General features: G+C 46.6%; 1 protein-coding gene across 1 annotated transcript; it reads left to right on the top strand.

Annotated features, from left to right (window-relative positions):
* Positions 1 to 25,057: 25,057 nt before the first annotated feature.
* Positions 25,058 to 119,890, top strand: NUDC (nuclear distribution C, dynein complex regulator). The gene is made up of 9 exons (XM_085647711.1): positions 25,058 to 25,431; positions 57,409 to 57,486; positions 71,299 to 71,538; positions 79,002 to 79,085; positions 79,295 to 79,408; positions 89,785 to 89,979; positions 91,074 to 91,157; positions 102,409 to 102,527; positions 119,468 to 119,890. The coding sequence occupies exons 1-9, from the start codon at positions 25,171 to 25,173 to the stop codon at positions 119,517 to 119,519; spliced, it is 1,227 nt and encodes a 408-aa protein (XP_085503837.1). The 5' UTR covers positions 25,058 to 25,170; the 3' UTR covers positions 119,520 to 119,890.
* Positions 119,891 to 144,179: the final 24,289 nt, after the last annotated feature.

Below are 144,179 nucleotides of genomic sequence, written 5' to 3'. Positions count from 1 at the left end.
CCACTACGCCCACCCTTAGTTGTAACGCTTTTCGCCCTAAGTGGGATGGGTATTCCCAGACGTGGGACCCGTGCTCACTACGCCACTGGAGTCAAGCTATCCTGGCTGATGACGGCTGATAGCCAGAAACCGGTCCTAGGATGCTTGATTCCGGTCCAAGGAAGACATGGCTTGGCAGTTCGGGCTGGACTGTTCCCATGAGGCACAGGGTCAAGACTGATTTGCATATGGCCATGTCTGAACTGGGGTGGCGTAGTGGGCAAAAGAATGATGGATTTAACCCAGATCTCTTGACTGGGGGAGAATGTCTGCATTGTCAGCATTCCGTCCATCATCTGTTTGTTGTAACGCTTTTCGCCCTAAGTGGGATGGGTATTCCCAGACGTGGGACCCGTGCTCACTACGCCACTGGAGTCAAGCTATCCCGGCTGATGACGGCTGATAGCCAGAAACCGGTCCTAGGATGCTTGATTCCGGTCCAAGGAAGACATGGCTTGGCAGTTCGGGCTGGACTGTTCCCATGAGGCACAGGGTCAAGACTGATTTGCATATGGCCATGTCTGAACTGGGGTGGCGTAGTGGGCAAAAGAACAATGGATTTAACCCAGATCTCTTGACTGGGGGAGAATGTCTGCATTGTCAGCATTCCGTCCATCATCTGTTTGTTGTAACGCTTTTCGCCCTAAGTGGAATGGGTATTCCCAGACGTGGGACCCGTGCTCACTACGCCACTGGAGTCAAGCTATCCTGGCTGATGACGGCTGATAGCCAGAAACCGGTCCTAGGATGCTTGATTCTGGTCCAAGGAAGACATGGCTTGGCAGTTCGGGCTGGACTGTTCCCATGAGGCACAGGGTCAAGACTGATTTGCATATGGCCATGTCTGAACTGGGGTGGCGTAGTGGGCAAAAGAACGATGGATTTAACCCAGATCTCTTGACTGGGGGAGAATGTCTGCATTGTCAGCATTCCGTCCATCATCTGTTTGTTGTAACGCTTTTCGCCCTAAGTGGGATGGGTATTCCCAGACGTGGGACCCGTGCTCACTACGCCACTAGAGTTAAGCTATCCTGGCTGATGACGGCTGATAGCCAGAAACCGGTCCTAGGATGCTTGATTCCGGTCCAAGGAAGACATGGCTTGGCAGTTCGGGCTGGACTGTTCCCATGAGGCACAGGGTCAAGACTGATTTGCATATGGCCATGTCTGAACTGGGGTGGCGTAGTGGGCAAAAGAACGATGGATTTAACCCAGATCTCTTGACTGGGGGAGAATGTCTGTATTGTCAGCATTCCGTCCATCATCTGTTTGTTGTAACGCTTTTCGCCCTAAGTGGGATGGGTATTCCCAGACGTGGGACCCGTGCTCACTACGCCACTGGAGTCAAGCTATCCTGGCTGATGACGGCTGATAGCCAGAAACCGGTCCTAGGATGCTTGATTCCGGTCCAAGGAAGACATGGCTTGGCAGTTCGGGCTGGACTGTTCCCATGAGGCACAGGGTCAAGACTGATTTGCATATGGCCATGTCTGAACTGGGGTGGCGTAGTGGGCAAAAGAACAATGGATTTAACCCAGATCTCTTGACTGGGGGAGAATGTCTGCATTGTCAGCATTCCGTCCATCATCTGTTTGTTGTAACGCTTTTCGCCCTAAGTGGGATGGGTATTCCCAGACGTGGGACCCGTGCTCACTACCCCACTGGAGTCAAGCTATCCTGGCTGATGACGGCTGATAGCCAGAAACCGGTCCTAGGATGCTTGATTCCGGTCCAAGGAAGACATGGCTTGGCAGTTCGGGCTGGACTGTTCCCATGAGGCACAGGGTCAAGACTGATTTGCATATGGCCAGGTCTGAAATGGGGTGGCGTAGTGGGCAAAAGAACGATGGATTTAACCCAGATCTCTTGACTGGGGGAGAATGTCTGCATTGTCAGCATTCCGTCCATCATCTGTTTGTTGTAACGCTTTTCGCCCTAAGTGGGATGGGTATTCCCAGACGTGGGACCCGTGCTCACTACGCCACTGGAGTCAAGCTATCCTGGCTGATGACGGCTGATAGCCAGAAACCGGTCCTAGGATGCTTGATTCCGGTCCAAGGAAGACATGTCTTGGCAGTTCGGGCTGGACTGTTCCCATGAGGCACAGGGTCAAGACTGATTTGCATATGGCCATGTCTGAACTGGGGTGGCGTAGTGGGCAAAAGAACGATGGAGTTAACCCAGATCTCTTGACTGGGGGAGAATGTCTGCATTGTCAGCATTCCGTCCATCATCTGTTTGTTGTAACGCTTTTCGTCCTTAGTGGGATGGGTATTCCCAGACGTGGGACCCGTGCTCACTACGCCACTGGAGTCAAGCTATCCTGGCTGATGACGGCTGATAGCCAGAAACCGGTCCTAGGATGCTTGGTTCCGGTCCAAGGAAGACATGGCTTGGCAGTTCGGGCTGGACTGTTCCCATGAGGCACAGGGTCAAGACTGATTTGCATATGGCCATGTCTGAACTGGGGTGGCGTAGTGGGCAAAAGAACAATGGATTTAACCCAGATCTCTTGACTGGGGGAGAATGTCTGCATTGTCAGCATTCCGTCCATCATCTGTTTGTTGTAACGCTTTTCGCCCTAAGTGGGATGGGTATTCCCAGACGTGGGACCCGTGCTCACTACGCCACTGGAGTCAAGCTATCCTGGCTGATGACGGCTGATAGCCAGAAACCGGTCCTAGGATGCTTGATTCCGGTCCAAGGAAGACATGGCTTGGCAGTTCGGGCTGGACTGTTCCCATGAGGCACAGGGTCAAGACTGATTTGCATATGGCCATGTCTGAACTGGGGTGGCGTAGTGGGCAAAAGAACGATGGATTTAACCCAGATCTCTTGACTGGGGGAGAATGTCTGCATCGTCAGCATTCCGTCCATAATCTGTTTGTTTTAACGCTTTTCGCCCTAAGTGGGATGGGTATTCCCAGACGTGGGACCCGTGCACACTACGCCACTGGAGTCAAGCTATCCTGGCTGATGACGGCTGATAGCCAGAAACCGGTCCTAGGATGCTTGATTCCGGTCCAAGGAAGACATGGCTTGGCAGTTCGGGCTGGACTGTTCCCATGAGGCACAGGGTCAAGACTGATTTGCATATGGCCATGTCTGAACTGGGGTGGCGTAGTGGGCAAAAGAACGATGGATTTAACCCAGATCTCTTGACTGGGGGAGAATGTCTGCATTGTCAGCATTCCGTCCATCATCTGCTTGTTGTAACGCTTTTCGCCCTAAGTGGGATGGGTATTCCCAGACGTGGGACCCGTGCTCACTTCGCCACTGGAGTCAAGCTATCCTGGCTGATGACGGCTGATAGCCAGAAACCGGTCCTAGGATGCTTGATTCCGGTCCAAGGAAGACATGGCTTGGCAGTTCGGGCTGGACTGTTCCCATGAGGCACAGGGTCAAGACTGATTTGCATATGGCCATGTCTGAACTGGGGTGGCGTAGTGGGCAAAAGAACGATGGATTTAACCCAGATCTCTTGACTGGGGGAGAATGTCTGCATTGTCAGCATTCCGTCCATCATCTGTTTGTTGTAACGCTTTTCGCCCTTAGTGGGATGGGTATTCCCAGACGTGGGACCCGTGCTCACTACGCCACTGGAGTCAAGCTATCCTGGCTGATGACGGCTGATAGCCAGAAACCGGTCCTAGGATGCTTGATTCCGGTCCAAGGAAGACATGGCTTGGCAGTTCGGGCTGGACTGTTCCCATGAGGCACAGGGTCAAGACTGAATTGCTAATGGCCATGTCTGAACTGGGGTGGCGTAGTGGGCAAAAGAACGATGGATTTAACCCAGATCTCTTGACTGGGGGAGAATGTCTGCATTGTCAGCATTCCGTCCATCATCTGTTTGTTGTAACGTTTTTCGCCCTAAGTGGGATGGGTATTCCCAGACGTGGGACCCGTGCTCACTACGCCACTGGAGTCAAGCTATCCTGGCTGATGACGGCTGATAGCCAGAATCCGGTCCTAGGATGCTTGATTCCGGTCCAAGGAAGACATGGCTTGGCAGTTCGGGCTGGACTGTTCCCATGAGGCACAGGGTCAAGACTGATTTGCATATGGCCATGTCTGAACTGGGGTGGCGTAGTGGGCAAAAGAACGATGGATTTAACCCAGATCTCTTGACTGGGGGAGAATGTCTGCATCGTCAGCATTCCGTCCATCATCTGTCTGTTGTAACGCTTTTCGCCCTAAGTGGGATGGGTATTCCCAGACGTGGGACCCGTGCACACTACGCCACTGGAGTCAAGCTATCCTGGCTGATGACGGCTGATAGCCAGAAACCGGTCCTAGGATGCTTGATTCCGGTCCAAGGAAGACATGGCTTGGCAGTTCGGGCTGGACTGTTCCCATGAGGCACAGGGTCAAGACTGATTTGCATATGGCCATGTCTGAACTGGGGTGGCGTAGTGGGCAAAAGAACGATGGATTTAACCCAGATCTCTTGACTGGGGGAGAATGTCTGCATTGTCAGCATTCCGTCCATCATCTGTTTGTTGTAACGCTTTTCGCCCTAAGTGGGATGGGTATTCCCAGACGTGGGACCCGTGCTCACTACGCCACTGGAGTCAAGCTATCCTGGCTGATGACGGCTGATAGCCAGAAACCGGTCCTAGGATGCTTGATTCTGGTCCAAGGAAGACATGGCTTGGCAGTTCGGGCTGGACTGTTCCCATGAGGCACAGGGTCAAGACTGATTTGCATATGGCCATGTCTGAACTGGGGTGGCGTGGTGGGCAAAAGAACGATGGATTTAACCCAGATCTCTTGACTGGGGGAGAATGTCTGCATTGTCAGCATTCCGTCCATCATCTGTTTGTTGTAACGCTTTTCGCCCTTAGTGGGATGGGTATTCCCAGACGTGGGACCCGTGCTCACTACGCCACTGGAGTCAAGCTATCCTGGCTGATGACGGCTGATAGCCAGAAACCGGTCCTAGGATGCTTGATTCCGGTCCAAGGAAGACATGGCTTGGCAGTAAGGGCTGGACTGTTCCCATGAGGCACAGGGTCAAGACTGAATTGCTAATGGCCATGTCTGAACTGGGGTGGCGTAGTGGGCAAAAGAACGATGGATTTAACCCAGATCTCTTGACTGGGGGAGAATGTCTGCATTGTCAGCATTCCGTCCATCATCTGTTTGTTGTAACGCTTTTCGCCCTAAGTGGGATGGGTATTCCCAGACGTGGGACCCGTGCTCACTACGCCACTGGAGTCAAGCTATCCTGGCTGATGACGGCTGATAGCCAGAAACCGGTCCTAGGATGCTTGATTCCGGTCCAAGGAAGACATGGCTTGGCAGTTCGGGCTGGACTGTTCCCATGAGGCACAGGGTCAAGACTGATTTGCATATGGCCATGTCTGAACTGGGGTGGCGTAGTGGGCAAAAGAACGATGGATTTAACCCAGATCTCTTGACTGGGGGAGAATGTCTGCATTGTCAGCATTCCGTCCATCATCTGTTTGTTGTAACGCTTTTCGCCCTTAGTGGGATGGGTATTCCCAGACGTGGGACCCGTGCTCACTACGCCACTGGAGTCAAGCTATCCTGGCTGATGACAGCTGATAGCCAGAAACCGGTCCTAGGATGCTTGATTCCGGTCCAAGGAAGATATGGCTTGGCAGTTCGGGCTGGACTGTTCCCATGAGGCACAGGGTCAAGACTGATTTGCATATGGCCATGTCTGAACTGGGGTGGCGTAGTGGGCAAAAGAACGATGGATTTAACCCTGATCTCTGGTCTGGGGGAGAATGTCTGCATTGTCAGCATTCCGTCCATCATCTGTTTGTTGTAACGTTCATTATTCTCAAGGCATGATTACAGAGCAAGAATGGAATAAGGAAATGCAAAAGGACTCAGTTTTACAATGTGTTTGTGAGTTTGTGATGGGTGGATGGCCTTGTACCCGTAATTTGCATCAAACTATGAAAAGTTATATACAGGTGGCAGATGAGTTGAGTATGGAAGGTAAAGCTTTAGTTAGGCGTGATTTGTTTATACCACCTTTCACTATAAGAAAAAAGTTGCCGAAGTTAGCCCATGCATCCAGGAGCCACAGCAACCAAGAGATTGCTGAGAAAACATTATTGGTGGCCGGGAATGGACACTGATGTTGATGAATGGATTGACAGGTGTGTGGAATGTGTGAGATCGGATAAACACTGGAAAGTCAGTAAGGAACATATGCGTATATATTCTTTATTCGATAAAAAGTTCATCATAAAAGAAAACAATAAACGATACAATAAAATATAAAGCAAGGAAACATGGATCATACAATTCATCCAACAACTCCTGTTGCACCGTTATGATTAAAGTAAAAAAAAAAAACAGAAAATCAAGGAGATCAATGACAAACAGGGTAGGGACATCCAATCCAGAGTCTTTCCGCTATTAAATAACAAGGGGGAGGGCCTTGATGCGCCTCGTGCGAGACCGCCAAGCACTACCCAATAATTTGGTTACTCCGCAGACCATAGCAATAGAAGATGTGTCAGGGCAAAGTATCCGCAGAGCCATTTTGTGACATCTAAGGCCCAGCCCCTTACATAGCGGCTTTAACCAAGTCCTCCTGGCTACCCTATATGCTGGGCAGGCAAAAAAAAGTGCGCCACGGACTCTGGGTGCTGCGCAACCAGGGCATGAGTTCAGTGAGCCATCCTGCTTATTCCACCCCGAAGTGAAATCCTTAACCGGGAGGATCCCAAACCTAACCTTTAGATAAAGTGCTCTATCCAAGGGTATCTCAATGTAATCCAAAAATGGTTCAAAGCACCTAACCCATTTGAACGACAAGAATCGCTCAGTTAAAGATCCCCCTGAACTTCTGGTGATGGTCTCCTTCTGAACTAGATCCCAGTACAGCTGTTTAATCACTAACTTAGGCGGTGGGGTTTGACTTTCCCAAGTGTCGCTCAAACCCAGAAGGACAACCAACTGTCTCAAATTGCTTAACCACTTAATTCTGTTATTAGAGTTAAGCAAAATTAGTTTGTCTAGGGCAGCGGCATACTTTTGGAGCTCCCTAGTCCTTCGCAAGCGGACCCAAAAGAGTAACGGGCGCAGGTGCACTAGATCCCTGAGCGGACGCCTGCCCAAATCTGCCCTCAAAGGAATTAACGGGGTAGAGACAGGAAGGGCAACCATGTCTCTCAAGAACTTATTTTCACACCTAACTAGCTCAGAGGTGTTTTCGAACCCCCATAGTTCGGAGCCGTAGAGGGCGGATGGTAGAACTTGGCCCTCATAGATTGCAAGGAACGGTGCTACTGGCCTGCTCTTGGACTCCCGGTGCTCTCTCAGGACCGCCCCTGAAACTCTTTTGTAGTTTAGCAACATTTTGGCCAAGTGGTCTTTCCAGCTCATCCGATTATTGACCCTAATACCCAAATAGTCAAAAGAGTCCACCAGTTCCAGGGGCTCACCGTTGAGCAAGAGGTTGTTTCTGAATCTGGTAGATGATGCTAAGGCCATGAGCTTTGTTTTTGTGGTGTTGATAATAAGACCTCTATCAGTACAAAATGTGCTAAAACGATTCAGAAGCTTTTGGAGGCCTGACGGGGTCTTGGAGATCAAGATGGTGTCATCCGCGAAGAGGAGTGTGGGGATTTTTTCACCTGCCAGGGATGGAGCATCAGCCGGGTCCTCTCTCAGATGGTCCACCACTCCGTTCACAAAGAGGGAAAACAGCGTTGGAGCCATAACACATCCCTGGCGTACACCCCTCCTCACGGGAATCCTCTCGGTCAATTGACCTTGGGTACCCCATCTGATCCTCGCATAGTTCCCCTCATGGAGTTGCACAATAAAGCCCAAGAGGGAACCGGGGAAGCCCATCTTCTCTAGAACTTCCCACAGCCTATCACGAGGGACCAGGTCGAACGCCATCCTGAGATCTATGAAAGCTAGGTATAAACTACCTTTGTTGATGGTAACTGTCTTCCAATAGATCGCAAAGAAGCGGAAGACCTGGTCCATCGTGCCCACCTTTTGGCGGAACCCAGCTTGTAAATGGGACAGAACCTGCCTCTCCTCCATCCAGATGCCTACCCTCATAATGATAACCCTGCCAACCACCTTCTGTAACACATCGATCAAGCTGATCGATCTGTAGTTGGCAGGATCATCTCTGGCACCCTTCTTGAAGAGAGTGATTACCTCCGCGCCCTTCCATGACTCTGGGACGGGAAATCCCTTGGAGATCAGGTTCATTATTTGGGCAATAAGTTTAGCCCATAATACCGGATCTTCCAATAGGAGGTCTCCAGGTATCCCGTCTGGGCCAGCAGCTTTCTTCGGGGTCAAGTGTCTGATGGCCAGCACCACCTCTGAGAACAGAAAGGGGTCCTCAACCGGCTGTAAGAGGGGGACCCTGGGGGCGGGAACAGGTGAAGAGGAAGCCACTTCTGTCCCACCATACAACGCTGAGAAATGAGAATGCCATTGCTGGCTGGTTATGTGATTAACTAGAGGAGGAGAACTACTCGACCTTGCTTTATTAATTATGTCCCAAAACAGCAGTTGGTTCTTCCTTTTAGAAGCTGCTTTGAGGTCCTGCCAGTGTTGTTCCTCCCACTCGCGCTTGGCCTGCTTCAAAGCCTTTGCGTATTCTTTCCTGGCTGCACTGACTAATGGTTGACTCTTTTTACGCAAGGCAACTCTAATCTCATTTCTTTTTGCCTTGCAATGGGCCGAGTACCAGGGATTACTTGATTTTGTCATATTTTTTTTGCTTACCCCGCAACCCTTTTTATTTTGAATTAAAAAAAAATTATTATTATTCTTATAGACCTGTACAAAGGACATACCCTGGGCGGTGCCAAAACCCTGATCATGGGCCGCCAATTCTATAGACAAATCTACTACTAACTCCCTTATCCTTGCCAAGTTCTCAACCTGTGTTCGAACTTTGTCCCATTTCAACCTACGGTTACCCTGAAATGGAACCACCTCATTGGTAGACCGCAGGTGAGTTAACCTCCTTTCGTCACTACACTTCCCCCATCTTAACTTCATACACAAAGAGTTGTGATCACTGTCTTGTGAGGGGGTCACCTCCATATCTATTAAATCACACCACAGTGTTACATCTATTAAAATATAATCAATTCCCGACGGGCTACTGAGCCTATTAAAGGTCATCGCACCGTCGGGTTCAGAGGGAGTCCTCCCATTAAGAGCTCTAAGGTTATGTTCCACGGTAAGGGCGTTGAACTGTATTACCTTTGAAGACCATTTTTTTATTGGGGCCAAAGACAGAGCCGGGATAGACCATCTGGAGTCTGCCTCCTCAGTACCCAAGGGGTCATCACCACCGAGGGGCTCAAAGGTGCAGTTAAAATCCCCCCCCACAATGATTTTAGAGGAGGGGGAACAATTGGCTAATGCCTGATCTAAAATAGATACTGTCCTTGAGGTGGTATCCCCCGTGGTCCCTCTTGAATAGATATTAAATAGATCTATCCTACTGCCCTTGGTTGGTCCCTCAAATGAGATATGTTGAATGTCCCAACTCCCAGAGTCGTGATTAGTAACAACCCAATTCAGAGAAATTTGTATCCAGACATGTAAACCCCCGGCTGGTCTACCCCTACCACAGCCTTGAGCTGGTAGAAAAAAGGTGGTATATCCAGATTTATATAATGGGACTATACTCCAGGTTTCTTGGAACATGCAAACATCGAACTTCTCAATATGAGAGTTCCACTCAGGGAGGGCCAGCTTTCTTTGCAACCCAGCCACGTTCCACGAAATCAAGTGGATAACCTTATAGTCTACTACATGGAGATCAGAAGGGACCCCCGTATTCTCGACTAGGGCGTGTGGAGTAAGAGTTTTTATAGGGTTTGTTTGCTGTGATGGGCTTAGCGGTGAAAAACCTACAGTACCGTTGCCCGGGGACACGGGTATGGTGGGAGACACATTTCTTCCAGTGGCAAATCCAATTGGCAAGGTTAAGCCCGTAATCCCGAGGTCAAAGCCAATTGCCTCTGTATACAACTCTTGAGTACTGGCCTCAGGGCTGGCTATGCCTGCTCGTCCCGCCAAGCCCTGGGGAACCTGTGATCTTCAATCGCAGTCTTCCATACTAGTGAGCACCTCAAACCGGTTCGCTACCTCCAAAGGAGTGTGGGGCCTCGGGTGTACCCAGTTCCTCATATAGTTTCTATTAGATCTAGGGGGAACAGAGTTCCACCTTGGGGAGTCGGCTACAAGGGTTGTATAAGGGACGTGTGCCGGTTGACTAGACGTGGATGTTCCCAAAGAGTTTGGGTAAGATAAAACCTGCTTGTTTTTAAAAGAAGAGGGGAACACCAAGGATCTAGGATAAAAATGAGTTAATGCGCGTGGAGTAATGCAGTTGTTACCATTTCCTGGGTGCCAATCCAAGATGTGATCAACCGCTCGTGGGTCTCTAAAATTTACTAAGACAATGTCACCCTCGATGTTTTTGATTCTGCCACCTAACCAAGAAAGGCGCCTGACATGCAATATCTCCCCGTTAATGTTCTCCTCAATTGGTCTATGAATACTAAGCCAATGCATGGTTTTATTTTTCAGCTGTATATACCCTTCTCTTTTGTTATTAGCCAAAGGCGGCACCCCCGTCAAAACAACCACCAAAGGCGCTGCTTCAGGGGGCAAGTCAACTTGCGGCATATTATTTGGTAGGGGCCTGCTATGATAGGATCTTTCCCTCTCTTCCCCCGTGGAACCTTTATGTGCGACCACATGTCCCCCCCCCTATATCACTGGAAATAGTCTCGCCCGGAATACTCGCAATCGTGTGGGGCAGTGACCTATGTTGATTAGAAACTGTCTGTTTAGTGGGCTGCGTTATGACCTTGGTAGAATGAGGGTTGGGATTAGGTACCACCAACTTAATAGGTAATGAGGCGATAGAAGGGGCCGTGTTCGTATGGCCTGTGAACGAGTCCATTATCCTACTTATAGTGGAATCAATATCCGCAAGTCTTTTCTCAACTCTCAATAAACTTTCAATAATAGGTGAGATGAGAGACTTAATCAAGTGGTCCAGAACATCAACTTGGATGACAGAGGGGACAGCTGATATTGCTGGTTCAGCAAGGGTAGGAGATAACACAATAGGGTATACCTCGGGTTCTTGGATAACAGTTGAAGAGGGGAGGGTCGGATTAAGCATGGAGATCGCTACAGCTCCTTCCCCTTGTACAGAACTAACAGCCTTCAGTGAATGCTTCCCAAAATCAGAGTGGCTGAACTTATGTTTAGATGGATCACCCCCTTTCTTACGTCTTCTTTTACTCGGTGGTGGACCTTGCGTCTTAACTACTTTAATGGACTTGGTATGCTTCTTTATCTGTTTACCAAATGAGGGGGTAGGTTTATTTAAAACGTGAAAAGTGCTGGGAAAACTGGGGGGGAAATTTCACAAATATCCTGAGCCATAGGGGCACTGAATATGGGAGCGCACTCCCCTAACGATTGGGAGTAGCTCGCCTGAAGGGGAGGGTCAGTCAAGCCATTAGGACTAGCGCCGTCGCAGTAAGAATCCTGGGAAATATGACCATCAGGAGCCCTCAGCTTTAGATTTTCAACTGAGCGACGACGCTCTGATCTTCTTTTGGCTAGAATATTATCCTTTTCCTCATCAGGAAGTACCCTTTTAAAATAGGTATCCAACGGCCCGGATGGCATGCCCCCCGACGAATCATTGACGGATTTAATAGAACTTTGAGACATGGTAACAATGTAACCCAGAGCGTACAGTACTAATATCGCTGATAGGGTTTAAGGAGTTAATAACCAGGCCCTGCCCGGCCTCACTCGGCCTCTGAGGGCCTAAGAGGGCCCACCCTTTGCCCGGGCTTCGCCCCGGATTGCGCCCCGCTCGCGTCCCGCTCGCGCAGTGGGGTGGCGTGGCTTAAATAAACAGGGGAGGGGTTAGGAAGAGGTCTCCAGGTGCGGGCGATAAAGATGGAGCGGTGTGCCCTGGGCCTCGCAGTCCTAACCAAGATCCCCAGAGTCCGTAGTCCGCTGCAGAAATACACCTCAGCAGGGCACACCACACGCGTGGACACAGGAACCAGCAACGGTGACAAGAGCCTACGAGCGGCTCCCGCGAAGCGGGGGCCGCGAGGCAAGAAATAGTCTAGGGGGGACAGGTTAGGAAGAGGTCTCCAGGTGCGGGCGATAAAGATGGAGCAGTGTGCCCTGGGCCTCGCAGTCCTAACCAAGATCCCCAGAGTCCGTAGTCCGCTGCAGAAATACACCTCAGCAGGGCACACCACACGCGTGGACACAGGAACCAGCAACGGTGACAAGAGCCTACGAGCGGCTCCCGCGAAGCGGGGGCCGCGAGGCAAGAAATAGTCTAGGGGGGAGGGGTTAGGAAGAGGTCTCCAGGTGCGGGCGATAAAGATGGAGCAGTGTGCCCTGGGCCTCGCAGTCCTAACCAAGATCCCCAGAGTCCGTAGTCCGCTGCAGAAATACACCTCAGCAGGGCACACCACAAGCCTGGACACAGGAACCAGCAACGGTGACAAGAGCCTACGAGCGGCACATATGCATTTGGTGAAGATACCAGAAGGTCCATGGAAGAAACTTGGTCTAGATTTTGCAGGACCTTTTAGTGTGCTAAAGGAAGAGCTGCATTATTTGATGGCGCTGACTGACTATTACTCAAAATGGACACATTATGAGTAGGGCTCCCGGTTTTCTGTTTAAACTGTTTTTTACATATAAATACAGACTGAAAACTATTTTTCCTTTGTCTGTATCTATATTTAGAAACAGCAAAATGCTGGTAAATTCTGCCGCGCTGCCGTGCTTTAGCCCAGAGTTGCCAAACCCCTGTTCCTTTTGATGCTGCCCCAGCCCTTCTATTGAATTCAAAAGGCACACAATTGATGGACGGAATGTAGAACAAATCAAAACATTCATCCCCCAGTCAAGAGATCTGGGTTAAATCCATCATTCTTTTGCTCACCATGCCACCCCAGTTTAGACCTGGCCATATGCAAATAAGTCTTAACCCTGTGCCTCATGGGAACAGTTCAACCCGAACTGCCAAGCCAGGTCCTCCCTGGACCGGAAACAAGCATCCTAGGACTGGTTTCGGGGTTTCACCCCTCTTCAGCCAGGATAGCTTGATTCCAGTGGCACAGTGAGCCCGGGACCCACGTCTGGGCATACCCGGCGCACTTAGGACGAGAAAGCAAAAGACACACAATTGAAGGACGGAATGCAGAACAAATCAAAACATTCACCCCCAGTCAAGAGATCTGGGTTAAATCCATAATTCTTTTGCTTACCGTGCCACCCCAGTTGATGAGGGTTATGAACCTGAAAACGGTCCCAGGATGCTTGTTTCCGGTCCAGGGAAGACATGGCTTGGCAGTTCGGGCTGGACTGTTCCCATGAGGCACAGGGTCAGACTGATTTGCATATGGCCAAGTCTGAACTGGGGTGGTGGGTTTGCTCACTTTGCCACTGGATTCAAGATAGCCTGGCTGATGATGGTTATGAACCTGAAACCGGTCCCAGGATGCTTGTTTCCGGTCCAGGGAAGACATGGCTTGGCAGTTCGGGCTGGACTGTTCCAATGAGGCACATAGTCAGACTGATTTGCATATGACCATGTCTGAACTGGGGTGGTGGAGTGAGCTAAAGAATGATGATGGATTAAACCCAGATCAGTTGACTGGGGGTAAGTGTTTGATTTGCTCAAACGCTCTGTCCATAATCCCCTTTGGTATCGCTTTGTTCACCCTAAGTTGGCAGGGTATGCCCAGACGTGGGTCCCTTGCTCACTTTGCCACTGGATTCAAGATAGCCTGACTGATGAGGGTTATGAACCCGAAACCGGTCCCAAGATGCTTGTTTCCGGTCCAGGGAAGACATGGCTTGGCAGTTCGGGCTGGACTGTTCCCATGAGGCACAGGATCAGACTAATTTGCATATGGCCATGTCTGAACTGGGATGCTGGAGTGAGCTAAAGAATGATGATGGATTAAACCCAGATCAGTTGACTGGGGGTGAGTGTTTGATTTGCTCAAACGCTCTGTCCATCATCCCCTTTGGTATCGCTTTGTTTGCCCTAAGTTGGCATGGTATGCCCAGACATGGGTCCCTTGCTCACTTTGCCACTGGATTCAAGATAGCCTGACTGATGAGGGTTATGAACCCGAAACCAGCCCCAGGATGCTTGTTTCCGGTCCAGGGAAGACATGGCTTGGCAGTTCGGGCTGGACGATTCCCATGAGGCACAGGGTCAGACTGATTTGCATATGGCCATGTCTGAACTGGGGTGGTGGAGTGAGCTAAAGAATGATGATGGATTAAACCCAGATCAGTTGACTGGGGTGAGTGTTTGATTTGCTCAAATGCTCTGTCCATCATCCCCTTTGGTATCGCTTTGTTCACCCTAAGTTGGGAGGGTATGCCCAGACGTGGGTCCCTTGCTCACTTTGCCACTGGTTTCAAGATAGCCTGGCTGATGAGGGTTATGAACCCGAAACCGGTCCCAGGATGCTTGTTTCCGGTCCAGGGAAGACATGACTTGGCAGTTCGGGCTGGACTGTTCCCATGAGGCACAGGGTCAGACTGATTTGCATATGGCCATGTCTGAACTGGGTTGGTGGAGTGAGCTAAAGAATGATGATGGATTAAACCCAGATCAGTTGACTGGGGTGAGTGTTTGATTTGCTTCTAAAACGCTCTGTCCATCATCCCCTTTGGTATCGCTTTGTTCACCCTAAGTTGGCAGGGTATGCCCAGACGTGGGTCCCTTGCTCACTTTGCCACTGGTTTCAAGATAGCCTGGCTGATGAGGGTTATGAACCCGAAACCGGTCCCAGGGTGCTTGTTTCCGGTCCAGGGAAGACATGGCTTGGCAGTTCGGGCTGGACTGTTCCCATGAGGCACAGGGTCAGACTGATTTGCATATGGCCAAGTCTGAACTGGGGTGGTGGAGTGAGCTAAAGAATGATGATGGATTAAACCCAGAACAGTTGACTGGGGGTGAGAGTTTGATTTGCTCAAACTCTCTGTCCATCATCCCCTTTGGTATCGCTTTGTTCACCCTAAGTTGGCAGGGTATGCCCAGACGTGGGTCCCTTGCTCACTTTCCCACTGGTTTCAAGATAGCCTGGCTGATGAGGGTTGTGAACCCGAAACCGGTCCCAGGATGCTTGTTTCCGGTCCAGGGAAGACATGGCTTGGCAGTTCGGGTGGACTGTTCCCATGAGGCACATGGTCAGACTGATTTGCATATGGCCATGTCTGAACTGGGGTGGTGGAGTGAGCTAAAGAATGATGATGGATTAAACCCAGATCAGTTGACTGGGGGTGAGTGTTTGATTTGCTCAAACGCTCTGTCCATCATCCCCTTTGGTATCGCTTTGTTCGCCCTAAGTTGGCAGGGTATGCCCAGACATGGGTCCCTTGCTCACTTTGCCACTGGATTCAAGATAGCCTGGCTGATGAGGGTTATGAACCCGAAACCGGCCCCAGGATGCCTTTTTCCGGTCCAGGGAAGACATGGCTTGGCAGTTCGGGCTGGACTATTCCCATGAGGCACAGTGTCAGACTGATTTGCATATGGCCATGTCAGAACTGGGGTGGTGGAGTGAGCTAAAGAATGATGATGGATTAAACCCAGATCAGTTGACTGGGGTGAGTGTTTGATTTTCTCAAACGCTCTGTCCTTCATCCCCTTTGGTATCGCTTTGTTCACCCTAAGTTGGCAGGTTATGCCCAGATGTGGGTCCCTTGCTCACTTTGCCACTGGTTTCAAGATAGCCTGGCTGATGAGGGTTATGAACCCGAAACCGGTCCCAGGATGCTTGTTTCCGGTCCAGGGAAGACATGACTTGGCAGTTCGGGCTGGACTGTTCCCATGAGGCACAGGGTCAGACTGATTTGCATATGGCCATGTCTGAACTGGGGTGGTGGAGTGAGCTAAAGAATGATGATGGATTAAACCCAGATCAGTTGACTGGGGTGAGTGTTTGATTTGCTTCTAAAACGCTCTGTCCATCATCCCCTTTGGTATCGCTTTGTTCACCCTAAGTTGGCAGGGTATGCCCAGACGTGGGTCCCTTGCTCACTTTGCCACTGGTTTCAAGATAGCCTGGCTGATGAGGGTTATGAACCCGAAACCGGTCCCAGGGTGCTTGTTTCCGGTCCAGGGAAGACATGGCTTGGCAGTTCGGGCTGGACTGTTCCCATGAGGCACAGGGTCAGACTGATTTGCATATGGCCAAGTCTGAACTGGGGTGGTGGAGTGAGCTAAAGAATGATGATGGATTAAACCCAGAACAGTTGACTGGGGGTGAGAGTTTGATTTGCTCAAACTCTCTGTCCATCATCCCCTTTGGTTTCGCTTTGTTCACCCTAAGTTGGCAGGGTATGCCCAGACGTGGGTCCCTTGCTCACTTTCCCACTGGTTTCAAGATAGCCTGGCTGATGAGGGTTGTGAACCCGAAACCGGTCCCAGGATGCTTGTTTCCGGTCCAGGGAAGACATGGCTTGGCAGTTCGGGTGGACTGTTCCCATGAGGCACATGGTCAGACTGATTTGCATATGGCCATGTCTGAACTGGGGTGGTGGAGTGAGCTAAAGAATGATGATGGATTAAACCCAGATCAGTTGACTGGGGGTGAGTGTTTGATTTGCTCAAACGCTCTGTCCATCATCCCCTTTGGTATCGCTTTGTTCGCCCTAAGTTGGCAGGGTATGCCCAGACATGGGTCCCTTGCTCACTCTGCCACTGGATTCAAGATAGCCTGGCTGATGCGGGTTATGAACCCGAAACCGGCCCCAGGATGCCTTTTTCCGGTCCAGGGAAGACATGGCTTGGCAGTTCGGGCTGGACTATTCCCATGAGGCACAGTGTCAGACTGATTTGCATATGGCCATGTCAGAACTGGGGTGGTGGAGTGAGCTAAAGAATGATGATGGATTAAACCCAGATCAGTTGACTGGGGTGAGTGTTTGATTTTCTCAAACGCTCTGTCCTTCATCCCCTTTGGTATCGCTTTGTTCACCCTAAGTTGGCAGGTTATGCCCAGACGTGGGTCCCTTGCTCACTTTGCCACTGGTTTCAAGATAGCCTGGCTGATGAGGGTTATGAACCCGAAACCGGTCCCAGGATGCTTGTTTCCGGTCCAGGGAAGACATGACTTGGCAGTTCGGGCTGGACTGTTCCCATGAGGCACAGGGTCAGACTGATTTGCATATGACCATGTCTGAACTGGGGTGGGGGAGTGAGCTAAAGAATGATGATGGATTAAACCCAGAGCAGTTGACTGGGGGTAAGTGTTTGATTTGCTCAAACGCTCTGTCCATAATCCCCTTTGGTATCGCTTTGTTCACCCTAAGTTGGCAGGGTATGCCCAGACGTGGGTCCCTTGCTCACTTTGCCACTGGATTCAAGATAGCCTGACTGATGAGGGTTATGAACCCGAAACCGGTCCCAAGATGCTTGTTTCCGGTCCAGGGAAGACATGGCTTGGCAATTCGGGCTGGACTGTTCCCATGAGGCACAGGATCAGACTAATTTGCATATGGCCATGTCTGAACTGGGGTGCTGGAGTGAGCTAAAGAATGATGATGGATTAAACCCAGATCAGTTGACTGGGGGTGAGTGTTTGATTTGCTCAAACGCTCTGTCCATCATCCCCTTTGGTATCGCTTTGTTTGCCCTAAGTTGGCATGGTATGCCCAGACATGGGTCCCTTGCTCACTTTGCCACTGGATTCAAGATAGCCTGACTGATGAGGGTTATGAACCCGAAACCAGCCCCAGGATGCTTGTTTCCGGTCCAGGGAAGACATGGCTTGGCAGTTCGGGCTGGACGATTCCCATGAGGCACAGGGTCAGACTGATTTGCATATGGCCATGTCTGAACTGGGGTGGTGGAGTGAGCTAAAGAATGATGATGGATTAAACCCAGATCAGTTGACTGGGGTGAGTGTTTGATTTGCTCAAATGCTCTGTCCATCATCCCCTTTGGTATCGCTTTGTTCACCCTAAGTTGGGAGGGTATGCCCAGACGTGGGTCCCTTGCTCACTTTGCCACTGGTTTCAAGATAGCCTGGCTGATGAGGGTTATGAACCCGAAACCGGTCCCAGGATGCTTGTTTCCGGTCCAGGGAAGACATGACTTGGCAGTTCGGGCTGGACTGTTCCCATGAGGCACAGGGTCAGACTGATTTGCATATGGCCATGTCTGAACTGGGGTGGTGGAGTGAGCTAAAGAATGATGATGGATTAAACCCAGATCAGTTGACTGGGGGTGAGTGTTTGATTTGCTCAAACGCTCTGTCCATCATCCCCTTTGGTATCGCTTTGTTCGCCCTAAGTTGGCAGGGTATGCCCAGACATGGGTCCCTTGCTCACTTTGCCACTGGATTCAAGATAGCCTGGCTGATGAGGGTTATGAACCCGAAACCGGCCCCAGGATCCTTGTTTCCGGTCCAGGAAAGACATGGCTTGGCAGTTCGGGCTGGACTATTCCCATGAGGCACAGGGTCAGACTGATTTGCATATGTCCATGTCTTAACTGGGGTGGTGGAGTGAGCTAAAGAATGATGATGGATTAAACCCAGATCAGTTGACTGGGGTGAGTGTTTGATTTGCTTCTAAAACGCTCTGTCCATCATCCCCTTTGGTATCGCTTTGTTCACCCTAAGTTGGCAGGGTATGCCCAGACGTGGGTCCCTTGCTCACTTTGCCACTGGTTTCAAGATAGCCTGGCTGATGAGGGTTATGAACCCGAAACCGGTCCCAGGATGCTTGTTTCCGGTCCAGGGAAGACATGGCTTGGCAGTTTGGGCTGGACTGTTCCCATGAGGCACAGGGTCAGACTGATTTGCATATGGCCAAGTCTGAACTGGGGTGGTGGAGTGAGCTAAAGAATGATGATGGATTAAACCCAGAACAGTTGACTGGGGGTGAGAGTTTGATTTGCTCAAACTCTCTGTCCATCATCCCCTTTGGTATCGCTTTGTTCACCCTAAGTTGGCAGGGTATGCCCAGACGTGGGTCCCTTGCTCACTTTCCCACTGGTTTCAAGATAGCCTGGCTGATGAGGGTTGTGAACCCGAAACCGGTCCCAGGATGCTTGTTTCCGGTCCAGGGAAGACATGGCTTGGCAGTTCGGGTGGACTGTTCCCATGAGGCACATGGTCAGACTGATTTGCATATGGCCATGTCTGAACTGGGGTGGTGGAGTGAGCTAAAGAATGATGATGGATTAAACCCAGATCAGTTGACTGGGGGGTGAGTGTTTGATTTGCTCAAACGCTCTGTCCATCATCCCCTTTGGTATCGCTTTGTTCGCCCTAAGTTGGCAGGGTATGCCCAGACATGGGTCCCTTGCTCACTTTGCCACTGGATTCAAGATAGCCTGGCTGATGAGGGTTATGAACCCGAAACCGGCCCCAGGATGCCTTTTTCCGGTCCAGGGAAGACATGGCTTGGCAGTTCGGGCTGGACTATTCCCATGAGGCACAGGGTCAGACTGATTTGCATATGGCCATGTCAGAACTGGGGTGGTGGAGTGAGCTAAAGAATGATGATGGATTAAACCCAGATCAGTTGACTGGGGTGAGTGTTTGATTTGCTCAAACGCTCTGTCCATCATCCCCTTTGGTATCGCTTTGTTCACCCTAAGTTGGTAGGTTATGCCCAGACGTGGGTCCCTTGCTCACTTTGCCACTGGTTTCAAGATAGCCTGGCTGATGAGGGTTATGAACCCGAAACCGGTCCCAGGATGCTTGTTTCCGGTCCAGGGAAGACATGACTTGGCAGTTCGGGCTGGACTGTTCCCATGAGGCACAGGGTCAGACTGATTTGCATATGTCCATGTCTTAACTGGGGTGGTGGAGTGAGCTAAAGAAAGATGATGGATTAAACCCAGATCAGTTGACTGGGGTGAGTGTTTGATTTGCTTCTAAAACGCTCTGTCCATCATCCCCTTTGGTATCGCTTTGTTCACCCTAAGTTGGCAGGGTATGCCCAGACGTGGGTCCCTTGCTCACTTTGCCACTGGTTTCAAGATAGCCTGGCTGATGAGGGTTATGAACCCGAAAGCGGTCCCAGGATGCTTGTTTCCGGTCCAGGGAAGACATGGCTTGGCAGTTCGGGCTGGACTGTTCCCATGAGGCACAGGGTCAGACTGATTTGCATATGGCCAAGTCTGAACTGGGGTGGTGGAGTGAGCTAAAGAATGATGATGGATTAAACCCAGAACAGTTGACTGGGGGTGAGAGTTTGATTTGCTCAAACGCTCTGTCCATCATCCCCTTTGGTATCGCTTTGTTCACCCTAAGTTGGCAGGGTATGCCCAGACGTGGGTCCCTTGCTCACTTTCCCACTGGTTTCAAGATAGCCTGGCTGATGAGGGTTGTGAACCCGAAACCGGTCCCAGGATGCTTGTTTCCGGTCCAGGGAAGACATGGCTTGGCAGTTCGGGCTGGACTGTTCCCATGAGGCACATGGTCAGACTGATTTGCATATGGCCAAGTCTGAACTGGGGTGGTGGAGTGAGGTAAAGAATGATGATGGATTAAACCCAGATCAGTTGACTGGGGGTGAGTGTTTGATTTGCTCAAACGCTCTGTCCATCATCCCCTTTGGTATCGCTTTGTTCGCCCAAAGATGGCAGGGTATGCCCAGACGTGGGTCCCTTGCTCACTTTGACACTGGATTCAAGATAGCCTGGCTGAGGGTTATGAACCTGAAACCGGTCCCAGGATGCTTGTTTCCGGTCCAGGGAAGACATGGCTTGGCAGTTCGGGTTGGACTGTTCCCATGAGGCACATGTTCAGACTGATTTGCATATGGTCATGTCTGAACTGGGGTGGTGGAGTGAGCTACAGAATGATGATGGATTAAAATTAGATCAGTTGACTGCGGGTGAGTGTTTGATTTTCTCAAACGCTCTGTCCATCATCTCATTTGGTATCGCTTTGTTCGCCCTAAGTTGGCAGGGTATCCCCAGACATGGGTCCCTTGCTCACTTTGCCACTGGATTCAAGATAGCCTGGCTGATGAGGGTTATGAACCCGAAACCAGTCCCAAGATGCTTGTTTCCGGTCCAGGGAAGACATGGCTTGGCAGTTTGGGCTGGACTGCTCCCATGAGGCACAGGATCAGACTGATTTGCATATGGCCATTTCTGAACTGGGGTGGTGGAGTGAGCTAAAGAATGATGATGGATTAAACCCAGATCAGTTGACTTGGGGTGAGTGTTTGATTTGCTCAAACGCTCTGTCCATCATCCCCTTTGGTATCGCTTTGTTCGCCCTAAATTGGCTGGGTATGCCCAGACGTTGGTCCCTTGCTCACTTTGCCACTGGTTTTAAGATAGTCTGGCTGAGGGTTATGAACTCGAAACCGGTCCCAGGATGCTTGTTTCCAGTCCAGGGAAGATATGGCTTGCCAGTTCGGGCTGGACTGTTCCCATGAGGCACAGGGTCAGACTGATTTGCATATGGCCATGTCTGAACTGGGGTGGTGGAGTGAGCTAAAGAATGATGATGGATTAAACCCAGATCAGTTGACTGGGGTGAGTGTTTGATTTGCTCAAACTCTCTGTCCATCATCCCCTTTAATATCGCTTTGTTCGCCCTAAGTTGGCAGGATATGCCCAGACGTGGGTCCCTTGCTCACTTTGCCACTGGATTCAAGATAGCCTGGCTGATGAGGGCTATGAACCCGAAACCGGTCCCAGAATGCTTGTTTCCGGTCCAGGGAAGACATGGCTTGGCAGTTCGGGCTGGACTATTCCAATGAGGCACAGGGTCAGACTGATTTGCATATGGCCATGTCTGAACTGGGGTGGTGGAGTGAGCTAAAGAATGATGATGGATTAAACCCAGGTCAGTTTACTGGGGGTGAGTGTTTGATTTGCTCAAACGCTCTGTCTATCATCCCCTTTGGTATCGCCTTCTTTTGAATTCGGCATCTTCAGGACTCCACCGCTCGAGTGAGCTCTGCGCCAGTCCGACGCCATTTCGCAAGGTAAGTGTATTTCTGTGGCCTCAGGGGATAGATTAATGGCAGCCTCACCGCGACCCAGGACACTACCCCTTGAATGCCGCTCCTGACACTGTCTGCCCCGCTGCAGCCTCGGCCTCTGGCTCCGGCCCCCCCCATGTGTGAACAGGCAGCTGCCGTATTTGAATATGGGTGCAACTATCCCAAGCTGTGTACCCAGGGGTTCGTATCCTCCGTCCTCAAGTGGGTGGGGGGAGGGGGAGCTTGTGGTGTCCTTACTTTGTGAAAATAATCTTTGTGTGTTGAGTTTGTTGCCATTTTAGTTTGCTGTTCCCTTGGCTCTTGTGCCCCTGCACTTCAAATATTGCATACTAGCCGTCAGTATAAAGTGGAATACATGTGCAAACACATGTATTCGTTGTGTTTTCTTTGGAGAATGACATTTTTATTTTTAAATGCTTTAAAACTGAGATGGCAGGATTCAAACCTGTGACCACCACATATGAAACGGCAGCACCAGGGGGTTTGTATCGTTTTGTTTTCTTCAGAACAGCAATTAACGTTCATTGAGCCGAAGGATTAGGATAACTGCAGTTCAGAGAGTGTGCATTGTATACTGGGAGCTGTGCTTTCGAATAGTCATGTTTGCCTGTTGAAAACTCTTGTACGACTATGATCTTAAGAAGATACACGTTCCTGAAGCAAGGTGATGGACAGCAGGTCTGCTTTTGAGACCTTGCTGGAAGCCTGCACGCAGTCAGGTTTATAAAATATTAAAATATCTTTACTAAACCTCCGATAAAGAGGCAACATGTTGGACACTGTACTCGTTGTAAAAATGAGCACCCCATCCGAAAAAACAAATGCAAACCAAGCCAGCGTTATGCATTTAATGTTACCATCCTTTGAAAGATGAAAGACTGAGGTGACTCTGCCGACATTTGAGCTTACGATATGTCAGAAACCACCACTTAACTTGCTGAACCAACTGATAGAATGGCATTACAGCAACAGTGCTGGGCTTGGAACAGAGCACTGGCATATCAGCAGGTTAGGTTTCAGTGTGCTGATTCAGGCAAACTGCATTTGTGCTTTCCTTTGCCTCCATGCGCTATCAAATTAAAGACAGCCCTGTTGGTTTCTATTTTGTTTTAAACAGCTGGATTTTGTGCCCTTACTCGTGTGTGGTTGTTTGTAATGTATTGTGTTGACCAATAACAACCTAGCGCATATGTGCTTTGTCAATTGAAATAAATGTGGAAAAATACTCGCTGTAGCGTCGTCTATTGCTTGTGGCAAAAATAAATGTGGATACAGAAAAAGTGCCCAAAAAATAAATATAGATACATACAGACGGAAATGGCAAAAAAATAAATACCATAAAACTGGGAGCCCTAATTATGAGTTTAGCTCTTGTATTGCAACTGAAACTGTGATTGATTTCTTGAGTAGAATTTTTGCAATTGAGGGTATCCCTAACATCATAGTTTCGGATAAAGGAACCGGGCTCTCATCTAAAGAAATGTTGGATTATCTGAACAAAGTGGGTGTAAAACAAGAAAAAACACTACCGTATAATGCCTCTTCCAATGGTCTGGTTGAGAGAGTCAACAGGTTTCTGTAGGAAGAGCATTCAATTGGCTTTAGCTTCAAATTTCTGTGTTACAGGTTTTTTGAGAGATAAGGTTTCTAGATACAATAATACTCCTCACTCTGTAACGAAACAAACTCCTTTCTTTTTGATGAGAGGGAGATATGGTTGCAATTAACTTCTGAGATGAGGAGGCAATCTGATGATTTCACAGAAATAAAAGATGTGGATTTAGAGGTTAAGAAGAGGTTGACAGAGAAACAGTTAAAGGTAAAGAGCTACCATGATAACTTACACAGAACAACTGCTAAAACATTTGCAGATGGTGATTGGGTTCTTGTCAGGAAGCCTGTGAAAGTGCTTATAGGCAGCTCTGTTTTCTGTCCACCAAAAGAAATCATTAGAGTTACAGAAAGTGCCCTTTTACTTAAAGATAAAGGCTGGTGGAACAAGAGCGCCGTTGTATTACTTAAACCTGGTCAGGAACTTTCGTTTAATAACATGGAAAACTTAGATGATGACCTTGATGTGCACAATTTTGTAAATATACCTGAAGAAGAACTGTGTCATACTGGGGGAAATGTTCTCAATCAACAAAGAAATGTTACCCCAGAAAATACAAATGTTGATATGGTTGAAGGGTGTATTGCACATGGGACTGGTGAAGAGGTTCATATACCGAATGAAAATTCAAAGGGCACAAGGCAGTGTAATGTTAAATAACAGAAGGAAAATAGTTTTACCTGCTAAATTGAATGATCACGTTTTGTATTGAATTATATATTTTTTTAATGTATTTATTTTATTTTTTTGTTAAGGTAAGGAGGTGTTGCATTCGGGAAGTAAATGCAGCCATGTTCATGACCTTCACCTATTGGTGTCATGAACAATGTCATAAAGCAGAGTGTTCTAAATGGCGTCATGAACAATGTCATAATGCAGAGTGTTCTAACGTTCTTATTTGAGGGGTTATGTTTTACTGGTTGATCATTATTTGTTTGATTCTCATGGAGCTACACCGTTTCTGTGGCGTTGGCTTGTTGGCCCATTTTGTTACTTTTACAATAAAAGTATTTCTCCTCTCAACACGTCTACGCCGTGGATTCTTCCAAACACAACAGCGTTCCATATAAAAACGCTGAATAAGGAGCCTCGCCGGCATCACCCTAAAACGGATCAGGACCATCTGGCCAGAGTTTCCGCCTTACTTTGCTCAGTGTGCGGTTTCTCTTGTCTAGGCAAATCACTTTACAACTCCACGTGTCCAAAAATTAAAAACAAGTCTGATGTTAAATAATAAGCGCTACAATGCCCCTGGGTCGAATACGCTCTGTTTAAAACTACAAAAGCGTACTACTGAGAAAGCCTGGTGCCGCACCCCCTCAACCAGGGCCGAGAAAGAGTAGAAGTATTCTCTGGAACGTTCCTGTTGCCGGAGAAACAGCCGCCTCAATCGCGCGCTACCACCCGGGTAACCACAGCTCGTCTCCAGGCTGGCTGACACATTAGCCTATAGTCACGCACGTAACAGGCACGCTGGTTCCTGAATGGTTGGTGATGTCTCGTGGCTGACAGAGCCGGAAGTCGTCCCGCTGCTGTGTGAACATCAGGCCGCATCAAGTACCTGTCACAGAGGCTGGAAAGTGAAGATAATCGGACACCGAACAAGAACACCGGGGACTCGGCGTGGTGAGAGTGTGGTAGGGAGTGGACCTAGCTCGACTAGAGCAAAAATGACCGACACCGAGGAGAGGTTTGACGGGATGCTGATGGCTATGGCGCAGCAACACGAAGGGGGAGTCCAAGAGGTGAGAGTTTATGTACAGGGGTTGGTGGTGCCAGGGCTAGAGATTTAGATTCCATTGGTTGGGTTGTTTGGAAGAGTAAATGTTGGAGTGCTGGATTAATTGCAGGTAAAAGCCACGTTATGTTGATGTGGCACAGGCACTGATGGATGGATGGTTGTATGTAATACTGTATTTTACTACTCGCCTAACAGACGGCGAGCGTTTTTTGTTTACAAAAAACAACCTATTGTCAAGTTATAGTGGACGTACAACCCGCAAACTGCTTCCTAGTGGTTCGTTTTATTGCCACTCTCATTTGCTTGCATCGTATTCGACGGCTTGCCTTCTTCTTTGTTTGCCCCCTGAAACATAGTTTCTTTTGCATCATTTTGATTTGCTTACTTGTATCCTTCCTCTGCATACACCTAAGGAACTTAAATTCTCTTTTTTTGGTAAGCACTCCATGAGAGTGCATTGGTTTTTTCACAGGGCATAAGTCCCAAAAAAAAAAAGTGGGGGTACTATCTAGGTTAGGCAGTATGCAATTGCTATCATGAAGCGTGCAATTACAGCGCATGATGCCACGACGCGTGACATTGTATGGGACATCACAGGAAGTGACATCAGATATTAAGACTTCACACATGAATATCAGGTATATCATGAGTACAGTTAAGCGCATTGTAAGATTTAATAAATTAGATTTGTCGTCGGGGTTGCTCGGAAAAAGTGGTGCAATCCCGACGCAAAATCTGGGCCTCAACTAATACATTTGTTTTTTTAAGCCCTGCCACAAAGAAATTGGCAACATGAGAACCATGGCAGTAGCTCTGTTAGGCTTTCTTAATTGGTTGCAAAGTCTACATTTAAAAATATTTGATTGGGTTAAGGCTTCTGCTGTAAAGGTGCCCAATAAATCTCAGGGAATAGTAATAATGGTGAGATAACTCTGGAGTTTAACACATTTGTTGGAGAGATCTGTGATTAGCAAAGTCCCATGTTTGAATCAAAGTAGTAAAAGGTTAATGTGTCTTCTGCAGAGCACATCACATAATATGCTGATGACATTTTAATTTTATGTAGATAGCAAGGTGGGTTACTGCTGTTAACAAAGAGATTCTTTTGTTTCATGCAGTTCATAAATTGTAATACTTGTAATATAACACAGTGAGCCATGAAGTACATGTGACTCCTACACCTTGTAATCCTGTCTCATGTAACTCATCTTGTTCATTGATTTACACATGTACATGATTTATTGTCAACGTATAATGTGTATGTTACGTACAGAGCTCTGACACCCTGCATTGTGTAGCGCTATTAAAATAAATAAAATAGTGCTACTGAAATTATTTGTGTAAATACGGGGTCAGACCAACACCTCTGACATTCTTACAGTGCATGCGTCTCTTATATACAGGGACTGAACAAAGGCAAAAAAAAGCATGCCTCCAGGGGTGTGGAATTTAATAAAATATCTACTTGTCCATGGGGCAGGTTGCTTCATAAATCTACTTGTCCTGTAACAAAATCCACTTGTCCCTCTGGTGCCATGTAGTGCGGCAACAAATGATGGCAGCAATCTCATTATATAAGAGCTCTGATAAGCCTTTCTGATTAGGCCAGGGCTCATACCATAGTAGTGTTTGAATACTTGCAATCCCCTTATGTTTCCGCAGATCTACATACTGGGACTGAAGGTAGTGGTAAGCAATAGTGCCAGGGTTAGAATGCTCTTTTGAGTCTGTGCAAACCTACTAACTTGCATGTTTTAAGGGTTTTCATCAACTTCTCTAATCTTTTCCCATACTGAAAAATGTTAGAAATTTACTCCTGACTATGGCAGACGCAAACCTCCTTCCTGAGTTGAGAAAAAAGTGGTTGGAGAGAAAGTGAACTTGCAAACTCTGAGAAGTTGGCCTGGCATATGCTGTCTCCTAGTTATAGGGGACACCTTGCACCAGTCCAATTCGACTCTTATTGATGATCGGTTTAACCCCTTGGGTGCCAGGCCTTTTCCCCCTCCTGTGCCGGGCGTTTCCTTAGTGGGTGGGTGTCATGACGAGATAGTCTCGTCATGGAGCACAATCTCGTCATGGGCACAGAAGAGGTTAAGACAACCTTTAAAGAAAGCTATCCTAGTGGAAGCTGTGGAGAGCAGCCTTCAGGCTAAGTCTTGAAGGAGTGTTAAGCTTATTGTTTTACCATAGATAACCTCTTGAATGACCAAATGACAGAGTAGCCCACACAAGTATATAAATAAAATATATGTATTTATTCTAAACAGAATCCCACAAGTCTCTTTATGAGGCTGAGGCAAAGTTACAATTCAAACAAGCATTGATAGATACAATAAATAGCACTGGAATCATGGGGCCCCAGGGGGGGACCAAACCATATATTAAAAAAGTGGTATAAGAACCACGACAATTCTACAGACAATGCCTAGGGCATTTAGGATCGCTGGCCCCTTAAGAATCCACCCCAGGTTATGAGGAAGGGGACCCACGGGAGGCGCGTGCAGTGGAAATAGCTGCTATTGGGATCTCTATTAAAGCCTATCGAGAATGTCGCGGTTTGATTTAAACAGATTAAAGTCACTTCTAGCAGGAGTTCAAAGTTAAAACTTTAGAGTTAAGCTTTTGAGGAGCCCACTACCATGAGAGTACCGAGGTACCACTGTTAACTGCCACAGGGAAGCCAGGTGCATAGGTCGTTTTCGATGTCGGGTCGCGGGCTGATTTTCAATGGGAAAATGTTCAAAACTGCTGCTAGCCAAAAGCGTCGATGATGCCGGGAAGATTGAAGTTGTAGATCTTGTAGAGAAGAACCTGAAAGCAGAGGGGACAGAGTCTGGGTCACGGCACAGTGACCAGGGAGCTCAAAGCAAAGAGCCCTTCAATGTCGGGTGCTTCAAGTGGAAAGAGGTGTAGCTTGGATCTGCAGCCACGGGCTCCGGGAGGCTTCAAGGAAGGCCAGCTTCGGAAGGGCGACTGTCCCACGTCGGATGAGGGTCGCTGCGGTGTTAGTGTCCGGATTGGATCCACTTAGCCTTGGCAACCGCAACCCACGCAAGATGAACAAATCAGCTACTGGTGCAGACCCACAAGGTCTGTGAGAGGTCTCCTTTGGAGAAACTGTAGAGCAGGCCTGGAGCAACCAGGGGAACTCTTAAATGTCGAGATTGTCCTCCGCTAGGGCCCACAAGTCGAGAGACAAGGGACCGCGGAAGGCAGCAAAATGGAGTGCGTAAAAGGGAGCCCACGGGCCGCCGGAGGGGGCTAGGGTGCTGATCTTTGGCACAAATGCTGCTTGGTGGTTGGCTCAATAACGAGCCAATTGTTACCAAGACTGGAGGTAGGCTAACGGCAGTAAAGCTGAGCCTCTATTAGATTGAACGGAAGAAATGCTAGTACTGCACTGTTTCTTAAAGCTCCATTTTATTTAGGAGGAAATTTTTTTGAAAAAGAAACAAAAAAATGTCATAAGCTTATTCTTTTGCTTGTATTAGTCAATATTTCATTAGATCATGTGAAAAATTACACCTTCCTATTGCTAAGGCGATTTGTTAAAAATACAAAACGAAGTAATTTCAACTCGAGAAATCACACCAATTGTTCACTGCTCAACTTGCATACTACTCTTACATACCAAACATTCAAGTCCACTCATACATTCACACAGGCTGTGGAATCGAAAAACACAAAAAGCACTACAAAATTTGAACTTTTTCAGTTAAGACCACAGAGGAGTAAGTATATAAATCTCTGTAATTGATTGTTATTTGTGATTTTTCATATTCTTGTGGTCTTTAAAGAAGGTCTACGCGTTTCAAGACCCGTTGGTTACTGGGTCTCTCATCAGGACCTTTTTAAGAGTGAAGACGAGCGATTGGAGTGGAAAATCGTACACTTGTTTTATGTAGCAGACGGAAGGGTGCAGCTGTGTCTGCAAGGTAGAAACTGGCCTCGTTTGGGTGCTGCTTGGGCGGCCGAGTTGGGCGTGTCTCGTTTTATCACTGGGTTGTGGCCATCACATTGATTCCAATATAAGTGTCCGTTGAGTTGTTTAGATGCCGCGTTTGTTTATTCGTTGTTTCCGCGTTAGTCGGTTTAGTCCAACAGCGTTGGCGCTGTTGGACTAAACCGACTAACGCGGAAACAACGAATAAACAAACGCGGCATCTAAACAACTCAACGGACACTTATATTGGAATCAATGTGATGGCCACAACCCAGTGATAAAACGAGACACGCCCAACTCGGCCGCCCAAGCAGCACCCAAACGAGGCCAGTTTCTACCTTGCAGACACAGCTGCACCCTTCCGTCTGCTACATAAAACAAGTGTACGATTTTCCACTCCAATCGCTCGTCTTCACTCTTAAAAAGGTCCTGATGAGAGACCCAGTAACCAACGGGTCTTGAAACGCGTAGACCTTCTTTAAAGACCACAAGAATATGAAAAATCACAAATAACAATCAATTACAGAGATTTATATACTTACTCCTCTGTGGTCTTAACTGAAAAAGTTCAAATTTTGTAGTGCTTTTTGTGTTTTTCGATTCCACAGCCTGTGTGAATGTATGAGTGGACTTGAATGTTTGGTATGTAAGAGTAGTATGCAAGTTGAGCAGTGAACAATTGGTGTGATTTCTCGAGTTGAAATTACTTCGTTTTGTATTTTTAACAAATCGCCTTAGCAATAGGAAGGTGTAATTTTTCACATGATCTAATGAAATATTGACTAATACAAGCAAAAGAATAAGCTTATGACATTTTTTTGTTTCTTTTTCAAAAAAATTTCCTCCTAAATAAAATGGAGCTTTAAGAAACAGTGCAGTACTAGCATTTCTTCCGTTCAATCCAATAACGAGCCAAAGCACAACTTCCCCACTGGTCAGGGTTGTGTGCTATGCAAGAGGTGGCCGGTGTCCTGGGGTATTGGGAATCTCGGCACCCACGCGGTCCACGGTGCTCAGCCTTGCTGTGCACACTCACTGGCCTCTGGGATGCTTGGGAAACCCACCTCAAGGTTGCTGGGAGTCGACGAAGTCCGTAGGAGCAGCGAAGTTCCAACCGGGTCACTTGCAGTGTTTCAGGTGCCTGCCAAGCAGGGGGGTAACTCCTTTACCCCAAGGGAGATTTCTTCAGTCAGCTCGTCGAAGGTCAAGTCTGTGAAGTCCATGATTAATCTGAGGCTCTGGGGCCACGTTATTCACCTTTATCCCCAAGATTAGGGGAGTGTCCAGAGTAGTGTCCACCAATGGGAGGTGAGGCGGGAAAGGGTGGCTACACCCTCTCCCCTTTGTGTGTTTCCCGCCAGGACGATGGGCAGGATGCCCCTGAACCGGTTCCAGGCGGTGTATGCAGAATGTAGGCGCTGTAGCTGCCTACGTGCAACTCTGAAAGGCAACATATGGTGCACCCACCCTGTTCCAATCCACATATCCTGTCTGGGGAGATGCTAGCACCTCCCTGCCACAGGAGCCCTATTGTCCAGCTGGCGAGGCTGGGATTTTCCCCAGCAACAGCCAGCCAGAGTTGTGTGGGTGGCGGGTAGTAGCCATTTTGTGCTACGTGTGCACTTTTAAATTGGTGTCTGAATTCTGCCGCTTTTCCCATATCGCCCCTCGAGCAGGGGGGAATCGTGCCCTCATGCCCATGGCTGGACTGGGGGTAGGATTCCTACATGTTTGACACCAAACGCGATATGGTTCTGTGTAGCCATTCTCAAGTTATCACGCTATCGCAATAGACTTATAATGCGGTTAGGAGTATATGGTATGGCTGCACTACAAACAACCCAGCAATGATTTTACGAAGGTTGCAGAGAGGCCCTACTCAGGTAGGGGTCCCCTCTCACACATACCTCAGCACTCTGCCTTGTAGGATTAGCAAGGCCTGCTATAGGGGTGACCTATGAGAGTACATGCGTTGTAATGGCGTGGGATATAGGGTACCTATACCCCTGTAAGGGGTGCTAGCACCACCTTACCCAGACTACAGTAGTGGTCTGGTGGTGTCAGTTTGTATGGCTGTCCCATGGTGGCACAATAAGTGCTGCAGCCCTGGTAGGCCTAATGAGGGACCCATGCCCTGGGTACCTAGGGTACCATCTACAAGGGACTGTCAGGGCATCCTCAGCATCCAATTGGTTTGTACCTAGGGTACTCACATCAGTTTTAAGGAGAAAGCAGATAGGCTGGGGTCCTGGATAGCAGGATCCCAGCCAGACTAGTCAAAAACCACTCAAATACCAGGCAAAAAGTTGGGGGCAACCATTAGTCAGATTCCACCTTCCTACACAAACACTCAGATTTTGCATGAGCAAATCTACACATGCAAATTTGCTCATGCTAAAATGCAGTTCACAAATATTTTCTAGGAGTACTATTTCTTGTCCTACCTCTGTAAATTCTTGGGAATTCACTTGGCTGCACTTAATGCAAGGACATATACCATGGGTGCACTTTTGAGACTTTCTTTATGGCCCTTTATTTGGTCTGACGTTGGACATCACCTTTTGTGTTTATTAAAATTCTGTCTCTCTCCCGCTCTCTCTCTCTGTGTGTCGGCTGTCTTCAATGTGAGTGACAGCATGCTGCTCTTTCACAAGGAGCATATCTGCGCGCAAAGTAGTTTTGTTCAGTGCCAGTAACTACTGTGGCAGTGTGTGCTTTTTGAGACCAAAAACAATTGTTGCTTTTGCCAATGTTTGTCATAATGGTGAGGGCCCGGCAGCTCCCACACCAATAAGGTTTTACAAAAACCATGCCAAAACAAGTCACGCTGACGAAACTAAAAAGCTGACCACCAATTTCAGACCTAATGGCTTTGCCAATGCTTGTTTGTTTTTGTTTCCCTAATCTTATTGAAACTGGTCACACTGATTTTCCATTATGAATATTTTTGAGAACTACTAGCATGCATCAACACAGGTTACTAAAAGATGCTGCAAATAAATGGTACCTGAAATTTTACAGTAATTTAGCAAAATGTTTTTTTTTCCTGCTTTCATTTTTTATCAACATTTTATTTTGAAAGCAATTAATTATCAATCTTGCTTTCAGGCTCCTACAAATATTTGCATCAAATCAGAGAGCATTCTGGGAGCATTATACATAGCCTCATATTGCTAAACTTTGAAAATGTGTGTACACATTTTATACTGGAACCACTGACAGTAGTGCATTCAGAGCTTACAACATTTACTTGGAGCGCTCACCCTAATAAAGGCTTTTAATTAATGAACCATAAATACAATTTTGAACAGCATTAACATATGGACAAAAATATTACCGTAACTGCAGACAGTGCCCAACCCTGATCCATACTGTGGTACTGCAAACTGGCAGCCAAAGGGTTTGTGCTGCAGGAGGTTGGGCTTACTTGTCCCAAGGACAAAATACATATGAAAACTTGTTGCCCCTGACCCTAAACAATATGCCTTGGGCTTCGGGCTATAGGAATTCCACATCCCTGCTGCCTCTTTTAAGTACCTGTGAAGGGATAACAAGCTGTGTGCCTTTGTTTCCGCTCCGTGGCATTTACATTTAAGTGTGAAGTTCCAGGCCGCCTCCATTGAGTATATTCAAACAAAAGGAGGCCTGATGGCCCCTTACCTTCAGCCAAGCTGGAGGTGAAAAAAAAGCTCAATCGCTGCCTGCACAGTGCTGCTGGGAATTGAAAGCAGAGAACGTACAGGTGCTGCTGAACGTGTCCTGGTGTCTTACACCGGGACAAGTTCCTCAAATTTCTGTGGGGCCCAACTTCTTGGCGGGGGGACGGCATCCACCCTGTGAAAAGTGGGTGGATGCCATGTACCTGCGTGTACCCCTGACTTGTGCCCTGGTATTTCAGCTCTCTCCTTCCTGTGCTTTTCCTAGTGCCAAATAATTCTGCTCATGCTTAATGTTGCCCTCTCTCTGATGTGCTTCCACCAAACATCCCCAGCCCTACTTTATTTTTCTCTCTCCCTTGTGCACTTCTCCCCCAACTCCATGTTGCTATGTTCCTCATTTGCTGTTTGCTCTTTTTCTTGTGTGCTTCTTTCCTTGCTAACTAAGCTCCCTGGCCTGCTGTTCTCTTCATTGTATGCTTCTTCCTTGCCCCTTGCCCCCGGTGTTGCTCTCTCTGGTGCTGGTTTCCCATTTCCACCACATTCTTTTCCGTTCCGCTGCCCACGCTTCTTCTGTGAAAAGTGTTTTACATTTACTTTTTTTTAGTGCAAAGTGCAAAACAAAAAGAAACATTTTTCTCTAAATTTACCCATCCAAGTTCTGCCATGTTGAGTAAGGCAAGACCTGTTAGCTTTGTCAATGTTTTAAAATAAAACTACTGTTGCTTTTTCACTGTGATGCACTGACGGGCACAGTGGGATTCCCTTCTTCAGATTTTCCCCAATGTGGTGCCTTTAATAGGACAAACTCCAAACACTAAATTCAGTATGACAGCTTTTGTAACACCCACACTAGGACAAGTGCCACAGGCCAAGCTCAAAATGGCTACCATAGTAACGCCAAGTGAACAGTGTTTTACCTGAGTCAAACTACTGAGATAGTCTCTTTTCAACTTCTAATGTGTGAGATGGATACTGGTACCCTGTGGATACTGGCGCACATGAGCAGTGGCACTTGCGCCCATTCATGTGCTGTGTCCTCCTTGCCAGAATACCTCCTCTTCCCCTGGATGGTCTTCATCATCGATCCATGGTGTGGGATCACGTATCTCGGACCCCTGCCAGACTGCAGATTGCTTGCTGCTTCTGATCAGCAGTGATATTTTGGGCAGACCACAGTAGGATTCAAGCATATATTGCTCTCGCAGATTCTGGTGTCCCGTTCTGCATTCCAATTTGACCGGTCTGGTTTCTTCTCACTCATATTTTGATGCGACTGCATCTCCTTTACAGAGATTACTATAGATACTTCGATAAGATTTCACTCTATAATGTCTTGTGCAGATTTTTTCATTCAAGTCCTGATGATGATGATCTCTATTTATGTATTTTGATCGAAACGCCTTCGTCTAACTGAGCATACCTGTTTTAATAATTATAATGAATAAACAGGCTGCTTACAGAATGTAAATTGGGATACGCTAATTGTGTATTTGTATCACTTTCGCCTGAGCACCAAGCACGATTTTGCACCTCGCTGTCACATATGCACTTGAAAATTCTCTCTAATTTTTTTCAAAACATTGTTTTTAGAATGGATTTTTTTTATCCATAAGCTGTTGTTTAACTGTTATATATTAGGGAACGCTGTTTCTTGAAAACAATGTGTGAAGAGGCAGTCATTGCCAGCAAGAAATAGTACACTACCCGCTTCCTACCGGTGAGTCCCCAAAACCTGACTTAAAGAACCACATTTAACCTACCCCAAGAACTTCAAAACTAAGAGGCTTGCCTCTTAAAAACTCTTCTATACAAAAGCTCCCCCACACCACCCCTCTAATGTTCCTGGAAATTGGCCTAATTACTGAGGTCTGTCTGCTCCCTTTGGTATGAGTAGTAATAACAATGCCACTGTGGTACCTTGAGACCAGTTACCGATCTCTGCATAGTCTCTGCCCAGTACTGATAACAAGGGTACTTCTTGATATTTATCTTAAGAAACTCTTTAGTACCCGTCTCTTCTTCCCACCTACCCCAGAGAGCTTCTCCCCTCTATACAACTTTTGTTGTTTTTACAAAGGTTGCCTCACTCCTCTATTCATCCTCCTTTTGAGAAGCCCCGCACCATTTTCATTTGAGATCCTCTCTCAGACAGTTATTGGAGACCTTGCCTTGCCACTCTAAGGCCTTTCTGAACACTTCTCCAGATCACTTCAACTCGACAACTCTTTGATGTACTCTGGCTCTCATCCCTTTTAAGACACCAGTTGTTCTGTACAATCTATCAGTCAGGCCTCAAGGGCTGATTACTCTAGAAACCTCTCACTGACAAAACTGAACTCTGTGGATAACACATGGGCATCTGCTGCTAGGCATATGACGGGACCATGCTATCTGATTTGTAAATACGAGTGTATGAGGGCTTTATGGATGTCGGTATATGCGTCTTCAGTGTATTTATCTTGTTAATACAATGTGAACGCACCATAAAACAAGCGGAATATAGGCCCTGATAGTGAGGTAGGTGTACCATAAGCTGAACATATGTTTTTTACGAAATTGTTATTACCTGCTTTTTTATAGTGGTCTTGCCCAGGAGGTAGTGGATGCCCAACTGAAAGTTAACCTGAGAGGTGGTGTTACCCCAATAGATGTATGCACATAGTACTTTTGGCTTTTTTAGGTAGGATGCTAAGTAACTTAAACTTATTGGCCTGCAGAGCATATTTCTCCCTCAAAACCTTTTTGGCTGTAGCCTACCTTAACCCCTTGCATGCCCGCCCCTTTCCCCGCCCAGTGCCGCGCCTTCCATTAGCGGGCGGAGTTCATGACGAGCTGGACTCGTCATGGGCACAGCGCCACCGCAGCCCATGACGAGTCCAGCTCGTCATGGGCACTGAAGGGGTTAAGGGGGCTTGATATTTATAGATGCCTACCAGCCCAGGTTTGCTAGTTTTCGTGGTACACGATCCTGATGGTAAGGGACATTGTCAGTGTAAGAAATGGCTTCACAGATAGTGGACTGGCAAATCCTAAAGCATATTGCTACTGCTCCCGGGTTTTGTATTCGGAAATAAGAAAGTGTTTTTTCGAGTGCAGAAAGGAACCACCTGACAACTCTTAATTGAACTTTCATTGTAGAATGAGTGGCCCAGCTTAAGGAACAGTTAAATCTGACTCTAAGGTCTCGCCGACAGATCGCTTTTAGCTGCCTGCTGACGAAGGCATGATGTGTCCACTACCAATATAGTTTGATTGGGCTTTGCGACAGTCCATTGGTTGGCTTTCTTATTAATAGCTTTCCTTCCTCTTCTTCCTCCCGTTTTTCATAACTTCTTTACCATCCTTTTGAGTGAGTGACTTGTATGCTTCCATGGCTCACATCAGGAACTACATTTTTTCTTTCTATTTGAGCACTACATGGAAGTGTATGTGTTGTATTGCTCTCTTCCCCCGTGTGCTGTTTCCCCATCAAATGCTCACACCTCAAGCTCACAGAAGTTGCTGCTCATGCCTCCATAAATGTACAGCAACAGGTACATTTTTGCCTGAGTTTGACTAACAAGCAGACTTTGAGCTGTTTTGGTTTTATTTCTTGCTTTCCACATGTTACATTATACCTCAAGTCTTGGCACACAAAGGCAGCATCCATGTTGCTGGGGGAGGGGCAGACTGCTGCACTCACTTAGCTGGCATTTGAGGCAGAAGTTGTACTTGGCAGGACTGAAAATGCAAGATCTCTTCTCCTCGAGGCTCATACGTCTGTTCCAGGAGTTGCTGCCGAACACTAAACGACTTTCAATAAATACAATAATATATATTTTTTTTAAACATCAATTACAGCTCCATGCTTGACCAGTATCACATTGGAATTATCGGGTTTTTGATACAGTACTTTCCAATAGCATAATAACAGGTGTACAGCTTTTTGAAGAGAAAATCCTAGCTGCTTCCAACTCCGCCAAGGAGACCTACCGCATAGTAAAATCACTCATGAAAATCCCCGAACCTCAGCTGGCTGCTGATCCCACCGGAGCCAGATGCACCCAACTTGCCGAGTTCTTCTCTTCCAAAATTCTCAAGATCCTAAAGACTTTCCCCCAGCCCCACCCTCCAACAGACCCTCCAGATTGGCCTATCGACAAAGACGCCCCCCTCCTGAATGCCTTCCTCCACATCTCCACCGAGAGGTTGGTGGCCACCCTCAATCTTGTGAAGAGCGGATCCCCGGACGACCCAGCTCCCATGAGTAAACTGAAATTAGTAGCCCCCACAATATCCCCCCTCCTCACCAGGCTGATAAATGCCTCCTTCTCCCGGGGGATAGTCCCCGCCAACTGGAAAAGTGCGATAGTACGGGCACTCATCAAAAAACCCCACCTAGACCCCTTGGATCCCTCAAACTTCAGACCCATCTCCCTCCTCCCAGGCATCAGCAAAGTTGCAGAAAAAATCGTAAACGAACAGCTCTCAATATTTCTAGAGACCAACAACCTCCTTCGCCATTCTCAGACAGGGTTCAGACCAGGACAGGGGACTGACACCGCCCTCCTGGCCGTTACAGAGGAGACAAGATCCATCTTGGACGCAGGGGGATCAGTGGCAGTGATCCTCCTGGACCTGAGTGCCGCCTTCGACACGGTGGACCTCCCCATCCTCCTCCACCGCCTCCAAAAAACTGGCATCACACGGACTGCCCTGGCCTGGTTAAAATCATTCCTGGAACACAGGACCTTCCAAGTGGCCGACAGTTACGGTCACTCCAAAGCTCTTCCTCTTAACTGTGGGGTTCCCCAGGGATCCTCCCTGAGCCCCACCCTTTTTAACGTTTACATGGCCCCCTTAGACGATATAGCCTCACCATTCGGCATAAAGGTGGTCATGTACGCCGACGACACCCAACTAGTCGTCTCCATCAACCAGGCCGATCAATCCATGGAGAGTCTAGCCACCTGCCTGCATAACATATCCAAATGGATGGGCGACTCCAGATTAAAGCTCAACGGCGAAAAATCTGAGATTATGCTCCTAGGCGACCCAAACAAACTCCCCAAAACCCTTGCCTGGCCACCCAGCATGGATACCCCCCCCCCCCCCCCCCACCAAAAAACGAAATCAAGAGCCTAGGCTTTTGGCTCGACCAGGACCTCCGCTTCAGAGCCCAAGCGAGAAAGACAGCCGGCACTTGCTTTGGGCTCATGCGAGCAGCCCGGAAGATCCTCCCTCTTATCCCTTCCCAGTCTAGAAAAATTCTTGTCCAGGGCCTTATTTTATCTAGACTGAACTATGGAAACGCCCTGTACCTGGGCGCTCCAGTAGCTGTCATTAAAAAACTTCAGCACGCCCAGAATGCTGCAGCAAGACTGCTCACGGGGACGAAATCAAAGTGCTCGGTTAAACCCTCTCTCAAGGCTCTCCACTGGCTCCCCATCCAGGAGCGCATCGCCTTTAAAACCTTATGTATCTCTCATAAAATCTTACAAGGTAAAGGCCCACCTATACTAAAACCACTCATCAAACCCCATAAATCTATCAGACAGCTCAGGTCAGACTCCCTTTCTCTTGCTAGCGTCCCCAGAATAAGAAGAGCACGCACGGGCGGGCGCCGCTTTGCATAAAACGCCCCCAAGCTCTGGAACAGCCTCCCCCTCAGCATTTGCACAGAAAACAATCTGCTTTCATTCCGCAGATTATTGAAAACTTGTCTCTTCCCCCAATAATCCTTTACCAGGAGTACTTTCAGGCCGACATTATAGCGCTGGGACGCCCGAGGGTAGCTACGCGCTCTATAAAACCCATATCAAATCAAAATCAAATCACAGCTGATATGCTTAAAAATGGTAATTTACATTTGTTAACGTGTTGTAGCAGGTACAGTTCATTGACAATGTAATTTCCATTTTGTCTCCACATAAGTAACTGTGTACACTTGGACCACTACATTAGCAGAGGTGTATTCTTTTGTTTGGCATTCATATTGTTCAGTTTAATCCTTTCCATCTCTGTCTCTCTATACCTGACTTATCTCCCCGTCCTCAACCCCAGCCTCCTTGCTTACTAAATAAGCTTGATATGGTCCCCAGCAGTTTTTTGGTCGGCTCTTTGGGGGGAGCAAGTCATTGAATGCATCAGTGTGAGTGTTGCAATATCTCTGTGCCAGTCTTCTAATTTCGGTACCAGGCCTTTTCCCCACCTCATAGCCACCCTTCGCTTGGCTAACAGTAATCAAATAGCAATCAGTGGTCGAATAGTACGTTGAACATCTAGTTCATATCCCAGTAATGCCCCTTTCGGGTCAGGTTCTAGTGCTATGTCCGTGATTTCGCCTAAATCTTGAAATATCTTGCACCAGTATACGTATATTGCTGGACAAAACCAGGCGGTGTGTATGAATCCTGCATGTTCCTCCCCGCATCTCCAACAGTTCGAATTTTCCCTCGGCTTATACTTCCATTGCCGCTCGGAGGTATAATGAACCCTATGTAGGTATTTAAAGTGTATAAGCCTATGTCGACCATTTAATGAGATGGTTTTTGTCCTGGAGCAGCAATATTGCCTATCTTTGTCGCTAATAGGTTCTCCTAGGGCTCTTTGCCAATCCATTCTAACTTTTAGGATGGCCGGTTTGCGCGCCTCCTGCGCGTTAGTGTCGAATTTAGTAATTTGTTGGCTGGTGCGGAAATCGGGGAGCAGCATCCCTCTAAATGTAAGTGTGGAGTATCTTGAGGACCGTGTATCCAATTGTACATGTGCGCTCTGCGCAGCTCTATAGTGCATCTCCAGATCAGGAGCATTTAGTCCACCCGATTCGTAGTGCAAAGTAAGTGAGTCCCACCATACTCGTGGCTGCATGCCTGCCCAAGCTAGCTTTATTAAAAACATGCGTAGGCAACGAAATACGGTGTTCGCTAAGGCGATCGGTCTATTTTGGAATAAAAATTTAAATCTAGGTAGCTCTACCATTTTCTTTACTGCGATTCGTCCTATCATCGATAGTGGCAGTTTGATCCATCTACCTACATCTTCTGCAAGTTTCTGTATTGCTACACCGTAATTTTCATTCAGTACTACTGAAGGGTCTGCGTGGATGCGTATGCCTAGATAACGCACTGAGTCCGTAGTCCATGGCAGGGGATACTCTATGGTCTGGGGCCTCGTTGCTACCGTGAGAGGGAAGAGAATTGATTTTTCCCAGTTGATCTTCAGGCCCGAGTAAGTCCCGAAGTTCACCACCTCCCTAAGCACAGGGCGATGTTTTTGTCAGGGTCCCTGACATACAGTAATGTATCGTCAGCGTACTTTGATCTGACCAGACGGTGGCCTCTGGCTATGATACCCGTGCATCACACAAGCTAGTGGCTCAGACACTCCTGCATATAATAGTGGTGAAAGTGGGCACCCTTGCCTGGTACCTCCTAGTAATCGTAAAAGTGTCTTAGACCATATTTCCCACTCGCACGCGAGCCACAGGGTCCGTGTATAACAGCAGGACCAGTTTGGCAAAGAAATCTCCCACCCCTATTTTTCTGAGCACTGCGAACATAAGCCTCGACTCGACTGAATCGAATGCCTTCTCGGCGTCTAGGAATACCATTGCCGACTTAACATCGGAGTCCACCCATTGAAATACGCCAAACAGTGTACGCAGGTAATGAGTTAGGTTGCGGCCTGATACCCCCGGAGCAGGTAGGATTTATACTACTCCTGGTAGTATAGGTGCCAATCTATTAGCGAATAGTTTTGCGTAAATGTTGGCGTCTAAATTCAGCAGAGACAGTGACCTGTATGACGAACAATCGTTAGGTGCCCTGCCCGGCTGCAGTATTCTGTCTATGGGAAAACACCTCCAGAGTCTGCACTGGCTGCCAATCAAAAGTCGTATCAAGTTTAAAACCCTGTGTATCACATACAAGGCACTACACAGGACCGGTCCTCAGTTCTTGAAACGTTCACTCAAATGGTACTCTCCAAAAAGATGCCTTAGATCACGAGGGGCAAAAGTGGTACTTTCTCAGAGATTTTTTTTTATCAAACTGGGGTGGTAGAAGCTTTGTGGTGGAAGCTACAAGGCTCTGGAACTCCCTCTTACCATCAGAAATCTTCCCTCCTTGACATTATTCAGGAAAGCCATTAAGATCTGGCTGTTCGTTGAATAGTGCTGCTGCTCGCTTCTACTTGGTCTGCTAGCACCAAGACACCGTTTGGTATTCGTGCGCTGTATAAAATTATAACATAACATATTGTTACTATCATAGCTTCTCTCATTGTGGGAGGCATTATACCAGTTTCGGCCATCTCTTCATACAATGTTTTTAAGTGTGGCGCCAATAGTTCCTGAAAAGTCTTGAAGAAGGACGCAGTTAGTCCATCTGAACCAGGTGCCTTTTCAGCTGGCATACTACGCAGGGCAGAAACTATCTCAGACAATTGTAAGGGGGCCATCAGGTGTTCTCTGTGCTCGGGGGCTAGCCGAGGCATTTTGATATAGGCTAAATTTTCAGCTATTTCTTCCTCATTCGATTGTGTTTGTGCGCTATGCAATTGTATATAGTAGCTGCGGAAACAATTTACAATAGATTCCGGGGTGCTAAGGGTCCGACCCTCGTTGTCCACTATGTCTGTGATTTCGTCTATTGTTCTTGGAGGCCTAAGAATTCCAGTTAGGACCGCTCCTGCTCTGTCTTTCTCGCCGTATGCTCGCGCAGTAGCATATTTCCCCATATGTTTGAGTTCGTCATTGGCTATCTCCTGAAATTCTGCCAATTTACACTGTATATCTGCTTTTATTTGGGGCACACTCACTCTGTAACTTACTCTCCATCTCAGCTATCTCCTTTTTGAGGGTGGCTAACCTACCTCTAATAGCTCGTAGCACTCCCCTGTATGTAGACTTTAAAGGTGTCCTAAACCGTTGCAAATGTGGGTACCGAGTCCACATTATGTTCTAAGGAATCTTCAGTCGCCTGCGTCATCTCAGCTTTGAAGACCTGGTCAAACAGGGAGTATGATGGGAATCTCCATGTAAAAGCTGGAATTCTGGGTGTTTGATATGTGAGTAATACTGAGGAGTGGTCCATGTATGTCCTGGGGAGAGGTGTGCTGTCCATTACTCGCGCGCGCAACCCTGCAGAAATCAACCAGTAGTCTATGCGGGTCTGTGTATCGGACGCTGCAGATTAGTGTGTGTATCCCTGCAGCGTCGGGGGATATGTGTCTCCTTATATCTGTAAGTCGTTCCCTATGCATCATGTCTAGGATCGCCAGCGCAGCCGCGGAGGGGCCTCTGGAGCGGTCAATGCCAGGGTTCAGTATACAATTAAAGTCGTCACCCCAGACCTGCTGGATGCTGGACCACTGTTGCACTTTTGCTCCACTGTTTTATAGAAGTGGGGATCATCATAGTTTTACAAGAAGTGTCAAATCCTTTTTTTGTCATTTAGTTATTATATATCTGCCTCCCGGGTCCTTGTACAAGCCTGACATGTGCACCCCGGATTGTTTGCTTACCCACACTAGAACCCCCCTGGCATGTGAAATGTAGTTTGCAGCATAGCATTGTCCCTGCATCCTGCGGTATGTCAATTCTGCCCTGTCTTGTTGCAAGTGTGCTCCTGCAGGATTGCGATGTCTATCTTATGCCGATTGAGGTATGCTATCACCTTTCGGACCTTTCTGTTATCATGAAGTCCTCTCACACGCCTTGTGAGAAGCCTCAATTTTCGTACATGCTATCGTTGGGTCTACGTCTGTAATGGCATCTTGTGTCCTACTTATCATACGTGATATCTGGTCACTATTCTAAACCTTTTTCCCTTTTTCTGAAGCGTAATAACTATGCCTGCCTACCCACCCCTTCCCAAGCTATGCATTACCCCAACAGGCATTGCATACAATGTTCCCACCCTCCCTCCCACAATCCTGTTTAAACAAAAAAATACCATTGTACATAACCTTTCTTAAGTAGCGGAGCACACTCTGGGGCAGATGTTCCTGACCCCAGCTCCCTTGGCCCGCCGCCACATCCCAAGTTCTATATACAGTGTCTCTAGTGCTTCAGGATGTTGTGTAAAAGTGACGATACTCCAGTTCAGTTTTTGTTTGACTCATTTAGATGCAGTGTTTATTTATATCTTCTTCAGTTCTGCTTATGCATCCGTTTATTCCCTGTTAGGGATATTGCCAATGTCATTAGATGGGCCCTCTGTACCATTATTTGAGCTGCCTTACCCCCTTATGTTGCACGTTGGTAGTTGGTCCTCTATTCTTAGCTCCCCTGCCGATAGCTCCATCATCATCAAAGTTCTTCAGAGTCTTGTGTGTCTCTGCTTATGTTCTGGGAGGCTCTGGGGGAACTTCGATCACCTCCGGTGCGCTCTGTTTGCGTTCTGTATTGCATTGCCGACTTGGGGTCCACAAACTGGTGCACTTTGCCGTCCGTTTTGATCCGTAGTTTCGCTGGGTATTGCATGCTGTATTCCACATTGAACTCACGGAGCTTCGTCTTGACAGGCAGAAACAATCGACGTGCCTCTTGGACCTGCTTCGTGAAGTCGGGGAAGAGGGATATTTTGGATCCCTCCAATCGTAGCGTGCCCAGCTCGCATGATTTATGTAAGGCAGCATCACGGACCCTATTGTTTAATAATCTGGCAATGATTGGTCGTGGGTGCGCTCCCGGCACCGGTCGTCGTGCCAGTGGAGCAAAAATTTCAGAAAAGTTGTCCCTGCCTAGCAGATCTGCTAGTATGTTTTCCACATAATGCTCCATATTAGTGATGTTGGTGGATTCGGCTATACCAAGAATTCTAATATTATTCCTACGCGATCTGGCTTCCAAATCTTCTGCCTTAAGCTGAAGCGCTTTCAAGGTCTTGTCTGTCGCTTTGTGCCCTTCGATGTCGGCGTCTTCTGTATTCGAAACTCTCTGTTCTACTGCATCCAGTCTTTCATTATGCTTATCTAACCTATCAGACGTTCTGTCCATGCGGCAGGTGAGGGCATCTATTTTGCTGTCAATTTTCGATAAACTGTGTTCGATTGAGCGTAGTATTTGTTTGAGGTCTGCTTCTGCGATCGTCTGAGTCATCTTGGGGTGTGGTTGATTCCAGCGTATTTGTGTCTCAGGATTTGGGGGTTTTGAGCAAGTCAAATTGCAGTTTCTATTGTACTTCATCTGGCTTTCCCATTCTGTAAGTTAATGTGGGTCTTCGATGCTTCTTTCAAAGGTACCTGACGCGGTCTGATGTTCACCTTGTACGTGCTGCTGGCCGTTAATTCACAGGAGGACAGACCAGAGATGGCAGCCCACCATGCATAACCCAGCATTCTCGGGGACAGGCTGCACCCACAGAAGGCCGGCAGTGCGCACCACACTTTCGCTGCAATCGTGTCCGGAATCGGCACCAAGTCTCGCCTCGCATCGGGGCTGCCCCCAGGCCCCTCAAGTCTCTCTGACACACCAAGTCCTCAACACATGCCGTGGGCAACGTTGCAGTTCTTTCACCTTAAGCGCATTCGCTGTGATCTGCTTCGGGCTGTCATGTCTGGTTGGCTCTTACTGCTATTTTGCCCCTGTTTTAGGCTCCCCGAACTGCAGGCTCGCGTCTCAGATGTAGTCAAAGCTGCTATTTAGGTAAATCCAGGCCTCCCTCTGTTACTTAAAGTTGTGTTGTCCCTCAGGCCAGGCTATATGTTCCCGCACTGCCTCCCAAACTGCTTGAGGCGTCGCCTGATCATGGCCTTGAGCTCTCCTAAGGGCGTCTTTGCCGTATCTGGTGTGTGCGCGCTGGGGATTATGCGGACTGCAGCGATCCCGGCTCGTTAATTCACCCAGGGGGGTGGTGCGCCCGTTCTCGCACGGCTGCTGCCTGTCAGGGGGGGTGGGGGGGCTGGGGTCCCCACACTGTTCCACCCGCAGAAGGGGAAAGGCAGCAACGTACTTCGCTGTCGGTGGTCCGCTAATGCGTTTAGTTGTTCCCACGCGAGGCCCGCAAACACCTCACCGCAGCTACAGGAGCGGGTCTGTATCCGCTTAGCTTGTCTCGTGTGGCCCGCGAACCATAGCGCTGCACAACTCTCGGCTGCCGTTACCTGGGGAGTTCGGTGCCAGACAACGCCTCATCCAGCAAGCAGTAGACCGCAGCTCAGGGTCACCACATGAGTCTGCCGTCCTTTTCAACACTGCTCAATCACACGGGACTTATGTCTTTGCCACGTAAAGCGAGTGTCGGGTGCGTCCTCTACGCAACTTCGCCCATCTGGTGTGCGCCCCCGCTCATAGGCCACCGCTTCGTTCCTGGGTAGTCTATCGCTGTTTAAGGCCGTTTTTGCAAGTACCTTCTTAGGCCGTGATTGTCTTCACTTGTACCTTCCTTATTAGGTCTCGCCTGAGCCAGCACTTTAGCGCTGCTCTGGCGAGAGTTTTAGTAAGCGGGTACAGCTACAGTGCATGTGCGCCGGGCGCGCGCACCATTTGTCAGCCTGCGTGATCACTTTCGCGGCCGCTTTGATGTTCTCAGTGAGCCGGGCGGCCACTGAGAACATCAAAGCGGCCGCGAAAGTGCACACCATTTGCCAGCCTGCGTGCCTCTCTCCACCTTAGTGCGCGCAACGTGCCCTACCCCCCCCCTCCCTTATCCCACTTATCCCACTTTACTTTTGTTTCCCTCATGGTCTCTGCCTCTAAACTCTGTGGCTATCTTGGAACACACACGCACGCGCCACTCCCGGGCGATCGCTGCGAAAGCGGCCAATGCTTGTTCTTTAATGGTCTTGGCTGAGTGATTGAGCACTGTTTTCTTCTCCCTTTCTGCAAATTGACCCTCCTTATTATTTAATAGTTAAGAGCTTCAACATATTCATTGTCTCATCCAATTATGCATTGCTATATTTTCTTATTGATCCCTTCGTACTTCAACATTCTTCCTACCATCACCACACTCTCTTGTTCGTTCATCCTTATGTTGTCATTTAATTTTTTCATGTCCATTATTCCGTATTAAGCCATAATTCATACGTTTAGCAATTTGTCCTTACATCTTAACACTTTCATTGAGGGCAAAGCCAACATTTCACTTTCATTCAGTTATTCACTCGAATGTTTTCTTTTCTTTTTTTGCATTTTGTATAGTGAGAAATCGATGCGAAGGTATTGCAGTGCTTTACGTGAATATCGTTTACATTGAAGAAGGACACGTTCCTTTTTTTTTTAAGCAGGGGTAGATTAAGTGGTTTGCCCAGAATCACAGGATGTTGAGCCTGCGCCGAGACTCGGACCTAATTCCTTAGTCCCAAAGTCAGCAGTTGTGGGTATTGGCACTTCCTACGCACTTAAAAAGACACAACATACGCCCAAGAAAGAAACCCGTCTGCAAATACAGCCAGACTATGACTTTCTCAAGACTCCATTCTAATTCAGGGTGCAAAAAATAGCTGTATCGCGGAGATCGAGCGAGGACAACCCCTGGGTTTGGCATTACGGAAAAGTCCGTCTTCTCTATGTATGGCGCTGAGGCGGGCGCGTGCTTTGTGCTTCCTTATGTATGTATCCTGTTGTCGTGGAGACACGGATGACGCTTAAATACAATACAGGGAGGCTCTACGGGTGCTGCCCGGAGCTCGCGCACGATCCTGTGCTAGTCCTTCCTTGCCCTGGGATCCCGCGTGTGACAAAAGCATGAGCAAGATCAGCAGCATCGCCAGTGGAGCACTAACCAGCGGTGCAGTCCGAGCCGAACCCCCCCAGTGCAGCCAGGATCATCGATGCTAACAGTAACGTCGCCTTCCGTTGCTACTCTCCCAACACTTCTCCTTGGATACTTCTACATTGTTTTTAAAAGAAGTTATACTCAGGGCTTTAAGTGGGATGAAAAAACTGAGGGGGGGTCTCTCAAAGTGGCGTGGCTGATGTACGTAAGGTCGTGGCTTAAATGTTGTTGCATCTGTGATTGAATCCAGATGTGTAATACAGCAAGTAACATCACACGTTCAACAGGCCAGGTCTATTGGCTTTGTCAATGGTTGTTCGTTGCATAAGACAAATAAGCAACTATTACGGTCACATTATATATAACATTAAAAATGCTTCAGTTCTGAAATGATGAGACTGAAAGTACTATAACGAGAAGTTGCATCAAAGGCAACAAGCATTGGCGTAGCCAATAGGTCTCGCTTTTGGGACCTTATAAGTATTTAGTTATGCAGCACAATAACCTTGGTGCAACAACATCAACTGTTGCATGGCTAAACACTTATAAGGTTCCAAAGGTGAGACCTATTGGCTATGCCAATGCTTGTTTTTGTGTGTTGCCACTTAGGAACGCGAGAATCATGAAGGATATGGGCAGCAGCCTCGGGAGCTTTCCTTACAGACATCCATCTTTGAGTCAGGCAAGTTCCACCCCCCGAACACTGAATGACTTGAGACTTATTTTCAATTCCAAGTCCTGTGGAAAATATATTGGGCATTTGCAAGCCTTTTCCCTTAAATTCTGACTCTTCTATTTCGTCTTAAATTCAGTTCAGTGTTGTGCGTGGAAAGTATTTGAAAAGTAAAGTATGTGTTTTATACGTAATGCAAAAAAAATCTATTCAGTGTTAGTTTCTACATACATCCAGTATTTTGAAATGCTTTCATTTACTGTTGGTGAGGTAGTAGGGTGTGTGGCCTTAAAGGGTCTAGCCCACTAGGCAAAGGGTTTTTAACCCAATATCTTTTACCGCAAACCAATGAAGGATGTCTTTGGACTACTGATCCACTGTGTGTTTCTGGTTAAAGGGTAAAGCGAGCTGCATAGTTTTCTACCATTTGAAGTTTAGATACAATTTGTTGGCTGGCCCCTTTTTTGCTTGGCAGTAGTCAACACTGGAGCTTTCCAAAGTGAACAGAAAGGTGATCAGTTGAAACAAACCAGAATTCCACAAATAACATGTTTGAATGTACTTTAGTGACATAAAGGGATCTTAGCCTGATAGAGGCCACTAACAACAATGTCAGAAGTTTTGTCATAGATCTCCAGTGATGACAGCTTTTTTCCTTGTCTTGCAGACATGTATTGGAGGTTTATCTTCCATGGAGTTCCTCAGAGGAATGTTTCCCATGAATTTCCAAGGACAACAGTTGGTTATGATTACTATAGGATTTCATGAGAGTGCAGATGGTTTTATCAACCACAAAGTCTCTTGGGTCAAATGTTCTTTTTTCTGCTGTGTATTATCTAGGCCGATAATTATCTTTATTTCCCAAAGATTTCATTTGAGGATAGTAGTGAAGGTACTGTTAATCCCAAGATTTCCCAAATGGAAAGGGCCAACAACAACCACCAAACACTTGTCACTCTATCAATGATGACAGATTCATGCTCTGTAGCTTGATTGCCAAAATACATAGTGGGTATCGTTAGTCTCTACATTAGGGAGAAAATGTAATGTAATGTGGCCAACCAGTGAGAACTAGAGTGCAGTCCTCGTACAGTTCTATGGTTGTGACAATAGAGAGGACAGTTCAAATCAAAACACACAAAACTACAGGCTTGGTAATGGAGGATACCTATTGTCCAACTCCTATCCGATCCTAAACATTAATGCGTGCGTTTATTATATAAAAAAATGTACAAAACAAAATATAAAATTATTTTTATTTGGCATTTCGTATGAAATAAACAAACAATAGACGCCTACAGGAGGCGCATATCTGGTAGTAAAGTAGCATGTCAAGTGCTGAGGGCAGTGGAGGGCCACACATTTGTTGCAGCGTTAGGCCAGGATCTCTACCAAGGAGATGATTTCCTATCTGGATATTGTGTATTTGCGCACGCCTCTGTGCCTTGGCCTCCATTAATGGAGGAAACAGTGGGTTGTTTAATAATGGCATAGAGGGAGCATAGAGTATGTCCATGTGTGCTCATTTGCAGAGATCCCCCTCTTCCCCCCCCCCCCCCCCCCCACCCCCCCCATGCCCATCGCATGGTTTCTACTTTGTCTACTTCTTCGCGCAGGCGTTTGTATGATTGGTAAAGTGCTGTGGTCAGGGGAAGAGGTGCTGCCCTTTCTAGTTCAATTGCCACGTGTGGCTGGAAAGGTGTAGGGTGCCCCCAAAAGTGTAAAAACTGTGCTTGGGCACTATAAGCATAAAGGGCGAAATCCGGGGCCGCCAATCCGCCCTGTGCCTGCAGCAGCGATAAGACCTCCCAGGATATCCTTGGTTGTCCCCCCGCCTAAACCAGCTCAATCCTGAGTGATCGGAGGCGCTTGAAGAATTGCACTGTAAGGGGAACGGGCACATTAACAAATAGGTACAGTAATGTGGGTAGGACAATAATCTTTGCCACAGCTATGTGGCCGGCTAGGGAGAAGGGAAGCGTTTTCCACCTCTTCACTCTGTCCTCTATCCAGTCCACAACCCTGCCATAGTTTGCCGTCCAGATTTCTTGCAGATTACCACTTATCCGAATGCCCAGATATCGCGTCTGGCCGGTTGCCCAAGCTATCGGGTAGTCCGTGTTGAATGCCTGAGTCTCGGGCGTGAGTGGGATGATTACGGATTTGCTCCAGTTTATTACCACGCCAGACATGCCGCCATACCTCACTAGTTCTCGTGCCATGGGCGCAAAATTATCCTTCGGGTCCGTCATGTACAATGTAATGTCATCTGCGTATATTGACACAGTGAGTCCCCTCGTCATGAACCCTATCCCCCTATTTGTGTGGTGTTTTCGTATGCGGGCCGCCAATGGCTCTGTGACTATCGCAAACAATAACGGTGACAAGGGGCAGCCCTGTCTGGTGCCCCGTGTGATTAACATAGGTTCTGAAACCAATCCGTTGACTCTCTGATGCACCGTGGGCAACGTGTAAAGAACCTTGAGTTGTTGGATAAAGAGCGGGCTCAGCCCTAGCCTATATAACAGCGGGAACAAGAACGCCCACTCCAGAGAGTCAAACGCCTTGGTAGCGTCAAGAAGTGCTGCAATTGCCGGAACATGCGGGGCGAGATAATGTAACAGCCCAAATAACGTCCTGAGATTATGGGAGGTGGAACTTCCCGGCACGAAGCTGGATTGATCCGGCCTAACTATCAGCGGGAGCAATGGTTGAAGTCTGGTGGCCAGGATCTTTATCAGAGAAAGTGGGCGATAAGAATCACACTGGGAAGGGTCTTTGTCCGGCTTTTATAGCATGATAATAATGGCCTCGCGCATGGACCCTGGAAGAGTTCCCAGCTGCAGTGCTTCTTGGTAGACTGCTAAAAGGTAAGGGGCAAGCAGCTCTGAGTATTCTTTATAGAATTTGGCTGTGAGACCATCCACACCGTGTGCTTTGTCTGCTGGCAGGCCACCATTAACTCTGCGCACATCCTCTTCTGTAAATGGTACATCCAAATACTCCTGATGTGCCCTACTGAGCCACAGGAGTTCTATTTAGTCAAAATAGTCTCCCAAAACAGAGTCTGGTGGGCTAGAGTGGGATGTGTATAACTGCGCATAAAATGTCCTCATGGTGTCGAGAATGTCAGGCGGAGTGAGCGCCACGTTGCCAGAGGGGGTGTCGAGTGCAGTAATAAATGTGGAGCCTCTGGGGGGACGCTGGAGATTAGCAAGCATCTTGCCTGGCCTGTTTCCCTCACCGTATCGGCACGCAGTTGCATGTTTGTGTAGAAAATTGGTCTCCCTGACAGCCTCCTCCTGAAATTCTGTGAGTTTGCTGCGAATGTTCCCAGTGTTGCGGATGATGGTGCGTTGAAATATTGTGCCTCCAGTGTTTTCAATTCTTTTTCTAGCCTGCCCAGACTCCAACGAATGTTGCGAAGCTCCCTGGATTGACCAGCTATACAAGACCCCCGGCTCACCACCTTAAACGCCTGCCAAGGCGCACCAGCGGTTTTTACTGACCCCGTGTTGTGTTCAAAGTACTCCATTATTTGCGACCTTCTCTAAAGACAGCGTCTAGCGACCCATTTGGGTGAAGGCGCCAAGCAAATGGCTGTATGTAGGGTTTGGGCTGCGATAGAGTTAAATATGACCGGGGTATGATCTGAGAGTGTGCGGTCTTGATGCGTAATCTCTGTGACCCAGGAGTGTAGGTCCTTAGATGTGAGCCAGAAATCAATTCTGGACCATGCGTGATGCTGTTGTGCAATGCATGTACCCTCCCGGGCAGTGGGATGGAATACTCGCCAAGTATCAATCAATTTGTAATCAGAGATTAGTCCTTTGAGGACCGCGGTAGCTTGCGGGTGGTGTGTACGTTAAAGTCCAGCTCTGTCGTCTGTCAGTGACAGAACAATGTTAAAATGGCCCCCCCTAAAGTAGTGCAGCGTGCCCCATGGATTGTATTTGGTGCCATACCTGTAGGAAGAAGGTGGGATCATCCACATTGGGACCATATATGTTTGCAATGACGACTCGCCGATTAAACAGTTTCCCCAGTAATAGCAGATATCGACCTTCTGGGTCGCTAACAACCTTCGACATGTGCCAGGGAACTTCCCTTCTGATCAGTGTTGCCACCCCCAAGAGTGATTCAAGTAGCTAGTTGTGCAAACCTGGCTCCATCTGTTAGATGTCAATCTAGAGCGAGCGGCTTCTTTAAGATGAGTCTCCTATAGGCGGCAAATTTCCCTTACACCCCGCGTGCTCCCACAGCAGCACTTGGAGCAGGGCCTGCTCGCTTGAGGCACGTTTATTAATAGCACTAGTGCACTTGTGGACTCAACTGCAACGTCTCAGGAGTGGGGGATACATGGTCGTACTGCAGCTCACCAAATGCGACACAAGGCCTGACGTCCCTGGTGGCCGGTGATTTACTATTGTGGTGGATGTCCCTTCTTACTCCGCATTAGGCCTCCGCAGATCATGTGTCATATAGCCTGGCCCATTGGGGATGTCGATCGCCGCAATGCTGCGCCAGGACCCAGTCCACCTCTAAGCCCAGTCGCAGGCCAGGAACTACTTCAGCTGGTACCAGGCCCTGCTTCAGGCCGTACGTGCTCTATGCACCTGGTCCGCTTTGGTAATAAGTAATTTTCACACCAGGGGAGGACACGGCGGGGGCTGCTTCAGTTGCGCGCTTTCTTACTTGTAGTATGGGCTTCCACAGCTACCTCCAAGGCCTCCGGTGAACCTAGTCGGGCGCGGCCGCTCTTTCGCAGTTTCGGATGGTGCAATTTGTCCTTGGGCCTGCAATTTCTCCAAGGCCGGTGTTGTCCGATGGATCGGAGGCCCCGGCTGCCTCTATAGGGGGACTCCGCGTGCTGCGAGTTAAAGGCTGGGCTCCTCCCGGGCCCGGATCGTTCAGGACCCTGCCACGGGCCAGCTGAAGTTCCAGCTGGCCCCAAGGCGCGCTTCAGGCCGCCCATTCACACAGCGCCTGGGCCACATGGCAGATGCTCCCGCTCTGCTCCCGGGGGACGCCCCGGGGACGCCTCAACTCCACACGTTCACACGCTGCTGTGGGTTGCCGCAACTACCCACGATGGCTCAAGGGAGCGCGAGCAGGAGCCGCCACAGGTGCGCACTCTCCCGTCTTCCGGCACACTCCTCTCGGCGACTCTGGTCGTCCGTGTGGGCGTCAGCGATTGCACCGCCGTAGTTCCGCAGTCCTGACCTAGGATCGATTGGTGCCGGTGCTCAGCTGCCACACACCCTGTGAGTCATCGCCAATATGCTCTCTCCGGTCCATCGCAGTAGTGCGGCCCCCAGCCGGGGCCCGGCCACCGAGTCACAAAGTGTTCTCTCTGGTCCATCGCTGTAGTGCGGTCCCCAGCCGGGGCCCGGCCGCCGAGTCACAAAGTGATTTTCTTGAGTAATTCATAACGCACCGTGGCTCAAAATGCAATAGTGCGCGCTATGACCTTTTCAGCACTCGATCCTCCTTGTTTGGAGCCAAGATTGGTAGCTTGGGGCCGGATAGATGACGGATGTTGTGCTTGGCCGGCAAAGCCACTTTACCAAGTGGCCATCTTGCAGCTCGGCTCAGCCACGCTCCCGTACAAAACAATATATAAAGTCCATGGGCATGCTCATGGGAGCATCTCAAATTTGGGACTTCACTCCTGCTGATGTGTGTTTTATCTTAAAGGCATGGTCCCTTACAACTTCCATTGGAGTAAGATGTCAGGATATATGTTCTGGTGGTAGTTTAGCTGAATACTCTATATATGTCCACTTCTAAAAGCGTGCAGTGGTGCCCACTTGCATGGAGTCAGCACTTGTGAATGGTAAATATGACTAAGCGAAGCTAGCAGGATAGGTATCCTTGCCCTGGCTGTATGTACGGATGCACATAGGGCTTTGTTGTCATATGCCTTTGGCATCATATGGTATTCGGTAGCATGTCTGTGCTGTTCATCCTAAGAAGGGTATGCATGATGTTGGACTTTTAGGACTGTGATGTGAGTGAATTTCACTTCTTAAGACCATTTCCTGCCTGCTGAATTGTTACCAAGTCTAAGACATTGCTATAGATTGTCCTACCAGTTAAGGCATTTTGTGCTATAGCTCCATTGTCTCTTCCTAGGACAGTGGAATAACTTTTGAATAATTTTAAAACTTGTGTAAAAAAGCACACTTTTATTTCTTCTTTGTGGTGCTGGGAAATGCAGAATCGTCTGAATGAAAGCTAATAGACCCTGTATTCTGCCGAGAGCCCAAAGAGACACTTCCAGGTTAAGCTCCCGTCTGAGCACCACTGTCTAGTGGAGAAATATTAGCAATGCTTTCTCGCTTTTGATCATGAAAATCAAGATCTCTGGCTGTTGAACTGAGGTCACACCTCGATTGTCTTTAATAATAACAATACTTATAAAATTGATGGTATGAAATTTCAGTACATTGCTTCCCACCATTGTGGCTCTGCCCTGCATAAGAAGTCGCCTCTTTCATATAACCGTTAAGCCATTCCCGCATAAATTTATCTTCTAGACAAGCAGTTTTGCAATGCCTGCATGCAGTTTACATCGTGTCCCGATAGTTGTACTAATATTATCAGTGTATGGGAAGCAGTTTGGGTCTCCTTTCTATTGGATGTCTTGTAGATGTTGAATTTCATCCATCTTGAGATTTGTATCTGGTCAGACATAGAAAAGATTGCTTTTAAGTCCCTTTGTGTCCTGTGCAGAATATGCTAGTTGAAGCAGATAAACTGTATTTTCAGAAACATTTCACTTTTCTTGACAATTTGCCCATTATTTCCAGTGGATGATGCTTCTTCCCCATTCAAAATCAGTGTTCCTCAGCCAGCACTTCTGCACTCTGCAGACTTGCCCCAGAGGTTGGCTTTGTCCTCCACGTTAATCTGGTCCTACGGAGAACTCTTCTCTCTCTAGCCATGACCTCAGAGGTGCTGGTTACTCTGCACCTGTTGGTCCTAGAGATCTGAGCCTATTTTCACTATCAGGACTGTGTCCATGCGTGTATAGTTATTTATATTGAAACCTGCATGGAGGTATTCAGTGGCACCCTAAATCATTTCCTTGAAATTACTTGCAGATAAGTTATCCCCCTAATCAGTAGATTTTGATCTAGGGAATCTTATAATCCAACATGATTTAATCATATTATCATCTACTTGGTGCATCCTTTTTTGGGTCGAAGCCTACCAGACAACATAGCTGTCTAGTTGCAAAGACATGTTGGGGACATTCTGAAAGCTTCCCTAGGAATGCATTCCACCTGTTGCTTACCAATGACTTTATGGTTCGCAACTTACATTGGTTTGCTTTCTATTTGCTGGCTTTGTGTCTTGAGGCTGTCTGGTATGCCTTTGTCCCTCTCATTGAGCATAGCCTGTTTACCACCTCTCTGACTGGCTCCTGGTATTCTTCCACGAATGCTTGCTTTCTGGTAACTTTTTTTTTCTCTCTCTCTCGAGCTTTTTCATGAGGCAGTCCAGCAGAGTACATGTGGTTTAGTTGTCTCCCTCGTATGCTAGTTCAGAGCCAGCACATTAAACACATTAAACATGCTATATTTCTTTGAAGAGGTTTCCTGCCTCCTATGTTTCTGCTTGACTGATGCTACTTATCTGTACCACCAATGCCATAAGCGCAGGAAGTAGGACAGTGGGTGGGGGGGGGGAGGGGTGCTGTAACAAAATACCAGGCTGGAGTTCAGAAGTGAATGAGCAATAAACCGGCCTTTGCATTTTGTTTTTATCTTGTCACATTTGCTACAAATTCAAAGACTGCAAAGTGAAAGAATGTATATGCCTTGCTGATTACTAATGGCTTAAAGGAAATCTATTTTTTTCTAGCGCGCAACAAAATTTAAATGACAGTAAATAAACTGTACAAATATTTCAGACTATATCAGAATAGAGAAGCAAAAATGAAGCTCATCTCTAATTAATTCTGATCTGTGGAGGAAACAAATATTTTAATATGATCAATACACTAGGTGATTCGATTGCTGTGCCCCACTGCTCCACTATGTGCTGTGCCCCACTGCTCCACTCTGTGCTGTGCCCCACTGCTCCACTCTGTGCTGTGCCCCACTGCTCCACTCTGTGCTGTGCCCCACTGCTCCACTCTGTGCTGTGCCCCACTGCTCCACACTGTGCTGTGCCCCACTGCTCCACACTGTGCTGTGCCCCACTGCTCCACACTGTGCTGTGCCCCACTGCTCCACTCTGTGCCCCACTGCTCCACTCTGTGCCCCACTGCTCCACTCTGTGCCCCACTGCTCCACTCTGTGCCCCACTGCTCCACTCTGTGCCCCTCTGCTCCACTCTGTGCCCCTCTGCTCCACTCTGCCCCTCTGCTCCACTCTGTGCCCCTCTGCTCCACTCTGTGCCCCTCTGCTCCACTCTGTGCCCCTCTGCTCCACTCTGTGCCCCTCCTCTCTGCTCCTCTCTGTGCCCCGCCTCTCTGCTCCTTTCTGTGCCCCGCCTCTCTGCTCCTCTCTGTGCCCCGCCTCTCTGCTCCTCTCTGTGCCCCGCCTCTCTGCTCCTCTCTGTGCGCCGCCCCTCTAATCTGCCCCTCTGCTCCACTCTGTGCCCTGCCCCTCTGCTCCACTTTGTGCCCCTCTGCTCCACTTTGTGCCCCTCTGCTCCACTTTGTGCCCCTCTGCTCCACTCTGTGCCCCTCTGCTCCACTCTGTGCCCCTCTGCTCCACTCTGTGCCCCTCTGCTCCACTCTGTGCCCCTCTGCTCCACTCTGTGCCCCTCTGCTCCACTCTGTGTCCCTCTGCTCCACTCTGTGCCCCTCTGCTCCACTCTGTGCCCCTCTGCTCCACTCTGTGCCCCTCTGCTCCACTCTGTGCCCCTCTGCTCCACTCTGTGCCCCTCTGCTCCACTCTGTGCTCCTCTGCTCCACTCTGTGCTCCTCTGCTCCACTCTGTGCTCCTCTGCTCCACTCTGTGCTCCTCTGCTCCACTCTGTGCTCCTCTGCTCCACTCTGTGCTCCTCTGCTCCACTCTGTGCTCCTCTGCTCCACTCTGTGCTCCTCTGCTCCACTCTGTGCTCCTCTGCTCCACTCTGTGCTCCTCTGCTCCACTCTGTGCTCCTCTGCTCCACTCTGTGCTCCTCTGCTCCACTCTGTGCTGTTTGTGAAAGCATATTAGCTGCAGAGGTATGCTGGGCCAGAGTTATGTAGTGCCTTGAAAGTATGGGGGAAGTGTTTGAACTGTGCTTGTTTGTGTATGGCTAGCCAGTGGAGCTCCTTTGGGTGTAATGTGAATGTGGCGTGGGGAGTGAATCTGGCTGTTAAATTCTGAATGGTCTGCAGCTTTCTGGTAAGTTTTTTTTTTTTGTTCTCGGCTTAGAGGGTGTTCCTATAGGCCAGCTTGCTTGTGACCAGGGCGTGCGTGACGGTTTTCTGGGTGCTGATTGTAAGCCCTTTGAAAATCTTCCTCAGCATCTTTAAGGTATGGAAGTATGAGTCAGTGACTTACGTGGTCTGGTTGAGTTTTCTTTCGATGACTATCAAAGAGTGTTGTTGTCAGTCCCAGTTCACACAGCTAACAGTTATTTCTATTAACTCACTGATGAACAAGGAGCACAGTAGTTTTAGGAGTCCAGGGGCTACAAGGAAAATAGTGGGGCAATTTGGATAACTTTTTGTACATAATATTCTGCAAAGAAATAGCATTTATTTTCGTGTACTTGCATTGTAGTAAAGAAGAGACCTACCGCAAATGGATAGAGAAAGCCAATGTGTCATGTAGTCTTCTCTAAGCACAAAAACATTTATTTCTAACATCAGGGCACCAGCACAGTCCCACCAATCTACAGTCTAACTCTCCTGTTAATGACATTTTGTATCTACTCTGTTAGTTTCGAAGTATAGTGCTTCCCCAGGATCTGTAAATTGAGGGTAAAGCGGCCTATCTTAGCTATTGACCTGATGCCTAACGCTGCATGTAATTTTTACCTTTTTCTCCCTCAGCTTGTGAATACCTTCTTCGCTTTTCTGAGACGGAAGACCGATTTCTTTACGGGAGGGGAATCGGGATCCGCGGATAAGGTAAGACATTGGCCATAACAGATAGAATTAATGCATCGTCTTTGTAATACTCTTATGTAGGAAAAGATATTTGAGATGCCATCTGCAGAGATGAGGGTTTGTGGTTTAAGAGTTTGGGCTTACTCTCAGGTAAATCTAAGAGGAGAGAGGTTAGGCATTGTAGGCAGTAGCACAGTATAATAACCCATTAGAGGCGTGTCTCTTCCGGTAATAGGACAAGAGACAGAACTGGGAGAAATTTTATAGGCCCTGGAACGGGGAGTCCGGCAGGCACAGAAGAAGCGCTGTCTTTTTAAGATCCTTCTGGGCTGGCACTGTACACCGACACGGCTTCAGGTTGAAGAGTTGCTCCCTTACTCTGCCTGCTGGCGCTGCGACAACGTGTCCTGTGATATTGTTTATATCTTACTGAACTGTTCTGCCATTCGTCCCTGGGGTCTACACTATGGGAATCTTTGGATTTGCCCTCGCCACTTCCAGACCCCCTAATTCTCCTCCATGACTTATCGGATCTTTGCGAGCTGACCCGCTATGCCCGTCGTTTAGTCGCCACTGCACTGACAGCTGCCAAGATCTGTATTCTGTGACACTGGGGTTCTCCACAATTGCTGTTGCATGAGGAATGGCTTGCGGAGATGTACAAAACTGTGTCTTACGAAAGGTCATTTACAATTTAATGGACTAAGCAGACATTTTTATTTTCACATTGTCCCCCTTTCTTCAAGACCCCCTCTGATTTGCATTGATTCTTCCTAATCCCTATCATTGCACCCCCAAACCACATTACTATACTTGGGGTTCACCTGACTGGCATTCTCATCCATTCTTTGTAGTTTCATCTTCCTCCCTTCTTTTCTTTATTTGCCTATTTTTCTAGCTTATTTTCTTACCCCTATTTCTTCTCTCCCTTTCTTATTTATTAGGATTGTTTGTTATTGGTGCATGTATCGCAATTAACATTTATCTCAATATGGGTCCATGCTGGACTTGCATGCCACTGTGTTTGCTGTTATTTTTAAGTTCTTGGTTCATGCCAATAAAAAAAATTGCTGCAAAAAAATGGCTCTGAAGAACATTTGACAGGAGTGACTACTTTCAGCAGTCTGTTTGATACCTGCTACTACAAGTACAGGAGGCTGTGCAGCTTTTGAGTTTGACAGCAGATCAAGAAGCCTGTAATAGGAGGCTGCCCAGGTAGGCCAAGCTGTGCATTAAGCTTCAGAGAGCCTAAGCTGTCCAGTAGGAGAGATGGGAGAGATCCAGAGAAGCCACAACCTCCTGCTTGTGTGAAAAGAGAGAGAATTTGAGATACTACGCTCTTTTGCTTGTGAGGTATGAGAAACACAGTTAAAGCTGTGCCCTATATGCAGTATGACCATGGGGAGGCCAGAACATCAGGGAAGCAATCAGGCTTTGCAACAACATCACATGTTTCACCACATGACATGACAGCGTAGTCTTGTAGAGCTCTAAATGCTGGTTTGTCGCATTAAGGTTAATAATTTGAGGGCTCAAAAGATATTGTTTAAATTCTTTAGATCTAGCAGAGTGTATGCCTCTAGTTTGCAAGGGTCTCATTCTGAGTGTTGGGATGGGAATGTCCCCTACCCGGTATACGGGCATGTTCACCCAGCCTCTGTGCCCGACTGCATATGTTTTTGGTATCCGATTTTTATTTTGGCTCTTGCGTCACACAAATCTAATTGTGAGCGTAGGGGCTTGGGCCTATTCCTGACTAAGCAAACTCCTGCCTGTGACTTGGAGGGGTGCACCAAGCATTCCTACCTACGGACAGAGGATTACTGTCCTGGGGATATAACTTTAAAGCAGTGGGAGCAGAATATTGTGTATTTTTTAATTTTAGCATTTTAGATTCACAGTTTCACCCGGCCTTTTGATCTGTGTCAGTGAGAGTGTGGCCTACTGGGATGTCACCTGAAGTCTGTACTTTCTCCAGGGGGAGCTGAGGGTCTACCTATTGCCTGTTTGGTGAGAGATAGGAGTCTGCCTGGTCCTGCAGGATGTGAGACTGCCCAGGAGAAGAAGCCAAGCATGTCCATGGTTGGAGGGACACATATAGAAAGCCGACTATCTGAGAAGGAAGCCAGGAGCTAGCCATGCTGTAATGAGTCCCCAGGTCTTTCAGAAGATTCCTGGTGGCAACATGTAAAAACAAAAACAACAGTTGATGGACAGAATGCAGAACAATGTCATACATTCACCCCAGTACAGAGATTTGGGCCTAAATCCATCATTTTTTTGCTCACCATGCCGTTCCGGTTTGAACCCAGCCATATGCAAATCAGTCTTGACCCTGTGCCTCATGGGAACAGTCCAGCCCGAACTTCCAAGCCAGGTCCTCCCTGGACTGGAAACAAGCATCCTAGGACCGGTTTCGGGGTTTCACCCCTCTTCAGCCAGGATAGCTTGATTCCAGTGGCATGGAGAGCATGGGACCCACATCTGGGGATACCCTTCCCACTCAGGGTGTCAAATGCAAAAACAACAGTTGATGGACAGAATGCAGAACAATGTCATAGATTCACCCCAGTACAAGTGACTGGGGGTGAGTGTTTGATTTGCTCAAACGCTCCGTCCATCATCCCCTTTGGTATCACTTTGTTCGCCCTAAGTTGGCAGGGTATGCCTAGACGTGGGTTCCTTGCTCACTTTGCCACTGGATTCAAGATAGCCTGGCTGATGAGGGTTATGAACCCGAAACCGGTCCCAGGAAGCTTATTTCAGGTCCAGGGAAGACATGGCTTGGCAGTTCGGGCTGGACTGTTCCCATGAGGCACAGGGTCAGACTGATTTGCATATGGCCATGTCTGAACTGGGGTGGTGGAGTGAGCTAAAGAGTGATGATGGATTAAACCCAAATCAGTTAACTGGGGGGGGGGGAGGGGAGTGTTTAATTTGCTCAAACGCTCCGTCCAACATCCCCTTTGGTATCACCCTGGCAACATGTAAAAGCCCAACTTGAACAAACCCGCCCAGTTGGGGCGACAGCTGCCTTGCTGATTGTGTCGGCTGAAGCAGCTGTAGTAATTGTGTAGGCGCAGTTGAGGTTACAACTGCCTCTGAATATTTCAGCCTTATGGGGGATCGCTAGTGAGCCAGGCAGCAAGATTGCCGCCACTCTTTGAGGCTCTGCAGGCTGGACGGGCCATTTGTCATAAATCCAGCAGTCTAGACAGACATCTTACCCCCAAACCGAGGGGGATTGCTACTGAACTGCGGAGACACAAGCTGACCATGGCCTGGCCAGGTCAGAACTTGCGTAACGGTGAAAAGGCGAGCGTGGCCGGCATCGACGGCAAGATGGCGGCCTCGTAAATCCCCGCTAGTGCGCTGCTGAGCCAGAGTGGCGAAGAGCTGGTTGCAGACTCACGGTGCGACCGCTTCTGATCCTTCTCTCCCCCTGAGCCACTGGCGGTTCACCTGAATATCAGTGAGGAAAGGTGTGGCAGCTGATGGAGGCGGAGGCCGTGTACATGAAGAGCTAGGTGAGCAAGCTGGAGGTGAGCCGGAAAGTGATGTGGCCTGCGGAGACTGAGTGGCAGAGAGAAGCGGCGCTACCTCCCTGGGCTGGGGCGCATGCATCTGTGTGGCCCTGTCGATCCGGCACGGCCCGGGAGCTCGCTTTGGTGCCTGTGAGGAGGTTAGCAAAGGCAAGGCCGCGGTTCCGAGGAAGCAGGTCCTGGGACGCTGCAGCACTGAAAGGGACAACGTGGCCTCTGCTCCATGGAACTGACTACAAGACTGCCTGCAGGGGTGTGGAAATTTTACAAAAATCTACTTGGCCAATGGACAAAATGTTACACAAATCTACTCGTCCTGGGAAAATATCTGCTTGCCCCACCTATTCCATAAATCAGTGAGGTGGGTCTGCACGGAGAGAACCTGCACGGGAATCAGTGCAATATACTGTGGAAAGTATACTTCAAATGCAAGTCCAATTGTGCAGTGCATGGTCATACACCCTTAAATTCAACTGTTGTACGGGCTGGATGTACAGCATGTGTGCAGATGTGTCATCGTGCACTGCACTCAATTAGTAACCAGGGCATGTGACAAATTTTCAAATTTAGAGAAATAGAGTGCAGGCTGGTAATTGACTACATTTCTTGGAGCGTATTTGGCATAGAATGTGCTGGAATATGAACCTGTAGGGCAAAAGGGTGTTCTCAGTCCTAGGGCCAACTCATAGCTGTCCATTTTCAAATCATGCTCTGATAAATGTGTGGATGGGAATAACCACTTCTTTGCAGAGTTTATGAACTGTTCATGGGGCAGCAAAAATCACATAGCAGAGGTGTTTAGTTCACTGAAGCAGTATCCACAAGTACGAATACACAAGAGAAAGTAATGGGCAGTTATATCAATCTCTGCTTTTACACTCCTGGGCAGGTGTGGTGTGATTATATTTTTGTGCACTCACTGCTACATCTCCACATTCTTCAACCACACAAAGAGCACATGCAACACTGGCAGTAGCAGTACAGGGTTCTCTTGTGCACAGTACTGGTTAGTAATGGCACCAGAAGAGTAAGCTTCCCTAACATGAAGGAGTGTAGATCCGCAATAGATGTGCAAGTTTGTCTCACTGAGATTTGTAAAGTACTCGGTTTTTTCTTTAAAATCCAAGTTCTCTGCCACTGTCTCTCTCTTTCCAGTGTCCCCAGCTCCCCACTGCCCACCGAAATGTGTGCGTTATCTTCTGGGAAATCCTATAATTCTGTTGCAGGAAGCTGATATACGAGCATTGGGAAGCCTGGTGAAAGAAACGGTTTTAACGTTGCAGCAAATTGTGCAATCCGTTTCTTTATTTCAGAAGCTGAGCATTAAGAGGGTCCAAGGGATGATACTAACTTGGATATTTGAAAATGGGCACATGCATAAAGAAGTCACAAAGACGGGCACATAGGAAAACGCCCATTGGCAAATCATGTAGGGAAAGAAAAACAAACCTTTATGTCTACATAGGACGAATATTCACACAGGCAGAAGAGCCACTTTTCCTTAGATCTGGTATGGGCTCGTTTTTACTGCTGACGTAACTGTGCAACAAAAATGCATCACTACAGCGGCTGCATAAAATTCTGAGGTTGGAACATGATTTATATAATTTATACAAATTTATATTTTGATAATTTCTGCTTTATATTGAGCGCGCTTCTGCAAGTTTTGCCATTTAATATCGTTGCAAATAAAATATGGTCCCCCACTGGTGACAGCTCCCGTGTGATTAATATATACAGAGCCACTCTAATTATGAGATTCTACAGCTGAGGAGTTTTCCACATAATGTGCCATATAATTCAACACATGCTGCCTAAACTGCATATTTTAACAACAAAAAATGTTGATACTAGTTCAAACAGATCAAGTTACTAAAAAGGGGGTAACATGTCCTGCCACAGTGAAAAGCCCATCAGAAGTAGTGACTGGTCTCTTTTACATTGCTATTGCTGTATTTGGGTCTTAATCTTAAAGTAATGAGGCAAAACATTTATACAGTGTTAAGGTGTACAGATGTCAAAATAATGAAGTAATACTATCAACGAAAATTTGCTGCATTATGCTACATAATTCTCATTTTTTGTGGCCACATAATTTAGTCAACCCTGCTGCGTATTTTAGACCTTCCCTGCCGCATAAATTAGGCCTTCCCTACTGCTTCATTACAATGGCTTTGCTAATTTAGCACAAACTGCTAGAGAACTGTGCATGGTGAGGGCTGTTTACAGTAGGTACAGGAGACGAGAAATGCAACCAAATAAAAGTACAGGCTAACAGAAATGAGCCCTAAATGTGGAGAAAACCCCGTTTTTTTGACAGGATTGCGCCTATAAAAATTGACACGGCGTGAGGCATTTCCTCTGCAGCACTGGCAAGATTGAAAGATAAAGTGTGGGCACTAATTAAGCTAGAAGCCGTGGAGCCGAGGGGGAGGTAACGGAATAAGGAAAAAACAAAAAAGACTATGGGGGAGGGTATTGGTAAAGGAGATCTAATCTTGGGCAAAAATGTGGACAGTGCAATGTTTCAGACGCCAAGAGAGGCCCACATCTCAGTTAACAGTGAGAAATACGCTGCACACATAGCATTGCCTAGATTACGAAGATACTTTCTGCCTTCTCAGGCGTTTCCTTTATTCGACTTTAGCTTGATTTGTTTAACAGCAGGAAAACAATACAATTTAAAAAAAAATTCTATTAACAGCGCACGCAATAATCTTTCAAGGCTTCATTTTCTGTAAGCCTGCCAGGTGTTTAAAGTATTAGCGTTTGCTCCGTGCCCCCAAATGCGACCTCGTCCATAGAAGCAGAGACAAAGTAAAGGTCAATGTCTCTCTATTGTAAACTTGCTTTCATCGTGTTTTCACGCTATACTGGTTCTATTGCTAGATTGCAAAAGGAGAGGTTCCCGCCTTATTGTAAATTGTTAACATGCCACACATTTAACCTTGCCCCCACGCTCACTGAATCCAGACCACTGCATGCAGAATCACAGTTAATATTATGTTCTTAAAGCTCGGACCGCTGCAAAACCCATTATCAGACAGACTCACCTGCTGGGGAGGCATACAGTGAGACGCCGACTTGTTGCTCCTGACTCCAGGAAGTGTGCAGCAGCGCACCAAAGATCAGTGACCTGCCTTGGACGGATCCCACGGGACAGGGCGATCGAGCCACGCAGCAATCCACGGCAGAGAGACCACTCGGCCCACAGCGCTGTGACCTGTCTCAGGGCCTGCCCTTGCATGTTCGGCAGCTGGGTTCCTAGAGCAGGTGGGCTGCACCAGTGACGGAATCCGCGCCTGAACACTGACGTTTAGCGCAAGACTCCCCCGCCAATCACTGGCTAGATAGAGTCCAGTCATGTGCTTACAGCCAGTCAATGGCCTCCAAAAGCTTTCTGACTGCATTTGTAATTGGCTGTGAGCCCCGGAGTGCCCACAGCTCAAATATCTTTAGTGATTTAATGTCTACTTGTCCGTCGGGCGAAATAGACTATAAATCTTCTTGCCCATTATAAAAATCTACTTGCGTCGGGCGATACGATTTCCCCACCCCTGTGCCTGGAAGAGGCTAACACGCACACCGGCGGTGAGTGTACCCAGGCACACCAACCTAAACCCTGTAGGTGAAAGGCACAGCGGGGGGAACCGGCGGATGAGTGCACTCGATTCCCCTCCTGCAGAGACTTTAGCGTGAAGTGGTGCGGCCTGGTGTGGCGAGACCTCTGCTCCGTCCCTGAACTGACGTGGGGATACAGCGGTTTCCATGTGAGGCTCAGCCCTCTTCCCCCAGGAAATACTATACAAATATTGGCGGACTGAAAAGGCCTGGATGATATTGCCCGGTGGAACCGAAACTTCAGCCAGAAGGGATGCTTGTCGGACCCGCATAGAGGGCATCGTGGGTTATCCCCCACACGCATGAACAGTGCCTAAGAGGAGCATGGTGGGTTGCCCTGCCACCCAGCTGTGAATCATTTGCCTGGGAGGGCCCAACAGGATGCTGACGAGATCAAGGCAGCGGGAAGAGTGCCCCACGGCACATACTAACGCGGGTGGCATCAGGCAAGCTCAGTGAACTGCCACCGAAGGCGGCAGAACTTAAACCGGGAGGCTCCTGGCTAGGAACATTGGTAGAGGAGGGTGTCTACTGCCCCGTGCCTGGCTGCGTCACTCTCCCCGTGGTTGGCGCTGTAGGGGATGGGTGCAGAGTGTAAGTGGTGCCGCGGAGCCCCCCCCCCCCCCCCCCCCCCCATTGCAAGACCTGGTACCTACCCGTGGAAAGCTTAAGAAACCTCGACTGCTGACTCAGTGCAATGCACCCCTGGGAGCATTTAGGAGCATCTGGGAACATGGGGAAATATGGATGCCCGGCAAACAAAGCGGTCCTTTGAGCAGCGCAGGCCCTCCCCGGGGCGGTGCTCTCTCAGAGGAAGAACAGTTGGAGGTATACACGGACGCCACATCCATACAAGAACCGAACATCGGTAATCTGTTCAAAGACCTCAAACAGTCACTTAAGGCCATTGACTTAACAATGTATTCCATGTCTTACAGACTGGACAGGCTGAAAGAGAAGGTACCTGGTCATGATGAACGCATCCCCCCCCTTACGCTCCCCGAGGCCTCAACGAGAAGGATAATCGGCCACCTGCTGAGTTACAGGGACCGGGACACTTTGCTGTGCAGGGCCAGAGATCAGATGGAAACCACATACCAGGGCAATGCTGTATCGTTCTATCCGGACTTTACCCTGACTGTACAGGCTTTCTCTTTTTCTTCCTTCCCTTTCTCTCCATTCCCCCCCCCCCCCCCCCCCCCCCCCCCCCCCGGCCTCCCTCTGCCACACATCAGTAGGTGCTGAAGCTACTGGCAGGCAAATCCTCGCACCTAAATGTATGAGCGCACACACTGAAAAGTTGACTTCCTTGAAAGCAGCGACATCGAATGTTCGGGCCTGAATGAATGCAGAAAAGTGAGACTGGTTGCGGCATATCTTCATCGGCATGGGGTTGATATATGCTTTTTGCAAGAACTGCATTTGACGGGGGCCAGTTGCGTGCGCCTGCAAGCAGGGTGGATGGGCGAGAATTTAATTGCATGCTACTCCATTATGCGAGGGGGACGCGATTATCCTCCGGATAGGGCTACCCTAGCGCACACGTACCGCGCTATGCGACCCACAAGGGAGATGCGTAATACTAGCAGGGGTGCTGAGGGCACCCCCCTCCATCAGGTTGGTCTCGGTGTACAGGCCCAATGTGGATCACCCAGATTTCTATGGTGAGGTGTGACGACTGGTTGAAAGGCTCGGCCCAGGTGCGGTTTTATAGGGAGAAGACTTCAATGTAATATTGGACCTTGACAAGGACCGATCTGGGGATTCCCGTCAGTCCCACCCGTGGACAGTGGCACGGTTACAGACTATTATGACAGATCACGGCTTGGTGGATATATGGCACCACCGCAACGGGCACAAAGAGGAGGGCACGTGTGTGTCGTCGACGGGATCCTCCAGGTCCAGAATAGATTTTTGGCTGACCACGAAGGATGTGGTGTCATGGGTTACCAAAACTACCCATCTCGCTCGAACCCTATCTGACCACGCCCCGCCATTACTCTAGTTCGCACTTCCGGGCACTCCGTGTAGAGAATTTAGCTGGAGACTCCCACCGGGAGCTCTGCGAGACCAAGTGTTCCGAGACTCGATTCGCTCAGCAATTGTGGAATTCTGTGCATTGAATGAAGGCACAGTGGAATCCCCTTCCATACTGTGTGAAGCATTCAAGTCTGTGATCCGGGGTGACTGTATAGCTAAGCAGGCGGGGGTACTGAGGTCCCTGCGAGGGGACCTTAGGCGCCTTGAGGCAGTAATACGAGAGCTTGAACAGGAATATTTCGCCACTAGCCAATCCGGGATCCTGGGGAATATTAGAGGTACAATTGTTGAATTTGAAGAGACAGCTCAAAGGGAAACACAATATCTAGGGAAGGATGCTCATGCCAGAAGGTATGGAGAGGGAGACCGTGCCTTAAAAACATTGGCTGGTCTCCTTAAAAAACCATGGGCCAACGACTACATCCGCGAGCTGCGCATAACCGATAATGACATGAAATTATACTGTAACTGCTCAAAAGCCTAGTTCGGATTCTACTGGCTTTATCCGACTCAATTTATGGTGCATACTGCGCCTGAACATGACCACGTGGCCCCGACACGCTACACATGGCCCCCTATAGACCAGGCCGCGCTTGGAGATAAACACAGTTGGATGTACGAATTGGGCGTTTGGCAAGAGCTGAGACGCAGGGCGCAGATGGAGGCGATGTACGGTCCCCTCTGTGCCACTGCTGAGACACCCAGCACTACCATTTTCAGAGGACACTGGAGTATGCCAGAGACTAAGGAAGCTCCGATTACACACTATGGGAAACGCATTTTCCGATGGGGCATTCATATCGCTGGACAGGGCACTTGCTGGGGAAAACCCAGGCCAACTTGACAGAATTACATATTACCAGCTTCGTGCAGCGCTGTGGGATCGCTTTGCTTCGTTCCCGATTGCACCCCCAACGTTCCAGGTTCTAGAAGACTTTACAGGCAACCCGTCACAGTGTACACTCATTACCCGGTTGTACTCGAGCATAACAACACCTGTCAGCATACCTCCGGAGAGACATGAGTGGGAGGAAATATTGGGAATCCCCATAGAGGAAGATAAATGAACATACTGCTGCACGCAGACCAGGGAATTGTCCCCCAATTATAGGTTGAGGCTAATCCTCTTAAAGTTAATTCATAGATTATACAGAGCCCCCGTATGGTTACACAAAACTGGCCTGAGTGATGACGTGAGCTGCATGAGGTGCCGGGCCCAAGAGGCGACGTTCTTACACCTGGCCTGGTCTTGCCCCGAGATTGCGCAATACCGGGGAACCATATTGAAGGCGTTGGAAGAGATGTTGGAATGTAAGGTTGAGCGCTCCCCCCCCCCCCCCCCTGATAGCATTGCATGGACATGTGCGTGCAGTGCCGGTGACAGTCAGGAAACTAGCGGGTATGCTTCTCCTGTTGGCTAGGTGGAGAATAGCGATGTGTTGGGGCCGCCGCAGAAGTCGGTGCGATATTGAATGGCTCGAAGATGCATCGTACTGCCAAGACCAGTTGTCTGTACACTGGGAATTGATGCCTGTACAGGCCTGACAGCAAGATATATGGGAACCGCTGCAGAGTTACCTTCATTCTCACCCCCTGGACTAAAATGGGACCTCCGCGCTAGGCTATACAGCTAAAAGTGGTTCCGTTGGGTAAGTACCACGGGGTACTGGTTCACAACCCGATTATTTCTCTCACAATCAATAGTGATTTTGTACTAGACTTTTATAAATGTACCACACCTCAGTAAGTTTTTATCAAAAATATATATATTTACTATTGATTCTCTATTTTTCTCGCCAATTGTATAAACAATTTTATATACACAGATAATACCAATGGGGCCCGTCTGACAAAGAAAACACAATAACAAATACACAGACAATTCAATGGGTGACTATGGTGACATATAGTGCAAATGGGTGCCCTTTTAAATTCAAACAATAAACAAGACAATAACATAAATTCACAAGATTAAATCTATTAACTCCTCCGAGCCCGGAAGGAGTTCAATAAACCAGCTTTTCAAACTTTAGCTGTGTACCCCTCTGGATGTGCTTGTAGGCCTTCAGGTGGTAGTGGGTTAAAAAGTATTCAGTCCTTAGATATCGTCATGTATTGATGCCGAAGCCCATCAGTGCTTGCTTCCCAAACCTCCTTAAATACTGTATTATTGAGTGTCTCTTACCAACCCCGCACTAGGCTAGGCAGGAGGTGCGGAGGAGAGGGACCCACTTTCACTTGGGTGTTGCGATTACATGAAGCTTACAAACCTGCTAACTCTGGAGGCCAAAGACTGCCCCCGTCTACCCCTTTCTTTTGTTGTTCTTCTCTTCCTGTTATTAACTCTGTTTCTCCCACCCCACCCCCGGACTCTGTGAGCGGGGAGATTTATTGTACAATGGTACTTGGACACCAGCATAACTTCATGGATAACGTTTGTAATTCACTGCACATCCTGATTGCTTGAATGGTCCTTGATAAGTTGTCCCAATGTAATGCACTTCTTAATACTGTACTGTGTTAATGTTGGTATTCAATAAAAAGAAGAAGAAAAGGCAGCCTTATTGGGGTACAACAGCCATGGTGATCGTGTCGGCCCGTTTCTGCTTCAGTGTCTGCCAAGGTGGGACTGCATAGATCTCCGCAACGGGACAGCGCATACAGTGGGCATGAACAGATTGTGCATTTGACTTGACAGCCAGAATCTGCACCTGAGCCGGACTCATGCTTCTTCTATAATTACTAGGGTGGACAAGCTCATCAAGGGTCACCTGGGTGGGAAATAGCATGAAGGGGATTGGCTAGTGAAGCGCCACATGGGACAATCATTGTGCTGCATACTGGGCTGAATTGTGTATTATTTAATACTGTTGTAATATTAAACAATACTTGAATTTATTTTACTAACGCTCAGCTGGACATTGGAGATATTGAGTCTGGTGGTAGATTGAGTTGTTAGCCCTTTTAAAACTATTGATTTAAGGGAATCTCTCTGTTCTCGCTGTTACCCCATCTTTCCCATTGTACCCGAAGACTCCCTTCCTGTATCGAGGAATATGTTGTGCTGATGATAAGATCTTACATCTACGTGCTACTGTTCACAGGCCTAGGTCTCTTATCAGGGTCAGCTCTCCCTTCTTGGCAGCAGCCATACCCGTTTACTTGCGGCTGGTCATACAGCATGTGGACTCATTAGCTCAGAGTCTGGGACCTTGACCTGCCTTTCGTTTGCTGATCGGGCCTTATCAGTTAGTCTTGTGCCAGGGACAGAATCAGAACTTCTGTTTATGAAGCTGTTCAGGCAAGAATAGCTTCCTAGAGCTTGACCCGTGTGCTCTGTTATGGTCCCTCATTTGAGGCAGCTTGGACATTGCACAAGTTTCTTGTGCTCTCAAACTGGGGCAGATCACCCCCACCAAAGTCCTACTGGAATACTCGGGTTAGTTTTTCACACAACCTGTTGGTGAACACTGTAGAGTGGTTTATTTGTGCAACAGTTTAGAAAAATCTGCCATGTTAAGTGTCTTGGAATAAGGCACAGTGATGTATGGTTGTTGACGCAGAATGTAGTTTATCACAATGCAAATGAGCCAAGTGTGTGAAGTAAGGTGGCACAGAGCAGACACGATCAGTGTAATTTAGTAAGTTCTATAGTTAAGTTCAGTGCATTCTGAGTTTGAAATTTTCTGACCGCTCTGTGGTTCTAGAAAGGTTTGGAATTTTATTCTATTCTTTTCTTTTTGAAGTTTGGAGTAAACTGATTTCTTAATTGATAAAAATGTAATCTGCGTTCCTGTTTAGGGAGATTTTTTAAAAGAAACTAAATAAATAAAACATTTACATTTTAAAGTATTTATTTGTGCAGCCCATGCTTCTTTGTACCCGAAATTGACATTGTTGGAAATATGTATTATTCAACTTTAAAGCCCTTATTTCGACCTAGCAACAAATTTGGAGCTCTCTTGTGGCAGGTCACTGTAAATATCTCAACTGGACATATTACTTGGAAGGTGAGGAGATACTGGGGAGATATTAGTGTGTATCAGTTGCACCCTATTCTGTTGAAGTTTTGCTCAATAAAGGGGAGCAAATCTGACCAAGTATGCTGGTTAGCGGGCTGGTTGATTCACCGCACACCTGCTGACAGACCCCCATGCCTTATGTTGTTGAGCGATCACTCTAGCTTCTCAAGAGAAGGGGTTCACTCCTATTCACAGTCCTTTTTCCTTTTAATGTAGCCCCCCTCCCCAACACCTTTTGCTCATAGTCCAGCTGTCCTTTCTTTTTTAACCAAAGTGCCATCCACTCTGACAGGCTGCTATTTATTTTGAGAGGGCTCCATCCTATGTACATTGGTCTCTCCTTTTCATCGATTGTCCTGGCACTCAGTTTCAAGGCGGTGGAGTTTTGAACTTATGCTCTCATAACCCCCACTTGAACCCTTATCAAAAAACGTTCTTCTGTTTGTAGACTGACAAAGCACTTAAAAGAACCCCTGCTTCCTATATCCCAATGCACTTGAGGTTAGGGAACTCTCTTGCTCACAGACCACCCTTCTTACTTTATAATGCTTCTGGGTAATATTTACAAGCTGGAAATTAATTTCTGTAACTTTCACCTTTCATTTTAGCTGATCAGGGAAACCTTTAACCACCACAATCAGCTAGCCCAAAAGGCCCGAAAGGAGGCCCAGGAGCAGCAGGAGGCACAGCAGCGTGAGAAGGCAGCACAGCGGGAAAAAGCAGCGCAGCGGGAAAAGGCCGAGAGAGCTGCCAAACAGGCGGCTGACGTGAAGCGAGAAGAAGGCGAGCCCAAAATCCGAGAGCTGACTGATGAGGAGGCAGAGCAGTTGCAACTGGAGATAGATCAGGTGATGTGTGTTTGGCACTGGCTCTCACTTTTTTCTTTAAGTGTCAGTGGTGTAGTTGTGACCTTATTTAGAAGGAGGTTCCTATAGTAGAATCACCAGCAAGGAGGTGAGGTCTTGGTGTGCCCTTCTGTTGGGGAAGGGCTAGAAACTGCACAAGGAGGCCCTACTAATGCGAAAAGAATTATAAGAGAGAAAAGAAGAATACATGCTGTTTCATGTTAGTGACTTTCAATGAGTTGATAGCACTTTGATTCAAAGCACCAAATAAAAATACACAAGGGAAGGATGCTGCATGACAGAAGTATACAACCCGAGAAAGTGAACGACCATTAAAGAGAGAGTAAGAAGGGACTATGTTATGTTTGGGGCTTATTTAGAGCATGTGACATCCTAAAGCCATTTCAAACTGCCAAGGCTAAAAGGAAAGGTTTAAAAATGGAACTGTGCTGTGTTTGTAATGTATACACCACTGTGTGCCATGCAGTGTAGTTTTTGTTTTCTTCAGGTCGAGCAATCGAGACCGCTTGCATATATTTTTAGTATATACTTTTCGTGTGTGGGCTTAAAGCCATGCCCCTGCTTTTCGTTGTCCTTTAAAACACCTTGCTTGCTAGTGGTCAATCCTTTCTCTTTGTCCCTCCTTTTGGTCTTTCGTTTACTCTCATGGAGAAGGAACCAAGTACTGTAGCTTTACTCTTTGGTTGTTTATCTTTTGTTTGGGGGGCTATTTTAAAAAACAAATGTTTCCTACTTGTGTTACTGTTTGCTTGTATTAAGCTTTGGCACCCTAGCTGCTTGTATTAATGCAGCACTCTTCCCTTCCACCTCCAGCACGTTGCACGCTTTACGACTACTGCGCCTTAACTTTCAGCATGGCATGCTCCGACCAGACTTTGGTACCAGAGCATGCTTTAACCCTCTACACCCTTATACAGAGCCATCTAGAGCACACAGCAACCGTCGCCAACTCAGTCTCTTGTCTTATCACAGACTGTACAAGTATGACTGCCACTTGTTCGGTAGTCTAGGGCTGTGTTCACACGATGGTTACGATATCCTGAAAACCCTACTCCTCTGGTGCACAGAAATGCTCAACTTCCTATGAACACACGGCACTCATATCAAGCAGGGTTCTTTAAGTTGCAGGAATTCCTCCCCTCCCTAAATATTCACATCTAGGCTTCCTTCCCACTGCATGTTTTAGAAGTCCCCTTAAGTAAAAGGGCAGTTCACTCAAGCACACTTTTACACAGAAGATATTTCTCTTAGTCACCCATCTTTTCACAAACTGACACACACTGACTCTAATTCTCTCACACATTCTCTCAGACAAGCTCTCACACACAGATCATTCTCACACACACGTTCTAAATCTCTGTCGCTCATGACCGCAGGTTCAGAACCACATCCCTGCGAGTGCAGATCCCCACTAGCCCTCGCCTAAACCGCGTTGCCAGTTCCGCTGCACGTTTGGTGACCGCACAGGTTGCCCCATCCTGACTGACTTCTTGTGCCTCTCTGCATCCGCTGTTTCCTCGCAGCCAACAGGCTCTTATCTGGTTATCAGTGCCGCTTTACAGCTTTTCTTTCATCAACCACTTCTAAAACTCCCAAATCACTTGTTGCTACTTTGCTGCCTTTGCGGCAGTTGAAGCACGCACAATCTAAGAAGGTTTTTCCTAATCAATTATTGGCGGCACAGCATCCAGGATAATGTGTTGCATGGCTAAACACACTTATAAGGTCCCAAAGACGGGAGCAACTGGCCAGTGCTTTAAATGGAAAAATAAGTCCAGGTACTCGCCAAAAAGAGCTGTGGGCTGGAGTTTAGGGCGGTACTAAGGCAGAACAAGGGATGGGGTTAGGTTTTTGACCTTGCTATGGTTGTATGCAAGAAAGCTGCATGCATTGTTAGAATGTCGGATGTATCTGTCCATTAGTTATCCCACTAGAAACCATATATGTGGCACTTACCAATAAGTTACCGTTGTTAGCAAACTTAAAATAAGAAAATATTGAGGTTCTGCATATATGCCTTGTTTGCAGGCAGGTCCTTGCTACAGGGTCATAACTCACTGAGATATATTACAAGGATGTTAACTTTTGACCTGCAGATGACACAAGGCTCTATGCAACAAAAACTGTAATCATCTGAGCTATCTACATAAAAAACAAATCCGTGATTTGCATTTTGCATGCTGTGCTTTCCAACAGACACACTGATCCTCTATGCAATTTCTATGGTGAGTTGAACTTTTGATTATAATGTAACAGATCTTTCTAGCAAGTGCATTAACCACCAAAGTTATCCCCTTTATTGCTACTTCTGATGTCCCGAGCTTGCTTACTTAAGAGAAGGGCCTCCGTTTCCAGTTTCTCATGATTAGTGAATGCGCAGATGCAAAAAGCGAGCAATTCATCAAGCGCGCTTTTCATTGTTGCCACCAGTGGGTGTTTCTGTAAAACGTGGAAACCAGAGTTGCTTTCCAAGAGACATACTTTGTATAACTTTAGTGAGTGCATATTCTCTCTCTCACTGCCACTGGATGAGAAATGCTGACACAGAGACACTGGCGATATTGCTGTTGGTGGCTCAGCCTTTTCAATATTCCATTTTATGTGGTTGAAAAGGAGTGGTGGACAGAGTAAACACACTGCAGATGTGATATCAGAAAGAATAAAGTATCTACTTGGCTGATCTAGCTGCACTCTGTGTAATAAAAATACACATCATGATCCCATGTGTGTTAATTCAGCTAACCATTTATATTATATGCCTCATATACTTACTATACTAAATGTCAAATGTATTCTTGCATTTGCAATTGTCGAAATAAATATTAAAAAGAAAGGAATAGGCTTTCAAGTCATGTTAAAAACAGCAAAATGGCCTTTCTGAATTGAAATATGACCAATGATACGAAGTCCTGGTTAGGAAATGGGGTTTATTACAAATTAAATGTTTGTACAGACGACCACCTGGGAGTGCAAAATAAATTAGAACATTTCTGTTTTCTTGCTTTTGGCATTTGATCACTGTGTGTAATAAATTGCAACCATGAGTGTGAAGAACACGCGCATACCTAGTCATGCAACACATTTACTGGCTTTTGATAAAAATACAGTCCTGTACATCCATGTGGCATGTAAGCCCAGGTGGTTTAACCTGGCTGCAAACATCTTTGTTCAAAGAGCAAATCCCATACTTCACTGGACTTACCGTCCGTCCAGAGTCGATAAAATAGGGATCAACGTGCTTGGTAACAAGATCCCTCATTATTTACACATGCAAGTAGGCAATTCAGTTTTATAGCGATGGTTAAAGATGGTGAAAGCAATAGTAAATGTTCTTTTGTTCTCTCCACAGCATATTCTATCCTGAACAGTGCATCCCACAGTCGTGTCCATTAGATTTTACAGCTCCCGCTCTGTCCCTACTGTGAAAGATCAAAGGATAAGCTAATCACCCTTCAACCACCCCACCTGCTCTGATGACTTCCTGAGTAGCTCATGCTGTGTCCTGGTGACAAGAGCTGCTGTGATTAAATCTGTGCAGTGTGTGTTAAAGGCGCTGCCGAAGTATCTGTTGAATTATGAAGGGAGTGCTACCTGGGTCGAAGTCACGCCCCATGAGTACCGGTAATCTTTGTTTTAGGAAAAGTGCTGGCATTCAAGGGGAGAAAATTAAAAAATGCTGTTACTCAGTACCGGTGAGTACCAGCTCATTTAAAGCACTGCCAATGCTTGTTTTAAATGGTGGGTCAGGCAGGTTCTTGATGCTCAGGATTTTGGAAGCACAACAAAATATGGTGATTTGTCGAGGAGCACTCAATATTGTCAAAGGAAAAGTTAGGATTAGAACTCCAAACCCCCGATTCTACAGCGGATCATTACTAGCCCCTATTGTTTAACTTTATCGTCATTCATTTATTTTGAGAAGAATGCAATTTGGTTTTAGAAAAGGTATGGGAATGGTGGACCAATGCATGAATTTCCTTATGTTGACCAGTAAATGTAAATTTGCTAAAAAAGGCCGTATGTTCATGGCTTTTATGGATTTAACGTCCGCCTTCGACAGAGTAAATGGATCTAAATTATGGCATCTGTTGTTAGAAATAGGCATGGACGCAAAATTGGTTTCTTTTTTGCTCTGGTCTCATTCTAATTTAACTGCCTCAGCCAGATATAACGAAAATGATTCCTTAACTAAAGCATGGAAGGTAAAAAGAGGAGTGAGGCAGTGATGTATCCTTGAGCCGGTTCTATTCACACTCTATAAATAGGTTAGGGGCCGTGTTATCTGACGCAAGCATGGACACCCCGAGAGTAGGTTTTGAGCCCATTCCTGCCCTTTTATATGCAGATGATGCAGTTTTACTTGCGAGGACACCAATAGCACTGAAACGCTTTTATAATACTGTTATTGATTTGATGGTAGCTTTAGACCTCCCTGTTAATTTTACAAAATCCCATATAATGTCATCTGGCAACTCAAAGCGTGAGAAGAAATCACTTGTATGCAAAGGTGGGGTGTTGTCCAATGCAGCAACCTACCCATATCTGGGTGTGCTATTCGATGAAAATGGTACTTTGGTGGCACAGCGTGCACTCAAGAAAAATACCCTAGCAAGGGCCGCAGGAGCAACATCGGACTTTGCCAGGAGATTAGGGAGCACGCCCTTATTACCAATTCTGAAGATTTATAATGGGAAATGTGTCCCTATGACAACTTATGGCAGTGTGGTCTGGGGCCACAAGGAGTGTAGTGAACTACAAGGGGCTGAAAACAAATATCTACGAAAACTTTTAGCAACTTCCCCAAGTACCCCTGCCTTTATGGTGCACGAAGAACTACGGCAGGGCTACATTACAGATAGTATTGCAGTGGCCCCCTTGATATGGTGGTTAAAAAAATGGTCAAGACCCAAGCCTAACCTAAATCAAACTATCCTAGAGGATTGTATGAAGTTAAACAGAGCTGCAGATGTCCACTGGTTAAGCTATGTCTTTCAACAGCTTTCAGCCCTAGGGCACCCCAAGCTTTTCAATCAACCCAGACAGTTGCACCCTGAGGAGGTGAAAGATACTAAAATCCAATTTTTATCTAGGAGAAGCCTGAAAAGGGAAACTAATGAACTTAGAAAACCCACGTATGTGATTATGAGCCCTGGAATTTCAGATCAAACTTTTTTGTCTTCTATTAATAATCTGCATCATCGTTTTCTTTTATCTAGATTTAGACTTAATTGCATTCACTGGTCCCTTACAATACCCAAGGGTTTCTCTAAGGCAGGGACCCTACAACCTTGTTCATGTGATAATTTCTCAGACCAAGATTTGTTGCATTTTATGTTTATCTGTGGTTTTTATAATGAATTACGATCTAAACATATTTTACCTCCTTTTAAAAAATTGCCCATTTGCACAAGTCAGACCCGCCTTGATTTATTTGCAAATGCTCTCTTCCCCATTGGTATGCTATGGGGTTGCGAGCTTTTTATCCGGGGCAATATGAAAAAGGAAAAATATGGAGTGCCTATTGTAATGACTTGGGTTTTATTGGGCTTAATCAAGAAATGTTGTAAATCTTTCTGATGATCTTTTAACTGCGTTTTGATAATTGCACATGTACAGTAGCTTTGAACTTTTATCTGTATGGGTCTTCTCTCATGTAATTGTACTTTTATGGACAGAACTTGGCTGAATAACGTTTTATTTGATTGATTGATTGAGAAGAATGTTCTAGTGCAATCATCATAGTGTGTTTTTTGTCAAAAGACCTTCCATTTTTGCCTCTTCTGCCAACTGACATCCTCGCATGATATCAGTAAATTTCCCTTGTGACTTAACTTTTATTGTGGACACTGTCCCCTAGTAATTAGGACTTCCTTCTCAAAGTTCATGCTATTCACTGATCGTCAGCAACATAGTTCATTCCCTAGCTACAATACTGATCACAAAACGGTGTACTCATTTCCTTAACCTCTTCCATTTTCTCAATAAAAATCCTTCCAGTCTTAAATTTTCCTTAAATCAGATATCGACATTTCTGTCACAACTCCCGACTTACCAATTAAGAGTGCTAGTTGGTTGATAATCTCAAGGCTATCAAATGAAGTATGTTGAATGTCGCGAGAGCTCTTGACATAGGCTTAACTCAGTAGATCTCCTTCCCACGCACCCCTTCATAGAACGGTCACTTTTAAGTAGACTCATCTCAAATCAACAAGGGCAGTAACGATCACATAAATTCTTCTGATTTATTGAATGTCTATTACCAAACCTTCCCTTTCTTGCTTTCTAGCCACCTCCTCAGAGTTCCCATTCTTCTCCTAACAATTAATTCATTGCCTACTGTTTTAGGCGTTGGCATTCTTTGTTCTGCTGCTTACTTTGCTCCCCCGTGTTTATCCTTTACTGTCCTTGCACCAAAAGACTTCATCTCAGTCCTCTCTTCCATAAAACCGGATGGAGCTCCAAATAATAACATTCCTCAATCCTCAAATACCTCCCTAAATCGTTTTTTACAAATTCTTGCTCCCCATTATCAACCTAATTTTGTCATTCTTCCTCCAAAATTAACTTCGCTTTACCCTGAGCACTTATCCTTTGGTCACCCCATGACTGTTCAGCGGTTCACAGCCATTCTTTTTAGAACTGTTTATTTGTTAAATGCTTTTCTATGGATGGTCCCAGTTTTTTCCTTTTCTTAACTGTCCTATCCTATATTACAGTTCCCAATCTTCTCGGCTATTTAACTATTTATTGTAAAGCGCTGTCCTACCTCTTAGTTTAGGCCTCTGTGTATATATCTTCCTGCAAATTAAAGTTGTATTACGCTTTGCTCCAACACGGGCTTTCTCAAAGATGCTGTGTTAAATTGTTTCTTGGCATTTTAGAGAAACTTGATACATGGAAGTAAAGTCACCAGAAGCCAAGGTTGGAGAACAACCGTTAAATAGTAACAAGGTGCTTGTTCATTAAGGAAAAATGTCTTTTTAATGTCTTTGGAGCCCAGATTCTTGATATTGAAGCGCTCTGCCTGTGCAAAAGTCTGTGATGTTGTGACTGAAAAGCTGCATAAGTGGTACTTGTGAGATATTCACAAATGCTCACACTGACTTGGGTGGCATAATGGACTTCTTACCATTGTAACAAAGTGGTCTTGTTTGTTAAAGGATTCGAGGTGTAAGTATTGTATGACATCTTGTTAAGTAGCCTTTATTATTCTGTTGTCACCACTTCCAGCTCTCACTGCGGCTGACATTTAAAGAACCCATGGGTTAGTTCGAAGTCTCGTCAGACCCGTGTTATCTTTATCTTAGTTGCTACACATTCAAATGGTTAGTACTTTCACTTATTTGTTTGCTATGGTCTGCCTGTTTAGTACTGGGGATGCAGGACCCCCACATCTGATATGCCTAATGATTGTCCTTTCTTCTTGTCTGTTTATGATTTTTTAGAAAAAGGCATCTGAGCGTCAACAGGCATCTGGAGATGACACCGCTCGCACTCCAACTGAGCTCAAGGACCCAGAAACGAAATCGGTAAAAGCTTTGGGTGACTTAATAGAATGGAAGAGACTGGTTGTGCATCATATCTCTTGTTAAAATTTCATCTTACCTGTGTGGCATAGGAGTAGGCTGGGTCTGCCTTTAAATAAGCACTGTTGCCCCATCTAGACCAGACTAGAGTGCATCTTCCCTGCTGGCAGGTGTCCTTCTGGGATTTCAGTTATCTAACTTGTGTCTTTTAGGGGGCTGACTCTGAAGAAGAAGATGAAAAAGAAAAGGGGAAGTTAAAGCCAAATTCTGGCAATGGTGCTGACCTGCCTCTTTACCGATGGACACAGACGCTCGCTGAGGTGGATGTGAGTATCTTGGGTTCAAATTGAAGGGACTGCGCATTATAGCTTTAGTTTTGAGGAGAGTGAGTCGCTATAGGATGACTTGCTTATGTACTTGCTCACTTGTCCCCGCGATTGTGGATTATTCATGTCAGTTACGGTCTCCTCTTTTGCATACTGGGGCAAGAAATGAGCCTTGCGGGGTAATGGCCAATCGTGAACCATTAATGGAAGTTCTTTAATGTCCATGAGTGGCTTGTACCAGCATAAATGCTTTGTATGTTTCTGAAGGTTGGTGGAGAGGGGGTTGTGAGGAAAGTTTTCAAAAAGCCATGATGATTTCATATTATATGTTCGATGCAGATGAAAACTTTTAAAACCATATTCTTATTCAGGAGTTGATGGGAGTCTATAATTTGACTGATATGCCACAAGATTTATGTGTTGGGAAAAAGCATTTTACTACACAGTTTGTGAATCATTGTTCAGACTAGCTTATAGGATGTTAAGTCAAGATACGTTTAAACTGATGATGGAAGGTGACGTATATCTGTGCACCTTTGTGGAATGCAGCCCAGTGGTGTGGTTAAGCAATCCCCTGCCTGCCAAACTTGCGCCATTAAGGATTGAGCCAGAAGGATTGCTTGAAACTTTGTAATACACTCTGGCCTGCCTATGTAGCAGTTCATTAAATAAAACATTGATCAAGATCTGGGGTTTGTCAAGGCTTGTTGACATAGAAGTCACCGTAAGGAGGATATACTTGACAATGGAATGAGTGATGCTGCATCTAATAGACGACAGATCAGAAGTGCAATTTGGCTTGTGTTGTAAGGTGCACTAAGACCGAGGCATGCTTCTAGAGATGTGTCTTAAAGAAGCAATTTAATAAAGTAGCAAGAGTTGAGATTAGTATGTAGTGAGTACTTTCTTGTTTGTTTAGGATTTGGGAAAATGGGCACACGTATCTTGCATATTTTCTCAGTAAATAGTGTAATGGTAGATGATAATGAGCCTACAACCTCTAAGACAATTATCCATTTGAGTAAAATAGCTTTGCAGGTGGAATCCATATCACAGAAAGGCGTTTCCCTCTCAAATCACCTCCTTTTTCTTTTCATACTGAAAGGTTCTACCAGTACCTGAAAATCTATCTATAATTACTTGTTTAAGGACCATATCCTCTTAGGGTGTAGCAGTTTTGTGCTGAATTCCCTATCTGCTACTCCTAAGTGCTGTAGATAAAATAGTGAAGTATGTGCTGCTCTTGAGTAGACCAGATGCACCTAATTCTGGTAAAGTACTGGAAAGCACACCAGTCTGAGGACGCCATGCTAGGTAATCTCTTTTGTGATGTTGAATAATTATTTTAATGCGGCTATTTTCCTAACCCCAAGGAAAAAATAACTTTCTTACAATTCCCTAAACCATAACGTCTAATTTGGGAAAATAGCCTCATTTTGAAAGAGTTGTGGTAGTCCGCCCAGTAACTACTGTGACTCACACAGAAAGATGAAGGGAGGGCAGTGGTCTAGGAGACAGAAGTACAGTGCAGGGAAAAATCAGTAAGTATGATTGGAGAAGGGTTGTTGGTAAAGTAGTTGGGGGGCTCAGTGGGGTGGAGGAATACGTTTTTGGGGGAGAAAAAATGGAGGAAAACATATTGGGGGCAATAACCTTATTAATGATGAGGTAGGGGTAGAAAAGAAAGGCAGATGAGGGAGATGCAACACCAGGGATGAACTGAGAATTAAGTCGGTAGAAATTCAGAAAGTAGGAGGACTTCTCCCCAGGGTACGTGGCAAAGAATATTCAACCTGGAAAAAATATTTCAAGATGAAAGACATCTTATGGATTGGGTTTGACAACTTAGTAGTGTCTTTCATTTTGATATATTTATGTAAGCATGTTTGTGGACAGTGTGTCACAAGATCAAGTTTCCAGCGGTTTGTTTTTCTAAATCCGTTCCATCTGGTAAACTGTTTATTGTGACGGAGATAATGACAGCAGTGATTTTACTTGACCCTGGATGGGCACCATGGCTGGATGGATTAGTTATGGAATAGTTATGAAACTCTTGCAGCTTTGCTGCAATCATAGAGGCTTAAGGTATTCATGGAATGAGTAGAGAAAGAAGCACTATCCACAGAGTGTAATCGTGCGGCACAACCATAACAAGGATCACATATAATGTCACTCTTTTCCCTAATAAATCTCGATTGCGGTTTGCTGAACGTAATAGTGTCACAACATTCACTGTTAAGTTGGTTCACCCCAAACAAAGTAGCTTTTGTGGCACATAAATTCGCAAGCTATAACAGCAGTATTATAGAGGGTGCTCACGGTTTTATGATATTTATTTTTTTGACATTTCCGTCTGTATTTATCCATATTTAATTCTTTGCTAAGTTTATCTGTACTTATCCATATTTATTTTGGGTTTTATGAAAAAAATGAATCTGAAACTGGTATATTTCCACATTTATTTAACTGATAAATATGCACTCATGCTTGAATGTCTGCTAGGTTTCATCGATATGAACACCCGCAGAAGATAAATAAATGCACTTATATGGAAAATATGCACATTTCATAATCAACCTTGTGCATATCTACTGCTGTTTAAGCCTCTTTACCAAAATCCCTTTCTTTTTTAACCCCCCGCACCCAATACCTATCAATCCACACAGCTATTGGCCTGGCAGTCATGGAAGAGCGTATTTAGAATAACTCAAAACTCAACTCAATTTCTGTTTTTATCCATATTTAATAAAATAAAGACAAGAAAATAAATGTTTTTCTGTCTGTATTTATCTGTAAAATCAATCAAAATGGAAAACCGGGAACCTCAATAATAAATAGTGTTTCTCCAGTATTAGGGTGTCTTTCATAGATTCACATGCTTGAATATTCCCCGTCGTCGGAGTGGGAGTCCCACGGTAAATAAAATAGCAATATATATATATATATATAGTAAAATATATACATAAGTAATCATATAATTAGTGCATATAGGTGTAAAACACACATAGTGTACCTATAAGAGAAAAACTCCATAGGAATACAATGGAGAGAGACAAAAGACCTTTGTAGTCTATCTCTGTCATTATGTAAGTCCAAACTCCAGCCAATCAGGCGTCGGCCCCTCTCTAGAACCTTCTCCTCAGAGCTTCTCACCTCAGATTTTCTACCGCACGTCGTGTGACAGGGAGTCTCCCTGAGCTCTGCTCAGTTTTTGTCAGTAAGGATGTCTTCTAGTAAGAAATCTTTGTTTAGACCATGTTCTTCATGTGGAAAGCTGCGTTTGTTCTCTGAGGACCCACACAGTAAGTGTATTTACTGTTTATATCCTGACCATGAGGTGGCAAAATGTAAATTTTGTAGAACTTTTTCTACAAAAACTCTAAAGGACAGAGAAGGCCGCCTGCTATTATGGCTACAGAGACTGAAGGACAAGGATAACCCACTCTCTGATGTGGAAAGTCTCTTTTCTGGTCGTTCTCAACCAGCCTCTAAGCGCAGTAGTGTGCAGGAGTTACCATCTCCTTTCCTGAAGAAAAAGAAGCTGGCTTTGCCTCTGACAACTGCCACCTCTGTGATCTCACCTACTGCTTTGTCGCCTAAGGGACACTGTTCTCAGGCTGCTGAGGCGTCTACTTCCCATTCCTCGGGGAAAAACTTGTCAGCCTCGTCGACGATGCTCCCGACGACGAGATCTGCTGTTTCTACCTCGTCGACGGTGACCCCGACGACGACGTCAGCTGCTTCGTCGTCGACGAGCGTTATGTCGACGTTATCCTCGTCGACGATTACCATCAGTTCTTCAAGGGCGGTGACTTCTGTTGTGCCCATTACTTCGACGAAGAAGGTAAAGGTTCCGTCGACGAAGACTGTGTCGTCGACGAAGACGTTGTCGAGCTCGTCGACGCCCACTCCGTCGGCGAAGAAAAAGAAGATCCCGTCGACGGTGGTTCCGTCGACGAAAGCCTTGTCTATGAAGATCTCGACGACGGCTCCGTCGGCAGCGGCTCCGTCGACGGTGGCTACGTCGACGGTGGCCCCGTCGACGGCGGCTCCGTCGACGGCGAATCCGACGACGGCAATTTTGTTGCCACAGACTTTGTCGACGATAATTCCGTCGACCATCATTCCGTCGACGACGGCTCCATCGACAAGTACATCTCCACAGACATTCGTAAGGGTACGAATAAGAGGTGTTGCGTCTACCCAGAAAACAAGAAGGGAACAACTACCTCAGCTAGCTTCAGCGTCGGTTTCATCTTTAGCTGGAGTTTCTTGGACACCATTACCTCCTACTGTGGGCCCGGATAGCCAGGAACATAATATTCCTGTGGGAGATGCACAGCCTCCCTCACCATTATTCGCTACGGATTCGGATCAGGAGTCCGAAGGGTTACCGGAGTCTTTCGGAACGGCACAAAGTCCATCCGACTTAGTTATTAAGTGCCAGGATGTCAGTAGTGAGGATGAGGATCCGGTATATATACACCAGGCCCCTCCGAAGCATAAAACGGCGACTCTTCCTTTGTCGCTCATTACTAATCTCCAACGCATGTTGGACGACTACAACCAACGGTTCCCTCTATCCCCTCAACGTTCAGAGGTTCCGTCAACCCCGGTGATTCCAGCAGTTATTCCACCGGTACCTATTGTAAATCCTGCTCCTCAGATGCCGCCTGTACCTCCACGACAGGTTCCGGAAAGGTTGTTGCCTCATTATGAGCCTGTAGAGGAAGGCCCTCAGGACACAGAAGAGGGTGAAATCCCAGATGATGATGGGGATGTAGATGACAATGATGATGATATGGCGGAGTGGGACAATTACCAGGCACAAACACCATCCCCCTCACAGATAGTAACAGGGGATTCACCTCCAGTGGACATAGCCAATTTTCACCAACTGATGGAAAGGGCATCACACCGTTTTAAGTTAACAACGGAGCGCAGGGAGGAAGATTGCTTCCTTTATGATTTCAAGAATCAACCTTACAAACAGACTCATGCTATTCCCATAGTTGAGTTTATTTGGGAAGAAGGCAAGAAATTAATGCAGACACCGAATACCTTGCCAACACAGGTGCCTCGATTAGAAAAGAAATATAAGGCACCAATAGGAACCCCAGCATGCCTCACGGGTCAGGCTAAACCTGAGTCGGTCGTTACGCAGGCAGCGCAACGTAAGGCGAAAAATCCGGCATCTTCTATCACCTCGCCTCCGGATCGTGACGGACGTCGGATGGATGCCATAGGGCGTAAATTCTCTTCTATGGCCTCTACTGTGGTTAGAGCAGCTAATGCCTTGGCCATCCTGGGACGATATGACAGACAAGTTTGGGCTGATATTTCGGATGTGGTTCAGGAGTTACCAGAGCCATCTAAAGTGGAGGCAATGAAGTTGCTCCAAGAGGGAGAAGCGGCATCGGCGGAAATAATCGATTGTGCTGTAGACATCGCCTGCATGGGTTTCCGTCAGCTTGCCGGAGCGGCTGTTCTGCGTAGGCAAGGATGGTTAAAATCAACATCCTTTCGTCAGGAGGTTCAGTCCATGATCCTTAACATGGCATATGACGGCGAGTCATTATTTGGGAGCCACGTCGATGAAGCTCTACAGTCCATAAAGAAGGACACTGAAACAGCTAGATCACTAGGAAACCTTCAATTTCAGCGGAGTAATTTTCGTGGTGGACGCGGACGCGGCACCTCCACAAGTTTTCGACGAGACAATAAACAATACAAACCTTACAATCAAGGGTCCAACCGTTACTCTTATGGCCAGCAACAGCAAACATCACGGCAGCAAACCTCCAAGTCATATAGAGGAAAATCCTCATACAGAGGAACCGCATCAAAGAGACAGTGACTCTTACCAGACGGACAAGGTTGGAGGTCGAATCTCTCTGTTCTTTTCCCAATGGTCCTCCATCTCAAGGGACCGTTGGGTTTTGGACATTGTGAAGAAGGGACACGCCTTAGAATTCACCAAATTCCCTCCTCCCACTCCACCCTCCGGACCGCCACCAGCTCACATGAAAGAACTGTTGCATCAAGTACGACTTTTAAGGCAAAAAGGAGCTATAGAACTGGTACCAGTGTCTCAGAAGGGAAAAGGTTTTTATTCCCGGTTCTTTTTGATCACAAAGAAAAACGGAGAGTGGAGGCCCATCCTCGATCTAAGAGCACTAAACAAATATATAAAGAGCCAATCCTTCCGTATGATGACGCTAGTAGACATCTTGCGCTTACTCTTGCAGGAAGATTTTCTGGCGACGATAGATCTCCAGGATGCCTATTTTCATATCCCTATTTTACAGCGGCATCGAAGGTTCCTGCGTTTTCGAGTGGGTCAACACGATTACCAATTCAAAGTGTTACCATTTGGTCTGCGCTCGGCCCCTCGAGTGTTCACGAAGGTACTAGCTCCAGTAATAGCGTTTTTGCGCCTCCAGGGAGTGCAAATATTTCCATACCTGGACGATTTTCTCCTGAAATCTCAGTCAAGCACTCACCTGCGACAACACACTCTTCTGTGCCAGAACGTGTTTCGCTCTTTAGGCCTGTCCGTAAATGCGGAAAAATCCCAACTTCATCCGTACCAACAAAGAGATTTTCTGGGTGCAACTCTGGAAACTGTGTCAGCAAAGGCATTCCTCTCCCAGGAGCGTCTCAAAAAGATGCTGCGACTGGTGGCTCTGATCAGATCAAGAGAGTCAGTTTCTGTGAGACTATTAAAATCATTTCTGGGGATGGCGTCATCATCCATTGCCTTGATCCCTCATTGCCGGCTGAGGACACGTCCTATACAGGAAGCTCTGGATGCTCAGTGGCGTCAGGTAACGGGATCTTTCCACGACATGATATGTGTCACAGATCAGATGAAGTCAGCACTCGCATGGTGGGCAATTCCAGCCAACTTGACGGAAGGCATGTCCTTTCTGTCGCTGCCACCGGACAGAACACTCACAACAGACGCCTCATTAGAAGGATGGGGCGCACATTTGGAGGATCTCTCTGTGAAGGGAAGATGGTCCACACATCAAAGATCTTGGCACATCAACAAGTTGGAGCTCATGGCGATTTTTCTGGCTCTAAAATATTTTCTGCCTTTGCTCCAAGGAGAGTCAGTGCTAATACAGACAGACAACACAACCTGTATGCACTATGTCAACAAACAGGGCGGAACAAGATCCCCAAGTCTCTCCAGGTTAGCTCAAAGAATTTGGGACTGGTCTCTCAGTCATCAGATCATGCTAACGGCAGTACACCTGCCAGGAGTATCCAATGTCCTAGCGGATTCCCTGAGCAGGTCCTCCTCGTCGACCCACGAGTGGGAGTTACACCAACCCACTCTAGAGAGGATATTCCAACTATGGGGCCGTCCGCAACTCGATCTCTTTGCTACGCCGGAGAACCGGAAATGCCGAAATTACGCAAGCTGGCATCCCCACAAGGAATCACAAGGGAATGCCCTTTTGATAAACTGGTGCAATCTATTTGCGTACGCCTTTCCTCCAATACCCCTCATACCTCGGGTTCTTTGGAAGATGAGGAGACAACCTTGCCACCTGATCCTAATAGCCCCGCGCTGGCCACAGCAAGCGTGGTTCTCAGAACTGCTCCTCCTGTCCCAATGCCAACCAATCCTCCTGCAACATCGGACGGATCTGCTCACTATGAGCGAAGGGAGAATTTGTCATCCAAATCCCTCCTCACTGAGCTTATCAGCCTGGAACCTGAACACCATGAGTTCGCCCACCTAGACATCCCGCAGGATTGTAGGGATATTTTGGCCCAGGCAAGAGCACCTTCTACAATCAGGACGTACAAGTTTAAATGGAAATGATTCTGCCATTGGTGTGCTGCTAACGGAGTCCATCCGATACATTCCACGGCAGAGCAATTGCTACCATTCTTCTTGCACCTAGCCAGTTCTGGACTGTCGCATGCAACCCTAAGGGTTTTTCTAGCAGCCATTTCCCGTTTCCGGCAAGATGGATCAAGTTCCCTTTGTTCCTCAAGAATAATCCGCCAATTCTTTAAGGGTCTATTCCGGAAATTTCCGCCAGTTCGGCGTCCTCCTCCGTTGTGGCACCTCAACGTTGTGTTAGCACAATTGATGAGACCTCCGTTCGAGCCCATTCACAAGGCCGACCTAAAATATCTCACTTGGAAAGTAGCTCTACTTCTGGCACTAACGTCTTCTCGTCGTGTCAGTGACATCCATGCTTTTACCATCAAACCTCCGTTCCTGCAGTTCAAACCGGATGCTGCAGTGTTACGCACCAATCCATCATTTCTACCCAAGGTGCCTACTGACTTTCACATTAATGAGCCAGTAATATTAAAGACCTTTTTTGCCAATCCTCAGACACCTGCAGAACAAAGATTACATTCTTTGGACGTCAAGCGGTGTCTTAAGTTCTACATCAGTAAGACAGCTTCTTTCAGGAAATCCGATCAACTTTTTATAGCATATGGACGCTGTCATAAAGGACGTCCGGTTACTAAACCAACGATTGCACGCTGGATCTCGGCAGCTATTGTCTTCTGCCACCAAAGGGCAAATAAACCTCTGCAGTCTCCAGTGAGGGCACACTCCACCAGGGCAGTCTCATCATCTACTGCCTTATTTGCTGGAGTATCTTTGCAACACATCTGCAGAGCAGCTACGTGGTCGACCAGACACACGTTTACTAAGCACTACTGCTTGGCAACTTTAAGCGAGGAGGATGCTGCAGTGGGACAGGCAGTGCTGCGCAATCTTTTTAAGTAAGGTGAGCCTCTTCCTCCCGCCTCCATATTGTTTCCATATATATTATGCATTTACAATGTTACAGTTGTTCAATACTGTTTTTATGCATAAGAAGATTGATTATCTATATATGTTGAATCTATTTTGGCATGGAAACAATGGTGATTGTTACTGCTAGCTATTCTATATTCAAGCATGTGAATCTATGAAAGACACCCTAATACTGGAGAAGAACAATTGTTACTTACCTGTAAACAGGTGGTTCTCCAGTATTGGTGTCTTTCATAGATTCACATGCGACCCTCCCTCCTCCCTTCAGAGGCTCTCTTCTCCTCATGCACTTTACAGTCACTCTTGTGCTACGAAAATCTGAGGTGAGAAGCTCTGAGGAGAAGGTTCTAGAGAGGGGCTGACGCCTGATTGGCTGGAGTTCGGACTTACATAATGACAGAGATAGACTACAAAGGTCTTTTGTCTCTCTCCATTGTATTCCTATGGAGTTTTTCTCTTATAGGTACACTATGTGTGTTTTACACCTATATGCACTAATTATATGATTACTTATGTATATATTTTACTATATATATATATATATTGCTATTTTATTTACCGTGGGACTCCCACTCCGACGACGGGGAATATTCAAGCATGTGAATCTATGAAAGACACCAATACTGGAGAACCACCTGTTTACAGGTAAGTAACAATTGTTCTTCTAGTGCTTTGAATGCTGATGATAAAAAGTACCTTATGTCTGTGTGTGTCCTAATAGAGATCCTGGCAATTCCATTGGTCAGCATCTGACCAACTTGATGGGGGTTGTTCCACACTGCCACAAGGGTTGTCGCCCCATGTGTGGTGATCTTGCTTTCTGTTTGCTTGAAGAGCAGGGCACAGCATGTGTGCTCTTTGTGTTAGGAATGACACTGTTGTCCGTAAAATGCACAGTTGTCATACACCCGTGTGCCATTTTGGGTGATTATGTGGGCACCTGCTTCCTTATTTAACTGTAAGTCTGTGTCTATATAGTACCCAGGTAAGAGCTTTGAGTAATGCTGGATCAGTTCACAGAAGTGTCTCACCTAAGATTGAATGCTCGATGTATGAGGTTCCCCTCCTGATTCCAGACACGTGGAGGTAGTTTCTTTCCCGTTCCCAGATGCCTAAAACTAAAATACCTTGGTATACTTTGTCATTATAGAGACCAAATCATTCAAGTTCATATTTGAGCCATGGTTACATTTCTGAGCCTGACCGATCTTGGGTCCCGTCACACTGAATAAAAAAATTAACTTATTATCCTGAATGGGTATTCGTGGTGTTCTCCATGCTTTTCCCAGCACTGAAGAAGGTCAGTCCAGTTTTCCAATGGATGGTTACTGAAAATAATACGGAGGTCGTGTTTCTTCACAGTTCATATATGGCACCTTGGATTTGCTGAATCCTGATAGGCCAGTAGAACTAGTCTAACTAGCCCATTTGGGCCTTTTGCTTTTTTGAGTGACCCAGGGGTGTTTTGGTTTTGGTTCAAGTTGCGAGTGGTCTCATCCACTTGTAATAACTACCATGGAGGAAAATGCAAAGTGTTTTCTCTTGTGTAGTAAGCCCATAATTTATGTATTCCTGCCAGTTGGTGGTACCCCTCAATGTGAGCTTCCGGTTAAAGGGAAAGGACGTGGTAGTGGACATTCAGCGACGACATCTCAAGGTTGGTCTCAAGGGCCAGGCTCCAGTCATCGATGGGGAATTTTACAATGAAGTGAAGGTGGAGGAAAGCTCCTGGCTAATCGAGGACGGCAAAATCATCACTGTCCATCTAGAGAAGGTGAGGCCTGCCTACCTGTCCCTGGTTGTAGGATGGGGAAGAGCATCTCTATAGAGTGGAGGGAGACGAATATGGTTGTCTGGGAGGAGGTGGGTTATGGTATACTGTACTACAAATCCCTTGGGCCGACGACTTGAGTATAACGGGGCCTTTATTTGGTGGTTGGATGGGTAGAAGGTACACACCTATGGAATGCTCACCTCTGGTAAAGCGTATGCAAACGCCATGTGGATGACTTAGAAGGCACACCTGGGGGAGATCGAGCAGGCACATCTTGTAGGTGTAATAGTGTCTGACAAATGAGTATCTTGCTTTGTTACATCGACGGACGGAGTAATAACATTCGAGGGAAGAATTGTGGAGTGCAGCTAAATGGCACTCCCTCTTTGGGAATGGGGGTGTGAATCCAGTAAGTAGTTTACATTTAGGAGAACACATGGGGAGAGCATAAGTCCAAGTAGAGTAAGGGAGTGGAATCCGAGATTTTACATATAGATTGGGCACCCGTTGGCTGCGGCTTGGACTGGAAACATGCAAGGGCACATCTTGCAGCACAGGAAGGCAGTGTTTCTGAGATAGGAGACAAAAAGGGAGACTGAAGACCTGAGGAGCGACCGTAACCCGATCAGAAATGGCCACTAGAAATTATGCAAGATATGAAGACCAGATTAACCCCTTCGCCGCGGCAGGAATTCCGCCGCGGCGCTGGGGGGGTTTGGGGGCAGTTGCGGTGCCGCCGTGCTCTTGACGGAACCACTCCGTCATGAGTCACGGGTGAGCTGTGCTCATGACGGAGTGGTTCCGTCACGTCTCCGCCCACTGCGCTAATCGCCCGCACAGGCGGGAAATTAGCGCCGCGTGGGCGGAGCGGCCGCCAACGGCCGCAGCATGACGGAACCACTCCGTCATGAGCACAGCGCACCCGTGGCTCATGACGGAGTGGTTCCGTCATGAGCACGGAACGGGTTAACGACCCATGCACATCTTTTGTGAGGTGGAGGTGTTTGTAGCATGTTTTTGACCTTACAGTTGAGGGTCAACAGACTGCAGTAGGATGTTCTCTTGTACTAAAATTGTGGTATTTTGCTCAACAGATCAATAAAATGGAGTGGTGGAGTAAGATAGTTTCCACAGATCCTGAAATCAACACCAAGAAGGTAAACCCAGAAAACTCAAAGGTGAGCACCTCTACTCTCAGTCTGACTGCCGAATTCATATTCTGGTTCCTCTCTACCAGCATGTCTGTTGGAGGTAAGGTGATTTAGCAGTGGGAAGGGAGGTGAAGGTGCATAACCGAGTGTACCAAGAAGGCAGCTGGTACTATTAAATTAGTAGGGACAGTGTGTAGCTGGGGTACGTGACTTGCCGCACCCTTGATTGGACGCTGTGCCCATCCTGCAATCATTATATTGAAGATGGACTGCTCTAGGGTACTTTATTCCCCTCCCTCTTCTTTGCATAGCCAGTAGGCCGTGTTATGTCAGCAGGCACCCTTTTCCTGCACAATGGATCATTTTGGGAATTGTGATACTCAGCAGGACTGGCTTTAGGGTGGTGCGTCCAGTGCAACCGCACCTGGCACTGACCTTGGGTGGAGCTGTGTTTAGAAATAACATGGGTTTAAAAACACCTGCTGCGGAGCTCCTTGTGTGCCCAGTAGTTTTCAGGCAACTATAAAAATGTAAAGATAACGCTGTTGATTAATGTTTCTGCCCGGAGAGAGATGGGAGTTTTGTCTAGTGGCAGTTTTGACTCATCATAAAGTAGCACAGAGGGCTAATATGCCTGCTGCAAAGAACATGTACCATGCAGATAACCGAAATGTATTTCATGTGGAGGTCTCAGTGGGTTACTGCTTTTGTCACAAAAATTATTTTGTTACTTGCAGATCCATGAGTTACAATCCTAATCAAAGTGATCTATAAACTGTTATCAAAGTGCTGCATGCAAACTGAATGTTATAGGTTAGAACGTTATGTTTTTTCCCCCCAGACTTTCATTATCCTAATGTTGCTGAAAAAGGTTTGGTTAGGTAGAAATACATTCTTATTAGTAAAGCCAATCCCAATCACTGTGGTACGTTTAAATTCTTGAGTTTCTGCTTCTCCAGACCAAACACTCTTAAAACATACTGACTTCTTAATTACGTGTGAATCCTACTCCTTATAATTCTCATTGTTTTATGTAACATTTGCTATACACTGATTTACACACGTATGATTCTTGTCTCTGTATAATGTTTGTGATGTAAAGCGCTCTGAAACCCTACACTGGTATTAGTAGTGCTATAAAACAAATAAATGTGAGAGAGGGGCTAGGGACAGATGAGGAGTGCTTTTGGAGGGAGGTAGTGAGGTAATCCATGGGGAAGGAGGTCATGGGGGGTTCAAAATAGATTGTTGCATTGGGCGCCACCGACCCTAAATCCACACTTGTGCAATAGACCTCTTGCAACTGAACGTTGTGTATTAGTCTCCAACATATTTTTGTTAAGTCTGGTGTTCATGCACAAACAAACCTTTTGGTACACCTCTATCTAGGTCTTAAAAAATAATTTATATACAAATATATTACACAGTGGCGGTCGCCATTGGATAGTTTTGCTTTGCTTCTACCTTTGGTGCCATTTGACAAACCTTTCCCCCCACAAAGTTTACCCATCTCTGCTCCGTCCTTGAAAGTTTCGAGGTGATCTGTCAAGCGGGAGCAGAGAAAAGAGGGGTCCCAAAATGCATTTTTGCCATTCAATTTTCCTTAGGAAAATTGAACAGCAATACCACAAACGGCTGAAGGGAATTAAACCATATTTGGCAGAAAGCTAGATCTTAATCCAGAAAGCATGCTTTTTGTACCTTGGTGTGTAATGAAACTGTTTGGGACCACTAGTTCCAGAATGCAATAGGACTGGAAAACCCCTTGGAGGCCCACAAGAGGTCCAAAAGGTTATATGAGCAAACTTACCAGTGATCGCCAACAGTGCTGATGGACTGCCATGTTTCACCTGTGAACTAGGTCATTGAAGACTGAAACGCATCAGGTGCAGAGGATTGCCGATGTTCTTAAATAACAAAAGAAAATATTGCCAATTTGTGACTGCGACTCCTCTTTCCACTGGGTAGTTCTAGTTAGGATCATTACTGATAACTTTGGCGCCTTTTGACAAATCTACGTGGAACTTTCCAAAAAAGTGCTCTTTTTTGCTAGTATGCGCATGGAAAGTTTCAGGGTGATCTGTCAAGCAGGGGCTGAGAAAAAAAGCCGGGGTGCCCAAAATGCATTTTCCCCATTCCTTTTCCACTAGGAACTTTATACACAGCTGCAGCCTAAACCGCTGAACGGATTTACACCAAATTTGGCAGAATGCTATATCTAAGCCCAGAAAGAATGCTTTTCGTGTTTTGGTCTAAATCTGTTCAGTAGTTTTTGACCAATTGATGATCAAAAACTTTCTTTATCAAGGGACTCAGAGGCTCAGCAAATCCTGGCAGATCTCAAACTGAGATCTGGTTGACTGCCACCACCTCAAATAGGAAGTGGTGGCAGCCATCTTAGGACTTGAACTCAGTCAGAGTCCTAAAACAAAAACGAAAAAAAAGACACAAGGGGGCAGAGTAGGAATATTTTGACCTTCTAGGCCTGGTGGTGGGGGTTCCAGAGGGACAACGCCTGCGGCCAAAAACATATTTTAAAAAATAAATTAAAAAAAATTGACGCAGATTTGCAGAAGATCTACGCATAGTAAAAAAAAAAAAAAAAAAAGTGTGGTCTCAAAGTGTGGTCTCTCGCCGCTTGTATATATTTTTTAAGCTCCCCTCCCCCATATTTAGGGGAGGGGGGGTGCGCTTGGCCTCCCTCCCCGAGATGCTTTTAGCCCCAGGGAGGCCCAGTGTTTTAAGGCCCCAACCCAACCCCCCCTCCCTGACACATTAATGGTCCTGTGGACCCCTGGGCTGGCTCTCAGGCTATGGCCTGGGGAGTCCACTCTCGGGGACATAGCCGCTCCCCTGCCTGCACCATTACGCACAAGGAAACCTGTGTTTGCTCTCGCTTGGCTGGAGCATTTTTAAATCAACTGCTAAGTGAGAGCAAACACCAAGTCCACTGCCAGCAGGCTGTAGTTTGAAAAATGCTCCTGCCCACTTGCAGTGGACTTTGGATCTGTTTCACTGCGGGCAGAGAAACCGTTCTAAATATTGCTCCCGCCCGCAAGGAGCAGCATTATTAGCTGCTCCTTGCTGGCAGGAGCAATGCCGGCTCCCGCTAGATGCGGGGAACCGACTGGGGCCACGGGGACTTTAGGCCTCACCATCCCCCCCCCCCCCCCCCCCCCCCCGCGGCCCCCAGCAACAGTCTAGTGAGTACCCTGGGTGGGCACCAGCGCACGCAACTTTTGTTGCGACAGGCCCCGGGGGGGGGGGGGGGGGGGGGGGTTCCAGGTTGGTCCTATGCCCCCTTCTCCCCCTAAAAAATGAAGCAGGCCCTAGGGAATGCGCTCCCTGGGGCCGAAAATCGGCCCTGGAAGGGTGGTCCCAAGGTCCTAATAAGGCTCAGGGAGGTGGGCCAAGCAGCCCTCCTTCCCCCTAATATAAAAAGAGTCCTAATAAGACTCGGTGGGGAGTCACATGACCCTCCTGTTTGAACTATATATGTAGCCCAGGACCATAATGTGTTTGGCGAAAGGGGGCCACGTGACCCTTTTTATTAAAAGACCGTGAAGTCAACCCCCCGCCATGCACAAACAAACACCCTGCGCATCATGGGGTTGGCTACATGCGGGAGTTGGATTAACTTATATTGGGTAAATATTAGTCTTTTTAAAAAAAAAAACCCCTAGAAATTTACTGAAGAAAACAAAGGTACTTTAAAGTAATGTTCTAGTTAGTTGAAATGTTCAGTAATAATGTAACGTTTTAAATTCTAAAAAACGCTTTAAATGCCCTAAGGTGACTATAACTTGCACTATCACCATGCACTTCTAATTTTGCTACATATTACATCAATCATGACATCTTCTGTGAAATCATTGATATGATCACTGTGCCTGGCAGGGGTGCGAGTTTTAGTTACATTAGTGCACTAGTTCCAGTTACTTGAGATAACTAAAACTGGAGTTACAGTGGTTGGTAGAGTTCAGAACGTTACGTTTTTACTGAACATTTCGCCTAACTATAACGTTAATTTAACCTTTTGGTTTTCTCAGTGAAAATATATATGTAATATATACATGAAAAAGAAATGCAAACAAATAGAGCAAACAGTTCAATAGAGACAGAGTGGACTAGGTCACTGGCAGTATATATATCTTTGCAAGAAGGTTTGAGTCTCTCTACAGTAGACAGACAATGGATAAAGCAGTGGGGAAAACAACTACAGCATCCAGTGTAGAGAGTTCAGAGTTTTGTTCGGGGGACGAAGGCTCTCAACAACTATGCCCAAACTGGATTTTTCAGGAGAGCTGTGTCTGTACCAAATGAACACCAGAAGACTGGGCAGGAGTACTTTCAACAAAACAAACTCAAGGCTAAAAGAGCAAGGAGATCAAAGACAGGCAGAAGGAAGAAGACTGGGCAGAGGAGAGAAACCGTTAAAACATCTATTATTGACAAGGATTTAGTCCTCAACCGTGCCTCGAAGAACTAGAAGATAAACATATCAAATTACTGAATAAAGGCATAACATTCTGCCCTAACATGAAAATCGATCTTGCAATGGCTAGAATTGACCTACACAAATTCTCCAGAAAATTAAACTTGAAGAAATATTTTGCACAAAAATATGAAAAGGAAAAAAATGAGGATTTTCAGGATATTTCTGTACTCCCCAGTAAGGACATGGTCCATCTCCGGTCTCTGAAGCTTAGATGCTGAATCTGATGAAACCAATGAAACAACAAATTTAGGAGAGCTCTCTGATTTGGAGTATTGTGAGTTAATGGGTATTTCAACAGATAAAACAGCAGCAAGTAAATGCTGTCCTAAATCAAGATTCTGTCCACAGTTACCAGCTGGCAACAAAATCTATCTGTTTCAAGAAGTAATGATAGAGTGATTGAGCAGAATAATCCATAGGGAACTGAAGAGGAACCAGCGAGATAATGGGGGCAACATGACAAAAAATGATTGGCCAGCCCCTAGAGATCTCCAAGATGATCTGAATATAATAATCAAAGCGTCTGACAAGGGAGGAAACATAGTCATTATGGATCTTGAAAAATATATTAACGAAGCTAGAAGACAATTGGATGACAAGGAGCATTATGAGAAGTTGTCCAAAGAGCTAACCAATTAAATAATGGTCATCTATCATCAAAAATTGAGAAATTAGCGGGTGTGTTAGATGACAAAGAATATGGATAGCTCAAGAAAGATCACCCATTAGGGCCCACAATATACTTCTTACCTAAGGTACATAAGGACTTTGTAAATCCACCCGGTCGGCCAATTGTAAGTACCACATATCTACTTCTAGACAATACGTCCAGGTTTGTGGATATCTTTTTATTCCCCTATGTACTGAATCTCCCATCTTATCTGCGGGACTCAATGGATTTCCTGAACAGAATAAATGGAATCCCATGGAAAGTTGATTACCTCATGGCAACCATAGACATACCTTTATGTAAGTCAATACCACATACGGGTGGCTTAAGCGCATGCAGGAACTTACTCAGATCTAGATCAGTTAGCCTGTTAGGACATTCTGAGATGTTGATTGAGATGATGGACTTTTGCCTCAGACGTAATGTGTTTTTATTTGATGAGAGCTAGTTTTTGCAAATGCAAGGCATCGCAATGAGTACATCCTTCGCTCCAACATATGCAAATTCAACAATGGAATGGTGGAAGGCAGAAACGGTATTGATTGAACAAAATGTGAAAGTATTGGAACATGTAACAATGTAGGTCCGTTTCATAGACCATTTATTTTTAATATAGGAGGGAAACAAAGAAGATCTCTAGAATGTCATCAAATTATTGGACAATAACCCACAAAAGTTTAAATTCACCTATGAAATCAGTGCAATAGAAATAAATTATCTTGATAAAATGATCTATATAGAAAATGGAAACATCTGCACTAAAATCCACAGAAAACCAACAAGCTGTAACAGCATTTTACTTGCAAATAGTGGACACCCCCGGGCACTCAAGTGGCGTATACCATATGGGGAGATTCTCAGGGAAAGATATAATTGCTTTGAGAATGAAGAATTTGAATAACAAGCTAATGACATTTACTTGAGATTTAAGATGAGAGGATATCCTAAAACAGTGTTGGATGATACTTTGAAAAGAGCAAAAAACAGAAAGAGAAGATCTGTTAGCAAAGAAAACAATTTAAGGAAATAATAAAGATTTAAAAGCCATAAGATATATTATGGAATTTAATGTTTCAAATCATGAAATACAAAACCTTTTAAAGAATAATTGGACAATACTTTAAAACAATTACTACCAGATCATCCTAACATTACATACAAAACAAGCATTTGCAATGCAATAGGTTTCGCATTTACGCAAGTTTAAGCTATTGGCATTGAAAATGACAATGCATTTTATTTAGGTTTAAAAAACCAAGACATAAATAAAAGGCATTGTCATTTACAATACCAATAGCTCATACTAATGTAAATGCGAGACCTGTTGCATTGCAAATGATTGTTTTTCTTGTGAGCTAATATTAAAGATGGAACTGACTTGCTACTTTTGTGGCCTTGGTCTAAGGGGAATGCTGTCCCATTTTAGTATGAGATTGCTAGACAGCGCAAGCTGTCTGGTTGCAAAAGACAATATCATGGGCTTACCAAGGACATATAGAGCCCACTCTGTGGTTTCCGTTGTTGGGCTTTGCTATCACTCTCCTTTAGCTGCTTCTTATTTGATTACTTTTTGTCAGTCTTGTTTGTCCCTCCCATGTAGCATAGCTTCTTTACCATCTCTTCCATTAGCTGGCTTCTATGCATCCTCTGGTCAATTTTAAGGAACTACTTTTTTAATTTTGTTTAAGGTCTCCATGAGAGTGCATGTGTTTTCCAGCAGTCTCCCTGAAGTGCTTTTCTCTCCCTCTCACTCTCTTGCCAAAGTGCTTCTCTCCACCATCCACACTCTTGGTGCTCTCTTTCACCTGTGTGCTTCTGCCCTGCACCATATTGCTCTCTTGTGCCCATCTTCTCTCTCTCAGTTGCTTTTCACCCATCCACCTGTGTGTTGCTTCATCCTCGCCAACCGTTTTGATTCTCACCAACCTCCAGGCCGCTCCAGCGACCCTCTCATTAATTTTTTGTTAAAAGCACTTTCATGCTGCTTTAAAACAACACTTTCGTGCTACTTTTTAAAAATGTATTGATCTATATCGGCTTGGTTAAAAAAAACAGTGTCCTTTTGTAAGCACGCACATGTGTTGAATATAATTGTGCACCTACATAATGAGTCGGGGGCCCGTGTTGCGTTTTATGCAGGTTTTTTATCTTTTTTTGTTTTTTACCTAAGATGCACAGCAGCCACTGCACAGCATGGCTAAAGCATTAACAAAGCTGATTGGTCTTATAAACAAAGCCAATTGGCTTTGCCATAGCTTGTTTACAAGTAGTGAAATGAAAATTGAATTTATTTAGCGCTCTACTAGCCTAGGGTGTCTAGGCGCTTGTGAGGATGCTACCCACTCGCACACATCCCTCTTTTGGGTTTTCCCTGTAGGATTGGAACACTGTCAGTAGTGAACCTGACCACATGGCTGACTATATTGTAACAGCATTTGCATAGCGCGCTCTATCACGAGGAGGTACTAAACTGCTTTGTGGATGGGTAGTACACAACTCTGTGACATGATTTGACTACTGAAACTGGCTTTCGCCCAGTTCTGACAGCCTTTAAAATACCCTAACCTGTCTTGAATTTTTTTCTTTTTTCTATGGGCCTGAAGTCATTTGTATGTTAAACTCTTCTAAACTCTCTCAAAAGCCTTTAGCGTGTGCGATTAAAATAAATGGATCAGTGTTCTTAAAAATGCATAATTTGACCCCATTTTATAGTTTAGAAAACACTACCATCTTTTTCATGTGCCAGTTGTAAGATCTCCCACAATCTGTCAACATCAGTTAGAAGAGCTCAGCGCCTTCTATGCAATCATCGAACATGGGAAGGAAACCTCGGAGGCAATTGGCTGCCATCTTTCCATTCCATAACCCCCAAGCCTGCAGAGAGTGCTTGATGTCTCACACCCCATAACCGTGATGTGGCATCCTGGGGGGCTGCTAAGGGAGACCGCGCCCCTGTGCTCTGGCGAAAAGAACCTTGATGCAGAATTAGGCATCTCAACTCCCAGCTCAACGAGGAGCTGGTCAGGGCGTCTGGAATGCGCCAGAACTCTTTGTCAGGCCCCCGCCTCCAAGGGCCGCTATCCCTCTGCGGTCCAGTATTTATGGAATGCCAGATATTTTAAACAGTACTAGGAAAGAACCTCTCCGGGCTTCACAGGAGACGGCCAAAGGGATTTCAATGCATGTAAAAGAATTATGAAAATAATGGCGCGCGCTGAGGGCCTAATGGGGGTTGAGGTGAGGTTTAGCTAACTAAATAATGCATTCAAAAAGACAAATAATGCTGCATTATGCGGATCGTAATAAATCACATTTTAATAAACACCCTTCTCCCATCCATGCAATACAGAAGTGTAACATGTGACTCTGGAAAGAGCTTTGGGACCTTGGCAAGAGAAAAGCGCTACATAAATGCGATAATGTAATACATTCAGTGGCAGTAATTCCAGGCCTGGAGATACCAGGCTCAGACCTGCTTGCAGTGCTGTGGGGGTGGAGCTGTAGGCAGGTGGTGCATAAGGCCCCCACCCAGCTCTTGAACAACAGGGTGGCGGTTGTTTGTTGAAACAATGATAGGCTAAACAACGAAAGCCTTTACAATGAAGGCTTTACAACAATAAAGTCACAAGCATCGCGGCACCGATGCTTTACTTTTAATGTTAAAAGTAAAGCGCGGGTGCCGCGATTATACCAAAAGTAAAGAAATAGAAAAAAAAATCTATTTCTTTACTCTTGATATAATCGCGGTTTTCTATTTCTTTACTTTTGGTATAATCGCTGCACCCGCGCTTTACTTATAACATCAAAAGTAAAGCGCGGGTGCCGCGATTATACCAAAAGTAAAGAAAACAAGCGGCACTGAAAGCGATCGCCTCGCGATCGCTAGCGTCAACAACTAGGAAGGGGGGAGGGAGCGCAGCAGGGACAGCAAGGCGAACACGCGCTGCTGCGCATGCTGGCCATCGTCGGGAATGGGCGTTTCAAAGGCGGGACATTGTCCCGCCTTTGCCCAATCGTGTGAGTTTTTTTGTAAAAAAAAAAAAAAGCGCGCGAAAGCCAATGCCTGACTGCGAAAGCTGATCACACGCACCAGCGTGTGGTCAGCTTTCAAAACCCTATACAAAAGGGCTCTCGCTGCGCACTGCAACGCGTGCGCCAGCCCTAAAAACTGCATCACTAGGTGACCTCTTTACAAGAAGTCAAGATCAGTAGGAAACCAGATACATTGAATTGGCTACCAGTAAAGTAGAAAAGATTTTGGAAATGCCTAAAATGCAAGGTGTGCTTTTATGATCAAAAGAAAAATGCGTTTTAACATCTATATGGACTATAATGGGTTTCGTGGGCTTTCAAAATGCTTGGGGATGGGGACCACATGCCACCCTTCCCATCCAAAAAATAAATCTAAAGCAGTGAACGTGAAATGAGTGGAAGAGCTGCTCATTTCACATTCACTGCTACAGTTAGGTAGCGCCCCATGATACTCTGCCAGGGATTTGTAAAAATTGTTTATGATGCTGTTGGTGTCCCTGGAAGGGGCAGTGGCACCAACAAGCCTTTTTAAAATGTTGTGGGGGGATGCAGGAACCACAGCAGCCTCCCTAACCACATTTAAAAAAAAACACAGCAAGTCTCCTTGGTCATTGAATCCAAGACCCTAGGAGAGCTTAGCACTATTTTCAAAGTACTCCGAGCAGAATCTGCATGGTCTTCAGCTGCAGTGCTGGTACCCCTTGTGGTTGGTTTTTTGGCTGCTTTTTGTTGCCAGAAAAATGTTGACTCAAACGGGTTTAATGGTTTGTTTAAAAAAAATGCTTTATTGAAAATACAAATATTATTAAATATTCCAGTGCAAGAATTTACCCCAAAAAGTTTTGTTATTGTTCACTTTTTGACAAAGCCAATCGGTCTGCTTAGTATGTGTTCATTTGCTGACCCCTTGATAAAGCCAGTATGCCTGATTTTTATATTTTAGTGTTCTGACCCTTTGACAAACCCAGTAGGTCTATACCTTGCTTAAAATAACACCCTTTATATTGTTACATGACCTAGTCAGGCAATGGGTTAGGCGCTTGCGTTGGTTTCAGAGAAGGGTCTGGGCACAGGCCAGGCCCTGCACCCAAACCCACGCTGTGCTCGGTGATGGGCTTCTTACTTCACGTTAAAAAAAACATAGAAATTTGCTGAAAAAAACCCAAAGGTTAAAGTGATGTTTTAGTTGGGAATTGTAATAATTTCTTTTTTCACATTACCCAAAAAAACTAAAAAACCCTATGAGCAAAACCACTAAAAATTACAAGTTCTAGTTATGTCAAGCAGGTTCTGCCTTAAAGTAACTATGCAAAGCCAAAGGGGATGATGGACAGAGTGTTGAAGATTGCAAGCACTCACCCCCAGTCAACTGATCTGGGTTTAATCCATCATCATTCTTTATCTCACTCCGCCACCCCAGTTCAGACATGGCTATATGCAAATCAGTCTGACCCTGTGCCTCATGGGAACAGTCCAGCCCGAATGTTCAACACTCCGTCCATCATCCCCTTTGGTTTTGCTTTAAAGTAACTATGACATTGTTGCAATGCACTACTAATTACCTCACATATTACATCACTCATGACCTGTTCCATGACATCATTGATAACATCTCTAGCATTTGAAATGATATCCTTGATGTCAACATTTCATGGCAGGGTCGCAAGTTATAGTTTTCTTGTAAAGTAAGACATTATTACAATTTCTCACTATGATGTAATTTCAACTTGAGTTTTTATCCCAAAAATAAATGTGTGTGTGTGTATGTAATGTGTGTGTGTGTATAAATTCATTCAATTTTCACTCTGGGGATGGGGGTGTGAAATGCACTTGAGGTAAGAAAGCTGGTGAGGGATTCGTTTCAGCAGTGCTCCTGGGACGTGGTGTGGAAAATATTTACTACCAGTATAAATCGTCATTTAACACTTGTGTTACTCAAAAATACCTCTTTGGGATGAAGGCTGGTGCTGTGGACTTCATGTAGTGCTTAATGTGGGGTTGGATGTTTTCTTCATTGATGACTCATGGGGGAGTGTCTCTACTACAACTTAGGCTTGAATGTTCCTATACACCTTTAGTTGTCAGATCTGGACAGCGAGACACGCAGCATGGTGGAAAAAATGATGTATGACCAGCGGCAGAAGTCGATGGGGCTACCTACCTCTGAAGAACAGAAGAAGCAGGACATCCTAAAGAAGTAAGTCTTAGATTGATTTGCTGCAGTCTTTGTCATAGTAGGCTATTTGAAGTGTATTTTAGTAGCAAAGTCTGGCCAATGTCTGACCCAGTTTCTTGATGAGCAAGCAATGTTCCTTGTACATTGGTGATATCCGGTTATGGCACCCCTGCCAACATCATTTCTCAATGCTGTGATCCTGCATTGAGCAAGGACTGAAGCATCTAGGCCTTAAATCTAGTCTAGGTGTACAAGCAGTACTGCTGTGTCTGGCATGGCCAAAGGGTCTAGATCAAAAGTTTGGCCTTGATGTGCCATAAGGTAGGGACTGAAGTTGTGAATTTAGTCTTGCTATACAAAGTGTGCTATGTCAAGTGTTGGCCAGGGACTGAAGAATCTAGCCTGTGGGCCCGATTCACAGAACTAACTTAAGACAAAATCCTAAACTTACTACCATTTTGGTATTCACAGAAGACACTTACTCATTTCGGTATTCACAGAAGTTAGTAGTCCTAACTTTAGGACTCCTAAATGCCTTCTGTGAATACCAAAAGTCTTAAAATTAGGATTTTTCTTAGTTTAGGAGTCCTAAAGTTAGGACTCCTAACTTTACTACCACTAAATTGAGAAAAATCCTAATTTTAAAACTTTCGGTATTCACAGAAGGCATTTAGGCATCCTAAAGTTAGGAGTCCTAACTATACTACTACTAAACTGAGAAAAATCCTAATTTTAAGGCTTTCGGTATTCACAGAAGGCATTTAGGAGTCCTAAAGTTAGGACTCCTAACTTCTGTCAATACCGAAATGAGTAAGTGCCTTCTGTGAATACCAAAATGGTAGTAAGTTTAGGATTTTGTCTTAAGTTAGTTCTGTGAATCGGGCCCTTAGAGTCTTGTTGCGATGTTCAGGCAATGCTGGTTTGCATTGAGTGTGAGCCAAAGGGTTCCTTTCGAGAGTCCAGCTTTTTTGTACATGCATTGTTGTCTTGTTTGGACAAACCTAGACAGTGAGTTTGTTCTCCATATGCAAGCAACGCAGCCTTTTTCTCTTTGCATTGGGTGGGGTCTGTATGGTTTAGTCCTAAGAGTCTTGTATAAGCAGTGTTACCTCATTCTGTAATGGGTGGAAGGGGAGGGACATGTAATGGATCTTGTCTTTAAGTACAGTCTCGATGTACATGCAGTGCTGTGACCCAGACTGGACAGGTGCCATTGGATCTGGACAGTGAGTGGTCTTAATGTGCCGTATCTTTCTGCTGTAGGCCAGGGTCTGAGGGTTCTAGGCCTTGAGCCTTGTTTCAATGTACAGGCATGCCTGTGCTCTACACTAGGCAGTGGCCAAATGGCCTTGACTGTGTATTCTACCTACATGTTCTAAGTAGTGCTCCATACTCCTGTTTTTGGCAGGGGCTGAACAGTACTTCCTGTGAGCTGGTCTATATAACCAGTGGTGTGGCTTGGAATGAGCAGCTCTTAAAGGGTCTGGACAGTGAGTTTCCTCTTGATATTCATGCTGTGTATGTGTTTCTTCTGTGTAGGGCATAGGGTTGGTGCAGCAGGCTCTGGCACATAAATTGGATCTCAAAACTGTATCCTTTTGCATTGGACAAACTGCTGCGCTGGATACCTTGTGCCATGTTGGTTGGATTTCCTAGTTCTGCATTTCTTATCGAGGTGGGAATGCAGCACTCCTGATCCACACTGAGGATTTCTTCGTGTTGAAGTCAGGCTCCCTACTGCAGATTCCAAGCAGCAGAGATGTTTCTCCTTACGCAATTTCTTTAAACTTGAGATGGAAGCCTAACAGTCAACCACTTGAACTCGTGGAAACTGTTGTCACAGTTCAATGACCTCCCCTTACCTTGGGCTTCTCGTAATATCCTTCCAGCGATGTGCACGGGCAGGTAGCTGTGGTATTATGTAAGAGGCCAGGAGTCTGATGTCGCATCGGGGGGTGGGGGGGGGGGGGGGGGGGGGGCAGTCCTTGTGAACGTGCCAAGGCCAGTCTCTATCTTAGGTGTGCTTTATCAGCAGCTGTAAAGAGCGCAGGTACATGGAAACAACCGGCTCTTATCTCAGGATGTTTTCTCAGTGTGTCGGATAGTGACCCGACAGGTTGTTTGGATTTGTTATAGTACAGCAGATCTTTTTAGAAGTCTCTCAGTAAATACAGTGCTAAAATGATTTTTTTTTTTTAAATTAATAAAACCGAGCAAAGTGCAAAATTCAAAAGAAATTAAAATAGCAGTAAAAAGTACATTAGAAATCCTAGTTTAGTTTTAAATTAGGAGTGGTCACTGCACTTTCAATAAAGCGCTCCAGTGCAGTCCTTTTAGTTCTCTTCCAGGGGATCCTCATCAATAGTCATAAGCACTGAATATTCCCGCCCATGTGCGGGGACCCCGGAAATAATAAAATTATATATGTAAAAAACATACATATATACAGCTCTGTATATGTATAAACATATATCATTTTTTCCAAGCAAATGCAGCTCCCATAAAAGGCTAGGCAATGTAAATATACACATCCAATAACACACATATATATATATATATAAAGGTATAACAATACACCTAAATCTCTTTTTTTTTTTTTTTTTTTTTTTAATGAGGTAAACACTCATGAGAAAGCAAAAAATAAAGAGAACAAACTGTGGAAAAACACAGATGTACAACACATTGCCAGCCTGCAGGCTGCATTGCAATACAATACCATAGAGACTAAAAAGCCCTGTACAGGTAAAAACTGGCACCGTGCCTTTAAGGCAGCCCTGACTTCCATATCCCATCATGCCTCAGGGGTGACAGTTAGGTCAGTTGTTCTTTCCGGCTCCTTCAGTCAGGACCCTGGAATTCAGCTCTCTTCTTTTTTGACTCTTTAGTCAAGAATTATTACAACTTTAAGATTTTTTTGGACTTCTTCTTACAACTTCTGTGAGGAAGTCAGTATCCTGTGTTTTTCTGACTGATTTTTCAGCCTTTTTGTCAGAAAAATGCCTTCTTTATTTGTTCCATGCCCATCTTGTGGAAAAAAGAAGGCTGCGTCAGACACACATGAGGTGTGTATCATCTGTCTGCCGGACTCTCACTCTCCAGCAACATGTCGTCATTGTGAAGACCTTTCCAAAAGGACTTTAAAGGAGAGGGAGAGGATTAGGCTGTATGGCCTAGCAGAACGGTCGACGTCGGGGCAGTTGGTCCCTGTTTGCTCCCCATCGACGTCGGGCTCGGCGTCGAAGACTCCAGCGGCGGGATCGTCGCGGAGAGGTGAGGAGTCAAGGGGAAGTCATGCTGCAAAGAGAAAATCGTCGTCGACTTTAGATTCAGCGTCGAAGCGGATGCGTTCGACGTCGACGGCATCTAAAAGCTCGGCGTCGAGGTCTCGGCGCCACAGTTCAACGTCGAAAAGCATCTGTCGACGTCAAGAGAAGATCGATCGACGTCTGCACAGAGATATCGTTCGTCGTCGAAAGAAAGACATCGTTCGACGTCGAGGTCTGCGAGACATCATTCGACGTCGCGAGAAGTACGTAGGCGATCTCCACAGTCGACGTCGAGACCAAGATCGCCGTCAAGATCAAGATCGCCGTCGAGGAAACATCGTTCGACGGCGAAGAGGCTTTCGACGTCGTCGGAGCATTCGACGTCGAGACAAAAGTCTCCGTCAGGAGTGACGTCGGGGCAGACGCCTCCGTCAGGGCCGACGTCGAGGCAGGAGCCTCCGTCGGAGTCGACGTCGAGGCAGAGGCCTCCGTCGGAGTCGACGTCGAGGCAGAGGCCTCCGTCGGAGTCGACGTCGAGGCAGGTGCCTCCGTCGGAGTCGACGTCGAGGCAGGTGCCTCCGTCGGAGTCGACGTCGAGGCAGGTGCCTCCGTCGGAGTCGACGTCGAGGCAGGTGCCTCCGTCCTCACAGGTCTCCAAAGCTTTGGTGAGGTACATGAAGCCTCCGTCGAAGATAATCTCGACGTCGAGACAAGAAGCTCGGAGCCTCGAAGATTCGAGTCAAAGATCTCCGGTGATAGGCCTATCACCGTCGAGGCAGCCCTCTGTTGAGGGTACGCAGGAGGTGTCGCATATTCGCCTCACGATTCGACCAGTCTCAAGGCGAAAATCTCCTCATAGACTGATATATACGACTCCTGAGTCACCGCGTCTCATATCTATCTCGCCTTCAGGATCAGAGGGCTCAGGTTCAAGATCAGAATCACCAGAGCTTGTGCATCAATCTCCAGTACCTGCAAGAGAAAGTTCGCAGGAGGAGGACAATGCTGTACCTCAGAGTCCCGTAAGGGAGATGCCTCAGAACCCTGCTGTACCAGACGCAATAAAGGCATCGCTAACAAGAATAAGGGGCGTGGTATTCCCAGCGACACCGATCAGACCAAGATCTCGAGAAAGAGAATCCCGAAGTCACTCTCGAGCACCAAGAAGGCGATCCAGGTCTGCCTCCCTCAGAAGAGAGTCGACCAGATCAGAGAGAAGGCGCCGTAGGACCCCTTCTACCTCCCCTTCTTCCAGATCATCCAAAAGGGATTATTCACCGACACTCTCGGAGACGCCACCCTCTCGGGTATCTCCGGTAGATGATATTTCTACATTTCAAGAAGTGTTGTGTAGAGGAGCTACAAAATTAAATATCCCTATGCCGGTTCAGGAGACCACCGCATCCATAATTTTTGAAACTCTTCATGAACGCACAGTGACACGCCCGTTATTGCCATTAGTCCCCGGTTTGCTACAACCGGTAATGGATATCTTTCTCACGCCAGCAACCACCAAAACGGCGCCGGCGAGAATTCTAAAAAAGTACCGTCCAGCTCCGGAGGATCCGCTATTCCTTAAAACAGATCCTCCACCGGACTCTGTCATCACCGCCGCTGCCAGAAAGACGCATGCAGTAGCTGGATCTTCAACGGTGCCACCAGATAAGGACAGTAAAACGCAAGACTCCTGGGGGAGGAAAGTTTGCGGCTCAGCATCCTCAAGCTTGAAGGTGGCAAGTGCCTCGGCGCTTCTGGGGCGCTATGATAGGTCACTATGGGACTCTCTTCAGAGGTTCATTGAAAAAGTTCCATCAGAGGACAGACGGGACTTTGAAGAGATTTTGCATGAGGGGAGTCTGGTTTCTAACCAGATCATAAGTGCAGCGGCGGATGGGGCAACACTGGCAGCGCATGAATATGCACATGGAGTCACAGCCAGAAGAACATCCTGGCTTAGATTGACGGCCTTGAAACCGGAAGCGCAGGCAAGAATTTTAAATCTGCCTTTCTCCGGTAGTTCTCTTTTTGGGTCCCATGCAGACGAGGAAATGGCCCGTATGAAAGCAGAGCTGGAGACCATGAAAGCAGTCGGGCTTGAAAAGAGGAAAGAGTTTCGACGCCGCAAGGGAAATGACAGGCGCAATTACCAACAGAGGGTTCAAACCCCTCATTGGCAAAAGAACCAGGACCAGCAAGGTCAAAAGAAACAGCAATACCAGTCCCGCAAGCCATCCAGGGGACGAGGTAAGAACAGGCAGTCTAATGCTGGAAACAAAGCACCGGGGAAGCAATGAGAAACCGCTTCCTCCGATGCTGTCCACCGCTCCGGTGGGAGGAAGTGTTGCGCATCATCTTCCAGAGTGGCAGACAATCACAAAGGACAAGTGGGTACTCAATATACTGCGTCATGGGTACTCGCTTCGTTTCAGAAGTCACCCCCCATCGATTCCTCCTGTCAAGTCATCCCAGCATCTAAAGCAGCTCAGAGAAGAGGTAGCGACGCTACTACTCAAATCTGCAATAGAGAAAGTGCCCATAAACCAGAGAGGAAAGGGAGTTTACTCCAGATATTTTCTCATCCAAAAGAGGAGTGTGAAGGCGGAGTTCAGACCCATTTTAGACCTACGGATACTGAACAAGCACATAAGAAAGGAAAAATTTCGCATGCTGGCGCTCCACCAAATATATCCTCTTCTCCGGATGGGCGATTGGATGTGTTCACTGGACCTTCAGGATGCATATTTCCATATTCCCATCCTAAGGAATCATCGAAAATTTCTCAGGTTTGTGGTAGGCAACGCTCACTATCAGTTCAAAGTCCTCCCATTTGGCCTGAAGTCAGCTCCTCGAGTATTCACAAAATGCGTGGCAGTAGTAGCGGCTGCTCTGAGGCGCGCAGGAGTCTTCGTCTATCCCTACCTAGACGACTGGCTAATAAAGGGCTCATCACCACAGAATGTGCGGACACAGCTGTCGCTATGCCTGAACTTATGTCGCAGGTTGGGTCTCAGAGTGAATGTCAAAAAGTCCAATTTTTCACCAACGCAGAGGATCCACTACCTGGGTGCAACTATAGACTCCGTAGTAGGAAAAGTGTTTCCTTCGGAGGAAAGACAGTCATCCATTATGCTAAAAGGCAGACAGATTATGACCAGCAATCTGTCGTCGGCAAGGCAAATCTCATCTCTGCTAGGGGCCATGGCATCCTGCATCTTCCTAGTGCCCAATGCCAGGCTAAGGATGCGTCCTCTCCAGCAAGATCTCGAGGACAAATGGGATCAAAGGAACTCCCTGTGGGAAGAAAAGGTTTGCCTCTCCTCTGCAGCCAAACAGTCAATCAAGTGGTGGCTGAAGCCAAGGAATCTGCAAGTGGGGATTCCCTTCCATCAAGAGCCCCCAACTCAGACCTTAATCACCGACGCATCCCTTCAGGGATGGGGTGCGCATTTTGGGACTCTGCAAACTCAAGGACGGTGGTCCAGCAGCGAGCAGTTGTACCACATCAACATGCTGGAGCTCAGGGCGGTCCACCTAGCCCTCAAAGCGTTCCTACCTGCGATAACGACGAGTACCATTCTAGTACAGACGGACAATACCACCACAATGTACTACCTGAACAAGCAGGGGGGTACCCGATCCAGAACGCTCTCGCTGGAAGCTCAGTCCCTGTGGCACTGGATCCTAGCAAGGAACATCTCATTGAAAGCGGTGCACCTACCAGGAGAACTCAACGTGCAAGCAGACTTGCTCAGTCGGCATTTTCAAGAGCCAGAGGACTGGGTAATCAACGACGAAGTGTTAGAAGACATCTTCGGGGAATGGGGGCGCCCGCAAGTGGACCTCTTCGCGGACGAGCAAAACACAAAATGCCGAGGCTTCGCCTCAAGATACCATCGACCAGGATCCCTAGGGAATGCCCTTTTGATCAATTGGTCAATGACATTTGTGTACGCTTTTCCGCCTCTCCCACTAATTCCCAAGGTGGTGACCAAGCTACAGAATTCATCTGCCAAGATGATACTCATAGCACCGGACTGGCCGAGGCAGTGGTGGTACACGGATCTCCTACACATGTCGATCCGCCCCCACAAGCGGCTGCCGTGCAGGCCGGACTTGTTATCCAAGATGCAGGGGAAGATTTACCATCCCAGCCTTCCCTCGCTGAGCTTAACAGCATGGCTCCTGAAGTCCTCCAGTATGGCCATATGAACCTCCCTCAAGAGTGTATGTCCATACTGAAGGAAGCCAGGAGGCCTTCGACAAGACACTCCTACTTCTGTAAGTGGAAAAGATTTTATATATGGTGTGCTCAGCATCATTATGATCCCACTAAATGCCAGGAGGATGTAATTTTGCCCTATCTTCTACATTTAGCAAGGGCAGGGTTGAAATTTTCATCCATAAAGGTTCACCTAGCAGCCATAACAGCATACAGGCGTTCGCCTTCACAGCAGTCATTTTTTAAAGTGCAGGTAGTGAAGGATTTCTTGCAAGGGCTCAAGAAAGTCTATCCCCCTGTTAGACCTCCCTCTCCTTCCTGGGAGCTAAACTTGGTTCTGTCGAAGCTCATGGGTTCGCCTTTTGAGCCTATTCATAAGGCTACCCTACAGCACCTCACATGGAAGACAGCATTTTTAATAGCCATCACTTCAGCACGGAGGGTCAGTGAGATACAGGCCCTCTGTTCTAAAGAACCCTACACTGTTTTTCATCTAAATAGGGTGGTGATGAGAACTCACCCTTCGTTCCTACCCAAGGTGGTATCGGAGTTTCATGTAAACCAAGCCATCTCCTTACCAACCTTTTTTCCCAACCCCTCCTCTCCGGCAGAGAGGGCGTTGCATTCTCTAGATGTCAGAAGGGTCCTAAAATTCTACCTAGATAGGACTAAGAATATCAGGAAATCTGACCAATTGTTTGTGAACTATGGGATTGTCCGTATGGGCTTTGCTGCATCCAAACGTTCCATTGCTAGGTGGATTGTTTCTAGTATTACTTTGGCCTACCAACTGGCTCAGAAACCATTGGGGGCGCGCCCTAAAGCGCATTCGACAAGAGGAAAAGCGGCTACCGCGGCTTTTCTCAATAATGTCCCACTCTCCGAGATCTGCAAGGCAGCCACTTGGAGATCTGTCCACACTTTTACCAGGCATTATTGTCTGGATTCGGACACCAGAGCAGACACTCAAGTAGGACAAGCCTCCTTGAGGAATCTGTTCCAAACATAATCATTTTCATGATTCTTTTTCTCCATGGGTGATACAACCTTAGTTTCATTTGCCTGCTGGTGGAAGGGGAGCTTGCTACTCTATTCAGTGCTTATGACTATTGATGAGGATCCCCTGGAAGAGAAGGGTAAGTTACTTCCCTGTAATCCTAGTTCTCTTCCAGGGGTATCCTCATCAAAGTCATAAGCAACCCACCCACCTCCCCAGGCAAATGAGAAGAGGTGTATTATTCATTATGGAAAGGATATATCTTTGTGTTTAGGACTACGGTCCCGCAAAGAACAACTGACCTAACTGTCACCCCTGAGGCATGATGGGATATGGAAGTCAGGGCTGCCTTAAAGGCACGGTGCCAGTTTTTACCTGTACAGGGCTTTTTAGTCTCTATGGTATTGTATTGCAATGCAGCCTGCAGGCTGGCAATGTGTTGTACATCTGTGTTTTTCCACAGTTTGTTCTCTTTATTTTTTGCTTTCTCATGAGTGTTTACCTCATTAAAAAAAAAAAAAAAAAAAAGAGATTTAGGTGTATTGTTATACCTTTATATATATATATATATGTGTGTTATTGGATGTGTATATTTACATTGCCTAGCCTTTTATGGGAGCTGCATTTGCTTGGAAAAAATGATATATGTTTATACATATACAGAGCTGTATATATGTATGTTTTTTACATATATAATTTTATTATTTCCGGGGTCCCCGCACATGGGCGGGAATATTCAGTGCTTATGACTTTGATGAGGATACCCCTGGAAGAGAACTAGGATTACAGGTAAGTAACTTACCCTTTTCGTAGGTCTGTAAACCGGGTCAGGGAAAGTCAGTTACCTTGCTTTTAGTGCAGACAATATTGTTTGGGCTTCATAAATTGTATATTTCTCTGTGATGCACTACTTGTGCTGGAAGGCTTTCACTGTGTAGCAGTGTGTTTGCTTGTCAGTGCATGATGGGCAATGTGCCATCATGATGATTAGCCTCTGTTGGCAAGGGAGAAAACCCTTTGGTTAAAACAATTGTTCAATGTAGGGGTATGTTTTTGCATATGTTTGAATGTGCTCAAGCGGGCACACTGTATGGTCTTCAGAATTGTGGATGTTAAATAATTGCATAGTTTATACATAGCTATGAGCTACTTCTCATTGGCTTTCTCTGACTCCTCAGCATCCTTTTGGTACCTTTTTCAATTAGCAGTGTTCATGAAATAGCGTGATGACAACTCAACAGCTGCCCTTGTGACTTTAAGCTGCAAATGTAGCCACGAGGGAAGCTGGTCAAGTATTCCATTCTGAAGCATAGTATACTTCTTATAATGATAAGCCTGCAATATTTTCTATCTGTCAACCACACCGTTGGACTATCCTAAGCTTGTAAAAATGAGAAGGTTCTGCACACTGGAATGGTGATGTTGCAGCTCTGAAACTTATGTGCTGCTCTTTTGAGGGGCGATTGAAATCTGAACGCTCCCTCAAAATGTTAGCTCCACATACAGAGCTTTGTGTGTCAGAGTTCCAGCAGCCACTGATGGCACTTTCTGAATACCTGCAAAAGGAAATAAATGAAGAGCTTTTGGTAAACTTCAGATGGGAACAAAACACATTTGAGGATATAAATGCACACCATTTAAACCTTGGTTTTGTGACTCTGTTTCTACCTTTTACCTATCTCCTTTAAAAATAGGGTACCAAGTGGCGACTGGGTAATGTTTCATCCCAAAGGTCTTGTGGTCTCTCAGTTTATCAGCTGCAGTGGTGAACGGCACCTGGTGTCCCTGGTGATAAAGAAAGGAGACATGAGGTAGCTGCCAGGGATCGATATGGCAGCGACGTGGCTGTGAAAGAGCAAAATCAGGACTTCCTCCATCTGTGAGATTAGTTGAAGAACATTGCCCTTGGCGCCTCTCAGCCTGATAAAGGCTGATATTGCCAAATAATGGGTGTAGCTGTAGCAAGAAGGGGGTAGGATGTCAGGGGTATGTTTATAACCCTGAGTGGACTACTTTATGAATAGTGTAGATCAACAGGCATGCCTGACTCCTGTGTGCATGTGTGTTGCACAAATTATGCATATCCACATCCTGTTACAAGCACGCATCTGCAGCAGGAGAGGACAAAAACTTTCCAGCATTGCGGCTCTGTTGTATGCTGGCTAATCTGAGATCCCTCATCGGAGCAGTTTCCACAAGACTTATATTTAACCCTTGACCAAGAAGACTGGTTAGTAGACAGTGTGAACTGTGTTTGATCCATGCCTTCTCGCTTTTCTACCTGAATCCTAGTAATGGTATCTAGCCTCCCCTGGTCGGACTTTAAAGGCTATTTGAATTGGACATTTTAAACTGTAGGATTCTTCAATGTTTCATTCATGCGAATGCCTCATATAGTTTAAGGAGCACGAGGAAAAACAGGAAAAAATTCAAATCAACAGATATGTTTGTTGTTCCCAAGAACTCTTGGTAATTGGTCCTTAAAGGCAAACACTTTTTAGTAGGTTCCTGCTGTGTAGTTGCCGAATTGGGAGTACTGTTATCTGACACTGAAACCTGGTTGATTCAACCCTTTGACCCTATAACTCAGGCGGGGGGGGGGGGGGGGGGGGGAGGGACATGTGCACATGTTTTTCTCAGAAGCCCATCTGTGCCACTGCTGAATGTCAGGATTACAGAATACCATGGCTGTCTACTTTTGATTGTACCTCATGTCTCCTTCATCTGCCACTATACACTCCCCGCTCCTTTATCTCTCTCTTGCAGGACCCTTTTCATCCTTGCTTTCTTCCTCTTTCACAGTTTTGTTAGGTATTTTTCTTCCTTCACCTTACTCCCTCTTCTTCTGGGTAAAAGACAAAAAAAGAGTGCTAGTGAGTCTCACCAGCTTCAATTAAGGACTGCTCTTGCCCTTGGCAGGAGTAAATGTCAAACCTTTTCAAGTGTGAAATAGATAGGAGAGGAGTTTATAATATCCTTAAACATGTTAGTTTGTGAGTACGCACAGAGAACATTCAATCCCTGGATCTGCCGCTTCCTGCCAATCTCCATCTCCGGTATGCAGTGTTACATAAAGGTAGTAAAATCAGAACCTTGTTGTTAAGAGACTTCTAGTGCATGCAGCTACCCCGAGGTTTTTCCCGGCGCAGGATAGAGGTAGATAAGGGTGCCCCCAACAGAGTCCTAGAAAAGCCAAGTCTTCATATTTTTACGAAAAGCAAGTAAGGAGTTCCAGTTCCTAAGAGTGGCTTTAGAGAGAATTCCACAACTTAAGACCACGGTTGGCAAAGGAGCGTCCCTTCATGCGGGTTAGTTGAAACCTGGGCATAGCGAACAGCGAGAGGCTGGATGATCTCAGCAGACACGTAGGCAGATCACATAGGGAGTCACCAGTCCTTGGATATATAAGGGAGCTAGGCCATGTATGTCCTTGAACATATAGCTCAATTCCTTCAATTTGATGTGCTTCAAAATCTTAAGCCTGTGCAGTTCCTGAAGCAGAGGAGAGACTGAGGCGTACCTCTGTAGCCAAAAGAGTAACCGTACCTCTGCATTCTGATTAGTCTGTAAACAACTAATCGAGGTCTTTTCTGTGCCCAGGTACAGCACATGCCATAATCCAATCTGGATATGACCACAGCCTGATAACCATTCTCTGGGCCGCTAAGGGAATTAACCAAATAATCTTTTTCAGCCACTTGAGGACCGAACAATAGGTAGCAGTGACCTTGGACACCTGTGGCTTCAATGAAAGCTTATCATCAATATAAAGTCGAGATTCTTGACCTTAGTAGCCGGGGTGGTTAACGGCCCAAGGGAGTCCGGCCAGTGGCTGGATCCCCAGAGATCAGTGTTGTTTCCCAAAACCAGGACCTCTGTTTTATCGCTGTTAAGCTTCAGCGCATTTTTATTCATCCAAAAGGTGATATTCCTCAGGCCCAATTGAAACAGCGAGGGTTCCTGATGCTGGGCGGCTGATAATGAAAAGATTACCTGAGTGTCATCAGCATATGAAAATAGGGTAAGTCCACACTTCTCATTTACATCTGCTGAAGGATGAACATAAATGTTAAAGAGCAAGGGGCTCAAAAGGGATCCCTGAGGGACGCCAGAGGCGAGAGCTAGTGTCTGAGATCTTGCATTGGCAGAAGAGACCTGGAAGGCGCGATCCTTAAAAAAGGAGATCACCCACTTCAAGGCCAAGCCTACTATACCCAAAGACTCAAGTCTGCCAGTCAGGATAGAATGAGACACTATGTCAAACGCAGTGCTCCGGTCAAGCAGAATGAGTTCAGCCGTGCCTCCAGAGTCAAGATTTTGTCTAAGACATTCAGTAACCCCAAGAAGAGCGGATTCAGTGCTGTGCACAGTCCTGAAACCGGACTGCGAAGGATGGAGAAGCCGATGAGTCTCAACAAATGTGGAAGTTAGGTGTTAACATGCTTTTCCAAGATTTTGGAAAGACAGGAAGGAGGGAAATAGGACGGAAACTTGACCAGCAGGAAGGGTCCAGATCTTTTTAGGAGGGGGAGAACATTAGTGTGCTTCCAGTTCTGGGGTACATTGCCTTCACTCAGAGTGGTATTAAGAAGCTTTAGAATAACAGTTAATACAGAATAGTCTAAAAGTGTGAGTTTCACAGGGCAGGCAGTCCAGCGGGGAGCCAGACTTAATGGATTGTAGCGCATTCTATAGTGCAGCAAGATCCATGAAGGACCATGCCCTAATTTTGCAGGTCTCCTCGAGCTTCCTGGTGACTACTACCCAGAGGGGCAACGAAATGTGTATAGCTCTGTCTTTTCAGCATCAGCTGCTAATTGGCAGTGAATCTCATTAACTTTTCCTTGAAAAGAACTGGCTAACTCGTCGCACTGATTTTGCAAAAGAGAGAGTGGATGCAGGATGTTACGAACAGCCGAAAGGTCTTTAACCACCTTAAAGAGAGTCTTCTGACAGTGTTGAGAGCCAGCAATCTTTTCCGTAAAGTACTTGGCACATGCCGATTTACAGAGGGCGTGGTATCTTTTCAGCGCTACCACATACTCAAACTTGGCCTCCACAGCACAAAGGTCAGGAATAAGCTGCCTTCTGGTGAGAGCCTGTGTGCTTATTTTTTTTATTTTCTTAAATTAACCACTGGCTGCTATGTTACATCTACCAGCACTGTTGGACTTTTTCAGGAATCCCAGGACAGACATGCGATACCAGGCTCTGGTTGTAACAATAAGAGCCTTTTACCACTGGTGTCCTGGGACCCTATTTTACTGTTGAGCCCAAAACTGAGGAACAATTACACCCGATTAGCATTTGACCTCTGCGAAGTTGAGTAGTTCACAGTTGCAAAGTTGAGCAGTTCAAGGCTTGCTCAGGGAGCTGATGTAGGGTAAAATCCAGACCTCAATAAAACTTCTAATATCAGTTACTAGAAAAGGGTCCAACCAGTGCTTTTACTCACAAAGAAAAGGGGCTTTACTTAAAACTTAAAGTACAGTACTGTACATAACTATTAGAGGTCATGCCATAGGGTTATACAGATGTCAATGAAATAAGTATTCTGAATGAGGAGACTGCCTTGGCTGCTTCTCTTGAAGGTTAGGGCACTCTTTACAGATCCCCTTTCTGTCTTTGCTGTTCTTTGTCAGGCTGGGCCTGCGATTGCTGGCAGACAGCAGTGGGGAAGCATTGCTCCTGCTGATCTGCAGTCCTACACAGCACACCCAGCAGGATCGCACCGACTCTGCCCTCGTCCAGCTGTCAATGTCGCGGTATTTGTCATTGAGGCAGCTCTTCTGACAGGTGGTTGAACTTTCAGATCCCTGCTCCTAGCAAATACGAGTTGACAGTCTCACCCCAAACCCTGAAGCACGAAAGTGTTTTAGTGTTCTCTGCTGTGGAACCCTGGATTCTTGTAGAGAAATCTTAGCACACTTGCTTGCAGTTTCTGCCTCATAATTTTCAAGGTTGCAGGCAAAATTTGCGTCTTCCACACGTTCAACTCTGGTACTGATTTTAGTCATTTATTGACTTGTGTGTATTGTTCCCAGACTGGTCCAGCCAAACCGTTTGTCTCACAGGATCAACAGGAGGGTGGATGGGTGTTGGACGTCCTCTGTCAGATTAGACCCAAATCAAAGTTACAGAAGAGGGAGAGGCTTCCTCTCTTAACTACCTCTTAACCTGTTGGCGGGGGTGAAGGCGGGGAACAATGGAGTATGAAAGGTAATGGGATTTTCTCTACACTTTAAAATGACCCTGTGCCTTCTTTGCTCCTCCTCCACCTGCAATCTAGTTCACTACAAAGACCTCAGGAATGCTTTGAAGAAGCCCTACAATTCCTATTGCCATCCGGGCTCTCCAACCTCCATCTTATTCAACAATTTAGTTCAGGAATTCAAAATTAATGATTACACTGTCCAGGTCAGCACACTCTATACACGCACTTTGTATTGCACATATATGAACTACATAGATGAGTGCCGTCATATCCAGCATGGACAGTGTTCAACGAACTGACAGACCAATTTATGACATGAGGAAAATCCGTAAGGCAACTCTGCTCAGCAGATGACCGGAAAAATTAAATGTCATACCACTGCTTTTTTTTTTAGGGGGGGGGGCTTTTTGTTATTTTACAAGGTCCACATTTTATGAAATCAACATTATAGATGGTTAGTACAGTAATTACAAGCCTAGCATTGACCAGGAATGTGCATCATTACCCAACATTCTTTTTTGTATCTAGGGGCGATGTACTTGTACGGCCCGTGCAAACATATGCTATTCACTGTAGGATGGGCTGTTACTCATGTGTGGACCTTTTTATACTGGTGCTGGGTAACACCGACTATTGTATTTTCCTGTAATAAGAGCATAAGTCTGCAACGTGGGTATCATACCACTGTTCGTTGCTGCCACCACTGTCAATCTTTTACAGCCAAGTGATCCGACAGTGGTCACGCTCCGAAAAGAGGGATGCACATGATGTGCCCCTCCAGACCACATAGCCCATCTCTTGATCTCATTCCTAAGGGCACAGGCATTAATGTCATGTATGCTGATGCAAAAATAAAAAAACACACTTTCTGATATCTATTGCCATGGCAGAGAAAGGTACCTAATCTGAGCAGGAGTCTGCCTATCTGTGCATTTTGTGTTTTAGGGGAAACATAAGAAAATTGGTCATTTCGCGGTTTTCTTTTAAACTACCTTGGTTTACACCAACGGGGACTTTTTTTTTTGCATCAAAAACGTGGCTCGTATTTCTTATTTTTTTCATTTAGTTACGTCAGCCACTCCACAGCTGACTTCTTTCCGTAGCATCAATTTATGTTTGAACTTTACATAAATACACTGTATTACAGGCATAAAGTGCTCTTGTCGTCTGTCAACCTAGTGAGTGTTATACAAAACTGCATAAATAAAAATATTATCCTGAATTATTCCACTTGCTTTGAAACCAAAAGCAAGAATTCGGGGGGGGGGGGGGGGGTTGAGTTAAAAGAATCTGACCCCAACATTAAATTGCAGGACACTGAACAGAATATGAAACTGTAGAACACAAAACTTCAGACTGATGGTTACAGGTAAGTAAAAGTTTCCTCTCTAATACTAGATTAAATAAGGTCTAATGTTGTGATATTTCCCACTTTGCATATTTTTAATGTGCAACAGAATCTTTGTCCATGATCCTAGCCTTCCTGTCGGTCATACCTGCTTAATTTTATGCTTAAGTTTCTCTCGGTTACCCATGTGTCTTTGGACCTTCTTGCACCCGGCACTACTAGATCAGGTGCCATAACACTGAGAGCTTGCTGGGAATCCGCTGCACAAGATCTGTTCTTTAATACTCCATGTTGACCTCTCCGCTTCGGTGCACAGTACACCAATGGGAGTTTTAGGGCGCATTTTTCACTGTAGCCAATTATGTGCCTCGCCTGCTTCAGGGGATACCCGCCTTAGAACCTAGACGAATGAGAGATCACTTGCTTGGATGTAGGCTGCTTTCGCATTCCACCTTAAGCTGATTACTAAGCAGTGCTGCTTAAAGGATTATGCAGATGTAACCTTGTTTTTGTCCTTGGACTAGCACTGGTAGCAAAAACATCTGGGCTGGCCGAGATAAAAGGGAATAAGATCTGTAAGGAAGACTGAAGAAGGGTTGTGGCCAAAATCAATAAATGAACAAAGAGCTAGAGACAGGCGTATGAGGTCTTGGGTAAGAGTTGAGCCAGAGGCCCCGATTAGACGGGCCTGGTCATTCCAGCTTGCCTTCAGTATCTATGTATCTATTATAGGAAGACTGCTTGGAATTTGGAGCCAATGGGAAAGCTTGATTGAGTGGCTGCCTTTTTGTGACTGTGCTGTCTCTGGATCCAGATTGCTTGTACACCTTGAGTTAACAACATTTTTTATTTCTTCAGATTATTGACATCTGTGTTGTCAGAATCACTTACACTCCTTTCTGATGTTCTCATCCTAGGTTCATGGAGCAGCACCCCGAAATGGATTTTTCCAAGGCTAAGTTCAACTAGCATATATGCCTAAAAGAACACAAGGACCTGAAATTGAGGAACAGAAGCTGTGCAGGACATTGATCTGTAACTATCCCCTGACAGCAAGGTTTCAAGTTTGCACCTGCAAAGCAGCCTGCAGGCTGTTTACTGGCATTGTACTGACGTCAGCAATATGGCCTATTACGCTCCCGCTCCGATGAACTGAGCTGCTGTCCACAGGGCCGGTGACTGATGGAGCAACTGAAGCCAAGCGCTGATAGAGACCGCTTGTTCAGGGTGTGACACCTCCCAGCTATTGAGTGGACGGCCCTAAGCCTCATCTATTCTGCAAGATGGTAGTATGCTTTGCTGGGGTGTCCTACATGTTACAATATAAACTGTGGCCAGGATATAGTTTGCATTTGTCTTTTTTTTTACCGTGCTTAGAAACACACCCCCACCCCCACCCCCTCACCTACCTCTCTACATTAATGCCTTTTATCTGCTTGGAGGATGGTTAAAGTGTTAGGGAACCCCAGGAAGGTCAGTGACTTGTTTGTGCTGTGTTGTCAAATGCTGAAATCTCATGTTGTGTAATTTGCTTATCTGTTCGCGCTGTCTTGAAGCCGGTGCACAGGGGGCTGTTTGTGAACGGGATGTGGACTTTGGAAGCTCTGTGGCAGCTTCCTCCCCGCTGACCTTGTCCTGTTCTGGTTCAGGTGTCAGTGACCCACTGAGTTGGCTAGGGCTGTCGGAAATCACTGCGGCAAACATCCCTATTGATCAGCTGCGACAAAGGGCAACCGAGGAGGTCCCAGCAGGTCTTCTTTGCCACCAGGGCTGCCTGTGTCTGGCTGATATGTGGGCGACAATTGGCTAGTACTAATTAATGTCACAGTTATGGTAATCTACAACCCCTACAGTGCTCCAACAAGGGTATTCTTATACCCAGCTTTTCTACTCCTGCCCCTTTACCCTCTTCCTCATCCCCGCTCACCCATTTCCACTAGCTCCCGAGAATTCAGATCTCTTTGATTGGCCAGGCAAAGATGATTTTTTCCATATTAAGGAAAATAACACCTGTTTGTCTATTAGCTGTTCAGTCGTCTTGTCTCCAAGGGATGGGCGCATGCTACTTGCTCTCTTAAGAGAAAGCCCTGTTTATTCCATCAACACTTCTCACACTGGGTTTCACTGAGACACTTGCTGGTTTCCTGTTTTCCCCTCATATATTTGACCTAGGGCTCTACATTCAAACTCCACTAGTTGTGCTTGCAGTGGTGCAATTCTTTGCACCACTGCGAAATTAGGGCTTGCTTTGTGACAAAGGGTTTCTGGTCTATCTTGCACTGCTGAAGCATTGATCGCTGGTCTTGGTCCCCTTTGCACACCCAATTCACCTTTGGTCAACAAAGCAGTGTTGAAGAAAGGTGCATCGCCTTACTCTAAATGAATGCTGTCTGGTATCAGGAGCTGTACCGATGTACGGAACTCCATGGCTTCCTCCTCCACTCTGTTGAGAGTGTAAGATAAACCTCTAGACATGATAGTCCACTTCTTCCACCATGGTGCAAGGGTGCCTGTATTGGTACTAGGCAGCACATTGTGCGTCAGTGCAAGGAAATGACAGGAATGCGCTGTATAATGTTAAATACGGCGCATTTCTTCCCTATCACGAAGTGCTGTAAGGAGGTTTGCTGTGCTGTGTGATTTCTTGATAAATGTGCCTCTTAGTATTTTGAGGAGGTAATACTGCACCCGGTAATTACCAAAACAGCAGCCACTGATTTGCTACCCTATTATAGGTCCTGCAGGTCAGAAGAGGGTTAACAAAGTAATACCGCAGGGTTTTCAGCCCTCAAAACTCTGAAGCATGTGTATAATTCTCTGTAGAATTTGTGTAAGGCATTACATGTCGAAATTTGTACAGCTTAGAAAAAAATGGTGTAAACTTTGCAAAGAGGTTGCCATTATAATTCGGGCACAAAATCCTGAATGCACCTGAATCCGGATTATGGGGAACCAGTGTCTGCTGACCCAAAGTGGTGGGCCGGTGGACGGGTGCAGGGGGAGTGCAACGGGGGTAATAAAAAATAAATAAAACTTACCTGAAGTTGCTGGCCGCCTTGCGCCTCAGTGCTCCTCTGCATCCTGCTCCCAGGATTGCATCCGAGACTCCCCATCGAATCCCCGCGCTGATCTCATGCTATATTACCAAACATGAGAGCAGGCTGGTTTAATGCTAGCTCTGGCACAGGGAGTCTGTGCTGTTCTCCTCCTACCCGGCTGTGCTATACAGCTGGGTTGAGAAACCTATCTGCGCATGTCTGTTTGGTGGGCCTAAGACGGCCGGGCAAACTGACATGTGCACTTAGCAGTGCATATCACTCCGTCCCATCTGCCATGGCCCTCCCCTCCTTACGCTGGCTCAACCAGCAGCTGGAAAATAAAACATTAATAAATATTGTTTTATTTTTCAGCTGCTTGCTCTGAGCCAGTGGGGGATGCTCCACCGCCATTGCGAAGGAGCCGCCGCCTTGGGGAACTCAGGCGGAGGAACTACTCTGCATTTTCCAACAGACAATCTGTCAGTAGAAATTCCAAATGGCAAAGACGTATAAATTGACTCCAAGAACAGGACTCAAAGCAATTTATTCATCTTTAACTCCATAAACGAATTACCTGCTTTTCAGAAGGCTCAAAAAAATTAAACTGGTCTAACAAGCCTTTAACTGACTTCAGGCCCCAGTGGAGAGGTGGCCAATTAACACTGAGCTGGCTTTTGTATCCTTGTTGTATTGAACTGCTCACAAGCTGCAATTATGGCTTGTCTTCCCCCACCCCTACTAAATAGCCAGCCCTGCCAACATCTCAAACTCCATGGCCCATATTTACTCATTTTTCAAGCAACGCAGCAAAGCGCAGCATCCCAATTTTCTGTGCTGCTTTGTGGCAGAGGGAAAACAGTAAGCTGTACCATAAGACTGGCCTGCTGCTGGTGCAGCCCCTTCACTGGTACTCAAACCAGACTACCTTGCATGACACACAGCCTTGCACCATAATATTAAGGTGAGTGTGCACTGTCTAAAATAGGATTTGTCCAGGAGACCTACCCATCAAGTACAAATTCCTATGTGCGGACACAAACAGAAGGTTCCTGTGTTGTGGATGTGAGCTGTGCAATGCGGCACATCCATAATCTCCTTTGCATCTATTTCAAGTAGGTATTAATTATAGAGGAAAGGCCTGGTCTAACTATCTTAGTTCGTCGGGCTATACGTCATAATCTACGGGTGTTTGTGCTGATCGGGCCCAGTAGCATCCCCTTGATGCAAAGCAGTTGTTGCAATGTGAAAAGTGCAGTTTTGTAGTACAACCCACCTTTTGTGCTGGATAGTAGATCGTATTGGTGCTTTACACTATCAATATTCAAGTCCAAATCATGAAGGTTTATTTAAAGTTGAAAATCTTTACAGAAGGCAAAAGGCAATCACTTGCCAAATCAAATCAGCATAACGCAAATCAAAAGCAAAAATGTAAGTCTAGGAGCAGCAAGAACCTGACATAAAGTCTGCCTCTGCAAAAATCAAGGAAACATCCAGCTTGCACCTAAAAAAAACAGCAAATTTTATAGGTTCTTTAAATAGTGGAAGACTCACATGTGAGATGAGGTAATACTGACAGCAACCAATAGATTTTCATAAACATATGCTACATTAACCACAACACTGCTAGAAACATTCTGAATGGATAATGAATACTAACCTTTTAAAAACTAGAGAGCAACATTATATCTTTGCATTTATTAATTACAATCGACTCTTAGAGTCATTCACAGGAACAGGAAAAATCCTTGACTTTTTGCCAAAGTGAATACAGTTAAGACACAGCCTCAGAGGAAACTGCAGAAGAAGTTAGTTTGTTTCAGCACAGCATCACAGAACAGATTCCATTTCGATTATTTTACGAAAAGAAAAGGCACTGTTGAGAGGAAAACATGCACACACACAACTTTCCACTGCTCCTTTTGAAAGCTATGCTTCTTCAGCTATCAGTGTAAAATGAAAAGAGGCCTAATACATTTGGTTTGCAGCCTGGTTAGGCTAACGTAAACACATACAAATGAACATTAAGTTTAATTAGCAAATCTGTTCTAACAGTAGCATGTGCCATTTTGTACTGCTCGGCGTCACTCTAGCCCCAGCACAAAGCCTTTGTAAATCTGGTCAGTTGCCTCATCCACAGGTACACGAATGGTTCTGTTCCCTTGTCCACTTGTGCCATGTTAAGATACTGTCCCACCCTAGCTTGTTATATTTAAGGTTACAAAGAGATTCAAGGTGTCTCTTAGGACGTGAGTTAATTATTAGGAGTCTGGCCAGCATGGCATCAGTTAAAATGTGTGACAGTTGGAAACGGTAATGGATGTATTAAATACTCTATTAATTTCTGTGGCACAGTAGACTGGCATCTGGGAGGGTGCGAGTTGGAGCAGATGAGGGCTAATGAATGCATTTGAACCATACTGTGTCACTTCTATTCATCAAAAATGTGTCGAATTCACCCCCAAGGATGTTATGGAAAATAAACGGATAAATGGTGCTCTTCTATGCACATTAGATAGTTCTGTTGTAGATGCACGTGCGTTGCAAACTGCTGCCATCTAGAATAGTCTTTAAGAGTTGTAGAAAACGGCCTTAGCAGGGACAGTTCCAGGATTTTTGGGGCCCTGGGCAGAAAGGCCCCTCTAATTAACATACAGCATGACATCACAGGAACTTACATCACCAATTGGACCTTTGGCATTGTTAAAGTGACTTTGCAAGAAGCAACTTTCCACGTATGGATTTCTCTAAAATGATAAAAACATTAATAATAACCCTAAAAAATAAGTACAAATTGCTTAAAGTTGTATTAAGTGGAAATACATTATATTAGTCATACTACATAGAAAAATGTGACCTATGTCTCTCCATAGCTTAAATCTCTAATCTGATTTTAAGAATTATTTTCTAGATTAGGGCTTTATATATGTATGTATTGTTTGGCACTAAAGTACTTGCCTATGTGATTAGCATGCTACACCATGTAAGGTGAGTGGTTGAAAGGATGTTTTTGTTTTGATCCTAAGTGGGAGGTTTTTCCTTGTCATGGGTGATGACCACTGAGGTGCTGGTATCCTGTAATGAGACACAACACGTAGCCGTAGAATGATGAAGCGTCAGAGACTGACTCACAGCTTTATGGTTTTGAGTTTGCTGTTAGCTATTAACAGCTCTGCAGGTGCCTTTATATTATTTCATATGATTTAGACTACTTAGCTGGTTACTGCACTGGGTTGTCAAATCTGATTTTTTGTGTATAGTTGTGATCCTGAGCTGGCATGGGTGAAGGGAGAGAGAAGTAGAAAGGTTACCATTTTTTCACATTTCACATATCTGAGTTTTAAAAAAAAACGGTATTCCTCATACCACCAGAAGCGTCGGCAACTCTCATGAGACTGCCCAATTGATCTGTCCACCCTTCAGGCACTGCATTCGCCCGGAGTCCTGACACCATATAGGACCTTCACCTTTGTCGGTGCCTTGGTGTAATCATTGGAATGCATAACCAATTCCCAAGGTACTGCCCCAAATTGAGAAGTCAGTCCATATAGCCGGTGGCCGGCTCATATCTGAGCCCTGATCTAACCGCCATACCCAGACAGCTGCCTTAACCCAATCATCATATATGAGTGTCTGTGAGATGTACAGAAGCGGTCAGATAGTGTAGATATTTGGGACCTGTGGTGAATAGACTATATTAAAGTCCTCCAAAAATGTGTGACCGATCTCTTTGGTTATTCCATGCCTGTTAATTTGGTGGTGTTCAGCTTTTTGGCTGTACAGTGCGGGTGATGGACAACCCTCTTGGCAGATTTGTGTAATGTGAATTTAAGATGTATAAGATACAATTTGTTGCTGACTGCTGTGTACTTTGGTTTTAGTATTATTGTGGGCCATAACAGTTATATATGGCAGTATATAGCTATATAATGCTAGGATGAACCATGGGTCAGCCTTTTTTGCTTACCTGCCTAATGAAAGCAGTTTGGTGGTTGAGTTGTTTGCAGTTTGTGGGTTGTAAGCAGAGGATTTGAGAGTGTGACTGTTTTCTGGGCTATGTTGCCTGGAGGCAGGTGTTGCAGTTATCTAGAAAATAGCCTAGTTTTCAACTGTCTTCAAAAGTGTATATGTTCCTGGGTATTTTTAAGGCTGGCTGGTAGCTCCATAGCTTGGCAGTTTGTACTGAGAAGGCGTGCCTCCAACGGATTTATTACGGTAAGATGGTATGATAAGTGATGCAAGCCTGGAGCACAGTGTTCTGTTTACTTGTATTGCTTGTATTTAACTTGTAGGTATAGCAGTCCTAGGAGTATGGTAGGCTTTGTAGACAATGCAGAGTGCCCTGAAGATTGCACTGATAGCTATAGGTAGCCAGTGGAGCGATTGCAGGTCTGGGGTCATATGTTCTCTTGGGTGAAGGCGGAGCAGAAGCTTTCCAGTAGCATTTTGGATAAGGCATAGCCTGTTGGCATAGTTAATCTTGGAGTTTATGAGCGTGATGATGGCTGGCAGTTTGTTTATATGCAAGGTATGGGATGATACAACATAGTATTTTCATTGTGTAGAAGTTTCTCTTTGTGATGTTAACATGACGTATCAAGGATAAGTCTGAATCCAGGATTACTCTTGGGTTTTTAACTTCTCTTAATGCTGTCGGAGGGGCTTCAAGTTCCTTGGGTCATGTGGCAGTAGGCGGGTAGTTTTGCCATTGTCCACATGTCATGATCTCTGTTTTGTGGTATTGAGCTTTATATAGTTAATCATTAGCCGTGTGTTTATGACATGAAGGCAATCCTTGAGGTCTTTGGGACTTTCCATTTTGAAAATGATTTGGGTGTTACCTGCATAGTTGTAACAGGTGAGGTTGTATGCTTTAAGCAGATTTGGTAAGCAGGTTAGGTAGATGTTGACTAACAGAGGTTATATGACGGATCGCTTAGGAACGCCAGTGTGTTGTGTATGAGGAGGTGATGTGAAAGGGCGTAGGTAGACTACATTTTGTCTTTGATATAAGAAGCAATACATTTTAAAGCATTTTCAAGGATTCTGATATTGTGAAGTCTTTGTATGTATGTGGTTTTAACAAAGTGTAAACTTGGCTAATAGGTGGGCGAGAGCTGTATATGGGGAAAGCTAAAGACTGAGTCAACATGTGATAGAAGGGGTAGATGGTTTATAGACTGTTAATTCATCATTTTTTTAAAAGCACATTTTTATTGTTTTCAAAACCAAGGGAATACAACAACAAAAATAAAACATTATGTGAACCTCGGTGCAAAAGCCTGGTGATGATGGCAATCTGCATCATATTTGATTCAATATACAAGATCTGATGACATAGGGCGAGCACCCAACCACCTACCCCGGATATCGGGCATGGTCACATAATTGATATCGCACCAGGACAATATGACATGTTCCCGTTCATTCATATCATCATTCACAGCCATGCTAAGCAGCTCCACTTCCCATGGCCAGAGAGGTCCCCTGTTTACGGGATCCCAGCAACACTGTGCCTCCTTGGGTGTGAAATACTGACCCCCATGGTATCCCCAAGTGTGTTTGTCATTATCATAGTCCTACCCTGTGGATCAAGTTTAGGGCAGTCCAATAATATTGCATCCCACGCTGGTAGGATTGGTATTCTGAGTACCCCCTATCCTCTTCCTTCCGGATCGCTTCCCTCTCGCAGTCTGCCCACATAGTCTGTTCCTTCCATCTACACATATCTGGGCCCCCCCAGCCGATTTCAACACATAGTTATGTGTCTACGAGTGAAGATTAATGCCAAATCCACAATCCTGTCAGTAACCTTGTGACTAGTACTGTGCCTATAGACATAGCTGTCGCGTTTATTAAACATTTCTACCCATGGCTCCCCGGATGACCTGCAGGACCATGTCCTAATAATGAGCAGGTACAGAGCAGTCCCACACCCTGTGGTAAAAGTCAGCATCTTCTATAGCACAGCAGGGTAAGACTGAGGACGTCCCGGGAAACATAGCATGTATGCGCCGCGGGGCAAGGTATACTCCGTTCAAAAAGTTCAACTGAATCAGCTTAAACCGAGCATTATGAGACACTTTGGGGTTGACGGGTAATATCTTTTTCCAGACCACATCATCGAAAGAAGGTCCAAGGTCTGTCACTCACTGCTGGTGTAACTGAATCAAATCTCCCCTGTAAAGGAGGGTGACTCCCCGTCCCCCCGGTGATTAGGCCTTCATGTTCTGGAGGTTCCGCTGACACCAAGCCTGTATCCTACCAACCAATGTCCTATACAGGAGAAAGTGCCCTGCTGGAATGTCTTAAGAGTTCCACAGTTCCTGGAAGGGGGGAGAGCTCCCCTCCTGTGTATAGGTCACCCAGTATGGTTAGCCCCAATTTTGACCATGGGTGTAGATCCACCCAATTCCCGGGCGAAGTCTAATACCCTGCAGTTAGTAGGGGGAGTTCAGAAGTATAGGCGGTTTTCGTGCATGTCCTTTGTTGTGCCCTAGTCCATACATGCCTCGCTGTTCTGATCAGTATATTTTTATGACTCACCATTGATGCGGGAAGTGGTTTCAGTTTAAGTCAGGTCAAAAGATCTTGGAATGGCGCGCCACACTCCCTGTGACCCAGGGTGTCCCATAAAAATGAGTGCCACCTGGCCACCCACTGCAGTTGTGCAGCCAAGTCGTATAGTTCAAGGTCTGGGGCTGCCGTTCTGCCCTCGTCCACTGGAAGTCAAAGCTTCTTTAGGGCTACCAGCCACTTGGATGAGCCCCAGTACAAAGTCAGTAGCATGCCATCTGGATCTCGAAAAAACCTCCAGGGAAATTCTACCGGTAGAGGCGCAAACAAATAGAGAGAGCGCGGCAATACAACCATCTTTGAGATTGCTATTGGGCCTTACAGCATGAGGGGAAGTGTAGTCCAAAAAGTAACTGAACTTCACAGCGTGGTTGGAGCTGTATCATAGTTCCCCTCTAAGCACAATTCCGCCATTCTTTAAATTGCTACCCCCAGGTATTTAATAATGGTCTGCTCCCAACGCAGCGCTGTTGCGATCCTAGACTCCCGAGGCTCCCCAATGTCTGGGTGCAGTGAATAAGCACCAGAGTTATGCCAATTAACCAAAAGGCCAGATAGCTCGCTGAATGTAGATAGAGTAGATAGCACACCCTCTAGGTCAGATCCCTCTCCACACATCTAGAAAAGCAGATCATCCGCATAAAACGAGATGTACAGCGTATCCTCCGCGCATTATAATCCCATAAAGTGTTTCCTCCGATGTACTGTCAGTGCAAAAGGCTTCATGGCCAGAGCGAACAATACCGAGGAGAGTGGGCACCCCCTGCCTGGTTCCCCGTCCAACCTGGTAGGAATCTGATTTCACTAACCCGTCTGAGCTCTTGCAGCCGTGTCTGTGCACAATAGCCATGTCCATTTGATGAATTGGGGCCCCAATCCCATCCCAATCATGGAAGTGTAAAGAAAATCCCATCGGAGGGAGTCAAATGTCTTTTGGATGTCCATTGATAACACTACCGAGTTCAGCAGAAAGTGTTCATGCCTGTTGAAAACCTGGATCAGTTGGCTTCTATTCAGCATTGTACTTTCTGATCCAAATGTACCAGGGACCCCACATGGCTCAATAGCCGGTTCGCCAGGATCTACTCAATATTTTGTAATCTACATTAAGCATAAAAAGGGGGCCCTAGGAATCCACCAGTACCAGATCTTTGTCTCTCTTGGGCAGAGCAACTATCACTGGGTCGCACAAAGAAGGCGGGTGCAGATCCTGTTCCAAAGCCCCTTTTTAAACGTCTGTCAACCTAGGGGCCAGGGCCGCTGTATATAAGTCATAGAACTCCATAGGGAGCCCATGTGACCCTGGAATCCCATGGAGCCAGTACCTTGATCGCTCTTCTAACCTCCTGGACAAAAAAAGCTTCACCTATCTGCTCTGCAGTCATGGGGTTCAGAACTATGGGTAACGCATTCACTATATACTGCAAAATATCCCCATCTGCAGCCACCGCTCCCGGCAAGTACAGATCGCGATAATGCTGAGTACATACCTTATTGATCTCTACCTGTGAGAACATGTCCTGGCCAGAAGGATCCAGAATCCGTAGTATAGTGTGCCCCTGTTTTCCTCCCGGAGGATCCATGCTAGCATACTCTCCGACTTATCTCTTTCCGAGTGGGCCCACGTAATGTACGCCTTATAATCATAATTCCTCAAGCATTCCACCAGTGTGAAAAACTTTTCTCTTTCCTCCAGAAGTCAGGCCCTACCCTCAATCGTCACTCCCAGATCTTGGGGCAGATCCTCATGTATTCTCTCCTGTTGTCTAATATCAGTGTGGAGGTGGGTGCGCACGCCCGATTTATTGGAGATGCAGTGCCCTTGCACCACTACATTGAACGCCTCCCATTCCACTGCCAGCGAAGATGCCGTACCTGCATTCTCCAACCGGTAGTTATGTATCACCTCCCCTAATGATGCACGAAATGCCGTTTGATTCTCTTGAATGGAATTATTTGTTCGCAACTCTCGGAAAATACAAGCTAGGCCCCACCTTCTTGAAGTTGACCCGTCTGCTTTACACAAACCCAGTGGTGAGAGTAAAGGTGGGTCCATATGTTTCAGATGTCATCCCAGTGCGGCGAGGAACAAGGCAGGGCTGTCCACTGTCACCTCTCCTCTTCGGGCTTGCGATGGAACTGTTAGCGGAATCACTAAGAACACAACTGCATGATGGCATCCCTCTAGGTGACGACGAACTCAAAGTATCATTATACGCTGAGGACCTGTTCATTTATCTCAGGGACATCAACCATGTACCAGATCGACTGGCCCAAATCCTTAGTGAGTTCGCAACCATATCAGGACTTAAAGTTAACGTTGCTAAATCCAAACTATATTCCTTTAGAGAGGGAAATAGTGATCCAGGCCTTATGCTTAATGGAGTAAGAGTGCAGTGGAGCACGTTCTGCTATCTAGGAATACGTATCTATAGTTCGCCATTAGACTTATTCGACGGTAACCTAGACAGAGCACTAACGGACATTAGATCCAAGATGAAGTTCTGGAGTACGCTCCCTCTGGCAGTCATGGGCAGAGTTGTGTTGGTGAAAATGGTGGCCCTACCAAGGCTTGTGTATTATTTTGCCAACCTACGCAAATATGTTCCTACTTCCTTTTCGCTTTGCTGGAACAGACAACCAGGGATTTCATATGGGGCCCCAACCATCATAGGGTGGCGATTTAAGAAGCTATATTTACCCACGGACCAGGGGGGCCTGGCAGCCCCCTGCTTTGAACACTACTACCTGGCGGCCCTGCTCCAGTGGATCACCAGATGGTTGGCAGATCGTCAGCGCAGCGATACGACGACCACACGTCCACCATATACACTGCCCCAGATCCTTGCGCTCTTCCACCCCAGCGCGCGAACACGTCCTCCAGAACCCCTGCTGTTGAATGTGGCATACAGATGCTACCGTAGGAGCCTCTACATAACCCAGAACACAATACCCTATACCTCTGTGCTTCCCTTGGAAGACTCCCCCAGAGGCCAGACGGTACTTACGTCTGCCGAGCTACAGCACTGGCACGAAGCGGGGATACAGACCCTAGGTGATCTTTATCGTGAAGGCTCGCTTGTTCCCTACGCGACATTGACAGAAGAAGGGGGGCTCCCTGCAGGGAAATTCCTCCTACATTGCTCGTTGGTAGCTACACTCTCAGAGAAATGGGGGGACCTTGCCACTGAACCACAGACACACCTCACTATACAGTATTTACATGTCATGGGGCAGGGCAGACGCTTGAGTGGTTCGCAGCCTCGCTGCGACAACACGCAGCGAACGGCTTAGATCCCCTCAGACACAAGTGGGAACACGACTTGGGCCGACAATTTTCAGATTAGGAATGGGAACAGGTACTAGCTAGCCCGGTTCATATCCCTAGAAACATGAGATTTAGGCAAGTACAATATTTCATCACGCAAAGAGCATACTTAACGCCAGCTAACATTAACGGGTACTTTTGTCGAGCAGACTCCGCCTGCCCTATATGTGCCATTTTGGACGCAGACCTAGTACACATGCTCTGGGGTTGTACCAGCCTTAGTACATATTGGGGAGAGGTAGCGGACGCGCTCCATGCCTGCACAGAGAGAGAGATACCCTTTGATTGGCAGACGTATCTACTGCACATCTTCCACAGGACACGTAACACTAAAGTCACCTCCAGGTTCCTAGATCTGGGCATAGTCGCGGCGAAGATGCTAATCACAAAGAGGTGGAAGGCGCCCGACCCCCCACATGTACAAGCTTGAAGGCGCTCTACTCTTGCGTGGGCCAGAGCAGAAGGCATAGCGATTAAGCGTGAAGAAACCATGGTTCTCAGGAAAGTACCTATATCCGCAAGCCGGGAGGCGATCATGCAAGCGCTACAGCAAAATGTGGACCCGCCAGTCCAGTCCTCGCAGACACCTGATCCGATTGACTAACACCGCGTGCGCAACTTATACGCTTAAGACATACATAAGCACCTGACCAGTCGCAAACGGCTACGTGCTTCTAACCCGGTGCGTGTGCATACTGGAAATCCAAAGCCAAGGTAACAGGTGTAGGTGCATTAGGCAGCACACACATGCGTGTACGCACAAATAGGCATGCGCGAGCACTCCAACCCAAACCCAAGTTTGATGCCCCCAACCCACAGTTACTACTACATGTACAGCTCACCACACCTATCAAAGTTGAACTGGCCTTCAAAAGTTACACACCATGCGAAGAATGTACAAGAAATCACGCTGTATTTGATATGTACAATATTACCGCACAAACATAACCTGTGTAAGATATCAGACAAATGTACTTATTGAATCAACATCTGTGATATAACTCCCAATGTTGATCACGTTTTCTAAAAAAAAACTATGAAAAAAAAAAAAAGAAGAATTGATGCATGAAACGCCGGGTCCTCCAAGAAGGTAGGATCCAAGTGCCAGGTCAGGACACTAGTCCTGCAGGGAGACCATTGGTAAGTGCAAAGTAGGGGGTTATGATCTGAGTAAGTCCTTGTTAAATACTCTGCATCAATCACTCAGCCAGCTAATTCTTTGTAACAAAATATCTCAACTAGGCGCACATCCGGGCCATGTAAACCAGAGTGGAAGGAGTATGCCGTACCCCAGGGTTGCACATCCGCCAAGAATCTGACAGTCCCCAATTCCCAAACCACACGAGAAATGTCCCTGCTAGTTTATGTGCTGGGGATGCTGACAGTGGGGGTACGCCCTGTCCAGCTGGGCATCCGCCACACAATTAAAATCTCTAATTGTAATCTTCGAATAATGTAGTGTGGCAGTCAACAGGGGAGCTACGATGGCTAGAAAGGTACGTTGATCAGTATTTGGATAATATTTATTTAGTAATGCAATGTTCGAGGCATATGAGCTGCAGATTACACACTTTTGCATAGATCGCCATCTGGTGTTGGGCCCGGATGTTTGCAGTTTGTTTTTCCTCTTGGAAAGACTTTGGAAGTCACGAGGTCGGTGACTCCTCCCTTGGATCGTATTGCACATGGGCTTCGGCTCCATCCTCAGATTGTTTTTTTCCGCTATCGGGCTCGGATGTAATACTTCGCGCTCCGGTTCCGAACACTTCCAGTTCGACGATCGAAGCGGAATCCTCGCTTATCGCGGTATTGTTCAGATCCAGATCTCCTCAATCACCTTCTCTTCGACACATCTTCGATTCCAGTCGTCGACGGCGGCCTTCGGGCCTACCCAAGCTCCGGTCCCGGCTGATGGAAAGAACTCCTTTCAAGAAGTGCCCTTGATGTGGGTCCAAATTCCCCCACACCGATCTTCATGAGGTATGCAACCTCTGCCTCTCCCCTGAACACGAGGCTCGAGACTGTCCGGCCTGTAAGTCTTTCAGATCGAAAAAGACTATTCGAGATCGAAGAGCCAGACGAAACATGGCGCACTCCTCGACCTCCGTTCCAGTCGACATCTTCGGGGACGACGTCGAAGATCCGGGACAGCAGCACACCGAAGAGGACCTCGTCAGTGCTTCTGAAGCCGACGACTCCGATGTGGAGGACATCAACCCGGCGCAGAGGGTCGTGAGTACTATACCCCCCTCCCACACCCGCGCCCACACCCAAAAAGGCTTCGGTCACACCTTCGCCTCCGGGCCTAGGCAAGACCAGAGACACTGCTTCACACACCCCACCTTCGGGCCCGGTGAAGAAGCCAAATAAGCCTTCCGGCGGCTCGGGCTCGAGCCAGCCCTCCAGCAGTGCCGAGAAACACACTTCGGCACCGAAAAAGAAACCGGCCTCTACCTCGACACCGAGCTCCGCACCGAAGTCCTCGGTGTCGACACCCAGCCTGTCCGTACCGACGCCATCCTCGGTACCAACCAAACCCCATAAGGCCCTCAACACAGATACTTCCACGCCGAAGCCCACCTCGGCGCCGACCAAGAAAACGGAGGTTCCCAAGCCCAGTGCTAAGCACGGCACGGACAAGCCTAAAAAGTCATCGGCCCCGAAATCTTCGGCGCCGACGGAACAAACATTGTCACAGGAACTGTTTACACCGGATCCCTTGCAAAAGACTCTTACCAAGGATTGAAAAACTGGACATTTGGCACTCTCTTCTAAAAAGAGACCTTTGGACAAACCGGCTTCGCCTCCACCTCCGAGGAGGAAGAACTCTGCTACCTCCCTTTTCAGAATGCCTTCCCCACCTCCTCCACCCTCTCCACCTCCGCCCCCTCTGCCATCTCCACCCCCACCTCATCGCTCTCCAACCCTGTCTCCAGACGATGATGATCAGGGGGACCCATATTACGATCCAGGAGATGTGCCCCAAGACCCCACCCCTACAGGATCCCCCAGACCCATGGGACAACTACAATAATCCAGATATTCCAGACGTCCCACCAGATGACCTTTACCCTTCCAGGCCATCTCCACCGGAAGACTCATTAGGTTTCCACCACCTACTTCGGAGGGCGGCACATTATCACGGGGTAGAGCTACACACTGACCCAGTAGAGGAGGATTTCCTCCTCGACACCTTTGATACTGCACATAGGTCTACCTCCATAGTACCTATGCTTAAGGGGGTGATAAAACATGCGCCAGAGGTTTTTAAGAACCCAGTCAGGGCTAGGGTCATTAACCCACACATAGAAAAAAAGTACAAAGCTGCCCCCACAGATCCTGCCTATATCAAAGGGCCAGCGCCACTAGATTCCCTAGTGGTTTCCACTGCACGGAAGAGGTCAAACTTCCAGGCATCCGGCGAAGCACCACCACCTGACAAAGAGTCAAAGTTACTGGATGCGTCAGGAAAGCGCACTGCGTCACAGGCAGCTAATATATGGCGTATCGCCAACACCCAAGCGCTATTGGCCAGATACGATAGGGCGCATTATGATGAATTAGAAACCATACTGCACCACCTCCCAGAAAGATACAAAAATAGGGCCAATGAATTAATTCAAGAGGGTAAGACTATAACTAACGCCTCCATAGTCTGTGCCTTAGATGCAGCAGACACAGCCTCCAGGGCCATTAACACTAGCGTCCTCCTCCATTGCCATGCTTGGCTGAGAATATCAGGTTTCAAACCTGAGGTACAGGCCTCCATCCTAAATCATCCCTTTGACCAAGAACACCTATTCGGCCCAAAGGTAGATGAGGCCCTCGAGAAAATGAAGAAGGACCGTGATACGGCAAAATCTATGGGAGCCCTGCAGTCACACCCTTCTAGGCGCTCCTTTCGTCGCTCTTCCTTTCGGGGTACGGCTAGAGGGTACTCCTCAGATAGCACGTCCACTTCCTACAAATCCCCTGCTCAGTCCACCTTCACAAGGGGTTATCAAAGAGGCGGCTATAGGGGCAATAACAAAGGCAGAGGCAAAACAAATACCGCCCGCTCTGCCACACCGCCTACCCAATGACTTCCCCCCCGCACCCTCCAGACCATCCCACTCCGGTCAGGGGCAGACTACAAAATTTCCTTCAGGTCTGGGAGACCATCACCTCAGACAAATGGGTGACCCAAATTATTCGCTCAGGGTACTGCCTAGAATTGACATCTACCCCCCCAAACATTCCACCCAGGCAACGCCCAATGTCACAAGAACATTCCACATTACTAAAACAGGAGGTAATCTTCCTCCTACAAATACAGGCAATAGAACAAGTTCCTGTCAATCAGCAAAATTTAGGGGTCTACTCCCTATATTTTCTAATACCAAAAAGAGACGAGACTCTACGACCTATTCTAGATCTCCGGCCCCTAAACACATACATACATTCAGACCATTTTCACATGGTAACGCTTCAGCAGGTACTTCCGCTCCTCTCCCAGAACGACTTCCTCACCACACTGGACTTGAAAGACGCATACTTTCCCATTCTGGTACACCATGCTCACAAAAAGTACCTCAGATTTGTAGTGGACGGGCAACACTACCAGTTCAAGGTGCTCCCATTCGGGGTCACATCAGCACCAAGGGTATTCACCAAGTGCCTAGCGGTAGTGGCGGCACACCTCAGAAGACAGCACATTCACGTCTTCCCATATTAGGACGACTGGCTGATAAAAGCCACGTCCTACAACCAATGTGTACACCACACCGCCACTACAATCCAACTACTTCACCAGCTAGGCTTCACGGTGAACCACCAAAAGTCCCAGCTAACACCATCTCACATAAAGCAATACCTCGGTGCCACCATAGACACCTCAAAAGCCATAGCCTACCCCAATCCGGCCAGGATTGCAAGTATTCAGGCTTTGCGTCAAAGATTCATACCTCAACACTCCTTTCCAGCAAGAGTGTTTATGCAACTAATAGGGATGATGGCCTCTTGCATTTTCATAGTGCCTCACGCAAGACTCCAGATGCGTCCACTCCAAGAGTGCTTAGCGCGCCAATGGAACCAGGCCCAGGGGCAACTGACATATCTACTGTTGGTAGATGGTCGCACCCATCGCTCTCTGCAGTGGTGGAACACCACAAATCTTTCTAGAGGTCGACCGTTCCTGGACCCGGTTCCACAAATGATACTAACGGGCGCATCGATCTCCGGCTGGGGAGCTCATCTATTACACCTCACAGTGCAGGGCACATAGACGCCGCAACAAAAGTTACTCCATATCAACCATCTGGAGTTACTGGCAATCTTTCTAGCCCTAAAATCCTTTCAAACACAGATTTTAGGCAAGGCAGTCCTCATTCGCACAGACAACATGACGGCCATGTATTACATTCAAAAACAAGGCGGCACACACTCTCCACAGCTCTCTCAACTAGCACAGAGCATATGGAGATGGGCAATTCCACACACAATCTTTCTCCTGGCCCAGCATGTACCAGGAGTCCAAAACACCATGGCAGATCTGCTCAGCAGACAAACGCAGCAGATCCACGAGTAGGAACTTCACCCACAGGTTCTTCACCCGTTCTTTCAGATGTGGGGGCATCCGCAGATAGACCTCTTCGCCACCCACGAAAACAAAAAATGCCCAAGCTTCGCCGCCAGATACCCACACCCATTGTCCAAAGGCAATGCAATATGGATGAACTGGTCAGGCAATTTTGCGTACGCCTTTCCACCTCTCCCACTAATTCCATTAGTGGTGCGAAAGCTACAACAGCATTCCCTCACACTGATCCTAGTAGCTCCAACATGGGCCAGACAACCGTGGTACACCACACTGCTGGAACTCTCAGTAGTACCACACCAAAGGCTACACCTCTCACCATGCCTCCTAACCCAGAACCATGGAGAGATCAGGCACCCGGACCCAGCTCAGCTCAACCTTGCGATCTGGCTCCTGAGATCCTAGAATTCGGATACTTTAACCTTCCCCCTGACTGTATGAACGTCATCAGAGAAACTAGACGCCCTACCACTAGAGCCTGCTACGCTGCCAAGTGGAAAAGATTTGTTGTTTATTGCCATAACAACACAATCAATCCTCTAGACGTGTCTATACAACACATCATATGCTATTTACTCCATCTACAAAGGTGTAACCTAGCATGAACATCCATTCGGCTACACCTCTCAGCAATTGCCGCTTACCTACAAAACAGGCAGCACCTATCACTTTTCAGAGTGCCTGCCATTAAAGCCTTCATGGAAGGCCTAAAACGAATAATTCCCAACAGAGTACCACCCTCACCTGTGTGGAACTTAAATATAGTTCTCACAAGGCTAATGGGACCGCCCTTCGAACCTTTGCATAAATGCGAACTGCAATTTCTCACATGGAAAACAGCTTTTCTTGTAGCCATCACTTCCCTTAGAAGGGTCAGTGAGATACAAGCACTTACCATACAAGAACCTTTTCTCCAAATGCACCAGAACAAGGTTGTTCTCCGTACCAACCCAAAATACCTACCTAAAGTCATTTCCCCTTTTCATTTAAACCAATCGGTAGAATTGCCGGTATTTTTCTCGCAACCTCAAACTGTTGCAGAAAGGGCTCTACACACGCTAGATGTCAAACGAGCCTTACTTTACTATATCCAAAGAACACAACCTTTCAGAAAGACCAAACCACTTTTTGTCTCTTTCTCTCCACCACACAAAGGCTACCCCATCTCAAAATCAGGGATAGCTAGGTGGATTGTAAAATGCATTCAGATTTGCTACCACAAAGCAAAACGAACGCTATCTGTTCCCCCTAAAGCCCACTCTACACGAAAGATAGGGGCTTCTATGGCTTTTCTAGGGTACATCCCATTAGATGATATCTGCAAAGCAGCTACATGTTCAACACCCCACACTTTCACTAAACATTACTGTGTAGATGTGCAAACCAAGCAACAAGCTAGTGTGGGCCAGGCTGTACTAAAAACACTATTTCAAACCACTGCAACAGATACCGGTGGTCGCCGCTAAGGTTGGGAACTGCTATATAGTCTATGCAAAAGTGTGTAATCTGCAGCTCATATGCCTCGAACGGAATATGCTACTTACCAGTATGCATCTGTTCTTGGCATGTAGAGCTGCAGATCTACACACGCCCACCCGCCTCCCCGGCTACCTGTATCTGTTCTAGTCTATCTTATTTAGATACAACACACATGGGTTTCTTCACTGTTATTACTACGCTCCATCTTTCCCTGTTGGCGAAAAACAATCTGAGGATGGAGCCGAAGCCCATGCGCAATACGATCCAAGGGAGGAGTCACCGACCTCGTGACTTCCAAAGACTTTCCAAGAGGAAAAACAAACTGCAAACATCCGGGCCCAACACCAGATGGCGATCTATGCAAAAGTGTGTAGATCTGCAGCTCTACATGCCAAGAACAGATGCATACTGGTAAGTAGCATATTCCATATTTTCCATCTAGTCCGGCTATTGCTAAAACATCATGTCCCTCAGGGTCAGCCACCACCTTGTGTAATTGGAATGGCACTATGGGTGGTATTCAAATCAGGGCACCCCTTGCATACTCAGAGTAGGCAGTATAATAAAGCTGCCCCCTCCAGCCCTTTCGGAGAGCTCTGCCATCATTTTCCATCAAATGAGTCTCTAGCAGGAATGCTATCTGTGCCCCCTACGTTTGAGGTGTTTTAAAATTGTATAACACTTCCAACGGTGTATTCAACCTCCTCTCCCTACCAGGCATACAACTGCAGCGCCACCCTTCAGCTACTCAGCACATCCACCCACACCAAACCCACACCCAATGCAAAAACCTAACAACCAAACAAAACTAACCAACTTCCTACCCACAACCCCCTCCCCAGACTGTGACGTGAACACATCCTGTCCAAACAAATATAGGCACAGGCCACAAACTTAAGCCATATTATAAGGGCCAAAAAAATTCTGTTATGGTAAAGTCTGTGGGGGAAAGATACTTGCCAGTCCAACAATGGGCACTTAGGTAACAATTCAGACAGATATTATGTGGGTTGCGGGGCCCTGCGCTTACATGACCTCTGCCGCCATGGTTGCGGCATTCCGGGTCAGTCCAAGGGGGGTCGGTCGTACGTTTGTTTGATACGTTCCAGCCAGTCGCATGCCACCGCAGGATTAAAAAAAGGTTGGACTCACCTGTACTCTCAGGTGAGCTGGCAACAGTATTACGACAGCCCCAGCTCCCGAAACTTCCTCTACACTGCTGTGAAGGGCGCCCCCCCGGGACTGTATCTGAATGGCGAAGTCCGGGTGTAGGGAGATTTTGGCGTTTTTCACGGCAAAGGGATCATAGCTGCATGCATGTTGCAGAAGAAAATTTGTGTCCCGGAAATGCAGCAGTTGAGCTATCACTGGACGGGGCGGGGTCCCCAGCATAGACGGTCGAGCAGGGACTCTATGGGCACATTCCAGTGTGTAGAACCAGGAGAGGCCCACTGGAGCCACAACCTCCTGCAGCCAGCCCTTCAAAAACTAATCATGGAGTCACCCTCAACTTTCTACGGCAATCCAACAATTCTAATATTGCGGTGTGCACCTTCAAATCAGTGAGGTGACGACCCATATTCACTACCTCCAGTAATAGGAAGTGGAGGGAGGAGTCGGGACTCAAGGGAGCCACCCAAGCAGACATCTCCTTTGAATCCTCACAAATAAGGTGTAGTTTCCCCGCTATTTAGTCAATTTTACCCTCCAACCTCTCCCCAGAATCATCGATTGCCACCATCAGCCTGTCAAATTTGGCATCTAATTAGGAGGCCATGTTGCTTTCGGCACCCTGCTTTATCCCCTCTCAGGGGACTGCCTGTTGTAGTATCTAGGGAGCCCTGTCAAAGTGTGCAGCAGTTGCACAGTGGGGGCCCCAATGATTGGTACCAGCAAGAATGACCACCCAAGTCCAGTAGGTCAAGCAATTAAAGAAGGACTGGTGGGGTAGGTGCGTCCGGTGGACCCCTGCGTCCCTGCAGTAGAGCGATGATGCAGGCTTACAGACAGTGTGCCCCTCGTCCTCATCCACCATGACTGCTGGGGCCACCATCCACCCCCGCCCTTCTGATAGCCCCAGAATGCCATGTCGTATTCCAGAGTGCTGGTGGGCTGCTGCAAGGCACTCTTTAGGCCCCTGATATATCGGTGCCCAGTTAGGCTGCAAAATTGGAGAGAAAACGGACTGGACCGTCGGGTACCAGCGCCTGCATTTCGTTGAGAAGAGGGCTAGGAGGGGGAGAGGTGGTCGTCCACTTCTGCTGGTCCCTGACTGTTCCAGGAGTTGTTAAGAGTGGGAGCTACAATGAACAAGCATTGGCATAGCCAATTGGTCTCGCTTATGGGACCTTATAAGTATTTAGTTATGCAGCAGAATATCCTTGGTGCAACAACACCAACTGTTGCATAGCTAAACACTTATAAAGACCCGAATGCAAGACCTATTGGCTATGCCAGTGCTTGTTTAAACTTCTTGTGTGTGCAAAAACATGGTCACCAGACAAGTTACAGAGAGTGGGGCTCGCTGGTGAGTGTATGGATGTCTGTAGAGCGAGACAGGCCTGAAGGTTTAGCCGCCAGTCTCGTGGAGTGAGACCTACCCTTTGATATCTCACTGCAGGTCACGTGCGCCGGTCCTCAGCGGAAAAGAGACAATGCCATCAATAAGGACAACGCGCTCCCCCTCCTGCCCCTCTGAACATGGCGTGCCGGAGGCCGAAGGCAGGCAGACCTGGGCAAGAGCGTGCTGATGATGATGGTGCTAATTAAGAAAATAGCAAACATGACGTGCCCGGCATGGAAGCAATTTGAAGCAGGAGTCATTGGCGAGTTAACCGTCCACCCGCAGGCTACTGCTGGCCTGGAAGTTTAACTAAACAAGCATTGGCCGCGTGACGTAGTAATGTAAAAAAAAACAAGCATTGGCCGCGAAGCTGCAAAAGTGACGCGGCCGGACGAGAAGGGCAGGGGGAGAAAGGAGGAGGGAGTAAATGGGTAGTGCAAGCAGAGCAAGGCTTAATGAGATAAGCATGGCAAATGGCAGCTGCGCGCGTTCACGCGCACATGCACGCAAGCTTTAGGCCAGGAAACGCTTGTGAGTGGGACTTTGAAAAGCCCCTTACTAAAAGTCGAGCAACAGCGCATGCGCTGCTGTAGGCTCGACCTAAAAATTATTTTATGGTCAGTGGTTAAACGACACGCGTAGGTGCTGTGTGAGGCATTGTGACTGCATACATAGACAGGCCATAACGGGACGTACTTGTCTGACGGTAAGCGATTTGCGATGCATTACTACTATTCAATCTAGGTTGGAGTAGATAAAGGACATTTATTTATCCTTCCTTGAAATACTCCTCTATTGATTAAGAAGACAATCTGAGCCATTCACAGTGGCTTTGCGGGGCTTGATAAATCGCATTTTATGGTTTGCATCGCGTATGCACCACGTTGCGTGGGGCAAACGTGATGCATATCTTTGATAAATATGCCCCTCAGTTATCACCTTTTCATTTCACACTAAAGCAATTGAACTGTGGTGTCCCTCAGGGGTCAGTCCTGTCCCACTGCTTTTAATCCACTCTCCTGTAACACCCAGAGATCATTTTCTATATGTACATGGACGACACTCCATTTAGCCTCTCTAATCTGAGAGAAAATATGAACTTTGCACAAAATGAATATACTTGTACTACCTGCCTTGCTTTAACGCACTAGTGGATGTCTTCCAACTTCCTGAAGAGAACCGTGGTGCTGCTTATGACCAAAGTATCTCCTTCCAGGCTTTTCACCTGAATTTATGCAACCTCTTCCATCCCCAGTTAAGGACAGGCGAAATCTGGCATCCATCTCATGCACCTATCTATCACTCAAAACTCGATTGACAAAGGTGTCTAGTATGTGCTCTGACCAACTCATCATCTTGAAAAAACATTTAACTTGAATTGTCAGCAACTAGCACATAACAGCGGTCAACATCTCAGTTCAATCTAGGTTGGATTAGATAAAGGACATTTATTTATCCTTCCTTGAAATACTCCTCTATCGACTCAACTCGCACAAAATGCAGCTGCTCGTCTCATATTCTGCATCTCAAGACATGACAGGATATCACCATTCCTAAGAACCCTTTGGTGACTGTCATTCTTGATTGCCTTCAAAGTAGGGGTGTGTGCGAAATGTGCATAATTTGGTTTCACGTAATTATGCAAAATTGTGGAAAGTTATGCAAAATTATATATAATTATTTCAAATCAAATTTGATATTTAACGCTATATTCCAATGCAAAATGTGTCCTCGCAACAATTTTTGACACATGGATGCATTTTGCACTAAAATAATGCACGAAAACCACTATTTCCAGGAGCAACAGACACTAACATCCTACTTCTACATGCTGTTACCACGATCCTGTGCTATAATTTTGCTGCAAATGGTGGCATAATAACGTAATGTGGTGTAATAACGTAAATTTAATGCAACAAGCGTAACATGAAATTCAAGAAATTACAAGAATTACATTAGTGTAATATAAATTTCACCCGGGCCTTCTTCAATGCCCTTAAGATGATCCATAAAATCTTACATAACCATATATGTGGTCAGGGATGGATGGATTTTAGGGGTAGTAAGTGGTTTGTAGGGTTCAGTGTGAGGTGGAGGTCAGGTGTGGTGAGGAATGTTTGGGGTTCAAGGATGAGTGGAGTTTAGGGCTGGTGAGGGGATGTTGAGGGTCATGGATTGGTGATATCCAGAGTGGTGAGGGACTTTTAGGGTTCAGGGATGACTGGAGTTTAGGTGCGATGAGACATTTTAGGGTTCTGGGATGAATGGAGAGTAACGGTGATGAGGAGTTTCTAGGGGATAAAGGATAGGTGGAGTGTAAGGATAGTGATGGGCTTTAAGGGTTGGGAAGGGGTATCGATGGTAAGGGATTGGTGGATTTTAGGGTGGCGAGGGATTTTAGGGATCAGAGAAGAGTGTAGATTTTTGGTAGAAATAGGTTATGAAGAGATCAGGAATGCAATTTATAAGTATCCAAAGTAAATGATTTTCAATTCAGCATATTTAAATCCAAAGTAATGTCCCCTGAGGAAAACACTTCAAGAAAAAGCATCAGATAAAATGATATACAACCTGATTTGCGGGGACCAGGACGGTAACCCCTTCCTTTTGGCCTCACAGCAGAGAACCATGGTGGGGGGGGCCCAGGAGAGGGGAGTCGCGGACTAATTAATTGTGCAGTGGACTCTGGTGCAAGCAAGGTACATTATTCTGCCCCCTCCCCCCACCATGCCCCTGAATAAACAGTAATAAACAGCCATAATTTAGGTTCTTACCAGTGGCGGGTCCTCCGCAATGGCGGAGGACCGTCGCCCACTGCCTGGCTCAGAGCCAGCAAATGTAAAATAAAACTATTTAAGTGCATCGTTTTATTTTACATTTGCCAGCTCTTAGCCAGCTATGTTGTGAGGGGCGGAGCTGAGGCATGGGAGAGGGGAGGAGTGGAGTGCTAGTGCACTTCACTCCCTCAGTGCTCGTGTGTTTGGCCGGCTGTCTCAAGCCAACTAAAACAGGCATGCGCACTTAGGTTTTCTTCAGCCCAACTGCACTGTGCAGCCGGGCTGGAGAACCCCCA

Source organism: Triturus cristatus, chromosome 3_2 (genome assembly GCF_964204655.1).
Source record: "Triturus cristatus chromosome 3_2, aTriCri1.1, whole genome shotgun sequence".
Taxonomy (NCBI): Eukaryota; Metazoa; Chordata; class Amphibia; order Caudata; family Salamandridae; genus Triturus; species Triturus cristatus.
Note: the sequence above shows the minus strand (reverse complement) of the source record. Positions and strands in the feature narration are given on the sequence as shown.

Coding starts and splice junctions, on each gene's coding strand:
- NUDC (XM_085647711.1), top strand. CDS start 25,171: ATGGTTGGTGATGTCTCGTGGCTGACAGAGCCGGAAGTCGTCCCGCTG. Junction 57,487..71,298: donor AATCGGGATCCGCGGATAAG/GTAAGACATTGG, acceptor CTTTCATTTTAG/CTGATCAGGGAAACCTTTAA. Junction 102,528..119,467: donor AAGCAGGACATCCTAAAGAA/GTAAGTCTTAGA, acceptor TTCTCATCCTAG/GTTCATGGAGCAGCACCCCG.